This window comes from Dromiciops gliroides, chromosome 5, assembly GCF_019393635.1.
Source record: "Dromiciops gliroides isolate mDroGli1 chromosome 5, mDroGli1.pri, whole genome shotgun sequence".
Taxonomy (NCBI): domain Eukaryota; kingdom Metazoa; phylum Chordata; class Mammalia; order Microbiotheria; family Microbiotheriidae; genus Dromiciops; species Dromiciops gliroides.
In genome coordinates this window covers 20819106-20962968 of record NC_057865.1, presented here as the reverse complement: position 1 = coordinate 20962968, position 143863 = coordinate 20819106, and the positions used below count along the sequence as shown (strand labels likewise).

Here is a 143863-nt window from a genome sequence, read left to right as displayed (position 1 = left end):
ATGGTTCAAATAAATGCTCACCTTAGCTGCTGCATTTTAAGCACATTAGTGTACAATCTTTTTCATGCAGGGGCCCAAAGGGTAGGACAAGCATTTAAAGTCCGAACTATGAAGAACAGATAAAAAATGCCACCCGCCAAAGAAGTGATAAAAATAGTGGTGATATCAGAGAAATCCATCCGTTAGTAGTCAACAAACAATATTCATGTGAATCCCTTGCTTCTGAAGCCTCTCTGCAAGTTTAAAAAACAAAAGCAGAGCCCCCCCCCCCCCCGCCCCATTCACCCAAATAGTTTTAAGTGGTTAACTATTTTTTTTTTTTTTTGGGCAAACCAAAGGCAAGTTTCTTACTCGACATGACAGCAGTGATCCCTAGGCAAGGAGCAGAGCAAAGGACTGTGGCTCCTTGTCTTCTGCTGAGGGGACTGGGCTCACTCAGCATTCAGCCTATTCCTGGTCCGTCCCTGCTTTGAATGCTCTTACACTAAGCCAGAAAGCCTGTCTACCTGTGCCCAGCCTGCATCTGTATTCACTCAGGCGTTCAACAGAGTCATCGCTCAGTACCCTCCTGAGCTTGCCATGAACTTCTGTGGTTCCCTTTGAGAGAGGCTGCCACCTGTTTGTCATTTGTTGTTCCATCATGGGGTTTTCTCAGCAAAGACATTGGAGGGGTTTGCCATTTCCTTCTCCATTGTGTCCCCATTTTTCAGAAGAGGAACTGAGCAAATAGGGTTTAATTGACTTACTCAGGGTTTCACAGCTAGCAAGTATCTGAGGCTGGATTGGAACTCAGATCATCCTGACTCCAGGCTGGGTATTCCATCCCTGGAGCCACCTAGATCTCATAGTCATTGCCATGGTCTGAACTTTGTATCACCCATAGTATAACTCTGCAGGGTCGATGATAGTTTGCTGGGCAACCCATGGAAATCTGGACTGGCCAGAGGGCTTGGTAGGACATTTATATAACTCTGTTTTCAAAGGGAAACTATCTTTCAGATCTGGAATCATTTCCAAGCTCTTCCTTATTTAGAGCTTCAAAAAAAGTTTGAAAAGATAAAATATTCCAGGGCTGCTTGTTCCATGCTTGTGTCTTCTCACGAAGAAAATCTAGGCAATGCCCAACTAAAGAATGGGTTATAGTCCACCAGAGCATCAGGAAGCCTTTGAATCCAGGAGACGTGTTTCAAAAGGGGCCCTGTTGTGCTTCATGCTTGACTGGCCCAGCCCATGGGGTCTATCGAACCTGGTGCTGGTCAAGGCAGCATGGGCAAGGGGCCCCAAGGGTGACCTACCCCTGCCACCAGCGCTGGGCAGAGGTCCCCAGGCCACTGCCGGAGACTTGAAATGGCCAAGAAGGTGTCGATCTACCTAGGAGGGTGGAATTTCCTCCCAGCGTGGGGGGGCTCTTCTGCCTTTGAAATCATAGGCCCCACCCCCAACAAAAGAAAATGTTGATTAATCGAACCTAAGGCCTCAGCATGGAAGGAGAAATGTTCTCTTCTTTTCTTGGACAGAGAATTGGTTTTTAAATAAAACAGGCTGTTAGTTTGGGGCTCCCTTTGCTTCTCTTCTCATATACTTTTCTGATCTTCTAGCACTTGGGACTTCAGGTCCCTTAAGATAGGCTTCTCTAAGCCTATCACACACACGTGCATACACACATGCACACGCACACACGTGCGCACACACCTGCCTCAGTCTAATGTTCCTGCTGCAGAATCACCTCCTTCCTGTCCCATGCCCTCAGTGCAGCTGATGCCCACCAGCAATAGAGAAGCAATCCTATACAACAGACTTACACTAATACATGAGTGACTGGAGCCTTCCCTGGGGTCCTGTTACAAAGAGAAGCTGGTTGACTTAAATTAACCTCTGACTGGTGAACTGTAGGTGCTAGAGGATGGAGAAGCCCGAGGGAGGGCACCTCCCCCTGGCCTCCCAAAGCTGGGGTCACCAGCACCCTCATGGGCACTTGGGGTCACGGCCCTGGCTTCACCCTCGGCTCTTCCCTTTCCCCCCAGCCCCACTGGTCACCACATCTTGTGCGCCCCCCCACAACGTCGCGGCTGCTCCTTGCCAGGAGCTGTGCCAGGCCCCAGTGTTTGCCAAGCAAGGGTTGCCTTTGCCTTTCATATGTGTTGGGTTTGGAATTTAGCCTCCTTTTTATCAGCTTCAGGAATGGCGACTTGCTTCTTATCAACAAACAGGGAAAGTTCTAACTTGAAGTTGCAAAAAAAGAGCCTGACCCTCCTTTGGCCTCCGGAATCCTGCAGTGATTTCTCCCTTCATCAGGTAGCTGTGCGTCTGCGTCAGCTGGAACCAGGGGCAGCTCTTGTTGAATGAGAGGACGAGCCGTTTCTGGCCTGTTCAGACCCTTCTGTGGCTCCGCCAGACTTGGCAGGACTGGTTTTTAATAGAATGGACTTTGCCCAAGGAGGAGCTGAAGTTATTCATTAATGTCACCTGCAGTGTTAAGACTTGAGGTATCTGTCATCTTCAGTCTCTAAAATAAAGTCATCGTCTGGTTGTCGGGAGTCATACTTTCAGAGGATGGAGGGAGGTAGAGACCAACTTTCTAGTTTTAACTCTCCCTCTATGGGCAGCTAGGTGGCACAGTGGTTAAAGCACCAGCCCTGGATTCAGGAGGATCAGAGTTCAACTGTGGCCTCAGACGCTTGACACTAGCTGTGTGACCTTGGGCAAGTCACTTAACCCTCATTGCCCCATCAAAACAAACAAACAAAAAAATCTCTCTAACTAACTCTCCTTCTGATGAATTTGTAACTAGCTTCACCTCCGTAGGCCTCGTCTCCCATCTGTAAAATGAGAACGCTGGACAGTCTGTTTTCTAAGAGACTGACTGGCTCTTACCCCATGAGTGGTTTGTTTTGAGTTCGCTTTTCTCTTCAACATTTTAGGTGGTAAAAATGCCTATAATTTCTGTAACACAAAGGGCATTATTCTGTGTCTCCTCAGATGCATTGTTGAAAAATAACATAGTCCAGAATAAATATCGAGCTCTCTGAGGGTAGGAACCATCTCTGCTTAGCAGAGTACTTAGTGCATGTAGTTGTTGTCATTTGTCCTACGTTCTCAAAGAGGATCATGATATCACAGTGATACCATGACTTGCAGTGAATTGGATTGTGAGGGAGGGCTGTGCAAGGTCACCGACCTCACTGTCTCTTCCAGAGCCTTCTGGGTCCAGTGGCAGGATATGCATCAGGACAACTGGAGATGGCCCTGAATGTCTGAGGCATTTGGGGTTAAGTGACGTGCCCAGGGTCACACAGCTAATAAAGGTCTGAGGTGAGATTTGAACTCAGGTCCTCCTGACTCCAGGGCCAGTGCTCTATCCAATGCGCCACCCAACTGCTCTTGTACATATAGTAGGACCTTAGAAAAGGCTTATTGAAGAATGAATGAATGAATGAATGTAGGGGAAGCCCAGAGAACATCAGAAAGTTGCCAGTTACCTCTAGGTTTTTTTAATTTATGCTCAGGGTTTCATTCTGCAATTAGGACAAAAAAATAACAACGTAGAATTATTCCCACTCGGGTTGGAGGTTTTTCAACGACAACACTAGCAGGAGGTATTTTGTTCCACACCATCTTGCCCGGAACAAAAGCTGAACCATGAAACTACTGATCTATGAAATGATTAAACAAAGAAGAAGCGAATGTAAACAAACTTGAGTGAAAATAATGGGATCCTTTCTAACTATCTAAGCAGAAATAGGATCACAGTAACTTAAGGAAATGAGGCCTGCAATGGATTGGTGAAGGGTTTAGAAAAACCCACAGTGTCAAATGTATCCCTGGGGTGCCAGGCAAGCACTTTGTGGTGGAAGGAGCTGGGCCCAGAAAGCAGCAGGCCTGAGTTCTAATCCCATCTCTTCCCCTCTTCAGGGGCTCCTACCTCAGAAGCCACCAGGGATCCTCCCAACTCTAGCTTGTGCTTCCATCATGAATCTGTAAGCTTGAGCCTAAGGACAAATGGAATTTCTAATTTTGTGAGTCTTTGGGTGTAAATCCTCACTGGGGCTGATGCACCACAGCACCCAAGACTCTGCCAGGCACATAGTGAGGTTCTCTCTGGGCTTGAGTCAAGTTAGAGAAGCACAGGGGGAACTCTAAAAAGAATGACAATGAGCTGTGTTCCCAGCACGACACTCAGTCGTAGCCAGAAGGAACAGCAGAGGCCGCAAGACCTCACCCCCCATTTTACAGATGAGAAAACAGAGGTCCAGGGTGGCACCGTCCTTGCCCAATGTCCCGTGGGTAATGAGCATCAAAGAGGGTATTTGAACCCAGGCTCTCTGGCTCCAAAGTTGGCGCCATTTCTCCTGCCAGGCAAAAAGGATACCGCCCCTGGCTTCAAAGAGGTTTCATTCTCAGAGTATTTCTCGTCATTCTTACTAGTGCTTATTACTTCTTAGAGGAGGCACCAGATAGATCTTCCAGGCCAGGGCTTCCTAAACTTTTTCCAGATGGGGCCCCTTTTTGCCCAAGAAATCTGTACATGGCCCCAGGCATATAGGCACGTAAAACAGGTGTACATAACCTCTTACCTTTGCCAGATTTTCCACCTACCCCACATTGTTACATGACCCCACATGGGGTCACAACCTGCAATTTAAGAAGCTTTGTTCTGGACAAATTCCATCGTTTTACAGCTGAAAAAATGAGTCCCTAAAGCCATGAAGGAAGACAAGTTTATGGATGAAGACAGCTCCAACTTGGTGAATCAGTCATTGGCAGTCTGAATTAGTGAGGGGCAGTGCACATGGGCATTGGAGGGCTACACCTCCTGAGAGCCAACACTGGCACAATCTCCCATGATGGAAGAGAACCAAGACATGCCTCTGTTGTCTGCAGACCAGCCTAGTCCAGCTGATCATAGGGTCTTAAATCCTGATCTTAGGAATTAAGGAAATCAGCTTGGTGTAAGACCCATATAAGCCAAATTATCCCAAGAATTTTTCTAGATAAAACCAGAAGGAAGTCAACAAACAGACACAAAATGGAACAGATCTACATTTTTATAGTGAGCAAGGGAGTCTGTGACATGTAAACAAACATTTTAACATTCATTTTTAAAAATTTTGATTTCCAAATTCTCTCCCTCCTTGAGAAGGCAAACAATCTGATATCTTTGATATAGGAAGTCATGTAAAACATTTCCATATTAGCCATGTTACAAAAGAAAAAGCAGACTAAAAAAACTTATTTTCTTAAAAACCAAGAATAACAAAAAAATTTTTGACGTATAATTCAATCTGCATTTAGACTCCATCAATTCTTTCTCTGGAGGTAATAACATTTTTCATTATAAGTCCTTTGGAATTGTCTTGGATCATTGTATTACTGAGAAAAACTAAGTCATTCACAGTTAATCATCCTTATATTGTTGTTACTATGTACAATGTTCTCTTGGTACTGCTCACTCTGCTTTGCATCAGTTCATGTAAGTCTTCTAATGTTTTTCTGAAACCAAACTTGTCATCATTTGTTATACACAATAGTATTCCTCACAAGCACATACCACAACTTGTTCAACCATTCCCCAAATGATAGGCATCCACTCAATTTCCAATTCTTTGCCACCACAAAAAGAGCTGTTAGAAAGATTTGTGTGTGTATCTCTCTCTCTCTCTCTCTCTCTCTCTCTCTCTCTCTCTCTCCATATATATATATATATATATAATGTCCTTTTCCTTTCCCTTTGATCTTTTTGAGATACAGACTTAGTAGTGGTATGTGCTGGGTCAAAGGGTATGCACAGTTTTATAACCCTTTGGATATTGTTCCAAATGGCCCTCCAGAATGATTAGATCAGTTCACAACTCCACTCACAGTGCATTAGTGTTCCAGTTTTTCTACTTATCCTCCAGCAATTGTCATTCTCCTTTTCAGTCATATTAGCCAGTCCAGTAGGTATGAGGTGGTATCTCAGAATTGTTTTAATTTACATTTTTCTAATTAATAGCAATTTAGAGCATTTTTCATGATTGTAGATTGGTTTAATCGCTTCTTCTGAAAACTGCCTGTTCATATCCCTTGATCAATTGAGGAATGACTCGTTCTAATAACTTTGATTCTGTTTTATATATATTTGAAAAATTGGGCATTTATCAGAGAAACTTGATGTAAAAAAAATCCCCCCAGTTTCCTGCTGTCCTTCTCATCTTGGCTGCTCTGGGATTAATTTTCAAGATATCTCAAAGAGACTTTCCAAAAGGATAGAAAAGATCATGGATGTACTTTGACCAAAAACGGGTGCTTAAAAGTCAATTGCTGATTGTTCTCATGCATCAAAGGTCCCTTTGATGAAAAAACTAAATAGAAAGAGAAAACTTCTCACAGATAATTTTCTGGAACAGACTGTTGCTTTATAATTATATCATTGACTGAGAAATGTAGCGATTTTAAGATGCTATTACATTTATCTTGTCTTGATTTTTTAAATTGGTTAAATAAAACAAACTCTGGCCTTCAGAGCTCCCTTCTAACAAGGTGGCTTCTCTATTCATGTTAAAGTTATATAAGACTTTTGAAAAACATAGCCATGGAGGGAGCTTTGTTCATTGACCTGAAGAACATTAACATTAAGCGAGGTGTAAAACAGAAAAACATACGCTCCCCCGGGGTGCGTGCCAGCATCGCGGCAGATGTCCTCTGCCACAAAGAGAATAAGGCACAATCTTCCAAATACCCCATCCATAGAGGACGTTGGCTCAATCACACGTAAGCCAAGAACACCAGGAGAACTCCTCCCTCGTCAAAATCCAGGGAGTGAATTTCAGTGCAGAGGAGAGTTGTTTCAATTCAAAAGGCATTTATTAAGCACTTGCTGTGTTCCAAACCCTGGGAATAAGTCCCTGTCCCCAAAGAAGCTTAATTTTATGAGGGAAGAGTGCATATGGACTGATGGTTGAATACAGACAATAAAGAAAATGCAGGGTGTCTGTAGGCCTTGGGAAGAGCCCCGACAGGGTAGGGCATCAGGAAGGGCTTCATGGAGGAAGCGGCCCCTGAGCAGAACCATGAAGGCAGCCAGGCAGTCCAGCCAGTGGACATGAGAAGGGAGAACAGGCCAGGAATGGGCTGGGGGAGGGATCCCACACAGAGGCGCAGAGAGCAAGGGCGGATCACTGCATGTGGGGAACACCAGCCCCTCCCTTGGGCCGGGGCACAGAGGAAGGTGATGTCAAATGAATCAGGAAAAGCGGGAGAGAGCTGGCTTGTGAAGGGCTCCCCGTGCCAGGTAAAGGGGGGTTGTCCTCGAGGCCAGAGAGCCTCGGCAGCTTCTCAAGTCAAGGCTGGAGCGGCCTGGTCTTTGAGAAGATTCTTTGGGCAGCTCAGGGGAGGATGGATGAGGGAAGAGTCTGCTGTAACGGACCTGGGGAGGAGGGAGAGGAGGAGGAGGGGGAGGAGGATGAAGAGGGGGAAGAGAAGGAAAAGGAGGAGGAAGAGGAGGAGGGGAGACTGAAACGCAGGAAAACCAGTGGCCATGGGAGCTCATGAGCAGATGAGAGATGCTGGAGAAATGCAACAGACAAAACACAGCAGCTGATTGGACATGAGGGAAGTTGAGGCGGCGCCACAGATGCATCTGTGGACCCGAGCTAAGGCAGGGATGGCAGGACCCTCCACGGAGCCTGGAGGCGGACTGGACATTCCTGGGGGGCCTCCTCCCAGGCGTCAGGGAAGAGAATGTGAGCTCAGAGGGAGGACGAAGGCTGGAGATGCGATTCAGGACAGAGAGCGCAGAAATAGTAGTTGTGTGCACAATGTGGGGGACCTGGACTGAGGCACCTGGGTCCAAGTCCTGGATCTGACTTTGTGCCCCTGGGCAAATCACACAGTGTCTTCAGACCTTGATTTCCTTACCTTTCAAATGAAAAGTAATAGTCACACAGGGTTCTTGTGAGGAAAGTGGTCTGTGAATCTTAAAGTGCTGTAGAAATAGGGATTGTTAACATAGGACTTTTCAAGTCCCACTTCACACTTTTTAAAAATAAGATTTCAGGTTACTGAGGTTATAGTGTACCTTTGCGGCAGTAGTTTTTCTTGAATACTTGGATTAGGGAAAAAGGAGAAGATCACTTTAGAATACAGTGAAAACTATAAAGGGGTACGCAGTGTTATTTATATTCTTATTCTTAGTTTTTTTTCATGAGTGTCACTCTTCTCTTGGGGCATCCAATTTTAAGGGTTGGGGGGTTGTTTTGGGGTTTTGTTTTTCCTGAATCGTTTTTGTTTTGCTTTGGTTTGGTTTGGGTTTTGGTGAGGCAATTGGGGTTAAGTGACTTGCCCAGGGTCACACAGCTAATAAGTGTTAAATGTCTGAGGCCAGACTTGAACTCAGGTCCTCCTAAATCCAGGGCCGGGCTCTATCCACTGCGCCACCTAGTTGCCCCTTTCCTGAATCATTCTTAAAATATTGTGCCTATCTATAAACATGCATCTCTCCTTCCTCCATTCCCAAAGGAGATTGAGTTCTTCTTCAGTGATGATCAAAGGTAGGGCTTGGGTGATTCAGACCATTCTCCAGCAAGTCCATTGGCGTTCATACTCTCTCAAGAATTTTGATGCTAGCATTGAGTTCTACTTTTAGAGAGGCAACATGATAGATAAAGTGCTGGCCTTGAAGCTAAGACCTGGGTTCAAGTCCTGCTTCTGACACATCCTGGCTCTGAAACCCTTAGCTAGTCACTGAAACCTCTCAGCACTTTGGGATAACTTCCAAGAAGAGATACTGACTGCACTAGAGTTTACTCGTTCCATGCCAGTGACACAACAGGTCCAGTCCCTATCCCCATTTCCAATTCTGCTGATCTTGACTTTCGTATTCATAGTTTAATTGAACATTTGTAATAAGTATTTAGTTATGCCCAGTCGATTCTGGGTTTTATGTTTTTCAATGTTGCCAAAAAAGAGGAAATGAACATATACTATGTGAAAACAGTATGGAAAAATAAATAAGAGAATTGGAAGGTTTCAGTAAGATGGCTTATTTCCAGAAAGAGTTGCCTCCACCTCCATCCTCTCCCCTCATCTTTCATGTGGCTCTGACGTATCCTTTGCCAATTCTCTCAAGTTGCAAAAATTGGACATTGGGAGAAGCTGTTGTTCTCAGAGCCTCCCTCCCTCGTCTTTATCTGGGAGCGATTACTAATCTTTCTCCCTCACATGGCATTCTTTGGGGTACTTTTTATCTCTGCCAGTCACAGAAGGAAAACTTGAATGCCAAGATGGGGGACAAAAAGAACTTGGACATTTCCTCACAAATAAAATGGACTGGGCCAGGCTGGCACAAAGGAGGGCTCGTCTGCCTGTGTCTACACCTTTCTCATCTCTTTTTTCCTTTTTGGCTGCACATTAGGGAAGAGGCAGAGGGATTGGGACCATGATGGTTTGGGCTGATTGTGGAACAGAGGGAGACCAGGGAGAGGAGCTGTCCATGTTCCCCATCTCTTGCAATGCTGTGAAGGCCGCGCAGATGGGTAAGGGAGGTGTGAGACTATGTGAACTCCTTAGCCCTCTGTTGTAAAAGGCACCAAGAGGAGGTGTTGCACCAGTGGCTCAAATGGACAGTGACAAGGATAGATCTGTGACCATAGGCGTTTCCAAAGCTCCCCCGAGACCTCCCAAAGTTGGCCAGAAATACTGTTGTCTCCAGTGGCCGAATCCTTGTCAGAAAAAACCATCAGTCTCTTCCCTGACCTCCCAGGTTTACCTGAGAACAAAGCAAGGATGGACAGGCCATGTCCCTGTGACCCATCAGACTGGCTACCTGCACCTCTGGTCCCTTGCACACAATCTATCAGAACCCCCAGAATACAGACAAGAGCATTGCCTAAGCCAAGTGTCTGTCTGTGTGCAGTCTTGTCTGGAAATGAAAGAAGGGATTCTGCGGGAAAGGCTGGTTTTCATTGTGAACTCAACTTGATTGAGTCTGTATGGCAGAAAGATTATCCAGAAGGCCAAGCTGTGTGTCCAGCCTGAGCCTTCTGCCCAGGAAGCAGGGATGCAACAACCGAAAGGCCCAGCTCCATGAACAAGGCACTAACCACTGCGAGCCTCAGCTTCTCTACTTGTAAAAGACATGTTTGCACTACCCAGCTCGTGTCGAGGGTTTTGTGTATCACAAGGCACCCCTGGACACATGTGTGGTAGACCCCGGGGACATCAAAGCCCTGGTTTCTTCCCCATCAGGAGTGCTGAACCGTCTTCTGAGAGTTGGGCCCACTGGCAGGCCTCTTCTTGGGACGCAGGAGTGAAAGGGTTAGAAACGATCTCTCTTTGTTTGGAAGAATTGTGATTTGTTTTTAACTCAAAGCTGAAGGCAGCCCACTCAATGGGCAGTTCTTAGAAAAGCCCTGCTGGCTGAAGAACTTTCTCAGAGGAGATCAATGGGTCTTCTCAGGGCCCGACAAAGAGTCCGTTGTGTGATCGCCCAGCGGAGTCAATAAGGCCTCCACAGGCGGGGAGCCTTTGGGACATTGGGGGCTCCACACAAAGAGCCCTGGGAGAAGCCACAGACACCAAGTGAGGAGCCCAACTGCATGGGCTCCAAGGCACTGATGGAGATTGATGGACAAGCCCTCTCTGATGGAGCAAGAGCAGGGATACTGGTCCCTGCTTAGGGTCTGCAGGAGTGCTTTCCTGCTGAGAAGAGTGGGAGATGGGGAGCGGATTCTTATCCTCTTTTCAAAGATGAGGGAGCAGAGGTGCAGAACAAGCAGGTGACGGCTTGGTCCTCACAGCCATGTCCTTTACTGGTGCCTTTTTGTAAGGCCCCTGGGACTTAGCTCCTGGTCGTCAGGCGCTGCTACGTGCACCCAGCGATGAGTCCCTGCTTAGCCAGGCTGAATGCGGGACAGCAGGCACACAATCTTGGCCTGCCCCTGGGCCATGCTGGCATTCACTGCCACAGCTGGGGCTCTCCTTTCATGGTCTTCGACAAGGCCACGTCATCTCCAGGCCAGAAGAAGGCATTGGGCAATGACCAGGGAAGGAGCACAAGACAGACTTGGCAACAAGGGTTTGCATCAGGATGAGACTCTAGGCCAGACTGCGCATTGTCCAGGGCCCTGGTTCCCAGCAACTCTGTCCTGCAGACTCAGCCCTCCGTGAGGCAGTCGGGGGGCGGTCACCAGTACCAAGACTGAGCTACATTCAGAAGGCTGGTCGCTGGGGGCCACAACCACATGTTGAGGTCGTGACAGAAGCCATGATAGCGGGGTCGCATCCCTGAGCTTCCCCACTCCGGCTTTTCCCATTTCTGTGCTGTCAGGAATTATCTGTCTGTGCTTCGTTCCCTTCTCTGTGAAACTAGGATAACGCTATTGCATTTTCTGTCCTTCAGTCCTGTCTGCCTCTTCATTCCCTTCTGTCCTCCACAACCTCCCAAAGTCCGCCCGAGCTCGCCCTCATGGCTTCCACGACTCTGTCTCTTCCCTCTCCTCCTCTGCCGTCCCCTTCTCCTTTTGTCTTCAGTCTTTCCCAACATCAGGGTCTTTGTCCAGTGAGTCCTGACTTCTCATGATGTGGCCAAAGGGTTGAAGTCTCAGCTTCCCATTGTACCTTCTATTGAATGAATAGCCTGAATGAATCTCTTTACGTGTTTGCATTATTATGTTCAGCATAGCCTAAAGCGTCGAGGAGACACAAGCTGTTATTACAGAAATAACATTGGGGTGGGGGGACCCAGAAGGAGAAGCAGAGCTCCCCACAGCTGACTGACAGCCTGTGTCACTGGGCACGACACCCCCATGTGCAGGGACTGAGGGCAGGCCCCGCTATACTCCCCGTCTCTCCCTTCCTCATAGACATCTCTTCTCTAGCCTTGCCCCAAGAGCTTCTTTTCCTTCCCAATCCCCACCACCCATTTAGGAAGTGCAAACCATTGGCACATCTGCTCTGCCACTGCTCCTGCAGAGGCGTGAGTCACCTGACTCCTCTATGCCCCACTCACCATCTCTTTAACTTTTAGGACCCAAATGTCCCTCAGTGGCCACCGTTCCCCATCGGTTGTCTCTCGACATTAGAATATTATCTGCTTGGGGGCATCTAGGTGGCACAGTGGATAAAGCACCGGCCCTGGATTCAGGAGGACCTGAGTTCAAATCCGTCCTCAGACACTTGACACTTACTAGCTGTGTGACCCTGGGCAAGTCACTTAACCCTCGTTGCCCCACAAAAAACAACAACAACAACAACAACAAAAACAAACAAACAACCAAAACCAGAATATTATCTGCTGGGGACTTGCTTTGTTTTTTGTATTTGTGACCCATTTTCATCAGTTTTGAGACATTAAGTGCTTAATAAAATCACTCTTCATCCCTTCATTGATTCGTGGGTGACTAACTAGGTGGCACAGTGGATAGAGCCTGGCTTCAAATCCAGCTTCAGACACCTATTAGCTGTGACCCTCGGCAAGTCACTGCACCTCTGCCTGCCTCAGTTTCTTCTTCTGTAAAATGGATATAATAATAGCACCTGCTTCCCAGTGTTGTTGTGAGGATCCAATGAGATGATATTGTAAAGTGCTTAGTCCAGTGCCTGGCCCATAGTAAGTGCTATATAAAAGGAGGAGGAGGAGGAGAAGTAGTAGTAGTAGAAGTAGAAGTAGTAGTAGTAGTAGTAGTAGTATAAGAAGTAGTAGTAGTAGTAGTAGAAGTAGAAGTAGTAGTAGAAGTAGAAGTAGTAGTAGAGGTAGAAGTAGTAGTAGTGGTAGAAGTAGAAGTAGTGGTAGTAGAAGAAGTAGTGGTAGTAGAAGTAGTAGTGGTGGTAGAAGTAGAAGTGGTGGTAGTAGTAGAAGTAGTGGTAGTAGTAGTAGAAGTAGTAGTGGTAGAAGTAGTAGTAGTGGTAGAAGTAGAAGTAGTGGTAGAAGTAGTGGTAGTAGAAGTAGTAGTGGTGGTAGAAGTAGAAGTAGTAGTGGTGGGAGTAGTAGAAGTAGTAGTGGTAGTAGTAGAAGTAGTAGAAGTAGTAGTGGTAGTAGTAGAAGTAGTAGTAGTGGTAGAAATAGTAGTAGTGGTAGAAGTAGTAGAGGTAGAAGTAGTAGTAGTGGTAGAAGTAGTAGTAGTGGTAGAAGTAGTGGTAGTAGTAGAAGTAGTGGTAGTAGTAGTAGAAGTAGTGGTAGTAGTAGTAGAAGTAGTAGTAGTGGTAGAAGTAGTAGTAGTGGTAGAAGTAGAAGTAGTGGTAGTAGAAGAAGTAGTGGTAGTAGAAGTAGTAGTGGTGGTAGAAGTAGAAGTAGTAGTAGTGGCAGTAGTAGAAGTAGTAGTAGTAGTAGAAGTATTAGTAGTAGTAGTAGAAGTAGTAGTAGTAGTAGTGGTAGAAGTAGTAGTAGTGGTAGAAGTAGTAGTAGTAGTAGTAGTAGAAGTAGTAGTAGTGGTAGAAGTAGTAGTAGTAGTAGTGGTAGAAGTAGTAGTAGTAGAAGTAGTAGTAGTGGTAGAAGTAGAAGTAGTAGAAGTAGTAGTAGTAGAAGTAGTAGTAGTAGTAGAAGTAGAAGTAGTAGTAGTGGTAGAAGTAGTAGTAGTAGAAGTAGTAGTAGTAGTAGTAGTAGAAGTAGTAGTAGTAGTAGTAGGTAGTGGTGGTGGTGGTTGTTTCTGCGTTCATTTAGAGGCAGCTTAGTGTACTGAATAGAAAGCTGGCCTTGGCGTCAGGAGGACCTGGGGTCCAGTACTGCCTTGACCATAAGGTGGCTGTCTCTGTCTCACCGTGGCCAAGACACTCAATCTTTCAGTGGCCTGAGTGATGGTCTAGGACCGTAAGCTACAGGGCGGTTGCTGGTGTGTGCCTTTCCTTCTTTCCTCCCTCCCTCCCCCAGTGCCTTCTTCAGGGTTATGATGAGGCTCAGCAGCTGTCAGGGATGTCAAGCCCTTCACCCCCTAAAGAGCTAGGTGAATGTTGGCTGTATGTGAGACCTCACCTGCCTCTGATGCTAGCACTAGGTGTGACCCTGGACTGGTCACTGCAGCCTCCCTGGGCCTCCATTCTTCAAGGGGAGGCATGGAGAGATGGCTCTGGGTGTGTGATGCTGTCATACTGTGACATAGGGTCAGTCATCGTTTATAAAGTCAGGTGACCCACAGGAACCCTTCCAGCTCTGAGCCCTGTGAGCCAACGAAACATCAGGCTGCTTCCACATCTTAGATCATGTCATTTTGCAGCAAATTTAGCTAGGTAATGATGGCCACCATTCAGAGCACTTACTCTGTGCCAGTCGCTTTACAGTGACCTCATTTGATTCTCACAACAGCCTGGGAGGTGGTTGCTATTATTGTCCCTCTTTTAAAGATGAGGCAACTGAGGCAAGCAGAGATTAACTGACTTGCCCACCAGGGTCACCCAGCCAGTGAGTATCTGAGGCTGGATTTGAACTTGGGTCTTCCTGGCTCCAGGCCCACCCGGCCCGCCAGGCCCAGCTCTCTGTGTCCTGTGGCACCACCTATTGACACCTAACACAAAATCATTCCACCAAAGTAAAGTGTTGTGTTCCAGAAACTTTTATTACGCCCTCCCAATCAAATGACCTGCAGGGCTCCTGTTCTCATAGACACTAACACGTATGTTCTGTGACTTGTACAAGGGAATTTCCCGACAGAGTGGTCTATCTGTTCTCTGATCTGTTTGTCTCCGTCGTGCACACAAGAACAGCAGTAAGGGAATGGGTGTGGAATGAGGGATGTCTTCAGATATTTCGTTTTACCCAGTGGATGGATCTGCTCGTGTTACAGAAGGGACCCCCCTCCAAGGTGAGCCAGTAGCATGCGGCCAGGGGGGCTGCTTGGTTTGCTCTTTTATCTCATTTCTAAAACAGCCGCCGTGTCTCTGGGTCATCAGCCCCAAACGTAAGTGAGCCCAGAGTACGCTCTAGCGGGTCAGTTGGAAGCATTGCTTTGTCGAGGGCATTGACTGCACGTCACCCAAAGGCGCGGCGGACCTGGTTCTACTGGGCTTAGTTAGAGGCAGTGTTTGAGGTTCTGCCCGCACCTGGGCCCAGCTGACCTTACTTCCTGTCACACACTGAGTCCCTCCTGGGGTTCAGTGAGTGATGAGATTGAATCACACTCACTTTGTGACAGCGTCCTTGCCCCCCTTTATTCAGCAGCTCGAGGATGGTTCAGCGTTACTTTTCCTTTGGTATTCCCACTTCTAGTGAGATGCCATGCACATAGTAGGTAGTTTTTTGAATTGTTGCATTCCAACCTGTTTGTCCATATGGTTTCTAGATGCCAGCAGTAGCCATGAGTCTCGTGCTTTCAAAGAAAGTGCTAAATAGAAAAGATGTACTTGAGGAAAAGAGAGGGCTTTGTGACCTGAACAAGACCTTCCTCTGCCCTAGAACACATAGGCTTGTGGGAAAACAATTGCCCTCATCCCCCTCAGACAGATTCATCTCTCATTTGAGGTCATAAGGAAGAGGGGGAAGTTTGGTAACCCACAGATGTGTCCCCAGCGGGCGGGTAAACCACATCATCAAACCAGCCCAGGTAGTTTCAGTAGACGGACAATTTCTCATCCAGAGTTCAGTGACTGGATTACCTTTTATCCCTTCAGGGAGTGGCCTTCCCCAGGATGGGTTAGGGTTTGGGGCCAGATCCTATTCAGGAGCAGATCTCGTGCCAGCCACAACATTGTCAGTTAAAGGGTCTGTAAACGGTGTTGAGGATGCCGGCTGTCTTCTGAGAAAGCATAGAGGGGGTGAGGCTGCCGCAGAAATGGCCCGTCTGCACCAGACAAGCAACCGCTCAGAGCATTTATTAAGCGCTTACTGTGGCACTTGGGGTACAAGGAAAGACAGACAGCCACTGCCTTCCAGGAGCTCCCATTCGAATGGGGAAGACAATACATAAGGAACCAGGTTCACATAAGATAAATGCAGAGGAGGTGAAAGTCACTGGAGAACAGAAGGCACTTCTTGGGGGGAGGGAGGGACCCAGAAGTATCTCTGTTGGGACCAAATCCTGCAGGAGGCCAGGGAAGCTGGGGGCAGGAGTAGGCAATGGGGAGAGAGCGTCCCTGACGGTGGGGGTGCTCAGAACCAGAGGGTGCCAAGGTTTATGCTCTGGGGGCTTCAAGGAGACTGCATCCTGGGCTGTATGGAGGGGAGGCAAGCATAAGAAGACCCGGAAGGAAGGAAAGACCCGACTTCTGAAGAGCTTCAAATGCCAAACCAAAGATTCTCTAGCTGATCTTGGGGCCAGCAGACCACCAGAGGAGTTCACTGATGTCAAAGCTGTCCTTAGGAAGGTCACTTCAGGCAGAGACGATGAGGGCCTGGAGTGGACGGGACGGATGTGGAAGTCTGGCAGGAGGCTGGGCGTGAAGGTGAGGGAGAGTGAAGAGCCGAGGGCAGACCCAGTGTTGGGAGCCTGGGTGACCAGGAGGAGGTCGGTGTCCTGCAGAGGGAAGTGCCAGGAAAGAGGACGCCTCTTTGGACGTGGCAAGTTGAGAGTCCTGTGGGGGAGTCAATTTAAGGCTCGCAGAAGGGCTGGGGTGCAGGCCTGGAGCTCGGCAGGGAGACTAGGGCTAGATCTACAGATCTGGGACTCGTCCGCATATGGAAAATAATTGAACCCACAGCTGCTGCTGGGATCAGTAGTAACAGGGCATGGACCAAAGAGGGCCCGGGGCTCAGCCAGCGCCAGAGAGGGTGAACACAGTGGGCGTGTCACCAGTGCCACCTGGCAGGGTACCGAGGAGTGAGCGCTTAGACAGGAGAAGAGTCACAAAACCTGGGAGAAGAAAAGAATAGACAGGGACAGCTAGATGGCGCAGTGGACAGAGCACCGGCCCTGGAGTCAGGAGGACTTGAGTTCATATCTGGCCTCAGACACTTAACACTTACTAGCTGTGTGACCCTGGGCAAGTCACTTAACCCCAATTGCCTCACTTTAAAAAAAAAAAAAAGAAGAAGAAGAGGCTGCAGAGAGGTTAGAATGGATGCCATGACTTGGCAATTAAGAGAGACGCTGGGTTACTCTGGAGAACTCTTTGTGACCCTCCTTGGGGTTTTCTTGGCAGAGGCGTTTGCCATTTCCTTCTCCAGCTCATCTTACAAATCTTACTCAGGCAAACTGGGTGAAGTGACTTGCCCAGGGTCACACAGCTAGTACGTGGCTGAGGCTGAATTTGAACTCAGAAGATGAACTTTCCTGACCCCAGGCCTGGCACTCTCTCCACTGTGCCACCCTACTGCCCCTTTGGAGAGGGCAGTTTGAGTCAAATGATCAGGCCAGAAGCCAGAAAACAGAGCAGTAAGAGTGAGAGGAAAGAAAGGGAAGGGGCCTAGTATGGATGGCTTTCTCAAGAAGTTTAGCCAAAAAGGAGAGGAGAGACATAAGATCACCATTAGTGGAGATGGTCAGATGAAGGCTAGCGGAGACATGAACGCGTTTGTAGGTGGCTGGGACGTGACTGGGAGAGGAAGATTGAATAGAGAGAGTGGGAGTGATTGGGGATGGGACCAATGGCGCACAGAGGCTGGAAGCACCAGTGGCCTTGTCCCCATTTCACAGATGAGAGGGGCCGGGTACCCTGTCTAGGATTCCACAGTCGCTGTTAGAGCTGGGGCTGCAGTCCAGGCCTTCTGGCTTTGTGTATCCCCAGGGCCTGGCACACGGGCACACCTGATCAGTTCTGGTTGGTTGGTTTGATTTCCATCATAGAGAGCTTTATGGAGGTGGTGGGAAAGGGGGGACATCTGAACTGTGTCTCTGCTATCACTGGCCTGCCCAGTATCCGACCAGCCTCTCCCCCATGGAGGGGGAGCTGGCCGCTCCTCGGGGTGGCCATTCCACTCTTAGGGGTGTTTCATTCAAGTGGAGAGAGGAGACACACACACACACACAACATTTTGATTTACAAGGCTGCCCACAACTCGATCAGAAGATTAGATTAGTCCGAGAGTCATTCATCATGAAACCGGACTGGTTATATAATGTAACAGCATGTTCTCTTTTAGGTGTTGAGAAATCGATGGCATGATAGCGTGTGGCAGTATTTGTAGAACCTTCCACGTTTACAAGTTGTCAGGGAGTGTTCGACAGTGGGACACGGGACTTTGTGTGGCCTGTGGAGTCTGCAGGGTCTCTGGATCGTTCCTTAATTCCCCTTCTCTTTCTCACCCTCTTTATCTGGGTGTTGCCTCTTCTCATTTCCAGTTCGCAGAAGGGTTTTTGTTGTTTTTAAGAGCATTAAATAGAGTTCATTATACTTGTCAGCTGTTATCAGCTTTTCCTCTGCATCTATTAAAAGGAAATATTTTCTCTTAGCCCTCGCTTTTTCTTGATAAATTGACTAATGGCTTTTTATTTTTGTTGTTGTTCCCCTGCATGAATCTTATAAATTGCCACTCATTTTCTGATGCCACTCTTCTTAAACCTTTTTCTTCTTTTAGTTTTTTTCTTGTCTCTTGATCATTCAGATCTGGTCACATTCCCTTTTTCCATTTCAGTTGCTTAAGCTGTTTTGGGTATAACATTTATCACCCATTTTGAACGTATAGAGATAATCTCTTCTTGTCAGAGTCAGAGTCAATATTTGTTAAGTATCTACTGTGTAACCAGAACCGTGATGGGCGCTAGGGACACAAACCCACAAGGCATAAAATGCTCCCTGCCCTCAGGAAGCTCCCACTCTAATGGGGGAGGCTAAAAGTGGAGGGGGCTGGGCCCCCGGTGCAGGGACAGGATGAAGGTGAGGCTGGGGTGGGAGATGAGAGGGACTGCCCTGAGCTCCTACCTGAAATAGTGGAGGATCTGGGAGCACCTCTCTGACGTCCACACCCGTCCTTTCCAGCCAGAGGGAGGGAAGGACCCCGGGGCAAAGGACGCTGAGCAAGTGGGAGCTGTGGGTTCCTCTTGCAGTAGTCCCTGTCCCTGGTTTCTTTGCTGGTCAATACAGGGGGTCTTTGTTATCCAGGGATAATTGGTACCAGACAGATGCAGACATTTCACAGAAAACAGTGGAGGGAATGGTTTGGAACTCCAGCTTGAAAAATCAAACTAAAATTATGAAAATCGTAAAATTTAGCTTCTAATTACAACTCTGCCCTAATTTGTCAAACTAGCCAAGAATGAGTCAGGCACTAACATTTTGGCTATAATTGTTTGGACAAAATGGTGTGCTAGCATACTCCCCTATCCTTTCCCAGGTGTCAGCACCTTGCTGCACCCTCTCTCTCTCCCCCCTCCCTCTTTTTCCTCCCTCCATCTCTTCCTCCTTCCTTTTCTCTCTCTCTCTCTCTTCCCCCCTGCCCCCCCCACCTCCAGTTGTAGACAGGCACTTCAGAAGAGAATGATTGAAAGATCAGAGGTTTAAGATAGGTCTTTGGGGAAAGGTCCAGTGTTTTTTGTCAACAGTGATTGATCATGCTTATGAAAGGCAAATGGGCAAAGATAGCTGAGTAGGGACTAGTTTCATTAGTCACTTCATTAGTGGCTCCTTTCACATGGCGACTTTTTACTTTCCAGGGCAGTCTCTAAGGGAAGCAGGGTTGCCTAGTGGATGGAGACCTGTTCAGGGAGTGAGGAAGATCTGGGTTCAGGCCCCATCTCTGACCGATGCTGGCTTGGGTGGCCTCTGGGCAGCTCAGCTCACAAGACTGAGTCACAGAACAGTAGCTGATCTGTATTGGGGAGGGAGGTGGGGAATGTTCCTTAGAGGGGAGTTCCCATACCAGTGAAATCAGAGGTCCAAACCCACCCAAATGCATGCTGGGAGGTTGGCTAACAATCCTGAGAGCATAAGTAATCCCCTCCCCCACTCCAATTCTCTGTACCAGGAAATGGTCCCCTTGTGTCAGTCCAGGGTTATTTGGACTGACTTAATTGCTCTTTGTGCAAAGGTAGGTGTAACTGAGGTGGAAATGAACTAGATCATTTCCAGGTGATTTCGGGCTCCTCTCATGGTCCCAAGAGGAGCTATCTTTGGGCTCATCCCAAGGAAGTGGTTACCCCAGGATAGGCAGGGTGAACAGCCGGACCTCCCAGGCTCTTCTCATCTCTCTGTACTTCCTAGACCTAGTTTTCTCTCCTTATTGGATGTTATCACATAGAAAGAGCCCTGACCCAGGAAAATGCGACTCTGCTGGCCTGAGCTCCAGGCCTCTGCTCTTCTTGTCTTTAATGAAGGGGCTGAATTCACCAGATGACCTCCAGGGGCCCAGGCAGCTCTAAAGGTTTTTGCATTCACCCCTAGTTGTCTTCTACCTTCCCTGTTCTAGCCACGAGAAGTGACCAGAGGTCTGCTCTCTATTGACTGCCTCTCTTCATTCAGCACCGTCACCAAGAAGGTCATCAAGCAGAAGGATCAGGGTGTCCTGGGCAGAATCTGGACTAGGGCTTGATGGGTGAAGCCGCCAAAGGGGAGGGATTGGGGATAACCTTCCATATTACTGCTTTTAAGGTACACACAAAAAATCCCATTTCCCCAGCACATGACAACTTTCAAATGCTGGGGAAGGGGAAGGAGGACAGTTTTCTAAGCAGGAAGGTGATTCTCCGAGCTTGCCTGGGCACCAGACCCAGGGTTTGAACGCTGGCCCAAACCCATGCTACTACAGGGACTGGATGTGAGTCATTTCTCAGTGAGGCTCAGTTTCCTCAGGTAAAAGAGAAAGAAGAACATGCTAACTTTCTTACCTGGTGGTAGCAGTGTGTTTTGTAAGTCCTAAAATATAATTGAATTCCAAGCTGTTGCTATTATTAATTGGGGGGGGGGTTTGACTCCTTCATCTTCTACTTATAGGAATCTAGGTCATTCCTCCTACAGGACAGCATTTATCAACAAGGGCTTGAGAGGTGACCAGAACAGGTAAACTCAGCCTCCCATCTTGTCATCCACTGGCCTGGCCCCAGACCAACCCCCTGATCTGAATGGTCTCTACCACTCTCAAGGGCAGCCTCCCTTAAAGGTTGGTTAGGAACAGAGCACAGAAAAGGGAGAAACTGGGCGGGAGCGCCAGCCTGGCCCCTGGGGCTGCCCATGGAGCCAGGGCAGAGAGGCTGCTGCCAGCGGGGAATTAGACTGGCCGAGCCTTCCGAAGGCAACGTGCTCCCCATGAGACACCATCCAAATAGTTCTATAAGGAAAGCAGAGTGACCCTGCAGATACCTAATGCGTGAATTCCAGGGAGGACAGGCAAGGCCGGGCAGCTCCCAGCAGAGCCCGCCATGACACCTCCCCGCCTGCACCAAAGCCTTCCCTTAATGAATGCCGCCATCTGCGAGGCGCGAGGCCCTCGTTCTCTTGGAGGGGCCTGCTGGATCATGTGGCTCCTGATGTGAAAAGACGTGGGATCGTTTTAAAGCCCCGAATTTCAGAGCCATCTGGAGTTAATCAGATAGACTCGGCTCCCTGGCCTGAGAGCATTGGGATTGATTTTGTGTCTGTGGGAGGACAGTAAACAGATCCTGGAGACTTGCTGCTCTCAACTGAAATTACTTTGTGGTCTTAGAATATCTGTGACGCTTCATTTCCGAAGAGGGCCTTTAAAATCTGCTGTGGAAAATGCCTCTGAGACCCCAAAGTGAAGATCCTTTAAAAAGTCGGCCCCACGGGGGTGGGGGTGGCCAAGGGCACATGATACTGCCCTTTGTCTGGCTCCTGGGGCCTGCTTCATTCTCCTCCTGGAGGCTCCTTCCTACCAGCCCAAGGCCCCACCCAGACCTCCACCATGGAAACCTCTAGGCTCCCTCTCTGACTCCCATCACTGTCACTCAAGACATGGTAGGACCGGGGCTTCAGGAGGAGAAAATGTGCCCAGCCCAGCAGCCAGAGGCGCCCCTGTTCTTCTCCATCAGTACTTTGGCCTGTTACCGCTCTGACCTGGCTTCAGCTTTGTAATCTACAAAAGATCCATTCAACATATTCAACATACTCCATTGAGTATTCACTATGAAAAAATGCAATATTCCATAAGCAAATTCCACTTGCTTCATTTCCCTGCTGTAGAAAAGAAATCAGGCTTTAAATATTTCCTTCCAGAGCCCATCACCGTATCAGGATCCTTTGAAAACTGTCTACCTGTAAATCCCCGTCAGCTCTCACTGTAGAATTAAAAGTGTGCTATGTCGTAGGACATTTGACTCCTAACAAAAAAGAAGCTAAAATATCTAGTAATAAAGACGGAGGCGATTCACAGAGGAAATGGATTTAGAAGTGGAAGGGAACCTTCGAGATCATCTGCCCCAGTCTCTTCTTTCTACAGATGGAGAAACTGAGGCCCAAATAGAGAACACACTGTGTTCAGGGTCACACAGACGGTATGGGGCAGAACCGTGAGTCAGAGTGCAGCCCTCCCCCTCCACCATCTCACATTGGCTCTCTTTAATGGCACCCACACTGTCTGATGGCTCACCCCTGGGCCTTTTTCATTCATGGAAAACTGTGTGCCACTATGGGAAGAATGATGGATTTCCAGTCCTAGAAGTAGGGGGAGGAGGCTGTTGATCACCAGTTTTACCCCAAACCACCTCATGACCTTGCACTTCCCCCACCCTGCACCTCGTGTGGTTCTTCTGAAAAATGAGAGGTTAAATGGGGGTCTCTTCCCGCTCTAAAGCCATGATCACAAAGCCCCTACTGCTAGTCAGTTACTTATTGATTTTATTTTCACCGAAGTCACTTTTTCTTGAGTTGTGTTTCTGGTGCTTCTCAGCTAGAAGTTGGAAAGAAATCCCTGGTACCACATTCAACTTGGATTTCTAATCAAGTTCCAGTTGGAGACATTAGGACATTGGCTCCTTCTCAGGACTGTTTTCTCGAATCAGGCCCACTTGGCAGTGGATTTTGTATCATGGCACCTCAGGTGATGGGGCTGTTAACACCCTTGGCCAATATTTACCTAATGTGACATATTTAAATAAGCAGATATGGACAAGCTTAAGAGCTGTTATCTCTGTTCCTGGTGGCCTGAGTGAAAAAGAAAGAAGAAATAAAGCCAAAGGAACCAAGAACTTTTGCTGAAAGGATAACACAGTCACTGAGCAAGAATGTTTTCTTGTTCAGTTTTCCCACGACACTCAAGATCCACACACTGCCAGGCCATAAGTGAGCATTTCAAAGACCCCAGACAACTTAGAGAGAATCTTCAAGTAAAATCCAGATGCCCCCAACCTGGGCCAAAGGATCATCCAACTGATCCCTAGAGCTACATAGGCCATGAAGAATCAGTATTACAGAAAGCATTCTAGTTAGTGGTGAGACCTCTGTAAACAGACTTTGACCTCTGTAAGACAGTGTGCTTGTTATTAAAAGAACTGATTGGGGGGGGCGGCAGCTAGGTGGCGCAGTGGATAGAACACCAGCCCTGGAGTCAGGAGTACCTGAGTTCAAATCCGGTCTCAGACACTTAACACTTACTAGCTGTGTGACCCTAGGCAAGTCACCTAACCCCAATTGCCTCATTTAAAAAAAAAAAAAAAGAAGTGATGGGGGAGCAGCTAGGTGGCGCAGTGGATAAAGCACCGGCCCTGGATTCAGGAGGACCTGAGTTCAAATCTGGCCTCAGACACTTGACACTTACTAGCTGTGTGACCCTGGGCAAGTCACTTAACCCCCATTGCCCCACAAAAAAAAAAAAAACCCACATACACACACACACACACACAAAAGAACTGATGGACGCAGGTCCAAGATGGTGGAATAGCAGGAAGAAATACAGCCAAGCTTCCCCACTGCCCCTACTCTGCGAGGATCTCAAAAATGTGCCAGACCAAATCCCGATCAGGAGATCGAAGGAAAAAATCCCAGCCATTTTTCCAAAGCAGGTGAGCATGAGGAGATCGATTGATCTGTGGGGCCCAAGTCTGGCCAAGCACTGGGTGGTGCAGCATATTCTGGTACCCAGCAGCTCCCAGAGGACCAGAAATAGTCCCCAGGTGGGAAGCACAGCAGGAAGACCACTCATGTCCCTGACCTAGTGCACCATGCGGACATGGGGGCTTTCTGGAAGCTCTTCTGGTCACTCTCCAGGGTCACAGATCCAAGGAAAACTAAGGGGGAGACCTGTGAACCCTGAGCCTATGGCTGGAGGACAGGAAGGGTTGGCTTCAGGCCCTCGGTGTGTCTAGAGTGAGGAACAAGTTCAGAAGCAGACAGGATCCTGGGAGCAGAGCACGGACAGTCCGAGCCTCCAGGCCAAGATAGAAGTCCCAGACTCAACGGGCCCCTTTCAGGTGGGTTGCTCTGGACCTATAGAGTTTCCCAGGAGGTGGATAGAAACTGATGTCAGCAGTGTTCTACTATAACTTCCAACCAGGATCACGGCAAGAGCATTTTTTCCAGATTGAAATCTTTGTTAGAAACTTGCAGAGCTCAGACCAGGAGGTCAATGAGCAGACTTTGCTCCTGATCACATCACTTTGGAAGAACTGAAAGCCTTCAGGCCCCTCACCTGAGCTATATATACCTAAGATCATGGACTAATATAGCCTTTAATACCCCAAGAAAGCAACAAAAGGACCCAAAAGGACAAAAGTGTATTCCTCTGAGAAGTGTATGGAGCCCAGCCCTAATAAGAGGGAACCTGAACTCAGAAAGGAGAGAATGATTTTAAAACATCTTCAAGCAAAGCCTCAGAGAGAAATCAAGCTCAGGCAGAAGTCTGTTCAGAATTCCTGGAAGATATAAAGCAAGAGTTGAGAGGGGAAGAGGGGGGAGCCTAAAAAATTATTTTAGAAGCCAAATTAAAAGAGTAGAGGAAAAATGGAAAAAGAAATGAAAGAAAGAGTATTGATAGGTAGGAACAAGAGATTTATAAAATCTAACCCAAGGAAATAACTCCCTGCATATTGAATTAACCAAAAAGAAGCCAATGGAGCCATGAAACATCAAAAAATATCAAAACAAAGTCAAAAGACTGAAAATAATTTGAAGAAAATGCAAGATTTATCATAGCAAAAACAACTGATCTAGAAAACAGAATGGGGAAAGATAGTTTAAGAATCCTTGGACTACCCGAAAGCTATGACCAAAAAAATAGCCTAGATGTCAGATTTGAAGAAATCATAAAACTGCCCAGACCTCTTTGAAACAGTGGGAAAAGTAGAAATAGAATCCACTGCTTGCTTTCAGAAACTCCCAAATAAAAACTCAGTGGGAACAATATAACCAAAATCCAGAGCTTCCACATCAAATAAAGAATACTGCAAGCAATCAGAAAGAAAGAATTCAAGTCCTGAGGAGCCACAGTCAAGATCATACAAGATTTAGAAGCTACCACTATACTATAGCAGAGACCTTAGAATATGACATCCCAGAAGACAGAAGAGCTAGGCTTCCATCCAAGAATAACTTTGTTGTTGAGTCATGTTTCAGTCATATACAACTCTTCATGACTCCATTTGGGGTTTTCTTGGCAAAGATACTGGAGATGTTGGCCATTTCTTTCTCCAGCTCATTTTACAGATGATAAAATTAAGGCAAACAGGGTGGAGTGACTTGCCCAGGGTCACCCAGCTAGTAAGTGTCTGAGACCAGATTTGCACTGAGGGAGATGAGTCTTCCTGATCCATTGTACCACCACCTAGTTGAATAACCCCATGGACTGTAGCTCATCGGGCCCTTCTATCCTCCACTGTCTCCCAAAGTCTGCCCAAGCACATCTTCATTGTTTCCATGACGGTCTCTATCCATCTCACCCTCTGCCGTCCCCTTCTTTTGTCTTCAGTCTCTCCGAACATCAGGGTCTTTTCCAGTGAGTCCTGTCATCTTGTGATGTGGCCAGAGTATTAAAGCATCAGTATTTGTCTGAAGTCATTTCTTTAAGCACCGACTGACTTGATCTCCTGGGTTCTCAGTCCTTCTGAGATCTGGTTCCATTTTGTGCCTGAGTTCATCCCATTCACATTGACAATGATGGTTGTTAATTGTGTATTTCCCTCCCTCATTTTCTAATGCTTTTCTTCCTCTTTGTTTCTTGCCTCCTAGGGAAGAGTTGGTTTTGCTTCTGACTAATCTCTCCCCTAATCAAGCCTCCTTGTTATTGGTGCCCTTTCTCTTAACCCCTTTCCCCCCATTTCCCTTTGGTGACATCTATTTCTGTGCCCAATGTGTGTGTGGGTGTGTGGTGTTTCCTCAAATGAGAGTAAGGTTCAAGTGTCACCTGCCCCCTTGCTGTATAGACTTCTACTTGCACATCCCAGTTATGTGAGATAATGGTCCCCATCCTTTCTCTACCTTCTCTTCTCTCAGTGTATTTCTCTTCTCCTTCTTCCTTTCCATTTTTCTTTTGAGATCATCAAAACACACTTGAAACAGAAAGATACACATAGAGCTAAAAATGAGGGGCTGGAGCAGCCTTATTCTTCCCCTGAAGTAAAAGAGCCAGAGATGGTGATCATGATCCCAGACAAGGCAATAAAAGTAGACCCAATTAAAAGATACAAACAGAGAAACTGCATTTTGCTGAAAGGCACTAGAGACCAAATGAATTTGTATTAATATTACACACATGTGCACCCAATGGCTGAGCAGCTTTTTTTTTTTTTTGCAGGGCAATGACTTGCCTAGAGTCACAAGCTAGTGCGTGTCAAGTGTCTGATGTCGGATTTGAACTTAGGTCCTCCTGAATCCAGGGCTGGTGCTTTATCCACTGTGCCACCTAGCTGCCCCCTTTTCTTTTCTTTTTGCGGGGCAGTGAGAATTAAGTGACTTGCCCAGGGTCACACAGCTAGTAAGTGTCAAGTGTCTGAAGCCAGATTTGAACTCAGGTCCTCCTGAATCCAGAGCCGGTGCTCTATTCACTGCGCCACCTAGCTGCCCTACCACCTAACTTTTTTTTTTTCCTAGTGAGGCAACTGGGGTCAAGTGACTTGCCCAGGGTCACACAGCCAGCAAATGTCAAGTGTCTGAGGCCGGACTTGAACTCAGGCACTCCTGACTCCAGGGCTGGTGCTCCATCCACTGCGCCATCTAGCTGCCCCACCACCTAACTTCTTAAAGGAAAAGTTAAATGAGTTACAGGGAGAGAGACAAAGTAAAACTATAATAAGCAGGGCTCGAATAGAAGATGCAAAGGTCCTTTCGTGATCGAAACCCATGAACTCTGACCCCAGACTCTGCTTGTGATAACACAAACTCAAAATCCACATCCTCTGGTCCCTTGTGTTTCATGTTCGGGACACTCTATAGTCTGTCCCCACTCTCCCTCCCAGATCAGCCAGAAGAATGGCCTGTATTCTTTTCTCAGCCCAGCCGGCATCGACATTTCTGATTCATCTGTCTGTAAAATCACAGATTTCAAACTGCTCTGAAGCCGTGACTTCCAAGACTCTGTTGGTGAATTCTTGCACACAGTGTTGGTCTTTCACCAGTACTTGCCCGCTCCCCTTTCAGATGCCCTTGCCTTTCCCTCTTGGCCACTCTTGGCCTTCCCTGCTCCTGGCCCTCACATCTGTGTAAGGAAAGTGACATCAGTCCCTCTGTCCCAGCTCCCCACGTGGCTGACCAGAAGGATCAGTCTGACTTCTCCATTTAGACTCACTACTAGCGCCTTTTGTTCCAGTCCTGCTGGGAAATGAGGAAAAGGCCTGAATTCCTCTGCTTGTCCACTCTGGGCCTGTCCTGGTGGACTTTTCTTCCAGCCCACTGTCTGTCCCTAATAGGAAGCTGGGTAGGGGCCTCAGGGAGGCCGGGCGGAGGCTGTCTTTGAGCCGTGGGAAGGGAAGCATTCCCCTCTTCGTTCAGGTGCTTGACTTGGGTGGGGGTGTCACCCTGATTGGACTGTCTGTTCTTTCTGTGAGGTTACAGTCGAAATAAATCTTCACTATTCAGTGGCTCAGCTCCGGCTTCTCTGCTCCTCCAGCGTCACTGAGAAGCCCATGAGCCATGCCACGCCCCCCTCTCCCCCCCCCCCCATGCAGCTCTCTTGTTGGCCCACGAAGGGGAAAACCGCAGGAAATTGGCAGGGCCCATTGCCCCCATGCAGGGAGTGGTGGCCCAGGTGGGAGGGATACTTGAGATGAGTTTTAAGGACGCTAGATTCTGATGTATACATTTGGATCGTTATCCCTCATCAGCCAACTTTTATCAAGCATGCGCCCAGCCCTGGGCTAAGTGCTGTCGAGGGAGGCAGAGCAAAGAACACGGAGCCCACTGCAGAGACTAGAAAACAGAGGTAGAGCCAGCGCTTCTATTTCTGGGCACCGAAGCTTGGCTCTTTTTGTGGCCGTGGTCTGTGGCCAATGAGCTGACACTCCCACACCTGATGAGTCAGCAGGAATGTGGCTAGGTTCTATCCCCCTGCTCAGATGGAGCAGGCTGCTCCCTTGTTGTGGGGAGTGCGGGCTTGGAAGGTGCTTTCTTGCAAAGCTATTTTATGGTGGGACTGGTAGAGTTTACAGAGTTGTTGCTCAGAGCCCTGTCATTCAAGAAATCACACCCCTTGTCACCCTTTTTTGGTTTGTTTTCAAAGGGTAGCTTGCCCAAGAAGAGATTATGAGCATTAAGTGCTAGTTAACACTCAGCATCGAGGACATGCAGAGTTCATAATTAACCCAGGTTGGAATATTACAGCTTCCTTATAAAGAAAAAAATTTACATCAGCAGTCATTGGAGCAAGCTGGCTTGGGAGATGATGGGAAGTGTTTGTAATGGAAAAGTTAGCAGATGCAAAAAATAACTCTCAGGAGATGATCATGCGCTCAGACAGACCTGCTGCCACAGGTTGGGGAAATAAATCCAGGCTGAAAACACCCGCCGTTTCAGCTAATATAAATAGAGTGATCACATCACAGAGGGAATCCGGAGGCGCAGGAAGAGGCTGAGTCCCTGGCCCAGGCGTCCAGCTCCTTAGCGCCGCTGGGCTCCTGCCTCCCTTGCTCTGAGGCCTGTTGCCAGCCCTCAAACGCTCATCAGGCTTCAGCCTTGGGATGCTTGGGAGGCCAGGATCAGAAAAGAGCTTCGTCTATTCAAAAGTCTTTGTCTTGGTCCGAAAGTGTTCTTTTCATTAAGAGCATCATTTTCACCCGTCTACTCCATCCTTTGTCTAGCTAGACGGGCAGTGGCATGGGGGGTCCCCGAGACGAGACGCAGCTAACGTGGAAGCAGGCCTTCAGAACCATCCCAAGCTCTTAACGGTGGAGCTCAGCGGAGGACCAGAGCAGATCGGAGCAGCTGCCTGGGGGCTCTGAGAAAGAGGGAATCAAAGGTGTAGAAATGAGGCCAACAGCTAGTAGGCAGCAGAGTGCAGCTGAAGGCTTCTTTAATACATCTTCAAAAAGGTGGGCGCCCTCCTGAATGTGACGGAGAGTGCACTGGAGTCCGACTTCTCCATTGATACTCACTCCTAGCCCCTCATTGTTCAAGTACTCGGAGTTTACAGTCCTCCTGACCTAGTCTTAACTTATCACATCTCAGTATTCCATCTCTCATTTACAGTATGAACCAATCAATTTCAGCATTCCACCTTGCTCTGAGAAGAGCCCAAATAGGACCTTTGCTCTCAAAAGGAGAATTCTGAGAAATCAGAGAACAGGAAAGTGAATGTCTGTGATTTATTAGCTCTGGGTGGGAGAATCTCTTGCTGATGTGTCTAGTCAGAAGCCTGATGGCACTGGGGTTCGTCTGGGCAGAGCCCCCATTTCAGACAGCAGGTATAAGGGAGGGAGGAGGTCCCTGGGAAGAATGGCTGGTGGGTGGTGTATAGGAGGAGAGTCCAAGCTCAACAACCTAATGAATAGTTGTGATTACAAAGTCCTTTCTCCGGATTGTCACATCTGACCCCCTGGATTGTCTGTCCATGGCTGTTACTCATTTGTTCATCAAACTTGACAGAGGGATTTCAAAATGTCTCCCCAGCTACATCAGCATCTTCCCTTTTGTCGCTGGCACCCGGCCATCTGGTGATGGCCTGTGGGCCACTTCTCAGAATATTATCTTTAAGTACATGGCACAAGATACATGGGATGTAAAAAGGAACCAATGGGGACAGCTAGGTGGTGCAGTGGATAAAGCACTGGCCCTGGATTCAGGAGGGCCTGAGTTCAAATCTGGCCTCAGATACTTGACACTTACAAGCTACGTGACCCTGGGCAAGTCACTTAACCCTCATTGCCCCCCCCCAAATAAATAAATAACAATAAAAGGGAACCAATTGTATTGAAATACATTTATCAAAATAGTTTCTGTAAAGCCCCTGTGCTATAATAAGGCTTTCTGTGGCCAATGAAGTAAGTCCCTCTGGATTCCCACTCCCAAATCTCTCCCTGCAGGGCTTATATGTTTGTCAGCAAAGAACTGATAGGGGAGGGTGTTTGGGGGAGATGGACACAGGCCTCTGTAGGTGAGTGGAATTCAAAAAGGGGCAGGGCAGTGGGGGGTCCTCAATGTGGGGTCAAGGGGGTTCCACTCTTGGCTGTGTCACTCTGTGACTTTGAACAAGTCACTCCACCTAGAGATCACTTTCTTATCTATGAAATAAAGGGTTTGGCCTGGCTCCTTGGCCTTGTCCTCGAGCCTCCTGGGCCATTGCCCTCATCCTGTTCCAGTCAGTCCATTGGAGAGGAGGTTCAGGGCCAAGGTGACCCGTACAGATCTCAGGCCAGGCTCTAGGTGAGGGGGAGAGAAGCCGTCCTTGGTGGAAGAAGGCAAAGGAGGTTCCTAGAGCTTCCTCTGTGTGTGTGTGTGTGTGTGTGTGTGTGTGTGTGTCTTTCTCCCTCCCTCTCTCTCACATACGTACTCATTTACATATGCATGTACACACACACTCATTTACATACTCATGTACACACACATATACTCATTTACATACTCACGTACACACACACATACACACACACATGAGAACACACAATTCCACAGTTTTGGGGCTCCAGGAACAAAACACCTCCAGGAAAAAATGATTGCTCAGAATCAGAAACAATGACTCACGTGGGTAGGGGGCTGAGTGGAGAGCCATGCAGGCTGTAATTCGAGGGCTCTTCCTTTTACAAAATTTGAAGACCTATTCATGAATGCACCTAAAAATAGAGCCGTTGTCCCTGGCGTTTTAGCCCTGAAGGAAGAGGCACTATGCCACCGCAGCCCTGGGGGGTGGCCTCTCCATACAGGGAAGCCTGGGGCCAGTGACTCAGGACTTCTCTCTGTGTTCTCTCTGCAGCACATCAAACTGGTCGCTGAGTCGCTTAAGGAGGACGGGAAGGAAGAAGAGAAGAAGGCCCTTTAGGAGAGTCTGCCCACGAATTCCTCTGGGGCCATCACCAACGGTTACCTGATTCTTGCAGAATTGGCCCCTACAATGGAACTCCCTAGGCCTCTACTCAGCTCTGTCTCAGAGGGCTGCCCCTGCCAGCCCACTCTAGCTTGGCGTGGGGTTTAACCAGCCTCCAGGCTCCGGCCAGCATTTCTCTCCCCACAGGATGCCCCCGAGCCCTCTCAGGACCACCCCCAGCTTCAGAAATCACTGAGGTGACTGAAACCAGCATCTAGCAAGCAGGTCTTCCTGCGCCTTTCCCTCCTGCACTGCTTTGGAGGAGGGGTCACTATGCACCAGGGCCTGGCCCCACACTGGCTTCTCACTCCATGTGGCCTGATTTCTTTCCCTGCTGTTTCTGATCATCCATTTTATCTTACTCCAGATCCACTGATTTCACCCTTAGCCAGTCAATGAACTTCCAACTCCACTCACTGTCCATCGAGATGCCTTGTGCTCTGTTGGCCCAGCGGAGCCCCTGGGAGCCCGTTTGGGCAGGTGGGAGTCTGCAGGACCGCAGGCTACTTAATGAGAACATCGGTCACTTGGTTTTCTAGTGGGCGACGCCCAACCTGGCCAAGGAGGAATTAGGGTGGTGCCTCTTGCGATACCTCACTGGTTCACCGCTGCAGTGCGTCCATGGACTCTTACTGGTTAAAATGATAGTAACAGAACTATTAAAGACAAAGATGCATGACTGTCCAAAGTTTGTCTGTCCTTGGGTGCCTTCTACTCACGGGCAGGTTTTTGTCCTCAGGGGCCGAAGGCTTCACCTGAATTACTGTTGATTGTGTTCTGTGGCCCCTTCCTCTTTCCCCGCCCCCAGCAGCACACAGCACTCCCCAGAAAGAAGGGAAAAGAGGGCCCGCCAAACTACTCCCCCAGATCAAGCTCCTTAGGGTATGTGGCTTTTAGCCAATCCCTTCCCCTTTCTGAGTCTGAAGGCACAGTAGGGGCAGGTAGGTGGTACAGTGGATAGAGCACCAGACCTGGATTCAGGAGGACCTAGCTGTGTGACCTTGGGCAAGTCACTTAACCCCAATTGCCTCCCCCCCCCCAAAAAAATTGGTCCTTTCCTGAATCTGAAGGCATGGGCTCAGGCTTAGATTAGAAGCCTGGGAGCTTGTAGCTAAGAGGATAGACTGTGATGAGGCACATGCATGGCATGCCCACCTGGGCTGCTGTGAAAGCCCACTCTGGGCTGCCCACGGGGCATTTGTGCCAGGGCTGCCCCATTCAGAGCCACGAGTGTGCCCTGGCCCTGAGAACCAGCCACGGTTCAATCAGGAAAAAGAGTAAGGAAATGAAACCCGCTCCGGGCTGCAGAGATGAGATGCAGCCCCAGCTGCCAACTAGTGAACACTCCAGCAGGGATACAGGGACTCACTGCCCGGGAGAGACTTCTCAGGCTCCTGCTTCTGCTCATGGTTGCGAGGGGTGGGGGGAGGGCCAGGGGAGGAGGAAGGGGGGGCTTCAGCCACACCCACTCCATCAGCGGCTGCCAGGGAGTAGGGATGCATACACGGACCCTTCCTTCCCTATCACACAATGCAGAGCACGAGGAGGCTCCAAAATGGGCCGCTCCTGGGGTCATCCCCGGAGGCGTCTTTCTGCTGAAGCACATGTCAGAGTTATCTCTGGGGAACCCTGCTTGGCCTCCTGTGAGTCATGGGGAGCCTTAGCAGACGGTGGTGACCAGCCTGAAGGGGGCCTTTCGTAGGGATCCATAGCTTTGACATCCATTTTTGGATGGGCAGTTAGAAAGGAACTTGGGGATCATCGGAGCCAACTGCTCCTTCTACAGATCCGGAAACCGAGGCCCAGTGAGTGGCTTGCCCAAGGTCATACCCGTAGCAAGCATCAGGGATGAGATGTGAACCCAGTCCTCTGATTCCACACCTGGGGCCTGCCTTCTTTGTCTCACAACCTCCAAGCCCTGGGACCCGGGAGGGAAACAGTCATAGCTCGAAGTCACACAAGTAGTGAGCCCAGAGCCAGAGGGTTTTTTTTCTTCTTTTTTGTTTTTTGTTTTGTTTTTGAGGGGCAATGAGGGTTAAGTGACTTGCCCAGGGTCACACAGCTAGTAAGTGTCAAGTGTCTGAGGCCAGATTTGAACTCAGGTCCTCCCAAATCCAGGGCCGGTGCTTCATCCACTTTGCCACCTAGCTGCCTCTCAGAGCCAGAATTTGAACCCAGCCCATTTCCACAATGTGCCGCACCCCACCATGTTCTAGGTAAAGGATATGAGCAAGTCTGAATGACTCCCCAGGGAGGAGCACTTACCCCTATAATGACCATATGAAAATAATGCCTTCTGCTTCTGAAATTCCTCCCTTTTTAACAACCCTAGGCGTTGTTATCGGCATTTTGCCGATGGGGAGACTCAGGCTCAGAGAGATGACATGACTTGCTTTGGGTCGCACAGCCATCAGTGTACTTCCGGAAAGCCGGACCTCCTCCCCCCACCGCCCCAGCCCGGGAGCTTCCCTACAGCGCCCAGTCTGGGCAGGGTGAGGAGGGTGTGCTGGGGACCAAGCCTAAATCACTGCTGCCCCTTCCCTGAACACCGCCCCCCACCTCCCACACACACCACCAGTACACACAGCGGTATTGCTTTAGGCTGACACACATCAGTCCATCAGGCAATGTGAGAAGATGGGGAGGTGGGCAGAGGCCAGGCTGGGAAGGGCTTCCAAAGACGGATGGACGTGAGAACTTCCTCCGGGCGACACTGCTTTGCTTCCTGTGGCATGTCCAGCTCATTCTTACAGCCTCTTCTGAGGGACCTGGGGAGCCAGCTTTGAAAATCCCCCAGCTCGTGGCTGGTTTTCTGCAGTTGAGATGAGAAGGCCAGAAGCCAGTCCTCTCTCTGGGAGGCCGAAGCACTTCGCAGATGGTTGGCTTGGTGGCCTGGGGCTCTCTGGCAGGTGGCCTTGCTCTCACCGTAATACAACTAAAAGTAGGCCATGGGGCAGCCGGCAAGGCCCGGCTCCCAGTGGGTAGATGGGAGCCCAGCCTTCCATCACCCCTGCACAGTCCCCCACACCCCGGCTCACCAGCCTCGGGAAAAGGAGGCAGCTACTGCCGGACACCTGGCGTTAGCTCCTCTTCCCAAGTCTATGGGCGTCGGTGTTTGGGCGCCACGAGAAGGGACCATGGAGCCCCTCGCTTAAGGCTCATCCATCTGCCATCCAGGTTCTTCTGGAGCAGGAGGGAGCCCACCTGTCACCACTTCCTCCCTGGTAACCCTTGCTCTGCTTGGGGAGAAGCGAGGGAGAAGGGCTCAGAATTCAGGACACCTACGGGGAAGGCAGGTGGGAGGGGGGCAGTTTCAAGACGGGCGGTGCCCTGTGGGGAGCAGACATCCGCCCACGAGGTCGCAGCCCAGCCCAGCTTCTCAGTTCTGTGGAGCGGGAATGTCCTTGGCAGATCCAAAGGATCCAGGGTCAGAAACAGAGCGGGCGTGACCACTAGAAATACGACGCATCTGTTTCTGTCTGCCTTGCCTTTGCCCCCTAGAGACCACCGGGCTTTCCTGCTGCCCTGCTCATGAATCCTGCTCCAGGTACTCTCTCAGCTCTCGAGCTCCCGATGTCTCACTTCTATCTGCATTGGCAGAGCTGGGCACTTGCTAAAGTGCTAAATAAAGGCTTTTCAGTCTTCCTGGGGGGAGACACCCTGAGCGATGTTTTCAGGGTGGCAGAATTCACAGTAAACAAGTGACCTTGAACTGTGATGCCCAGCAAAGAGCAAGAAAGTTAATCTCTCAGTCCCAGCTGTGCCTCTTACCGGGAGCTGTGTAACCAAGGGAAAGACACCTGACCTCTGCTCATTTTCCAAATCGGCAAAATGGGGTTGAAAACTTCGCAGAGCTGATGTGAGGAAATTTGCTGAAAAACTTGAAAATGCTATTAAGCGGTGAGTCTTCATTGCTATTTGGTTCTGAAAAGCTGTGCAAGATTTTCACTGGAAATCTGTGAAATGGGTCCATCTGGTGCACCAGAGAAAGCAGAAATCTATCAGGGGTTCAGCCTGTACCAGGAGAGATCCCGAAGGTTCTTCCCCCCCCCCTTTGGAGGGACAGACCTGGTTCTCCTCACAGGAATCTCGGCACCCTCAGAGAGGGAATGATAATGTGTAATCTATTAGGTGCCCTTACCACCATCCTTAGAATGTAGCTGATGCATCATCCTCCATTATTGACAATGAGATCAACAGAATCGCAAAGCTCCTAAAATCACCACTAATTTCTCTTTTCTGTTAAGGAAACCCTCTATCCTCCCCACCTTCAGTCAAGCGGAACTTAATCCATGTGGTGGGTATGGTAGGTAATTAATTCATCAACAAGCAGGAAGTGCTAGGCACTGGGGTGAAAAAGACAAAAATAAAACTTTTCCTACCCTCCAGGCGCTTACATTTTGTTGGACTGAAAGAGCCCCACCCACTTCTCCTGCCCCCCACCCTCAACTCTCACCTGGCTGATGAGTCTTAAGCAAGAAAGAATCCAGCACCCAACCAGCTCAATGCTTTCCCTCCACCCCAAAAAACTAAGGACCTAAAAAAATTTTTTTAATTAAACATTTTTTTTTAAAAAGCTGAAGGCCAACTGGAGTTCACATTCTCCCAGGAAAAGGAAGATACCCTTGCCATTACCATATTCCTCCCTGTGGGACCCTGAACATGTCATTTACTCTCTTGGGGACTCAGTTTCCTCTCCCATGAGACGAGGGATTGGGGCTCGATTGCCAAGGCCTGATTCATATTTACACCATCTACACCATGATTGACAAAGCAAATGTCATCCTAACGTTCCGTTAATTCTAGGGAATGAAGAAATGGCCACGGGGAGGGACCCCCAGAGTCAAGAAGGAAGTTCTACACAATTAGACTTTCCCTTCCTATCCCCCACCCCATCAGTAAGGCCTCTTCCTTTTACACTTCTCACATGGCTTTGTCACCACCAGCATTAGCAGCCCCTAAGGCCCCTTCCAGCCCAAAACTACAATCCCATGAATCTCCAAACCCATGGCCACAGTGACCTCATTTCTAACTGTCCACTGGGCATTGCTACTTGTATGTCACACGACCAACTCAAGTTCAACTTGGCCAACAGGAGTCATCCAATAAGCCTGGAGTTATCTCACTCTTCTCTCTCCTCCCATCTTGAGGTGACCTACAAAGGGTAGTCAGATGGAGAGGAAGAGCCAAGAGAGACCAGGCTCATGAAAACCCAGAGAGGAGGAGGTAGTGTTAAATACTGAAGACATCAAGGTTGACTATTGAGAAAAACCTGCTGAATTTGGCCATTAAGAGGTCACTGATACATTTTGGCAGTTTTAGCAAAATGATGAGGTCAGAAGCCAGAGGGCAGAGGGTTGAGAAGAGAGTGAAGGGCATCTTAAATAACTTTTGAACCCAATAGCCTGAGCACAGTGATAGATGTCACAGGAGGCAATGAAGCCAGTGAATCAGAAAACCAGCTGGGGAGTGAGCATTGCACTGAGTCAGAATGTGGCATAGCACTTTGAGGTTGGCAAAGCATGTTCTTCACATGGGCCGTTGGAGGTAAGCAGTGAAGGCCTGAACATCTGCATTTTCGAAAGAGGGAACCGGAGCTCTGAAGACAAGTGATTTGGCCGCCATCAGCGCCTGAGGCAGTGTTCAAACCTGGCTCTCCTAGGTTTGATTCCCGACTCCAGCATTTATGGAAACTTGGATCCTCATTTTCTTACCTGTAAGATGGAGGTGACAAGACCTGTCCGGGCCACTGCACTGGGACTGGTAGGATCAAATGAGAGAGTTTAATAGGAAAATGTCGCATAGCAAGAGAAGGCATTGATCATCTTCCACTCTCTCTCTCCAATGTTTCTCAGCATGTGAGTCCATCTGGTCTTTTCCTCTGTTAGGAGCAGGCTCTTGCTGCTAAGGGTGTTACAACGAACACCCTTGGGCCTCTGGCCCACCCACCCCAGCCAGAGAGCACAGAGCAGGCCAGAGAAGCCATTCAGATCTTGCCTGTCCTTCAAGGCCCACAGTAATCATCCTCTCTGGTCTTGTGACTTCTACCCACCATAGTAAGTAACTGAATAAATGCTTAAGTGTTTAAAACATCAACATTTCCTAGTGGGACCAGGCCACTCTCCTGATGCAAGGCCCTAGGAGCTAAAATCCAGTCAAATCCAAATTCCTCTGCTAACCTCTCACTAGCTCAGGGATTCTACATCTGCTCACTTCTGCCAACGAAGAGCCCTTCAAGGATGCAATCGTTCATCCAGCCATTATCTCATCTCAATTGCAGCCAGGCCATTTTACTCCTTCCTGATTGATTCTCTCTCCCACTAACCACAGGGGCTGTTCCCAAACCTTTTCTCTCCTTAAGCCTCCACCATAAGCAGAAGGAAGAAGCGCTCTTCTTGTCTGGCGACCTTGACTCACGGTGACCTTCTCTTCATCTCAGAACCCCTTGACATCATCCCTCTCTTAACCCTCATTGCCCCACAAAATAAATAAACTAAAAAAAAAAAAAGAAGTCAAGCAATGTGATATAAATTATACTTGTGAAGTCAGGTAAAACATATTTCCATATTAGCCATGTTGTAAAAGAAAACACAGAATCTCTCCCCCCAAAAAAAAACCCACAAGAAAAATAAAATTTAAAATGTATGTTTTGATCTGCTTTCAGAATTCATCAGTTCTCTTTCGGGAGGTGGACAACATATTTCATCATGGGTCCTTTGGAATTGTCTTGGATCATTGTATTTAATCAATACAATGTAATTAATCAATAGAGTAGTTGAGTCTTTCACAGTTAATCATCATTACATGCATAATCTTTTAAAGACAGATGCTGGGTTTATTTGTAATTAGAAATCTAATCAGCATTAGGGTCGTTTTTTTCTTCCTCCTTATCTTCCCTGAGAGTTTCCCATCATCTGCCCTGACACTCTCCTCCCCCACCTGCTGCTTTAACCACTCTTTCCTCAGCTGCTTTAGTAGGCATGGAGTGTGCAGCCCTTGTCATGCCAACCTTGAGGCCAGGGATGATGATGCCGGACTTTCCAACATGGTGGCCTCCACAGCTCTGACCCCTGTTGCTTCTCCCAAGGTAGACTCTGCAACCCCCGACCGCTGGCCCCACTTTCCTGCTGGGGAAATATCCAAGTTCAACATATGCTGAAACTCAGATTTCCTTGTTTTCTTTGGGATACAGCCCTAGTAGTGATAATTCCAGGTCAAAGAGCATGCACAGTTTGATTACCCTTTGGCATAATTCCAAATTGTTCTCCAGAATGGTTGGACCAGTTCACATCTTCACCAACAGTGCGGTAATATCCCAGTTTTCCCATATGCCCTACTACACTTGCCATTCTCCTTCTCTGTCACATTAGCCAATCTGAGAGGTGTGAGGTAGTATCTCAGAGTTGTTCTTTTTTTGTTTTTGTTTTTGTTTTGTTTTTTGTTTTTTGTTTTTATGCGGGGCAATGGGGGTTAAGTGACTTGCCCAGGGTCACACAGCCAGTAAGTGCCAAGTGTCTGAGGCCGGACTTGAACTCAGGAACTCCTGAATCCAGGGCCAGTGCTTCATCCACTGTGCCACCTAGCTGCCCCCAGAGTTGTTCTAATTTGCCTTTCTCTGATTAATAGTGACTTAGAGCATTTTTTCATGACTATTAACAGCTTTGATTTCTTCTTCTGAAAACTGTCTAATTATATCCTTTGACCATTTATTAATTGAAGAATGGTTCTTATTTTTATAGATTTGGCTCAGTTCCCTTTATATTTGAGAAATGAGGCCTTTATCAGAGAAACTCGATGTAATTTTTTTTCCCATTTCAACTTTCCCCTCTAATTTTGGCTGCAGTTGTGCAAATTAATTTCATCTAATTGAATTTATCCATTTTACTTCCCGTGATTCTCTCCACCTCTTCTTTGCCATAAACTCTTCCCTTATCCACACATCTGACAAGTGCATTTTTTCATGTCCCCCTTATTTATGTATGATATTACTCTTTTTGCCTAAATGATTTATCCATTTTGACGTTACTTTGGTATAGTGTAAGATGTTGGTCTTTGTCTAGTTTCTGCCAAACTGCTTTCTGGTTTTCCTAGCAATGTTTGTCAAATAGTGAGTTTTTATCCAAAAAGGTTGGAACTTTAGGTTTATCAAACATTAAATGGGTCTGCAGTCAGGAAGACTCATCTTCCTGATTTCAAATCTGGACTCAGATACTTACTAGCTCTGTGACCCTGCACAAACCACTTAACCTGGTTTGCCTCAGTTTCCTCATCTGTAAATGAGCTGGAGAAGGAAATGACAAACCACTTTGTTGTCTTTGCCAAGAAAACCCTAAATGGGGTCACAGAGTCAGACATGACTGAACATTTGAACAACAAAAATGTTGTACCTAATCTTTTCCACCAGTCTACTACTCTGATTTTTAGCCAGTACCAGATTATTTTGATGACTACCACTTTGTAATATAATTTGAAATCCGGTACAGCTTCTTCATAATTTTTTCATTGGCTCCCTTTATATTCTTGACCTTTTGTTCTTCCAGATGAATTTTGTTATTATTTTTTCTAGTTCTATAAAATAATTCTTTGGTAGCTTGGCATGGCACTGAATAAGCAAATTAACTTAGGTAGAATTGTAATCTTTTTATTATATTGGCTTGACCTACCCATGAACAATGAACATTTCTCCATTTATTTAGTACCTGGGTTTGTCTTGGTAGTTAGATTTTCAAGTATTTTATAACTTTTGCAGTTTTTTAAAATGGAATTTCTCTCTCTTCATGTTGTTTTCTTGGTGGTATAAAGAAATGTTGATGACTTTTTTTTATCCTGCAACTTTGCTGAAGTTATTGTTTCAACTAGTCTTTCAGTTGATTTTCTAGGATTCTTTAAGTATATCAGCATATCATCTGCAAAGAGTGATAGTCTTCCTATCCCTCCTCTAAGGTCGGTTTTACTTCTGACCACTGTCTTCCTGTATCCAGCCTCCCTTTTATCATCATGCCACCCCCTTTTCTCTTAACCTCTTCCCCTCTTCCTTCCCTGGTGGGTAAGATAGATCAATTTCCAATTGACTCTGTGTGTGTGTTCCCCTTTAAGCTCAGAAGCTCAGTTTAGAGAGTTAGGTTTAAGCATTGTCCACCCCTCCACCACTGTCCCTTCCACTGAAAAAGCTCTTCTTTGCTCAGCTCCATTGAGATAATTTTCTTTACTCTTCCTCTCCCTTCCCCTTCTCTCAGGGCATCTTTTTTTCTCACCCATCCATTATTTTTTACATCATCGCAACATAATTGACTCACTCCTGCACCCTCTAATATAGAATCCTTCTAACTGCCCTAATAATGATAAAGTTCTTAGGAGTCACATGTATGATCTTCCCATATAGGAATATAAACAGTTTGACTTTATTGAGATCCTTATTATTTTTCTTTCATGTTTACATTTGTTTGCTTCTCATGAGTCTTTTATTTGAAAGTCAAGTTTTCTATTCATCTCTGGTCTTTTCATTACAAATTCTTTAAAGTTCTCTGTTTCACTAACTATCCATTTTTCCCTTAAGAGATTATACTTGGTTTTGCTGGGTAGGTTATTCTTGGTTGTATTCTAGCTCTTTTGTCTTCATAAATATCATATTCCAAGCCCTCTGTTTCTTTAATGTAGAAACACTAAATCTTGTATGACCCTGATTGTGGTTCCATGATATTTTACTGTTGTTTTTTCTGGATGCTCAAAGTATTTTCTCCTTGACCTCAAAGCCCTGGAATTTAGCTTTAATATTCCAGAGAGTTTTCATTTTGGGATCTCTTTCAGGTGGTAATTTGTGGATCCTTTTCATTTTTCCCTTTGATTCTAGGATATTGAGAAAGCTTTCCTTTATCTTTTCTTGTAATATGATGTCTAGGCTCTTACCTTGATCATGGCTTTCAGGTAGTCCAGAAATTCTTAAATTATCTCTCCTCACTATGCCCAAAGGGCTATAGAACTGTGCATACTCTTTGATCCAGCAATACCACTGCTCGGTTTTTATATCCCAAAGCCATCCCAAAAAAGAGAAAAAGATTTATTTATACAAAAATATTTATAGCAGCTCTTTTTGTGGTGGCTAAGAATTGGAAATCAAAGGAATGCCCAACAACTGGGGAATGGCTAAACAAACTGTGGTATATGATAGTGATGGAATATTATTGTGCTATAAGAAATGACAAGCAGGATGATTTCAGAAATGCCTGGAAAGACTTGTATGAACTGATGTCTAGTGAAGTGAGCAGGACCAAGAGAACGTTGTGCACAGTGACAGCAATCTTGTTTGATGAAGAACTGTGAATGACCCAAGACAATCCCAAAGGACTATTGATGAAACATACAATCCATCTTCAAAGAAAGAACTGATATTGATGGAACAGACTGAAACATGTTATTTTTCACTTTCATTTTTTCTTTTATTCAAGTTTTCTTTTCTTCTTCTTTTTTTTTTTTTTGGTGAGGCAATTGGAGTTAAGTGACTTGCTCAGGGTCACACAGCTAGTAAGTGTCAAAGGTCTGAGGCTGGATTTGAACTCAGGTCCTCCTGAATCCAGGGCCGGTACTCTATCCACTGCGCCACCTAGCTGCCCTTATTCGAGTTTTCTTATACAAAATGACTAATGTGGTAATGTTTTACATAATTGTACATGTATAACCCATATCTGATTACTTACTGCCTCAGGGAGGGGGGAAAGGGAACCCAAAACTATAAATAAAAATTTTATTACTTTAAAAAAACGATCTCTCCTCGATCTATTTGAGGCCAATTTTTTCCAATGAGATATTTCACATTTTCTTCTATTTTATTTAGACTTTGATTGTTTCTTGGTGTCTCATTTAATGTTTGGTGTCTCATTAGCTTCCACTTGCCCCATTCTGATTTATGGAAATATTTTCTTCAATGAATTCATATAACCTCTTTTTCCATTTGGCTAATTCCATTTAAAAAATAAACATTTTTATCTAAAGTTTTGAGTTCCAAATTCTATCCTTCCTTCTCTCCCTCCACTGTCCCCCTCTCTGATAGGGTAAGCAATCATATATAAGTTATACATGTGCAATTATGTGAAACATCACCATATTAGTCATTTTGTATAAGAAAACAAAAGAAAAAAATGAAAGAAAGTGAAAAATAGCATGCTTCAGACTGTGTTCAATTAATATCAATTCTTTCTTTGGAGGTGGATAGTCTGCTTCATCAATAGTCCTTTGGGATTGTCCTGGATCATTGTATTGCTGAGAAGAGTTGTCATTCGCAGTTCATCAAACAACATTGCTGTCACTGTGCACGACATTCTCCTGGTTCTCCTCACTTCACTATACATCACTTCATACAAGTCTTTCCAGCCCTTTCTGAAATCATCCTGTTTGTCATTTCTTATAACACAATAATATTCCATCACCATCATATACCACACCTTGTTTAGCCATTTACCAGTTGATGGGCATTCCTTTGATTTCCAATTCTTAGCCACAGCAAAAAGAGCTGCTATAAATATTATTGTACAAAAAGGTCTTTTTCTCTTTTGGGGGGATGTCTTTGGGATATAAATATAGCAGTGGCCAATTCCATTTTTTATAAGGTGCTATTTTCTTCAGTATTGTCTTCTCATACTTCTCTCAATCTTATTTCTTTGTTTTGTTTTGTTTTTTTTGTTTTGTTTTGTCTTTTTTCGGGGCAATGAGGGTTAAGTGACCTGCCCAGGGTCACACAAGTAGTAAATGTCAAGTGTCTGAGGCTGGACCTGAACTCAGGTCCTCCTGATTCCAGGGCCGGGGCCCTATCCACTGTGCTACCCAGCTGCCCCTCGCCCTCATTTCTTTACTTAATTTTTCCTCTACCACTCTTACTTCATTTTGAAAATGATTTTTTTTAGCTCTTCCGGGGATTTTGCTGGGCTTCTGAGCAATTTTTCATTCACTGAGGTTGTTTTGTAGCTGTTTTGACTTGTCTTCTGAGTTTGCCTTGATCTATCCTGTGACCACAGTAGCTTTTTATGGTCAGCTTCTGCTGTTGATTCATTTTTCCAGTCTATTTCTTGACTTTGATTTCAAGGTGGGCTCTGTTCCTGATGTGAGGTGAAGGAGGGGCACTGTTCCCAGTTTCAAACTTTTTTGGTACTGTTTTCAGAGAAAGATCTGGGGTTTGGAAGATTTTGGTAGTTCAAAGGTAGTATGATCCGGGGAGAGGTGTGGTTATTGCTCTCCTAATCTGTGTTCTGGTCCTTACCCAGTAAAGACCCCTGATCCCTTTGGATTGCAATCAGTATTTTTCTTCAGTCCCTGCTCCTTTGGGACTATAAGGGATACTGCTCCTCAGGTCTCCTACTCCCTCTTGACTAGAAAGTGTTCTCTGCCCTCAAACTATGGCCCAGCAGTGGGTATAGGCAATGGAGGTACCAGCCACTGCCTACTTCCAGTGCTGGCACAGGGTCCCCAGGAACCCTTCTGAACAGCTGCCAGGTCCCTTTACCATCTCCAGCTTGAGAGCTCTCAATGCAATGCTGCTCCTTCTCTCACTGCCACCTAGTCCCACCACTGGTGCTGCCCCCCATGGATGCTCCGAGCCAGCCCATACATGCTCCATCAAAGATCTTTCCTCTCAACCTCCTAAGTTGTCTTGTACTGACCCTCTGTTGGCTCTGCTGCTCCAACATTGGATGTGAGGCATGATTTTAAAGTTGTCTGGAGAGGAATGTGGGGAGAGTTCGGCTGAGTGCTTCCTCCCCTCTGCCATCTTGGCTCTGCCCCCAGAGGAACCACCGATGACCTCTTAATGGTCAAATCCAACAGGCTTTTCTCAGTTATTGTCTCTTCAACACGACGCTTTTGACTCTTCTCTGGCTTTTGATGACACTGTCCTCAGTTCTCCCTATCTGACAATTTCTTCTAGGTCTCTTGAAGAATCTCGAATGCTACCTTCTGCCTGAGACCTTTCCTGGTGTCCCCTGCCGTGTTCAGGGCTGAGATGCCCCCTGTTCTGTATGTACAAGGCTGTTTGCCCATTGTGCTCCCCTTTCTGATGTGGACTCCTTTAGGGCGGGAAATGTTTTTGCCTTTCTTTGTATGCAGTAAGTGCTTAATAAGTGCCAGGCCAAGTTTGCCACCTCACTGTCATCCTCAAACCTCCTCGCCCCATATATCCAGTCAGATGACAAGCTCTTCCACACTCAGACCCTCACCACCTCTCACGCCAGGACTCTCCAATAGCCAGTGCCCCCCCCCCCCAAGGCTGCCTCTGATCCACCCTCCTGAGATCTGCCAGAGCCACTCACCCCCAACTCCCACCTGCCCCGCCCAGGTCTCCACACCTTGGCCTCTCCTCCTCCATGCTCCCCTTTGTACCCTCCCCCGGGATTCTGCAAAAGCCCCGCCTTCTGGAGGAGAGGCTCTGCTTGGACCCCTCAGCGGCTATCCTGTAGCCGCCCCCACTTCCCTCGTGGGAACGTGTGCTCCCTGAGGACAGGGCCCAACACAGAGCCAGGACTTGTTGATACAAATACTAGAACCTAGAATTTTGGAGCGGAACAAGCCCCCTCACATGACGAGAACACAACTCGGCCCAGCCCCCAGTGTCCATGGGCACCCAGGCCCAAGGTTCCCCCCTGAGGAATTCTACCCCACCTAAATCAAGGTGTAGACAGGCACTGCTACCCGACCAAGCTAGGATGACAGCTTCAACACTGTGGGAATATGCCCTACGAAGAGCGATTTGCAAACTGCAGAAATCTGACATCAAACACCATTTATGTGCCGAACACCAAGATGTTACTTTATTAGTTGGATTCTTTTTTTCCATTTCTGTCACACACGTCTGTGAATGTTTACACAAGAAAATTCCGACTGCTGGAAGTAACTGACCATATCAGCTGGTATTCCCATACCCTCTTAACACATCACAATTCTTACTTGGTGGAGATATCCTGAATTCAATTCTATTTGACTCAATCTATTCATTTTCATGGCTGTCCTTAAAATTCTGTGTCAAGATTGTCACATCTTTAAATACAGATAGAATTGTTAGAGGTACATAATTATATATACACACATACAGAAAAATACAAGACTAATTGTTTTCCCACAATATTTAATTTATACACTACTGTAACTCTTATGCAACTGTTAAAGACAGGTTAAGGGGTACAAGAAACTGTTTAGAGCAAGTACATAGTTTGGTCCAATATTATCTTAATGTAATGGTTATTCTCTCCCTCCCTCCCTTTTATGGGACAACATAGCAGGACAGATGACACATGCACAATCATTCACTTAGGAACAAATGGATAAAGACGACAACACTCAGACTAACATCTGAACGCCCAGAGGTTCCACCAACCATCCACAACTCATAAGGCTGTGACACAGCGCTGCAGCATCAATGGTCAACACTGCTGTTTCTAAAGTGAGCACCATATATATATATATTTATATACACATCTATATATATGTACATCTGGATATAAAAACCGTTGGAAACCAAGTACAGAGGGGTTAGTTAAAAGGTGCCATTCCAAGGCTGTACATAATCACAGGAAAAAAGTATTTACAATACTTGGAAAAAACAGCTGCAACAAAGAGTTTATTGCCAATGCCCTTTATAAGTAAGCGTCTCTTCTCCTCTGAATGCAGACGTCGCACTCACGCCTCTGTGAGCCCCACATCTTTATTTCTGGCCCTTGAGAAGATCCCTGCTCAAAAGTTTCAAACACACATATTCCCTGGCTTCACCCACACATCTATTCTCACAGCTTTTCAATGCAGAAACGTCACACGGAATGAGCGCTGCCACTCTAAGATCTAGTCTAGGTGTAGAAAGGAGATTAAATGTTTTTAGCTTTGTCTACTTGGCTGAGTAAAGAGACTGTGCAATTAAGGGGTAAAGAGTCAATACACAAACCACAGCTAATAGAGTGGGGGAGGGGCTACAGCAGCCTGGACCCAGCGGCAAAATGCTTTCTTTGGGGCTTTGCCCGCTCTACCCTAGAATGGGCTGGGTCATGGGTGGCCAGCTTCCTCCTCCCCGGGGCCCTGGCTGGCTGGGCCCTCCCCAAAGTCACAATCTCTGCTTCTCAGACCCAGTGCACAGCAGGGAAAGGGGCCACTCCTGCCCTTCCCAAAGAGAAGAACCTGCTACCAATATACCACATCCTGCAGAACAAAATTCCACCCAACGTGTTCTTCATACAAGAAGAGTTCAAAAGCAAGAAGGACTTTCCTATCATTAAAGCAAGGAGATGGGATTGAAATGGGAAGGCTTCCCACAAAGAAAAAAATATGAAAAGGGATTTTTCCCTCTTCTCTTTATCTTGGGGTGTGCGCGGCTGTCTCTGTGTATGAGTGTGTATGTATGTGCATACGTATATACATGTGTGTATGTGTGCATGTATGTGTGTATATATATATATATACATATAGGGTGTGTGTATTCGCACACGCACACCCCCCATGTGGGTTTATATGTTCCAACCAGCCAATTTCTGTGGCAGGCTGAATTCAAGAGCATGGAGAAACAGAAGAAACAGAGGAGAAGACAATACTATTCTCAAACTCCTGCAAAGAGCCAAAGAGGGATTTAAAAAAATATAATTCTGTCCTGATGTTCCAACATAAACATGTACCCCTGTTTAAACCTTTTATTTCTTGCTGAACTGGCATTCTACAGGCCTATTGACCCCAAGCATCTACATCATCTTAAGGGAAACCCTGGGAGAGGCTCCGATTCACACAATGTATGGATTTCTCTTCTCTACCTCTAGTTAAGACTTCATCGATTATCTTCATCATATTAAAAAATAAGATTGTCTGCCTCTAATAGCAACACGAGACTGGGGTGGCTGCCTTGCCAATCCGGAGCTTGTCTCAGCTATTGAGACCCAAGGTCATCTTCTCGCTCCAAAGTCCCGCCGGGATACCGGCAGAGCTTAAGATAGCGGGTGTGGCCGGGAGGGGCCTCCAGGCAGCTCTGCCCCTCAGAGTTCTCAGCATCCCAACATTATTGCTTTGGTTCTAGTTCAGACACAAAGGAGCGCAGCCTGCTTAGCCCATGGTTCTGCTACCACTGAAGGTCAGAACAGGGAGGAACATTTTCACGAAGAAACAAAAGCATCATTTTTCTCTCTAGGTTCTAAGTGCAGAACAGGAAATGTCTAAGTGCTCCATTTACATGTAGGCTCCAGATACACATTTTAATTTCATCTGGACCTTCCGTTTAAAATTATAAATGTAGAAATTACACCATGAAATAAGACTATTCAGCGGGGAAAAAAAAAGTGTCGCGGCTAGCAGCATGCACAAAGACCATGCATTGTCATCTCACCAAGCACACAAAGGAAAATGGGATCGATAACTGCTCCAAAGCCCGTGGCAAAGGACTGAGACAACAACCACAGGGGTACAGTGAGAGAAGGTGGGGTCGTTCACAGCTCTGAACAGCAGCGAGGGAAGAAGGGAAGGAAAAGAAGGGGTGGGGAGGGAAGGCGGGACAGAGCGGCCGGACAGAAGAGCAGGAGGGGAGGGAGGAGGAGTGGGGAGCGGTGGCAGGGCCCCCTTCAGATGACGTGGCAGCAGCTGGCCGGGCTGGAGGCGCACAGCAGGCCCTCCTTGGGGCCGCGCTGGATGTTCACTGAGATGGTCTTTTCGCACAGAGGTAGTTGTAAGACGCTGTTTTTCAAGTTCTTGCTCTTGAGCCGGTCCAGCGCTTCGGCCGGGCCCACCATGCGCTCAGAGAACAGCTTGACGCGGGGCCCGGCGGGGGGCGGCCCGGCGGAGCCCACGCACATTCTCCAGGCCGACTTCTCCTGGACCCTGACGCTGGAAAAGGCCCAGGCGCTCTGGGGGTCCAGGATGCAGCCGGCGCCGCCGCGGATCTGCGCGCCCAGGCACAGGCTCATGAGCTTCAGGCTCTCCACCAGCTCCCCGGGGCCGGCGCAGCGGCGCGTGGTGCCCGAGGGGCTGCTGCCGCCGCCCCCCGCGCCGCCCGCGGGGCCGCCCCCGCCCTGGCCGCCCCCGTCGGGGCCGGCCTCGTCCAGGCCGCGGTTGCCGTTGGCCGGCCTGCCCTGGCCGCCGCCGTCGCCCTGGCTGCCGGGCGGCCCCTCGCTGCTGTCGCGGCGGTGCCACGAGTAGGTGAAGCCGCTGTCCTTGTCCAGCCGCCGGCGGCTCTCGGAGTCGTCGTCGCTGGTCTCGGAGCTGCTGCAGCTCGAGCCGCGGCCCTGGCTCTTCCGGCGGTGGTAGCGCTTGTGCACCGTGCCCGGGGACGCGATGTTCATCTTGAGGCGGCTCAGCTTGGGCGGCAGGTTCTCGTCCATGTCGAACTCGTCGTCAGACTCGCCCTCCTCGAAGATCTGGTTCAGCACCGGCGCGCTCTTGCGCGACGTCAGGCGGTTGGTGACCGACGGCTTCCGCCGCAGGACCACCTGCGTGGGCAGCGACGCGGGCTTCTTGTCCTCCTCGTCCTCCTCCTCGTCCTCCTCCACCCGGAACAGACATTTGCGCCCGCTCGTCGTGGGCTGGAGGCTCACCGGGGGAGCCACAGACAGCGCGGGCCCGGCCAGCTCCGGGAGCTCGTCCTTCTTGGCCCCCGCGTCCCCCAGGGCTTTGTTCCTGTGGCCATTGAGGACGCTCTCGGCCGTGCGCGCGGGGGACTGCGGGACGGGGGCGTGGGACAGGGGGGATGCCGTGAGGTCGTCCTCCAGGTCCTGCGGGACGTCAATCTTCGTGGGCCAGGACTGCCTGTGGTAGGAACCAGACAGAAAGGAGTTCGTTAAGTGCAGACGCCCGCAAAGCATCCCGGGAGAAAACCCATTTCGGCCACAGGCCAGTGCCCCGAGGGCCGGCTGGGGCAGGGCGCTGGCTCTCAGAGACCCTCGGGGGTCAGGCCTCGGGAGCCGGGGGAAAGGAAAAGATTCCACCATGGCCCGGAGCGCCCCATGGGGCCAAGCTCTCCACACGCTCCCCCATTTGCAGCCCTCACTGTCCACCCGCCTGCTTCCCGACAAGGAGTAGGGGGCCCTTTTCCGGAGGAGGCGTGGAGGGTGGGCAGCGCCCCACGGCCTCCTCTGACTCCAAGCCCTTCCCTCCTCTTCCCCTCCCCAAACAAAAGCATTTAGTCAAGGGGAGGTAGCAAACAGTCAATTTAAGAGTAAGGAAGATTTGAGTTCAAATTCTGCCTAAGCTGCTTGACCATTCTTCGCCTCTTTTTCCTCCCCTGTAAAATGGGAATAATAGTGACACCAAGCTTGTGGGGATGTTAGGAGGGACAAATCAAAGGCAAGAACACATGGAACGAGTGTTTCGCAAAGCTTACATCTTTATCTATATGTGCTAATTGCTGTTATCAGCAAGAACTCTAAGACTGAGGAATAAAGCTGACTTTGGAATCTGACGGAAGAAATCATCAGTCAGGCCCCCCGCAGAGACTGCGGGCCACCATGGGCGAAGCTGCACCCGCCCATCCCCCTGGCCCTGCCCCAGAGCGTGCTCGGGGGCAGTGGCCTCACTGGAATTACTATATGTCACCCAACTTAAGCAGCCTGGGCTCTAATGCTTGAAAATCAAAGGGGTCATTTTAATGGTACTTTGGCCCTTGTATTTAAAGCCGCTAAGTCAGAGAAAGAAGTCCATTTCTGTGTGCATGTGGAAAAGCAGGTTTTAGTTTTCCTGATGAGCCTGGCTGGTGTCTGCCACCCCCCAGCCCCGGGACCCAGGCTCTGCTGCCCCTTCCTTTCTTGGCAGATGCCAGACCCTGCCTGCCTTGGACACATCAAAACTGTGGGTTACTTGTAGGAGAGTAAGTGAATCTTTGCAAAAACAGGCACTGAAAATGGGGGAAGACTCTGCCCTGGGGAGCTACCAGGATCTAACCCCATACCAGCCTTGCCTCCTAACATCAGAAGCTACTTCCTCCAGGAAGGCCTCCGAGACCCTCATCTGAAATGACTCATGCTGTCCAGGCTTGTTCCACCTCCAGACCACAGAATCTGAGTGGGTGAGGTATCCCTCTCCTAATTCTTTTCTATTTATCTTGCATAGTTTCCTTTGTGTGTGTATATATATATGTGTGCATGTATGTGTGCATGCATGTATGTTTTCATGTCATCTCTCCCATTAGATTGTGAGCTCCTTAGCACCTCACACATAGTAGGTATTTAATAAATGATGAGAGATTCGATTGATTTTAATAGCACCCCTTAAGGATATGTTGTTTCTTCCTTACTTTGATATCTGATAGGTTCTTGTGAGGCAATGGGGGTTAAGTGACTTGCCCAGGGTCACACAGCTAGTAAGTGTTAAGTGTCTGAGGTCAGATTTGAACTCAGGTCCTCCTGACTTCAGGGCCGGTGCTCTATCCACTGCGCCCCCTAGCTGCCCCCCTCTGATAGGTTCTTAATGTTGTTTTTCATTCTTTTGGTAAATGCTCTTGCAGTAATAACCTAAAGAACCACACATTTCCACAGACCTTGGAGCCTTATTTTTTTCCATTTAAAAAGAAAGTCTGAACTCAACAAACACCAAATGAAATGGAAAACTAGAAATACAAGAAACTGGAAATCTCCATTATTTCAAGTTTGTACATTTTACTTTCAAAGCGGTCTTGTTTGTGTGGCCCTCTCACTGAGGGAGGGAGGGACCTATCCCAACCTTGCCCTCCTCACCCCCTCAGCTCCAGAACCTTGATAAAATATCAAGCCAGAAAATGAGGCCTCTTAACTAATGAATCTCATGGAGCAGAGATGGAAATGAGGCCCGTGACCAAGGCAAGGTCTGGAAAATGCTCTCCTGGAATCTTGAAGGCCTCACAGTCCTGCATAGAGCGCCATGGAAAGCAGGCTTTGGGGGCATGTGTAAAAGTCACGCCTGCCACGGTCCCTCAGCCCCACCCTCAGGGGCTCTGCCACGGAGCCCAGGCAGGGAACGTAGCCAGCGCTCACGGCCTCCCAGGAAGACAAGGAACTGTGCTCCCCATGGTCATCGACTGGCTGAGAAAACTGACCGAGTCCCTCTCCTGGGTCACAGAGCTGGACAGAAGAAAAGGCGGGAGTGGTCAGAGAAAGCAGACCACCCAGCGAAGGGCTACCCCCCCCCACGGGAGTGGCCTTTGCCCATAGGCTGTGGTGACAAAGAAACAGCAGCAAAAATTGGGAAAAGGTTTGCGGAAAGGAAGGCGAAGGCCAACGTTACTCCTGCCATGGGGGGAAGATGAAACTGCAGATCTTTCTAAGGCATTTTTTCGTAACAGAAACTGAGGGTCTGGAGTCAGGAAGACCAGATTCAAACCTGGCTTCCTAAATCACTTGTGTCGGGTGCTCAGGCACTTAGGACGGGCTGTGTCAATGCTGTCAGTGTTCTTCTTCTGCCCATGATGGTGCTACATCCTGTCGACCTCGCTGCTTCTTGCAGGATACCTGGCCCACCCTGGGCAGAGACCTGGGGAGCGTGGGCCTCTACCCCACAGGCCTCCGCCCCATGGATCTCTACCCCCGGCTCCTGTCAGGTCTGTGCCCCCTGGCCCGAGTCTCTCTCGTCTCACTAGCTGGTGGGTGTGGGTGCTGCCCCCTCCCTCCCTGTCCCTGTTACCTGAATTGGGCTTTGATGTTACTGGGACTCGCCGACCTCGTCTGAATCTCCTTCTCCTGCTTTTCTCTCAGGATCCTCTCGGCGAGCAGGAAGTAGGTGGCCGTGATGTGATTGTACTTGTTGGTCTCCAGGGCCCTACACGTAGGAGGGGTCAAACAGAAGGCACCCAGTCAGGCTGGGCCTTTCCCAAGAGGAGGCCGAGGAGCCAGCGGCCATCTGTCTGGGAGTGCACACAAAGGGGGCTGGGGGCAGGGTGAGGGAAGCCTGCTGCTTGTGAAAGTGACCCTCCCTGAGAAGGAAGGGTAAGGATGTCGGGTGGCCCTCAGGACAGCAGCCGCCCCATGACCGGCCCCCCAAGGGCCATGCGGGGCTGAGCCTCTCTGCCCAGGCACACCAATGACTGCTGCAAATCGAAGCATGCTTCAGGGTCCCAGGAGCTGCCCGTGAGCCGTTCTGTCAGGGGTGTTTATCAGAGAGATGGCTAGGAGCGGGCTGTCCCAGAGCAGCGAGCTTGGCTGCTCCTTCCCCAGGACCACCAGCACCAGTCAGTCTCTACTGTGATCCCAACGAGTCACGGCAGACGTGAACTGCGTGGACCACAACAACTGGTGAATGTGGCTACACTGTGCAGGGAAGTGCGAAAGAGAATCACCTGGTACTCTTTTCTATAAAGGAAAACCAGCACATTTTCTAAAAGCAGGAGGCAGATTCAGGTGCACAAGCACGACCCGTCCAAGGAAGGCCAAGACTGCCATTTTCTCTGAATCACTAAAGGGTCAGAGCCCCCCAGGGCTTCCTCCATCTTTGGCGACCTGTGAGCTTGTACAGAAGCCTCTTTCCTGAGGGCCGGCTGCACAAGGCTCAGCTCGGGCCCACGAGAGAGAGAAGCCACCTGAGCTCTCGAGCTGCTAATGAGTATGTTCGAGGTGAGCAAGGGGCTGGGCAAGGACCCAGAGCCTCATTCCCACTGCAGGCTTTTCCCACTAGGCTCTGGCTGGTCTTCTGGAAACCTAAGGCCCGGACAAGTGCTGCATGTGAACCGGCTTAACACCTTAGACTTGGCCTTGCTTGCATATTAAACATGCTACATCCAAGAAAACATGAGGGGGGCCAGAGCGGGGCTACAGGGCCATTGGGCCCAACGCCCAATGCTCTCCAGCCCTTCCACACCTCAGTCCCCATGGGCTCAGAGGTCCAGCACCCCCGGCCTCCAGGTTGCTCCCTCTTGCCTCCTGGCCTCCTCTCAGCCTGGAGTGTCCCCCCCACCCCCCGCCTCCAAGGCTCTCCCCCCTCCCTCCTGGTGCCCTTCAAGTCACACTTAAAATCTGGCCTTGTGCAGGAAGGCTCCCCCCCCCCATAATTCCCTGGTTGGACTGTCTCCCATTTATCCTATGCAGTGCACACATGGCATGTCTGCCCGCTTGCTGTTGGGCTCCTTGCATTCTGACCTCACCCACCTCCCTGTGCCCAGGACTCTCAGCCTGGGGTGGCCCGCAGAGGCAGGAGCCCCGGGGGAGGGGGGCAGTGCCTGGCAGCAGAGGTGCCCCTCCCTCCCCGTCTCACTTACTCGACGATGCTCTCTCGGTCAGCTATGTCACCGAGAACCATGCGCTGAATGATGCTGTTGTGCTCCTCCTCAGAAAGGTTCTTGTAGGAAACCAGGGGGATATTGTACTTGGTGGCCGGGGAGGGGTCAACGCCTTGGAGCCAGGGGTGCGTCTCGATCTCCTCCAATGAGGCTCTCCGCTTTGGGTCCCTCTGCAGCATGCGCGTAATCAGGCTGCAAGAGGACAGGGTCTCTTAGAGCAGACACCGGCGGGGGGGGGGGGGGGGGGGGGGGGGGGGGGGGGGGGGGAGCGGGAGCGGGAAGGGGCTTGTCTACCAATTCTATCTCATCCCTAGCGCTGAGGAAGCCGGGAGCGAGTGGAAGCACAAACAAAAAGCACACCCAAACACACCCACACAACAGGTCCTAAAACCAGCGATGAACTCAACGTACAAAATAATACTAGACTGTTTTTTAAAAATCCTTTCTGGCCCCAGTTCTCCTGGGGCTCATTAAACTAAGTCAGGCCCTGAGAAGGAGTGATCAGGAACAGGAGGAGGGAGGCATGTGGCACTTGGGCACCCCCCATTTCAATTGTTGGTTTTGCTTCAGAGTCCAATACGAAGCAGCTGAATCCACATGATGCGCCAAAGACCTGAGGTTCCATAGCAGAAGGCCCAGCCCTGCACCAGGCTGGGGTCCTTGGGCAGGGGGCCTGGATCTGAGCCTTGAGAAGATTCGAGCCGGCAGAGCTCTGGGCCCCCTCCGGCCTCAGGCACGAGGACAGCCTCACAACCAAGCTCTCCAGAGCAGGACACGGTCAGCGAGAGGGACCCAGAGAGCAGCACAACAAGCTTTGTATGATTTCACACCAAGAGGGACCTGTCAGGAGGCTCTCACAGGTGGGGTAAACACCCAACCTGCCAGGCCGATGGACAAACGGACACAGACTGTGCCGCCCCTTCCCCCCACAGCCCCACGCTCTGGACAGACAGGGCAGGGTGTGTGTGTGTGTGTGTGTGTAAAAGCAGAGATGCGGGAGGGGCTTCTCTTCGCTGCCTCAGCGCTCTCTACATCGGCCAGGCCCCATGCATGGCCCGGGCCAAGGGAAGAATGACAACAGCACCTCGTGCTTCCCTCTTAGGGGACAGGAGGCAGTGCTGGGCACAGTGCCCGGCACACTTTGGGCGGAGCAGGGCCTCACGAGGAGCCCCTGTGTGGGGAATAGGTACGACGCGTCAAAAGAAAGCAGTCCAAACGATCATGTCGTTCAGCTCCCCTGGTTCTGCTGATGAGGAAACAGGCTTATGAGGTTCAAGGGTCTGTCCATGGTCACGCGGGCAGGAAGAGGCAAAGTCATGATTAAACCCAGAATTTGAAACCTGAGGCTCTCGGAAATACTTGACTTCCAAGGGCAACAGTTTTAGACGACTCTATTTCCCCAACCACGCACTAGATTTTCAGTTCCAAAATGCCCATCGAAAAGAACTTTCAGACACAACACCTGTTTACATTGGGGGTTCCCTGTCATCCCCTATAGGATTCTTCAAGTCACTGAAGGAAAAAAAAATGAGGCTCTGGCAATAAACAATCAAAACTGCCCTTGAACCTGTGAATTCCTTTGTTGGGAATAAACACCAAAAATGGCATCAAAACCAAACAAAAGGTTGATATCCTTACTTTAAATGCCCCAAATGGGAAGAGCTGAGCTTGTCCAAAGACAGGGGATGATTTCATGACTTGTGTTGTAACCAAAGGCTATAATGCCATGAAGATGGATACGTGTGAGGAATGGGGAGCCATCTGGAAAGATGCAACGAGCAGAGAAGAACCCAAGGATCCTGGTGGACCAAGGATCCCTGATAGAGGAAAAGTGATGACCTTTCATGCACTGAAATGAATGCTTTTGCAGGCAGAGAGTTAAAAAACAAGGTCAATTAGGTGTCATTTTAACATTTAGTTTATAATAACCCACTCAAAGTTTTAAAGGGACACTAAAAGGAAGGTCTGATGAGCCGATTCTCCCAGAATGAGAAGCCCTCTTCACTCAGCTCCTACACTGGTCCCCACCCACGCCCAGCCGCGGGGCCTTGCCCTGGACCCCCAAATGGGTGGGATGAGGTGGCCAGCTCACTCGCTGCCAGCTGCTGCCCAGTGGTTAGTATCCAATAAATGGCTGGCATATTGATGGGTCCCTTTTTTCCGTACTTACTCTTTACATTCTTTGGACACGTGTGAAGGAACTGTGTATTTGCAGTCCATGATCATCGTCAAGGTCTCACTGTCATTTGCTTCTTGAAAAGGTGGCTGCCCACACACCAACATGAAAAGGATGACTCCCAGACTCCATATATCTGGAAGTAACAGAGACATGATTAAATGGGGGTAAACAGCAGAAAGCAATTCAATCTGGGAGCTTTTCAAAAGAAATAGAAAACAGTTAACATTACTTTTCAAATGCATTCATCAACTTTAAAAATTAGAGGGGGCAGCTAGGTGGTGAAGTAGATAAAGTACTGACCCTGGATTCAGAAGGACCTGAGTTCAAATCTGATCTCAGACACTTGACACTTACTAGCTGTGTGACCCTGGGCAAGTCACTTAACCCTCATTGCCCCACAAAAAAAAAAAAAAGAAAATTAGGAGAGGGGAATATACAATTTAGCTACCACACAACCATTTAGCCAAGATGGGAGTAGGGAGAATAAAGAATGCCCAGAAATCAAGCTGCTTAAATTCACTAATCACCACATTCTACATAATTATGAGGAGTCTGAATATACACAGGCAAGGCCTTCAGGGATGAGTCAGGGTGTGTGTGGGGGCCCCGCTAAGGTGCACAAAGAAGAAAGGAAAGGGGACCCTCCCCTCTGCCGGGCCCTCCCGGGCCATCTCATCCTTTCCGTTCCCGAGGCTGCTTAGTGCCCTCTCTCCCTCTTGCAGACTCAATTCATCTCAATTAATCAGCTGTTTCCTAGGTAGCAACTCGGTGCCAAGCCCCGTGCCAGGCCCTGAGAGGAAAGTGACAAAAGCCAAGCAGTCTGTCCTCTCAAAGAGCTTCTTCCGTTCCCCCTGGAGGACGTGACAGGCAGCAGGGAGGGGAGGGGAGGGGAGCCCAGGGTGGGGCTACTTAAGCTTCTTCTAGTTGTGACCCCAAATATCAAGGTACACGAAGAGGGGACACATAACCCCTGACTGTTGCCAACTTTTTCATGACCCCTACATTTGGTTACGCCATCCCACATGGGGTTGTGACCCAGTTTAAGAAGCTTTGGGGTGGTGGACACCCATCAGGACCCCAGGATTTTCAAAGGCAAAGGGGAGAAGGTCAGGCACCACAGGCATGAGGACCTGCCTGTGCAAGAGCAGGAAGGAAGGAGCAAAGCCAGGGTTTGCTCAAGGCCCCGGACTCGGGATCTAGAACATGGGACGCTACCATAAGCTCCTGGAGCGTGGGCACCTTGCTAAGTGCCAGGCACACGTGCCTCATCACACAGAGGCAGGCCTGGCTGGGTACAACTCCGCCTCTCGAGGGAGGCTGAGGATGCTGGCCACTCCATTAGGGCTAGTGTCCATGATCGGAGCCCCTGGGCCTGGGGGCCACCAGGCCAGCCAAGAAACAGAGCTGTGGGACCAGGCCTAGGAGCAGCCACTGCAATAAAAGAGGAGGGATAGAAGAAAGAAAAAAAGCCAAAAAAAAAAAAAGTTATACAAGGAAGGAGAGTGAACATTTGCTCTGGAGAATAAGGGACTTGATAGCATTCGGGAGGAAGCTTCCCCGTGGGTGTTGCCGCCTGCTGCCCACAGTCTGCTGCCCTTTCAAATTCTCTATGAGGGACACACATCCCCAGCAAGGCTCTGAGGTGGGCAGGCAAGGACCCTCTGGAGCAAAGACGGAAGGTGACTTCCAAGGGAGAATGCATTTGGGAGCCTGACTTCCAAAGTGATCCTGGCTGGGGGCAGGGGCAGTGTGGGATGCTCGCTATGATCGCAGGGTGGGGGGGGGGAACCTCCTGGCAGGAAATAGCCCCACTGGTGCCTGCCTGAAGCAGAGGAGTCTGGTAGATGGTCAGCAGGGCAGGCATGAAGGACTTCTCAGTGCCACCGAGGCACTGAGGGGCTCAATGACTGGACTGGGCCTCCTCTTATGGGGGGAGGCTCATGGAACTGCTGTGATTCCTCTGCGGGGGAGCGGAGGCCAGGGGCTTGTTGGTGTTGGGGGACACTTTATGTCATCAGTTATTTCTCAAAGGTGTCTTCTGATGACATGTTATCCACCAGAGGAAAACCAGCAGGCTTTGAACTTGGGGCTGGGGTCGGATCCTCTGGGGGTGGCCTGGAGTGCCATTCCACAGCGTCAACTAATAAACCACAAGGTGGTTCATCAAAGACTTACTCTGAGCACGGCCCTGGGGGGCAGGGGCCGGTCCCTCAGCTACAGCAGCAACCAAAACAGAGCTGGCTCCCCTGGCCTGTGATCTGTGTATTCTCCCCCCTCCTCCTCCTCCTCTCTCTTCTTCTCTCTTCCTTCTCTCTCTCCTCCTCTCTCTCTTTTGTCTCTCTTCTCCCTCTTATACACACACACACACTCTTTAAGTGAGCAGTCAAGTACAGAGTATTTAGAATGAATGATTTCTGCTGTGCCAACCCCAGTAAATGAGAACTGATGACAGACAGGCCTTTGGAACTCCAAAGTCTACATGGATAGCTGTCGAGCTGTACTTTTCTGAAGAAATCCCCAGATACCTATCTTTTGGGAACACAATGAGCCAAGTTCTCCACTCTAATGACAGGTGTGGACACGGTCTACATTCTAATGAATGCGCTCCACTGGGAGGTCACCGCAAAGTGTGCTAAGAGCGGAGAACCCTTCTCTCTTCTCCATCACAGGCACTGACACTTAGTAGGTGCTCACTAAATGCTGGCTGGCAGATGATCTGCAGAAGGCAGCACCTACTGTGTGCCAATCGCTGTGATGAATGCTAAGGCACACCACCCCCTCCCCCACCCCACCCCTGCCCCCAAAAGGGCAAAACAAGCCGACTCATCAAGTTTACAATCTACTGCAAATGACTATGAAGATGCCCAGGACACCATGGAGACCAAGGTGCAGGCAGCTGTCTGGGAGGAGTGGAGGGCTGGGCAGGGGCTTTGGGCCCTAGAACGAACAGGAAAAGCACTGATTAGGAAGCGGGGCGTCGGCCCCCCAGCTGGCCTAGTGGAGAGGCCTGAGTTAGAAGGCATTGTCGCGACCCAAGGGAGAGGGGACGGGAGCCTGGGTTAGGGGATGGGGGCCGTGTGAGCTGAGAAAGGAGGACAGACACGGGATGACAGGAAGTGCTAGGATGTAACCATGGATGAGATGAGGGGAGGAGGAGCAAGAATGGGAAGATGACACCAAGGTTTCAGGCCTGGGTGACTGGGAAGGAAGGGAGGAAGAGAACAAAGGCAATAAGCACTAATTAGGTGCCTACTATGTGTGTGATGAGCAGAGGGGTCACCACAGCGCAGAGCACCCGGCTGGGAGTCAGGAAGGCCAGAGCACTGCCTAGCTGTGGGACCCAGGACTTCACCCTGCTTGCCTCAGTCTCATCACCTGTAAAATGGGCTGGAGAGGGAGATGGCCGACAACCAGGAAACGCACTGGGCATTGTGCTGGGCACTCACACGGTCTCATCAGCTCCTCAGCATCACTCCCAGAGGCTCTCTCTGCTCACAGCCCGAATGCCACCCCCACCCCAAACTGTGTCCCTTCACGTGGAGCCTGCGGGCTCTTCCCGCCCTTCAGGCGGCTCAGGAGCCACCTCTTCCACAAAGACTCTTTCCTGGACTGGGGAGTGAGCGAGCCTTACTCTCATCAGAACTGGCTCAAAGAGGGAATAACACACACACTCAAGTGGGTACAGTCATACCCTACACCCTGAGGGAAAGTGGGAGTGGATGGGGAAGGGGAGGAGAGGCGAAGGAGGGGAGGACAGATTGGGGGAGGGGGCAGTTAAAAGCAAAACACCTTGGAGGAGGGAGAGGGTGAAAGAAGACAGAGGAGGGAAGAGGCTGGAGGGCAATCCAGGTAGCAGTACTAACTGTGGAAGAAATGATGAGCAAGATGACATCAGAAGGACTATGAAAAACACAAACCATCAACAGAGGAAGAACTGATGGTATTTGAACAGACCGAAGTCTAATTTTATTTGTTAGTTCCTCTTTCTAAAGTTATTTTGTCTATTTTCTTTCACAACCTGACTGATGTAAAGATGTTTTGCATGACTGCACACATAAGACTTATATTGAATGGCTTGATTGCATAGGGAGGGTTGGGGAGGGAGGGAGAAAGAAAATTTAGAACACAAAGTTTTAAAAAATCAATGTGAAAAAATGTGTTTTTATTTTTCTTTCCTTACATGTAACTTGGGGAAAATTCTAAAAAAAGAAGGAAAAAAAAAAGACTCTTTCCTGATGCTCAGTCTGAGCACGCCCTTCTCAGGTTTTCCTAGAGCTCTTTGTCCGAGTTCTCCCTCCCTGGTATTGGCTCACCGAGGGTGCTGAGCTCTACACATCAGTCGGACTGAACTGATCTGTAGAAAACAAAAGTTTCCCACAATCTCACAAAAAGGCTTGAAGTGGAAGCTCATCAAAGGACAGGCTATTTCTTGGCCGGTCTACTTGGCAAACGGGACCTATGTCTATCCATCTCACACCCCGCCCCCCACTACCACCACCAAGTCTGTAACTTCATTTTACAGGGCTGGGGGTGGGGGAAGACAGGTTTAGAGGAAGTAGAGGACAAGGCCAAATTGAAGTGAATCCAGTGGTCACTCAGACAGGTTCCCTCTGTGGCCCACACTAAGTGGTTCAGTCCATTGCTGCAGATTTCAGGTTAGGACATTAAAACAAAGATGAAGCCCCTTTTGAAGTTCTGAGGTGCTGTGATAAAATTCCCAGGCATTGTGACAACCTGGCACCTGGGGTTTGATATAAGAAATACCGTTTTTTTTTAAAAAGCCCCAAACTCTGTAAGGCTCATTTATCCCAAAACAAATGTCCACCTCCACTTGCTGCTTCATAAGAGCCAACTTGGGAAAACAAAAACAAGCCCCTATATAGGGTCCTCAGAAACCAGAGAGCTCTCAGTCTGATTCTCTGTCGACAGAAAGGACCAGCGACAGCCACGGCAATGGCTCCACTGTTCAGAGGATGGCCACAAGTCAAGCGCGCTCCCCTCCACTTATGGCTTGCATGACCTTGGGCCTTAGTTTCCTCAACTGACTCCCAGTCTATGATAGCTCTGACCACTGGGCTTTCCCAAGTTCCTCTGAACTCCCTCACCTTGACCTTTTAGATCTGACCCCAGAGACTCCTCTTCTCTTGCACCCACCGCCCTCTCCACCCAGCCCTTCAGGGTCTCACCCATTTCCCTGTCTCCAGCTCTGCTGATGACTCCAAAGTCAACCGTGCAGGGTCTATCCCCCTGCCGCCTGCGCGGCCCCATTCAGGGGCTCCTGAACTACTCCCCCCCTCTCCCCCCCACCACAAGCACCTTCCCATCCCGCCCTTCTTCTCTCTCCAGTCTTGGTCCATCCAGCCCCCAAATCCAGAAGTCACCTTGGATTCACCTCCCCCATTCTCCCCCTTCTCTCCCCATTCACCAGGAAGCCTCAGGCAGAACCCCTCCCCTCCCACCATTAGTCAGTCAGTCATTTATCAAGCACTTCCTTTATGCCAGGCCCTGTGCTAAGCACCAGGGATACAGTCAGAGTCCAGACAATCCCAACCCTCAAAGAGGCTGTCATCTAACCCGGACTGGCCACAAGAGCCCCTCCCGCCACCCTACATACCCAGCGTAAGTGTGGTCTTCCTTCTTCCCCACAGAAGGGGCAGTGTCTTTGCTTTGGTAGCCCTGAGCTCCAGGGCCCACTCTCCCCAAGGGTCTAGTACAGGGTAGGGAGTCAGGTGTTTGCTGACATAAAGGGAGTGACTCACCTAACACTCAGCTGAGGTCTCCTGAATACACCAAGCTTACACTTCTGGCCCTTCCTTCATGATGTTGCCCTCCCCCAAAGGAAGGCCCTCATCTCTCCCCTCCACATCCACGTGTCGTGCCGACAGCATGGTGGAGCAGGCGACCCCCGCGCTAGAGTCAGGAGCTAGATTCCAGTGCTGGCTCTAAGGCTTAGCAGGATCCTGGAGAAGTCACTTAATTCCTAGAAGCCTTAGTTTCCTCACCCAATGCGAATCGTGCCTGCCTCACCAGGGTCTACTGCAGACTGAGAAGGGGCTAAGACGGTCCCAGAGCTTACAGGGTAAAGCAAGGGGATGTTCTTAGAGCCTGCCAGGATTTTCTTCTCTTCGGGGCTGTCTTGTTTCATCCCACACCTCTCCGCCTAAGGACCCCCACCCCCCACCCCTACTCCAAGGCCCAGCTCTGAAGAACTGAGCTTCTCTCATTTGTGGAAATCATGAGGACGTCCCATAGTGTGACTGGGTGGCAGTCACACTTCCCCAGGAACACAAGAGATCTTCCACAACGATGTACGCCCGAGGGAGGGGTGTGTCTTAGATGCTGGGCTTCTCCCACATGGGGTGGATGCAAAGGGAAGAGACCTCCTTCTAGGTCACTGTACCAAATTAATAAAACTGGTGCTGATCCATAATAAAAATGTTCAGTGATAATGGTCTCCCTAAAACTCTTATGGAGCCAACAATACAAGGATTAATTTGCACACTCACGCACACACTGAGTTCTGCTTGTAAATGTCTTCTTCATGCTCTCATAGAGCAGTTTAAATAAGCCCACAATATGTTTGCCAACTGGTAATGAGAAATCAAGAGAAAACAATCAAAGAAGGGTAGAAGAATAACCCTAATCACAGCACATTGGGTCGCTGCTGTTCCAGCTGATTCAAAGAATCTGAAAAATGGAAAGGTGTGAAAACCTTTAAAATGTCGTTCTACTACAACTAATTTGGGAAACACTGAGAATTCTGGTGCCTCACCCAGGGAAGGAGATTCAACCCAAGGTGGACAAATGACCCCCAATCTTTGTTATTTGGGAGCTGTCCATCTTCCAGACCTATTGATTTCCCACTGGGCTGGTTCACCCTTCTACAGAAGGTCCCTTTCATGCAGAGTCCAAGAAAGGGATATCAGCCAATTCTGCTAAAACAGGGGCCCCAGTCCAAGGCTGGACGAGTTCCTCCCAAGTTAGATGAAGGGATTATTAACTGACCATGCTGGTGCCCTCCCAACGCAAGTGACCTTGTTCCCTTCCGTCAAAAAACAGACTACTGGCCAGGGTGACACTTTAAATCTTCCAATTTGTGAGGGACACGGTCAAAAACACTGGCTAAAATGAAATTCAAAATATTTTCCAAATAGAGTTTTTAAACTAATGTTGCAAGTACTGACTACTTATTGCAATTATGCATTGAAATAATAAGAGTGCCTCATTATAGGCTGGAGGTAACCTGTATTTTTGAAAGCTACGTCAGAGTACACACTTTGATGTGAGACTCAATGTTCTCCATTCTACCCAAGAGGCAAAGGGGACCACCCACCCAGGAGAGGGACTGTGTGTCAGTCTGTCTGGGAACTAGAGCGGCTCAGGTCAAAGAGGTTCTGCCACCAGGGCTAAGGTGTGGAGAGGACACAATCTGCATGTGGGGATGGAGGGCCCACCCAACAAAATACAGAAGTCAGGGCTCCTCTAAGGACTGATGTGCTAGGAGAGGAGAAGCAGTCACAGCACTGGGGAGAGCAATGGCCCCAAGATGGGGAAACTCCCCATCGGGTGCCCTCCCCTCAGCCTTCTAAGCCACCCTTTAAGCCTTTAAATGGCAGAGAAGGTGCTCCCTTGGCATGTGAAATCACAGGGCCAGGCCCTAGCCTCGTCCTACTCAAAGGAGCATGACATGAACTCATTTAGGGTTAAGATCCAGGCCTCAAACGGAGTTCTGGCCCAGGGGCAGAGAGCCTGATCTGAGAACAGGCTCCAGGACATCCTGGCCACAGGGCCCTTCATGCCTGAGCCTGCTTTTTCAGAAGTTCAAGCGCTAGATAAAGGCGGCCTATCACCGTGAAAGAAGCAGTGCACAGTCACACTGAGCCACAGACACGCGGCACTGGAGCGTCACTGGATGGTGGCACGTTATGTCTACTTCCGCGTGTGATCACCAGCAGCTACCACGGGCTCTCTGCTGCCTGAAGAGGACGGCCATTTCTCGGGCCCCATGCTCGCCTATGGCCGTGTTCAGTCACAGATGAGCCCGGCTCTCTAGAATCCACAGGGCGATCTCCCGCAATGCCATAAATGCATGATTGATTTTTCAAACCCAGAAACCCAAGTATCTATGAGCCAAACGCCCTGTCGGCCACATTTCCCAGGGGTCTGACCAGAGCCCTCTCCTCCTCTCCTCCTGCTCTCATCAGGAGCTCCCCAGGACTCCCCCACTCCCCAATCAATGGGTGCAGCTGCTTCTCCTCCTGCGTGGCAGCCACATCTCCAGTCCAGTGTTGGACATCTCTGCCAGGACGTTCCACAGGCATCTCTAACTCGACATGTCCAAAGTAAAACTCACAGCCCCTCCTTTCTGCTGGGGCACTCCTCTTCTAATCACAGGGTCCATCCCCTCAGCAGAATCATCTTCGCCTCTTCCCTTTCCCTCAGGCTACACAGTTGTACCCTCTTGGAGTCTCTGTGTTAGCCCCCTTCTCTCCATTCAGCTGGCATGGCGGATATGGTGCTGGGCCTGGAGTCAGCAAGCTTGGATACTCACTAGCTGTGTGACCCTGGGCAAGTCACTTTACCTCTGCCTCAATTTCCTTATCTGTAAGATGGGGATAGAGTACCTACCCCCCAGGGCTGTTGGGAGGATCCAATGAGATATAAATTCAAGAACAAAACAAAACAAAAAGTCAAGTAGAATATTAATGTTTTAACTGGTGACAACAGGGAGCCGGTTATCACTACTTTATCAAATACCCCTAAATAAAAAGTGAATGAATAAAACAAGTAAATAAATAAAGCACTTAGTGTAGTGCCTGGTGCTTAACAAATGCTTATTCTCTCCCTTTTCCACAGAGCAGCCAAACTGATATTCCAGCATACCACACTCAAGAAGCCCCAGTGCCTCACCACGGCCTTCAGAAAAAGGTGCAGACAATGCCCCCATTTGGCACAGAGAGGCCTCCTTACTCATTAAAGGTTTATAATTGTTATTTTTAACGTTCTTTTCTTTTTAAATTTTGAGTTCCGAATTCTTTCCCGTTCTCTCCCCTTCCTCACTCACTGAGAAAGCCCGATGGGCTTCACCAATTGTACATGAAGAATGACAGAAACCATCTTTCCATATTGGCCGCGTCATAAAAAAAGCAAAAGAAATGGAAAAGCGAGAGAATCCCCCTTGGCCTCACACTCAGAGTCGGCGGCTCGCGGCTCTCCTGGGGTGGAGGAATCCTCAGGACTGTCATGGACAGCTGTGTGGGTCAGAGCCCTTACAACACTGCTGATACGGTGCACAAGGACCTCCCGGTTCTGCTCCTTTCACTTTGCATCAGTCACATAGGTCTTGCCAGGCATCTCTTTCTGAAACCACCCCCCTTGTCACCATCATAGGCCACACAAGGACACAAAGCTCTCATCTCTGCAGATGACAGGAGGGACAGCGTCCATTCGCTGAATCCCCGATGGAAGATTCAGGGGGAGGGGGGAGAAGGGAGAAGCCCAGGAGCTTGGTGACAGGCCTCTGATGGTTTTCTGCTACATTCTGGAAGGAACACACACACACACTTCAACATGCCCCTGGCCACAGTAAGTCTATCTCTAAATGAACAGAACAAAGCGCTATTTGGGGGGGATCCTGGCAGCCAACCCTTCTCCCGAGCCCACACACTGTCCTGACACAACCGGGTGCATTTAGAACCACCCCCGAGAGCCCAAGTCCCGGGAGGCCTGTTTGCTCCACTCAGAAATGTCTCGTGTCAGCCATGGTGCTCCCTCGTCCACACCCTCCTGGGGATTGGTCACAGAGCCTCCATGCCACGCCTGCTCCAGGGCTGAGGACAAGGTTAATTGGATTATCTCTACAGCCAAATGCCCCTGGAAACCAAATGGGCGGGTGACCTCTCTCAAAGCCACCCTCTCCGGACCCCTGGCCCAGCCGCTGCTGTGGGACACTAAGTCAAAGGCCAGCAACGAGGTGACCGACTGCTCAGGGCACGAGGCCTGGCACTGAGAAGGGCCTGGGGAAATGTTTCCCCTCCAAGTGTGAGGGTGTGAGACAGATACAGGGATACTGTGTCCTCCCCAAACGCCTCACATTTCCGGAGCCAGCTGCTAATGTTAGCTTATTGGTGGGAGTCTTTCTTCTGAGAGGCCCCAGCTCCGTATCTGATGGAAGCCACGGCCTTCTCAGGACCATCCAAGTAAGTCAGCCAGGGGCCAATCCACAACAATGCGGCAGAGACAACAAAAGCTCTGTGAAACTCTACCCCCAAACAGGGCTGGAGAGAAGGTCCAACCAAGGCTGGGAATCTTGTAAACACTAATGAGAGCTGGCTAAGCCTCCCCGCCACCCCCATCTGGACCTCACCAGGCCTGTGCTGCTGGGGCTGGGGGCGCAGGGCTCGGCCTGGTCTTCACTTATGTAGATCACTTATGTAGAGCATTTAACAGTCAGCAAAGGAGAAGCACTTGGATGGCTTGGCCACACCTTGTGCCCTTTAGAAATGGGGTTGTAAAAGGGCTGCTCAAGGAGATGTTTCCGGAGCCATGACAACCCCAAAGCTAGACATGCAACTTCCTTACATAACACAGTTTGGTTTCCTTGGAAACCGGGCTTGGTCCCGACGTGCCCTGCTCTGAGCCTACTGGATGCACGGCTCGCGCCCTCACGCTCAGACTTCAGACAGGGATACCACAATCCCCCACACACACACCTCCCAGGAGCAGAGCTTCACCCTTTGACACTTGGCTACATCTAGAACAGAAAATCTTATGGGTTGTTCATTCTGTGGGTCAACCACCTCCCACCCAATCATAAGCCACCATCAAGTAGCCCCAAGTACCAACACACTGGCGCTTCCCAGTCCAGCTCTGGTGCTCTGTGCCGGTCTGCTATCAGCTTACCAAGAGCCAAATCCCAGACTGGTTTCTGAAATAAATGACCACCCCTAGAATGGTCTCGTTTTTTGGCTTTATACGGAAAAACAAAGCCTAAGTTTGGTGAATCTCCTTCCTCTGTCTTCTGTATGACATTGCCCCAAATCTGAAAAGATCCCAGACCAGGTCAGGCAATGGAACCCCAGCCCGATCCCCGGAGGCCCTGGCTGCGGTGCACTCTCTAGTTTTCCCACCCCAGCAAAGTGTACAACTGCCCAGAGAAGAGCTCGCCTAAGGGAAAACCACATCAGCCTCTGCTGCCTATACAGGATGGACACAGTGGGGTCACTTGTGCTTTCATGCTGTGCTGGGGACACAGAGCCTGGGGACCAGCCTCAAATAAAGAAAGGAAACATGGAGGGAGACTGATCCTCCTATCACCAGAGCACATCAGGAGCCAAACACAATCGCCCGGAAATGGGAAAAATAAATTAAAAACCTGAGAGAGGCTGGGAGCTGTGTTCATTCACAAGTCTGCAGGGTCACGGCGGATGCAGAAGAGGAGCTGCCCTGGCCCTGCCTGGCCCTGCCAAACACAGGTTGGACGGTCTCCCGATGGGGGTGCATCCTGCTAGCTTCTCTTTGGGTGTGGGAGGCACCGAGAGCTCCAAGACCTCTCTCCTCTGCATCTCTGAGGTATCTCCCAGAGGTAAGGTGTCATTCCCCACGGTGCTGGGATTTCAGTGTCAGTATTCCCTCCCCTGACCCAGACCCTAGGCAATGGAGAAAGGCCTGGGAACCTCTTTTTTTTTTTTTTTTGTGGGGCAATGAGGGTTAAGTGACTTGCCCAGGGTCACACAGCTAGTAAGTGTCAAGTGTATGAGGTCGAATTTGAACTCGGATCCTCCTGAATCCAGGGCCGGTACTTTATCCACTGCATCACCCAGCTGCCCCGGAACTTCTTTATAGAAATACTTTGTCTCCTGTGAGCTCGGATGAATGAAAACCTCATGTTTTTCTCAAACAAGAGCTAGCAACTTTAGACAACAATCTATTATAACACATGCACACACAGCTAGGTAGCGCTACAGTGGATAGAGTGCTGGGCCTGGAGTCAGGAAGACTGATCTTCCTGAGTTCAAATCCAGCTTCTGGCACTTGGTAGCTGGGGGACCCTGGACAGGTCACTTCACCCTGTTTGCCTCCATTTCTTTATTTGTAAAATGAGCTGGAGAAGGAAAGGGCAAATCATGCCAGTATCAAGAAAACCCCAAATGGGATCATGAAGAGTGAGACACAACTGAAATGACTCGATCACACGCGGGCACGTGCACACACACACACACACACACACACACACACACGAGCATGCGCACCCCGCACACGCATACACACACGCATACACGCACACGCGCGCGCACACGCGCACACACACAGGTTCCAAATCCCCAAACATATCTTCAATGTCCTATTAATGATAGGTTTTGCTCCAGGCCCCAAACCTCTCCCACCGAGCAGGTTATCCATCCAAAAGCAGAAAGGAGCACAGATACAACTGTCACAGGGGATGGGCCCCTGTGGGCGGGAGCCTCCTCCCTCCCCAGGCAGGTGGTACTGGGTTAAGCCTGAGCCTGGGGTGGGCGAGGGGGAGTCTGGGCCAGGACCAGAGGATCAGCAGTCATTTCCCAAGCCCTGGATGAGGCTGAGCACACAGCTGCCTCACAACCATCAATGAGGGGGCACGATCCCACAGCAGGCCCCAACTCTGGGACCCTCCCTCTTTCATCCCTGGCACTCGAATGCCCAGGGGAGGGCACCCGGGTCACACTTCACCCATCTGCTCCCTCGTCCCAAGACAGTGTGGAGGTCTGGGGGGTCTGCAGGTCAGCTTTCAGACGACAGCTTAGCTCATTGAGGCGGCAGCTGCCTCGGCTGTGGCTACTAAGGAAATCAGAGGCCATTTCAGATACAGACACACCCGTGGATACCCAGGCATACAGACATGTATACACACACTTTTGTTTTTAAGCCTGCTTTCTTTGACCAACGTTTTCATATTTCCCCACTGCTCAAAATGACCCCGTCCATGTGGATGCTCCCTCCCACAGAGCGGGTCACACTTCACGCCTGTTGCCCGTGCTGAGGGACCCTGGTCTGCCGCCTCCCTGAAGTGGACCAAAGGGGGCCTGGCCCAGGGCTCTTCTTGCTTCCTGCTGACAGCATGGGGACACCAGTGGAGAAGCCAGGCCATCTGCCTCTCCCTCACCGGCTGCCTTACCATGCCAGCCTGTCATCTCCCTGACAATGCCCTTTCCTCCAGTTGTCAGAGGCTCCCCCCACCCGAGCCACCACCTTCACGTGCTCACTTGGAATGGGGCACTCCTGGCTCTGGTGTATGAGGATGTGACTTTGGGTCACTTAACTGTGCCGTGCCTCAGTTTCCCCATCTTAAAATTAAGCACTTGGGAGAGCTGGCCTGGCCTCTAGACATGGGGTCAGCCCCAGGTCAGCCCAGCCCTACGTCCAGCGCTGGGCGGTGCTTCCTTTCAACCTGACACCAATGAAGCCACTATGAGGTCATAACAGTCAATCTCCAGACTGGCAATATCCAAAGGACATATTTTTTTTCCTCTAGGGCTGTTACAAAGTTCTCAGAGACTTAAACTTTAAAAATGATAATCAGCACTTGCAGGAGCAGTGGCTGGTGGGAAGGATGGGCCATAACCTTTACAACTGATGGGAGCTGCTTGTCACGGATCTGATGCTGCTTCTTCCTGAGCTCTTGGGCCCTTGGAGCTAGGGATCTCACTAGTGGTTTCTAACCCCCAAGGGGCCAATGACGGGAAGAGTCCCCAAAAGACTGTTTGTATCAGAAAAACAAACAAAAATCACCTGGAAATAAACTGGCTGCTGACCAGTGCAGACTGGCTGACCAAGGGGAGATGGGTGAAGGGAAGGGAAGGCTGGTAGGGAAGGATGCAGACAGGGAACTCCGGAGGCTCCCAGCAGAGACCACCCCCTTCTCTCCAGCTCATGGAGGACCCAGGAGCTGAAGGAGGGGTCAAGCAGAGTCAAGGGGCCCGGGTCTCAAGTCTAGGCTCTCCTACGGATGAGCCGCCTGACCCTGACTGGGCCCATCCCTCTCTAGGCTCCCTCCATGTGATCCTGATGACTTGTCCAGGGTCACATGATCACCAAGGGCCCGGTCTTCCTGACTGAACCCAGCTCTCTAGCCCCTGGGCCGCACATCCTAACTGAGGGGGCCAGTACCCCTGCAGAAGTCCTCGGCTTACCCGAGAGAGCCGGCCCACAGACCCTAGAGGGAAGACCTCCCGAGGGCCCACCTTGGCCGGGCCAAAGACCAGAGCCAGCGCTTGCTGCCAACAACCATCTTTTCAGTAAGACATGATCAGCTGGGCCCAGGAGTGATCTGTGGGCATTAGTTAATATGTGCTATGGAAGGGGCTATGGGGGGTTGTTTATTGGGAAGTGCCTCACAAGTCAGGGGCTGCTAGGAGGTGCCACAGTGCACAGAGCTCAGGATCTGAAGTCAGGAAGGCTCATCTTCCTGAGTTCAAATCCAGCCTCAGACATTTACTAGCTGGGTGACCCTGGGCAAGTCACTTCACCCTGTGTGCCTCAGTTTCCTTATCTGTCAAATGAGCTGGAGGACATGGCCAGACAGGTCGGGGTCTTTGTGAGAAAAGCCCAATGGGGTCATGAAAACTCATATATGCCTGAAACAACGGAAACCCAACTGCTAAGTTAAAACAAGAGGCATGATTAGAAACAATCAAGGCTTTTAAAAGCCCTTTCAGCACGTGCACACGCACGCACACACGTGCACACAGATGCCCACACACACGCGCGCACATGCACGCACACACACAGACACGCACACACACGTGCACACGCACACACACAGAGGCACTAAGGCATCATCTTCTCTACATTGAGGGTTTTACCTCAGGCCAGGTGGACGGTGCAGTTCCCTGATGGGCATTGTGACTCCCCCTCTCCTCCCCAGAGCTGCTTGCTCTGCAAAGCTTCCCCTTGGCCCAGCCTTAGGAAAAGGTACCACCACATGACAATGTCTCCACCATCTGGGAAACCCCAAAGCCTCATTATTATGGGGCTCCAGGGCATTTTAGCAAGAAGGAGCCCATCCCATCCTCAAAACCACCAGTCTTCCTCTAATCAATGTTAATGTCTGCTCTTGAACAATAGAAAAGCATTCTCTGTGAATATGCCATCACTAGGTGGCAGAGTCAAAATCACCCAACTCTGGAGGTACAACCTATGATCATGGGCTGGCCAACGTGGGAGATGCTGAGCTCATCAAACACCCCTTATAAGGTGTGAGAAAATAATGGGTTTTGGGCTGCCCAGAGGCCCAGGGAGAGGAGTATATTAAGAGTGACTGGAGTGGGGCAGCTAGGTGGCGCAGTAGATAAAGCACCGGCCCTGGATTCAGGAAGACCTGAGTTCAAAGCCGGCCTCAGACATCTGACTGACACTTGCTAGCTGTGTGAACCTGGGCAAGTCACTTAACCCTCATTGCCCCGCAAAAAAAAAAAAAGAAAAGAAAAGAAAAGAAAAGAAAAAAAAAAGATTGATTGATTGGAGTGACTTTGCTGATTAATTCACTTAAAGTTGACTTGATTGAAACCATACCTACCTGAAAGCCTGGCCCTCAGGGGGTGTGTTCTCTGAACTCTGACCTTGGCACAATTTGTTCATGAACCACCCTCAAGTCCAGTGAACCAATGGATTTGGGTGATGCTAGCCAATTAGCTCGAAGCAGTGTGTAAGGGCCACCTCTCCTCCGGACCCAGAGGAAGCTTACACACTCAGATAGGCTCTCAGATACGCTCATGGTGGCTAGATAGGCTTTCCTAACTTTCTGAGCCAAGTGTTCTCTCTTTACTAATATTTGTTATGCTTTAATAAATGCTTAATGCCCAAAACTGGTGCTAAAGCTTCTAATTTATAAGTCACAAATATATTAGAAACCCCAGCTAATTTTCCCCAAACTTGGGACAGAAATAAGACGATCACGATATAATTTTAAACGCCACAAAGGTGCAATCTGGACAATATTTTAAAAACTGATTTACTGGGTGATTAGAAGCCATAGTCTTCCAATAAGCACTCAGGATGCGTACATACTCGGGCAGCCAGGCCAAATTAACGATTATTATAGATTTTTAAAGAAACTGAGGTCTCAACAGTTACTCCATTGGGATAACAATGCTGCAGAGTGAGGCCCTTCCAACTAGGAAAGACTAGCAAGTAGGATAAAAGTTACACGAATGATGCCAAATCACCCAAGTCTGTGAGGCTGCCCACAGACTGGGCCTGTTCTGGTCTCACTGGGTGAGGGAGATGGGGTCTAAAGCACCCCTGGAAGACCTGGAGGGTGAGATTTGCACCCAGATTCCCCAATGACATTGGTGCCAGTATCTTAGGAGAAGTGTCCAAGAAGCCAACACTCGCTGGCCCTCCCCTGGAGAAGAGCAGAAGGGCTCTCACCCTTGGCAGGTCCTCACACCTGCAGGGCGGATGCCCCGGAGGCCTTGAGAGAGAGACCAAGCTCTGGCTTATGGTAGAGGGACGAGACCAGGGAAGCCCCGGGCATGGCCTGAGGAATCTCTGCAGCTCAGGAAGAGGCTTACAGGAAGTAGAGGTCTACAGAGAGTGAGAACCTCCATATCCTGACCCCGGGCCAAGGTGGCCATAACCACCAAATGACATGGATGTTCAGTGCTGAGAAAACCAAGGGTGACAAGAAGAGGACGCCTCTCATGAAAAGGAGGACTTCTCTGGTGGGACAGTCCCCCAAGGAAGGGAACGAGGCCAAGTCCACTTTGTGGTGGCCACTCGGATGACCGTCAGGCCGGCCACACTCCACCCCCGCCCCGGCCTTCTCACTGTCTGTCCTCCACACACATCCCCCCTCCCATCTTTGGTCTTCACACGGGTCATGGGTGAGTGACCGACCTGGGGACAGACGAGGACCTACCTACAGCAGGAGCATCGTACTCATCCCCGAGCAGAATCTCCGGAGCAGAATATGCGAGAGACCCACAGCTTGTGGTGAGCTTCTTTCCGGGCTGGAACTTGTTGCTAAAACCAAAGTCTGTCAGCTTCACGAGTCCTTGTTTCTCAAAGAAGACGACGTTCTCAGGCTTCAGGTCCCGGTGCACGACGTGGAGCTTGTGGCAGTAGGATATAGCATGAACGATCTGAGCAAAGTATTTCTTGGCAAGGTCTTCATTGAGACCCTCTTCATGTTTCATGATGTAGTCAAACATGTCTCCTCCGTCTCCAAGCTCGAGGATAAGGTAAAGCTTGGTCTGAGTGTCGATGACCTCGTAGAGGCGCACGATGTTGGGGTGCTGCACGAGCTTCATGCAGCGGACTTCCTGGAAGAGGTGACCAGTGGCCAGAGTGTCCAGTTTGGTCTTGTCGATGACCTTTACGGCCACTTTTTCCCCTGTGAAAACGTGCCTGGCGAGTTTGACCACAGCAAAGTGGCCTCTGCCCAGGGTTTTGTCCAAGTCATACAAACCCGCGATCTTCCCATCATACCCTCTCTTGAAACCCGCCATGCTGCTCCAGGGGGGGGAAGGACGCTCAAATCGCCTGCCGCTGCCGGGCTCTTTTCAGACAAGACTCTCCCATGAAAAGGACTTGTCCATTCTGGCTGTCCCCAAACACATCTGCACGACAAGGAGAGAAAAAAAGGGCTGTTTATAGCTGGGCCTTCACTAGGCCCTGTGTGGCCAGGGCTCTTTTGCATCCTCATTCTCTAGGAATCAGACCATTTTAAGACATAAGACAAGGGCCTGTTACAAGAATCAACTGCTCAGCTTGAGAAGAATACTTAAAGAACCTTGACACACTTAAGTCTGCAAGAGCTCATAGGAGAAATCAAAAGCCATAGGAAAATTATACTTTCACTAGTAAAAATTACTTTTTACTATAATTAAAACAATGTGAAAATTAGCAAATGTTGATGCACTTTTAAAAGCTACTGCTTTCACAAAGTAGGTTCTCCTCTCTGCTAGAAATTAAGCCAGGTTTGGGGAAATGATCAATATGTGGCCAGCAACCAAAAAGCTGGGGTTAGTTTTCCCTATCACAAAAAAGCAAAATGCTTTTTAAGAGTTAAGGCAAAATAGTTTAGAAATTTATATACAATGATGGTTTCCTTTGTAGTTCCATGTGTTTTATTTTATGCATTTGTTGTTATTGTTTGTCCTTCCTTCTCCAAGCGGACCATGACATCAGGAGGTGATGTCATGACTCGCACTAAATTGAATTTAAGTGAGGGAAGGCTGTGTAAGGTTACCAGCCTCACTCTCCTCTAGAGCCATTTAGGTCCAGTGGAAAGATATACATCAGGATGTCTGGAGATGGCTCCAGATGTTTAAGGCAATTGGGGTTAAGTGACTTGCCCAGGGTCACACAGCTAGTCAGTGTCTAAAGTAAGACTTGAACTCAGGTCCTTCTAGCTTCGGGGCAAGTGTTCTATCCACTGCACCACCTAGCTGCCCAGCTTGTGCGTGTGTGTGTGGGGGGGGGGGGCGGGAAGCAGTCAGAGTTAAGTGACTTGCCCAGGGCCACACAGCTAATAAGTATAAAGTGTCTAAGGCTGGATTTGAACTGAGGTCTTCCTGACTCCAGGGCTAGTGCTCTAACTACTGTGCCACCTAGCACAAGCAACAATATATGACTTTTATTATATTCACTGAATTTAGTCAAGAAAGTTTTACAATTGACGTACAGTCTTATTATATTCATAAATCAAACACATGGTTTGACTTCATGCCCACGTTTTAATACTTCAAAAGACTGAATTAGTGTAAGTACCAGCTTCACCAATGCTGACTGTAACCATTCCACACCTTAGTAGACCATTTCCTTCATTCCTGTGGTCAAAACAATAATCCATCAACTGTGATCAACCTGCTCATGAGTGTTATGATTTAAAGATGCCCATAAAAAAACTAATTCAAGGAGTCCGATAGAATTGAATGAAACAACTAATGGGGAGGGTTGGGGTTTTTTTTGTTTTTTTACTACCAAAGCATCAACATTTTTAAGAACTGACATCCATGGAATATGCCAACCATGTATACAATTTGGATTCTTTGTGATCTCTACTGCCACCCCCACCTCCGCCTTAATGTGCCTTCCTGTCGATTCTCTTTTGTCTTCACCAAGATGGTTCTTTCTCATTCCCTTAAAACACAAACCGACTTGGTCACTTTATCTTTCAACTCTCAATGTAAACATTAAATGTCATTCACTTGAGAGTTCTCCACAAATTTGTGATGACTGGAACAGTGGGCAGTAAGCTCCTTAAGAATCAGGGCCATGCCTTCCCAATAAGATCAGGGGTGAAACAGGGATGTCCATTATCACCCCTATTATTTAATATTGTACTAGAAATGTTAGCTTTAGCAATCAGAGAAGAGAAAGGAATTAAAGGAATTAGAATAGGCAAGGAGGAAACAAAACTATCACTCTTTGCAGATGATATGATGGTATACTTAAGGAATCCTCGAGAATCAACTCAAAAATTACTTGAAACAATTAACAACTTTAGCAAAGTAGCAGGATATAAAATAAATCCACATAAATCATCAGCATTTCTATACATGACCAACAAAGTCCAGCAGCAAGAGATAGAAAGAGAAATTCCATTTAAAGTAACGGTAGATAATATAAAATACTTGGGAGTCTACTTGCCAAGACAAACCCAGAACTCTATGAACACAACTACCAAACACTCTTCACACAAATCAAATCAGATCTAAATAATTGGAAAGATATCAATTGCTCATGGATAGGCAGAGCTAATATAGTAAAAATGACAATACTGTCTAAATTAATTTACTTATTCAGTGCCATACCAATCAGACTACCTAAAAATTATTTTATATAGCTAGAAAAAATAATAACAAAATTCATCTAGAAAAACAAAAAATCAAGAATATCCAGGGAAATAATGAAAAAAAAAATCACAGGAAGGTGGGTTAGCGGTACCAAACCTGGAGCTTTACTATAAAGCGGCAGTCATCAAAACTATCTGGTACTGGCTAAAAAATAGAGTGGTAGGGGGCAGCTAGATGGCGCAGTGGTTAAAGCGCTGGCCCTGGATTCAGGAGTACCTAAGTTCAAATCCAGCCTCAGACACTTAACACTTACTAGCTGTGTGACTCTGGGCAAGTCACTTAACCCCCATTGCCCCGCAAAAAAAAAAAAAAAATAGAGTGGTAGATCAATGGAATAGGCTAGGTTCAGGAAATGCAGTAGTAAATGACACTAGTAATGTAGTGTTTGATAAACCCAAAGACTCCAGCTTCTGGGATAGGAACTCAGTATTTGACAAAAACTGCTGGGAAAACTGGAAGATAGTATGGCAGAAATTAGGCATAGACCACCATCTTACACCTTATACTAAAATAAGGTCAAAATGCATACACGATTTAGACAGAAGAGGTGATACCATAGGTAAATTAGGAGAGAAAGGAATAGTCTACCTATCAGATCTTTGGAAAGGAAATTAGTTTTTGACCAAACAAGAGATAGAGTATATTATAAAATGCAAAATGGATGATTTTGATTATATTAAATTAAAAAATTTTTGTACAAACAGAAGCAATGCATCCAAAATTAGAAGGGAGGCAGAAAGCTGGGAAACAATTTTTGAGGCCAGTGCTTCTGATAAAGGCCTCATCTCTAAAATATATAGGGAATTAAATCAAATTTTTAAGAATCCAAGTCATTCCCCAATTGAGAAATGGTCAAAGGATATGAACAGGCAGTTTTCTGATGAAGAAACCAAAGCTATCTATTCCCATATGAAAAAATGCTCTAAATCTCTAATGATTAGAGAGATGCAAATTAAAACAACTCTGAGGTACCACCTGACACCTATCAGATTGGCTAAAATGACAAAAAAGGAAGATAATAAATGTTGGAGAAGCTGTGGGAAAATTGGAACACTAATGCATTGTTGGTGGAGCTGTGAACTGATCCAACCATTCTGGAGAGCAATTTGGAATTGTGCCCAAAGGGCAATAAAGCTGTGCATACCCTTTGACCCAGCAATTCCACTTTTAGGTCTTTTTCCCAAAGAAATCATGGAAGGGGGAAAGGGACCCACATGTACAAAAATATTTATAGCTGCTCTTTACGTGGTAGCAAGGAATTGGAAGTTGAGGGGGTGCCCATCCATTGGGGAATGGCTGGACAAGTTGTGGTATATGAATACAATGGAATACTATTGTGCTGTAAGAAACGATGAGCAGGAGGAGTTCAGAGAAACCTGGAGGGTCTTATGTGAGCTGATGATGAGTGAGATGAGCAGAACCAGAAGAACATTGTACACAGTATCATCAACATTGAGTATTGACCTACTGTGATGGACTATATTCTTCTCACCAATGCAATGGTACAGAAGAGTTCCAGGGAACTCATGATAGAAGAGGATCTCCAAATCCAAGAAAAAAAAAAAAGAGAGAGAACTGTGGAGTATAGATGCTGATTGAACCATATTATTTCTTTTGTTTTGGGTGCTGTTGTGTTTTTTTTCTATTTTGAGGTTTTGCATCACTGCTCTGATTCTTTCTCTTGTAACAGGATTAATGCAGAAATAGGATTAATGTTAATATGTGTATATATATGTGTGTGTATATATCTATATCTATATGGATATGAATATAGATATATAGATATAACCTATATCAGATTACCTGCTGTCTAGGGGAGGGGGGAGGGAGCGGAGGGGAGGAGAAAAATCTGAAATTGGAAAGCCTGTATAAACAAAAGTGGAGAACTCTCTTTACATGTAACGGACAAAATAAAATACCTTATATGTAAAAAAAAATAAAAGAATCGGGGCCATGTCTGTTTTTTTCTTTCTATCCCCCTAGAGAAATGTATACTGAGCCTTGCACACAGCAGGCCCATATGACATGTTTGTTAAATGAATACTCAAATTCACATCTGATAAACAGAGGCTTAAAAGCTACATGTATCATCGGAGACTTGGGACTTCAGGCTAAATAGACTCATTTCTATTAAATCCCCCTTTTTTTTTCCCAAAAAGGATAATGGGGTGGTAATAAACAAAGAAAGAAAGATGTGAAGTCTGAGACCCCCGCTGCAAAGAGATGGGTGTGCCTGGGCCATATGGCCTGCTCAAGTCATTCCCTCCCATGGACCCATTTTTTTCAGCTGTCCAATAGGGAGCGGACCTAGAGGAGGCCCCTCAGTGCAAGAGGCTTTCAAAGATCCACTGGGAGAAGCTATTCCCAAGGCAATCCTGTCAATTAGCAGGCTTGCCCATGGCCACCCTAACCAGGGGAAATGGAGCAATGGGCATCAAAGAAATGCAACAAGTAATCCATAACTTTTGTTTTTGTTTTTTTTTTGGTTTTTTGGGGTTTTTTTGTTTTTTAGTGAGGCAATTGGGGTTAAGTGACTTGCCCAGGGTCACACAGCTAGTAAGTGTCAAGTGTCTGAGGCCGGATTTGAACTCAGGTCCTCCTGACTCCAGGGCCGGTGCTCTATCCACTGCGCCACCTAGCTGCCTCAATCAGTAACTTTTTAACTTTTGAAGGACATTTGGATTTGTTGGGCAGCCCTAAGTCTCTGTGTCTGACAGAAATCAACGTTCTCTCCACCTGAGGAAGATGGAAGGTGTGGAGCAGGGAAGCAGCTGGGAAGCAAGGGCCCAATGCTGGCAGATTTAGGAGTCAGAAGGAGACACTTTTTTTTTTTTTTTTGCAGGGCAATGAGGGTTAAGTGATTTGCCCAGGGTCACATAGCTGGTAAGTGTTAAGTGTCTGAGGCCAGATTTTAACTCAGGTCCTCCTGACTCCAGGGCCGGTGCTCTATCCACTGTGCCACCTAGCTGCCCCCATATTTATTTATTTTTTGGGGGGAGACACACATTCTTTGCTAGAATTTTAACTATAAAGGCTGACCCTGGCCAAGCCTTCCTTTCAGCAACTTGCTTTCATTATCCCCACCTTAGGGTGGTAGGAGAGGGAAGAGACCATCTTTCTAAAACAAAGCACTGAGTTAACTCCTATCCAGCAGCCGCCCCACCTCACCTCTAAGGGGCCAACAGAACAGGAAGGGGGAAGGGCGATTGAGAGGTAGCTCACGCAGGCCCCTGCCTCCTCCCCATTCTTGGCCTGTAGGAGGAGAGAGGAAGAGTGGGGCAAAACTGAGCGGCTTTCAGTCAGGTCTTCCAACAAACTGTCCCCACACACACACACACACACACACACACACACGCTCAAATGCAAAGGGAGGTCCAGCAGCTTCTCAGAGCAAACAAGAGGTGCTGTTATCTGTACCACATTGTTGATACACATACATTTCAAAAAATCTGTCCTAGAACCTTCAGCCATGGAGCACAGTAGTCAGGCCTGTCTAAGGGGGAAGAAACCAATCTCAGGGGCAGGAACTAGTATTCTCTCACCAAGTATACCAACCCTGAGTTTGCTGTTAAAATTAGGAAGAACTAAGTGCGAAAACTGAAGAGAATGTGTAGAACAACCCATTTCCTTTCAAAACAAAATTTAGGGCAAGCCCCTCTGCAGCCTGGGGCCCCCCCCTCCTGCTTCCCTGGGAATCCAAAGGGATCTTTCCAGTAGGGGATGAGGCTCCCAGCTCGGGTACTGACTGTTTCACTCCGGCCCCTGCCGCAGGAGGGCAGTGAGGGCCAGACAAGTGAGGGTCAGTGGGATCACCACTCCTGTCCCAGGGTGACCAGAGAGGCCTCGACATCCCCAGTGGGCCCAGGCTCAAGTATGGACTTTGTTTATATGCACATGGCCTGGCGCCCAGTAAGCATTTCATCACTTGGGGCCTGACTGAAGCCAGAGCTGTATGAGCCTGAACAAGCCATGGACCCCTCAGAAGGAAAGGAAAAGCATCAGTGCTTTGTGAAAATCAAGATGTCACTGTTTTTCCATACGAGTTCACAGACTTGCTGAAATCTAGCCATGGTCCCCTTGGCCTATGTTCCCTCACGTAAGAACCTCTTGTCTAAAGCTGTCAATCTCCACTGGAGAAGGGAGTTAGTAGACTGACAAAATCACAAGTCCAGAAAGAAAAACTGCATTGATCATCATTGTAAATCAAAGATGAACTATGCTGGGAAGGAAAGGTTCCCATTCCTGAAATTTTCCAGAACACCCTCCCAAGCCACCACTCCCCTCTCCATTAGAACACAAGCTCCCGGTGGGCAGGCACTGCCCAGTCTTAGCAGCCCTGGCTAGCGTACGGCATTTAATGAGTACTTGCTCCTTCATTCAAAACTGTCCAAGGTCCAAATCAAAAGTAATCACTTGTGATAATTCTGCTACTGGCCGAAAGCAAAGCAGAGAATGTGGGAAAACTAACAGTTTGAGTCACCCTTAGTTTTTTATTCATAATAACAATGTTCTTATAGCTAAGACTGAGTCAACAATTCTTTAGCCAAGCAAAGTGCCCAGCCAGAAAAGTGAATTCTATAAAGCAGCATCCCAGTATTCATTTCAACTGGCTGAGAGCATTGCTGTGAGGGTTTTTAGGGAGATACCTTGCCCTCCTACTTAATTAATCTCTCTATTCTAAAAATGCCATTTCCCAGAATCCCTCCCTGATCTACCATGATGCCAATAAAGAAGAGAACTATTGTATATAAATATAAAGACACATACATGTATGTTATCAGATGGTGAGCTTAATATTAATACATGCTTATTGACTGAAAAAAAGGAGGAAGGCATTAGCAGAAGGTCAGGTGGGGGTGATCAAGAGGGTAGAATTTTAACTGAGTTGTTTTTTTTTGTTGAGGCAATTGGGGTTAAGTGACTTGCCCAGGGTCACACAGCTAGTAAGTGTTAAGTATCTGAGGCCAGATTTGAACTCAGGTCCTCCTGACTCCAGGGCTGGTGCTCTCTCCACTGTGCCACCTAGCTGCACCTTAACTGAGTTTTGAAGGAAGCCAAGGAAATGCTGACAGAGGTGAGGGAGTCGGGCATTCCCCGGGATGGAGGACCACTGGTACAAAAGACCCAGAGAAAGGAGATGGAGGGTTGAGGACAGGCAAGTAGGCTCTCACTGCTAGAACACAGAGTACACAGGAGGAGGCCAAACAGGCGGCTTTATATTTGATTCTGGAGGCGACAAGGGTCACATGGTCAGGCTGCCCACTGGGTGCCTTCCCACAGTCTTTGGAGTGACTCTGGATCTTCAGTAACCAAGCTATGCTGTGTCTCAGGGCTCCATGGTGTCACTGGGTGAAGAGCGAGGTTATAAACATGGGCTTTGTCTCGGGGGACCTTAGGATCATTAAAAGTACTAGGCAGCTTCCCAGTGGAGCTGATGAGATGCAATCGAATGGGACTAAAAGGAGCTGCGCCATTTCAGGACTTCTAATCCTCCAGGCAGGTGAACTCTAGACTTTAGAAAAGAGGATTTCAACAAATTCAGAGAAAAGAGAGGCCCGATGACCTCATGTCCCAAAGCTAAAAGGGATGATGGCTCTAGGAGGGAGAAAAGGCGCTCACGCACAAAACCTCGCGAATGATCGACCCTGCCCAGGAAGGTAGAGGGAGGCATCTGTCGCCACGGAGAAGACGCCAAGCCCCATGCAAGGCGGGTCCGGAGACAGGTGCCAAAGCACCGGCCCCAGAACAGCAGTCTCGGCGACAGACAAAGCTTGTTCAGAATGAAGAAAGACAGAAAGAAGAACTTTTAAAGGAATTTTTGGTGTGAAAAGAACAAGTGTAAAAAGTGGAATTGCTCACCTCCCATCTTGTTTCTCTGTCAAGGAAAACAACTGTCAAAATGGCAAAGAAAACCAACAGGGTTAAGACGGAATCAGAGGCAGCATTTCTGTCGGGCCTCGCACCACAACCCGCGAAGTTGGTGGTCTTACGATGCTCATTTTACACACGGGAAGCTGAGACACACAGGGGTCTGGGCCCACACAGTTAGCAAGTGTGTGAAGCAGGACTCAAACTCATAATCCCGGACCCACCCAGCTGCCTGGAAGGACCCAAAGAGATCAGAATGAGCTCAGCAAAGAACTATGGAGACCAGAACAGGTTCCAAAAGACTGGAGACAGGCAAAGGTGAGTTTCGCATGGATCCTCAGGCAAATTCTGGGCTAGATTTCTCAGAGAAATGTTTCATGCTGGTTTTTGTTTTGACATCTCTCCCATTGCCCGAGTTATCCCTCATAATAAAGGACTAGAAGAGAGGAAGAAGGAAGGCTTGGCCAAACTGGCCGGACATGGAGCCCAAGCCTGAGGTCCCATGCAGCGTCCAGAAGCCGGGCTCCAAGCCCTGCCAAGGCGGGGGCGTTCTCTCCATCTGCACACCATTTGGCTGGATCCCCTTCCTTCCCTTGGCATTGGTTCATCTAAGTGCTTAAGCCACGGCTGAAGGACCCTGACAAGCTGGAGAGTCAGGAACTATGACTGGGATGGTGGCAAAGGGATCTGCCTCATGCTGCCCAAGCATTAGGTGAATGAACTGGGGAGAGACAACATCTGCCTTCAAGTGTGTGGGGGAGGGATCAACCTTGTTCACTTGGTCACAAAAGGCAGAACTGGGAGCCACGGAGAAGGCAACATGAACCTGGATGTCCCCCACACATGGGCTGTCTCAATGAGTCAGCCCTCCTAGGAAACCTTCAGACAGAGATTTGAGGACCACGTGAGGACACGCTACAGTGCAGGTATCTTAGCTGTACGAGGTGGACCCTTCTAAGTCTCCAATCCTGTAATTCTGTGATATTCTCCCCTGGCCTCCTCCTCAGGCCCCAGGCCTGGGGCTCTCCAAGCTGAGGGGCAGGCACTCTTCCCCCAAAAGGGAGGTCCGACAGGCCAGGTCCTTTGCCTTGACTGTGCCCTGTAGTCCCCAAGAACTGACATTATCTGCCCCACCACAGAATCCCTAAGACTTCTGGACCTTTCCTTCTGCCCTGCAGCTGAACTGTAGGTATTGTCTCTCCCAAACAGAGTGTGGGCTCCTGGAGGGCAGCGAGAGAAAGCTGGCTCTATCTATCTGTATGCATACTGCTTGGCATAAAGGGCACACCAGAGAAATGCTGTTTCATTCCTTCCTTTCTATAAACCCACTTCATTACCCTCATGTATAACATGGTTAGCCATTCTACAACTGGGGAGCGTCTAATTATTTACAGTTCTTTACTAACACACACAAACAAATATGCTTATAAATATGTGGCTGCCTATGGGGCACTTTGTCACTTGGGTATTCACCTAGAAGTAGAATCTCTGGGCCAAAGGGTAGAAATGCATTAGGGACTTTTTCACATAATTCCAAGCATCATTCACAACAGTAGGAACGATTCACTGCTTTGCCAACAATGCCCTTGTGTGCCTGCCTTTCCACACAGATGACTCCTTTGCTGGGGGTGAGGTAAAAGCACATCAGAGCCTTCTTCTGAAGGTTGTTAAAAGAGATCACAATTCTTCTTTGACCTCTAATTGTTCATCTCTTAGTGAGGGAACGACTTTTGGTCTTAGCCATTTCTGATAGGTGTATAATCCTAGTACTATCCATTTTGTTTACGTGATAGCTTTTCAATTTGATAGAATCAAAAGTATTTCTCTTTTATAATCATCTCTACTCCTTGTCTGGATAAGAATTATCCCCTAACCAGAGCTGTGAAAAACATAGGAACTGCTTCTCTTCTAATTTTTTTTTCTTAAATGATCTGGTCACTTATTCAGGTTTCATAGCTAAGAACCTAATCTCTGCCAGGCTGCTTTCCTATTTTCCCAGAAATACCTGTCATGTTGTAAGTTCTTTTTGTCTGAGGCTTTGCTGAACACTGGGTTATTAAATGTAGTTATTTATGCTTCTTCTTTGTCCAGTGTGTTTCACGGATCTACTTCTCTAGTACAAATGGCTTGAATGATCATGCTCTAGAGCATGGTGGGAGGTTTGAAAGTCCTGTTTCCTCTTCATTCCTACTTTTGTTTCATTACTTGCATAGGTTCTTATAGGTATTCTAGATGTTTTCTTTCTCCAAATGAATCTTGCTTTTATGTTGTCTAGTCCTGTAAAGTATCTCTTTGGTAGCAAGATTAGTGTAGCACTAAATCTCGAAGTTAACTTCAGTAACATTATCATTATTTTATTAGAGCGGCACAGCCCTGCCATGAGTAATAACTATCTCTCCAGTTGATTGTGTCATTTATTTTTTTTGAGTGTTTTATAATTTAATCTATGCAAGTATTGAGTGTACTTTGGCAGACTGATTCCCAGATGTTTTATGCATTTTGTCATTTTTATGAGACTACCCTTTCTTTTCATTGCCTACTAGATTTGTTTTTTCTCTTTTTTTTTTTTTGTGGGGCAATGAGGGTTAAGTGACTTGCTCAGGATCACACAGCTAGTAAATATCAAGTGTCTGAGGCTGGATTTGAACTCAGGTACTCCCGAATCCAGGGTCACTGCTTTATCCACTGTGCCACCTAGCTGCCCGATTTGTTTTTTTCTATGCAAAAATGTTGTTGATTTCTCTAGGGTTATTGTCTTGGTTTGTATTGTTTGTTTTATTGTCTACAACTTTATTTAAGCTATTGTTTCAATGCTTTTTTTTCCTGCCTCACTAGGATTTTCTAAGCAAACCATCATGTCATCAGCAATAGGGACAGCTTTATCTCTTCTTTGACTATCTTTATATCTTTAATTTCTTTCTCATTCTATTGCTATAATTTCTAGAAATAAGCCAACTAACAATGGAGAAAAGGGGGATCCTTGCTTTACTCCTGTATTTAATGGGAAAGCTTCTAGTGTTTCCCCATTGCATATGTTTGCTTCTTTTCATTATATTAAAAAGAAAGATCCTTCAATGCCCATCCTTTGTAGGGTCTTTTGGTGGTTGTTGTTTGTTTATTTGAGCATTTCTAGCTTTGTAGGGCCTACCAGAGGGTAAGCATCATAACACATGAAACATCATTAAGAAATGGAGGAAGACACACCCCATCATGCACTTGATTTCAAATGGTCTACCTAAAGTCCTCTTACTCTTGATATCTTTTTGTGGTGCCAGCAAAGGACAAGCTCTGGTGGGTCCTACCAAGATGGACGGTTTCCAGCCTGTGCCTGGTGACTGACCATATATCAGCTGTCCAAGAATCAGACCGGCTAAGTTTGGAGAGGTTCATCATCAAGATGGCTACAAGGAGATGGAATTTCTTAGCCACAGTAACTCCAAAAGACCATCTACTGAGTTCAAGAAGGATTACAATCTGCATCAGCGCAGAGACTACCGACACCATACTCAACTGTACAGAGAATGGGACTTAGTATTGCAAATACAAAAGACTGAGGTCTTTAAGGTGACTGAAAATGCAATATTAGGGAAGAGTGGGATGAGGCTACTAAATTTTTTTTTTAAAGAAAAGAAACCCTAATGGGAACAAACTCTCCAAGGAGTCCAGATTCTAAAAAGGCAGGAACCAAAAAAAAAAAAAAAGGAAGGAAGAGTACACAAAAGAACTAAAAAAGATGGACACAAACTCATAGCGGGGTATCCAAAGGGTAGAGCCCATTTACAAGATTCAGTTTTGTCTTTTTCCCCTTCAGTCTTTTCTGGTGGCTCCTGGGGGGCATCAAAGATTCTGTTGGTATACCGAATAAAACAAGCATTACTCATATTGAAGGCTTTGAGGGTGACAAAGCAGTATCCTCACAGCAACACTGAACTAGTAAAATATTGAAGGGAAATAAGAAGAGAGGAAAAGATCCCTGACAAAGGGAATGGCATGAATATACACAGACCTGTCTGGCTTAGGCAGAAGGTTCATGTAACTAGTGAAAGGGAGGAAGGGTTGGATTTGCAAAGAGAGATGCCAGACTACAAGGGGACCACTATACCAGGAAAATTATAGGTCCAGTCTCTATCCCTAATCTAAAAATAAGTGAAAATCAAATCTTCATCATGTTTTTGTCCTCAAATGCTACCTAAACTTTGTTATGGTACATTTTATACAGTTTCATAATAAAACATCGGTCAAAAACCACATAAGAGAAGCAGGTTATTTTTTTCAAAGCTGATATATTATCGCCAAAGTAAGAGGCCTCATTTAATAAACTGTATATAACCTTTAGGCAAAAACAACAGGAATGTAAACATGAGGTCACTTAGGAACTCAAACTCTACAAGGTTTTCCCAAAACAATTTGAAAAGTTCACCCTTCAGGCCAAAGTTCCATAAGCAGCCGATTGTGTTTTGTCTCTTTCCAGTTCTGTTTGGCCTTTTTCATTTCTCATCCATTTCATACAGATACCGTCAGCTTCTGAAATCTTCTCTCACCTGAATAGATCTACCTACAGATAAAATAATGCCCAAGACAATCAACGAGAGCATCTTCCGAAAATGGCATCATAATAACTATTTGGATATTATTATCACTTTCTTTTCTTTTTAGAGAAAAAACCTTGTCTCTTAAAATTTCCAGAATTGTTCTATTTTTAAACCTGAGGCTTTTTTTTTCTGTAAAATTTAAGCCTTGGCTCTAATGTGGTTTTTGTAGCACTGCTAGATCTTCACAGCAATAACGGTGCTGAAATAAATCTAGTTTGTCATTTCTGACACTTATCTAATCCTGCTTTACTCCCTGAAATCCCATACAAGAAGTTACCTGCTATGGTAATCAGTTAAACAGAAGAAATTCTCTTGTACCTCCTCCTTATGTCTCCTGAACTTCCATTACACTAAAGCATTAAGTCCAAGCATTAACCCATTCACAATAAGAATAAACTCTGGAAAATGTACCAAACTGCTTTAATGGATTTACACAGAAAACTACATTTCTTAGGCCAGGAACAGAGCCCAGACCTTTGACTTCACTGGCAAAGGAAAATTCCCAATGAGGAAGCAAGCGCTTTTGACCAATGAGAAATTATGCCAAAGCCAAAGGGTCCTAGTAAGAGTCTCAAAAGGCATAACTATGATCAGTCCTCCTGTTTTTCAGTAAGGTGTATTTCTCTAAGAAGTATTTGAAACTATAATGTCATTATGAAAAAGACGATCTTCATGTGCACAAACAACTCTGATGCTGCCAGATTAACTCCTATCGGCATAAACATGAACACACAAGACAATTACAGAGTAGATGATGCCCAGTGACCAGCTCAGGACAGCCAACACGTGGGAACTTCTCAGGATAGGAGTTTGCCCTTAATTGGCCTTTGCAGATCAGAATCTTCTCCATCTCCTTCTTAAAGAAACACTTCACATGATAAGCAAACGATGATAAAACATGCTAAAAACAATCAAGAAAATTCAATTCCGATGTTCACCAAGCATCTGCTATACTAGAACACAGTGTCTAGCACTCAGGACACAAAGATGAAAATGCCGCCATACCTGATGCATAATGGGGCTGGGACTGGGCACAAGCAGAAAAAAACCTCTATACAAATAACTGAGAGAACAAGCTGGGGTGTTGAATGCAAAGGTCCAGAGCCATAAGAAATGGAAGGAGGGATCTTAGGAACTGAAACCGGAAGGGATCCTGAAGATCCCAAGTGGGTCAGGGTCAAAGACCTGAGAATCCACAGCAGCAGCCACAGACCCATGCAGACAGTCACCTGCTCTGTCCACTATTCACAGGCATGAAAACCTGCCAAGGGAAAGGGAAGACCTACCATCTAACAAGTCCTGAAGGAGGGTTAACAGTCAGAGACAGGAGTAGCAGGATGGGGAGGGAAAGTCCATTCTAGGTATTGGGGATGGCAGAAACAAGGGCGGCCCCACCTCCTGGGCAGGCACATGCCAGGGTAGATACCGGTTCCCTTGGGGCAGAGCCCCATGGGTTCCCCTTAGATCCCTCCAATACCTCCCAATTCCAGAATCTAGGCTTCTTGAGATAAAGGGGTGCTTCTAAAGCACCAGCCTCGGGCTTATCTTTCAAACAGCCCCAAGTCCGAGAGTTTAGGCCTCTAGTCTTCTCGAGAGAGGGAAAAGGGAGCTCCTGGGTATCCCCAACCTCTTGGGGAGGAAAGAACCCTAACAAATCCTCCTAGCAAGGACCTAAAAAGCGGGGGGCAGGAAAATCCCTGCCCTCTGCCCTTCCCTCCAGCCAGTTTCTTGGGCAGTCTGTCCAGTGGAAAGGCCTAATAATCACAAATAGGGTTTTCTTCTGGAAAAGCCCATGACCTCTGGGTATGCTGTATGGGCACCACAAAAGCCAGGACAGGTTACAACTCCAAGGAGAGTCCAAGCCAGAGAGAGACACAATGATCACCTTAAAGGGACATGAGGGAGGGCAAGCCTGGGGACCTTTAGCGGGTGCACACATGCTCCTGGTTGCAACCCTGTGTGGCCTGACTGGGGCATGAAAAGGTCTATGCGGGCACCACCTCTTCAGGCTGGCCTCTACAGAATGCATCAGGAACAGGGCAGCCCATCTGTCCTGGAGCAACGGTGTGAAGAGCAGCCAACATCAGGGAGAGGAAGCCGAGGAAGTGAGGATGTAGTGACACAAGCTCTACCTTAAATATATTCCTAAAGGGCACTCCCAGTGCGGACAAAATGAACCAATACGATGTGATCAAGGAGCAGAGCCCATTTCAGATCCAGTCTGGAAATCTCAAGTCTGGGGTCTGGCTTCATCTCTAATCCAATGCATAACAGAGCCTGCTCTAAAGCAAGAAGCCCTAGCTAGGTCGGGTGCCACTTCTGCCCCAGACTGGCTGTGTGATCCTGGGCAGATCCCCAGAGCTCTCGGTAACCCTGGGCCTCTTCAAAGACTGCAAGGCCAGGTGGAGGTGTTCACCGGCAGTGGCAAAGGGATTCTTCTCACCTAGACCAGTGAAGTCATGAACCCACACCACATCCCACTTTCTCTCCTCATCACAGTGAATGGCAATAAAAACCACGTCAATCAGAAACTACCCGGGGAATTTTAGCCTACCAAAGAGGAGGCAACAATTTGGGCTGCTAAGGCTTCCCTTCAAATGCAATCCAGGATGCCAGCATCTCCCCACTCTTCAACACGCAGGGTTTCAGGCTAGTCCAGAAGCTTCACTCCTTTGTCTTGTGCCCTAAGCAATCGGACTCGCACCCCAACCTCCTCCAGTGGTCATCTCCCTCCACTGCAGTGGGAGCTTCTTGAGAGAATGGCAGCTTCCTGCCTTGCGATCTGGAGCCCTCCCTGAGATAAGCACAGAAGCAATTCAAATGCTTTTTCATTCACTCAATATTATAAATTGGACATACACAGAAGTACAGATCTTGGGGATCAAACCTACAAGAAATAAAAGCTCAGCCTCCAAAGTCATACACACGAGAAAAATGAAGGCTTAGGAAAAATATCCAAGTGTCTCCTCACCTCCAGCATCATTGCTCTAGTAACGCCCCATTCTTGGCCATTTAAGCTGTCATGGCCTTTCTCTGTCCTCCCTTTCTTAGCCCAACTCCTGGGAAAAAGCTGTCTACACCTGGCACCTCTCACTCCCTGGTCAGCCTCTGGAAGCCTGGATTCCAAGCTCATCACTGAATGGAAACTACTCCCTCCCACGTTACCAACCATGTGTGATGGTCGGTCACACATGGTGCCCTTTTCTCTGTCCTCATCCATCTCCAGACCCAGCTGCCCACCCCCTCCTCCTGGAGATCCCCCCCACACACACACTGGCTTCCCCTGTCACTGCAACATGTCAACAGCCCTCCAGCTGTTCCCCAAGCTCTGGGCTGGTGTCTCTGTCTCTCTCACCCATTATCGCCCATCCTGAATCTGATGGCCATCTCTAGCAGATGTCTCCTCTGGCCTTCAGTTCTGCAACACCAACTATCTAGTAGACATGAGTCCATCCTCCACATAGCTTCCGGAAGAAGTGGGATTGGGAAACAACGTTCAACAAAAAGATTAACAAGGAGAGGATGTGAATATGGGCTTTCCCCCAGGCCTCTTCTGTCCAGTTCCATGACCCCCTTTGGTGCCCCATCTTTCTCCCCAAAGCTCTTGAAGGAAATACGCATATATCAAGCGCCTACCCTATGCCAGGCACTGTGCCAAGCACTTTACAAATATCATCTCATTTGGCCCTCATAATAACCTTGGAGGGTAAGTACCAATATCATCCCCATTTTACAGATGAGGAAAAAGAGATGAAAATGACTTGCCCAAGGTCACACAGCTGGGAAGTGTCTGGGGCCAAATTTAAACTTGGGTCTTCCTGATCCCAGGCCTGATGCTCTACTGATTGCACAACCTGGATAGTGAAAGGGCCATATAGTCCAACACCTTCATTACTCCAACGAGGAAAGTAAGGACCTGGGGGGTGAAATTATTTGTCCCAGGTGGGATTTTAACCCAGGCACATTGACAGAAGCAGTCCTAGTGGAAGACCAGTCTAGGTTGGTCTGCAGAAGATTCATCATGGGGTGAGGCCCAATGTTTGGGTGACAGGACTTTGGGGGCGGTCACTTCTGACTGGCCTCCATGCGGTGATTCTTTATCCTGATGCCCATGCAATTGATAAAGATACAAAACTGCTCCCGGTGTTTCTCTCCTCTGATGCCTTCGACTGACAAGAACAGTGATTCAGGGGGTGGGGGCACATCACAGTTCTCAGGCCCTGTTCTCTAAACTTGAAAATCATTTTTAAAAATGTGTTTTTTGATGCAAGAAGTGAATGCAAACTATCCCACTCTTTCTCTGATTCAGTTCTGGGTACAGCATTTGCCCAAGAGATGGATGGGTGCATACACTCAACTGGTTTTCCATCTAAGTTCAGATCATAGTCTAGACCAGGGTGGGACAAACTACTGCCCAATGGCCCAGTCTGTCAACCGCGCCCCCCCCCACCTGTTTTTGTACTTCCACAAATTTAGAATGGTTTTTTTACACTTTTAAGTGCAACAAAACTTTATTTCAAAATGTACAAACCATCAAACCATTCCTTGGCTCACTTTGATATCTTCATCCATGCAGTTTTTCCTGTGTGGACAGTTAGGCATGGAGGCTCTGAGCTGTTCTGGGGCTGCCTCTGACCCATCCGTCACAAACAGGAGCAAACACCACCGCTCCACGGTGGGGCAAACACCTTTGGCAAGCGCAAGGCTCTCTGTCTTCACCTGGCTTGATATGAACAATTAGAGGGTCACTGAATCTCTGTAGCTGTGGCTTTTTCAACGAGGCTTGTGCCTTGTTGGAAAGAAAGCTACTTCTCCCTGAAAACTCACCCTCCTTTCTTATCAATACTAGTATTCTTCCAACGGAGCTGCGAGGTTTCAAGTCTTGTAATCCCACGATCTTTGGAAAAGCCAAAACTAAGAGTGACCCAAAGAACAACAGAAATGCCTGGGAGGTAGACCACATCACCTTGTACCACAAGTACAAATGAGATCATCACAGAAATGAGGCACTGGAAAAGAGCAGCCAGATACAAGAGTCTACAGGCTGCAATGGCACCGTCAGAAGTTTCAGAGACCAAGAGGCAAGCCCCCAGCATGCCGCATGGCCCCCTGGTGGACAGCTCGGGAGACACATCCCAAGAAGGCACTGACCACTGCACCAAACACCCACACCAATGAAGGCACAGGGTTCCTGAAGCCTTCTTCATTTTATTCTTTGTCCAAAGACCAAGTCTGCACACCACTGGAAAGACCAGACAATGGAAATACTTTAAAGAATGGAGGAGCCCAATAGACTGGGAACGGGGAGGGGGGGGACCTTTATGGGAGATGTACCTAAAGACATGGAGAAGAATCCTACCACCAAAGAAGACTCTGTGCTCCAGTGGAACTGCAGGTCAATTCATCTCATCCATCAATGGGACCACTTAACCACAATGAGCCATATGTCTTTTTTTTTTTTTTTTGGTGAGGCAATTGGGGTTAAGTGACTTGCCCAGGGTCACCCAGCTAGTAAGTGCCAAGTGTCTGAGGCCAAATTTAAACTCAGGTCCTCCTGAATCCAGGGCCAGTGCTCTATCCACTGCGCCACCTAGCTGCCCCACGAGCCACATTTCTATGATACTTAGAGTCCACAAGATATTTTCTTCTGTGGTAAAATATGAAAGTTTTTAACAGTCGGTTAGGATAACTGAAAGACGCCAGTTTTTCAAGGACCACCCTTTTGGGGAGGAGATGAACAGTCCGCCTGCTGCGCATGTCAGACTGCCTGCCGGGTACAGTCCGCCTGCTGCGCATGTCAGACTGCCTGCCAGGTACAGTGCGCCTGCTGCGCATGTCAGACTGCCTGCCGGGTTTTTTTTGGACTTCCGGGGTGGAGAAGAGGAGAGAGGCCTTTTTGCCTGCTTGGCGGGACTCCTGACGGCGCGGCACGGACTCTCTCTCTCCAAAGGTGGCCTTGTCGGTTGGTGGCCTTGTCGGTTGGTGGCCTTGTCGGTTTGGTGAGTTGTTATAAGGAATATAGACTAAGCTTAGACTTAAGACGATTTGTATTGTGTTTCTACTTTCCTATCCTTCTAACCAACATCACCTTGTGACTATCATAACTATAAATAAAAAGGTCTATCTAGAAAACCAAAACCTGCTTCCATTTACTAGTTTGGGAGATAAATTAAGGGAAAGGTTAAGTAGGGGAGATTTATGATCTAATATCCAATTTTAAATCTCACAGTTTTGGCGACCCCGAAGGGACCTTAAGGACCCTCCCACCCTCCCTAGTTTGGCCATAAGCCGGCCAATTCGGTGGATTTTCCAAATTACCCCCCCCCCCCCACGGACTTTCCCTTTGTCTAATCTCCCTTAAAGACTTTAAGCCTCTAAGAGTCTTGCTTTAAACAGAAAAGCCAGCCCAGTTTAAAGGGCAAGATGCTCGAATATTCTACTATCCCTTTGATTTTTCTCATCGGAATGTATTGGGACAGCATAACATCCCGACTTAGAGGAATAGTTTACTCAATGGTCCTTCATAACATTATTGGTTTTTTCCTCATTCAGGCAGCAAAAAGTTTTTTGTATAATAGTATACGTGAGAATCTTTGGGAAAATACGTTTAATATAAGTAGAAATTTTATGCCTGCAATTGAAATACCTTTTAATACCACATCCATAGTTCATACGACTAAGGATTTTATTTTTTTTTGGTTTTTTTTTGTTTTTGTTATTATCATTGTTTTTGTTATTATCATTGTTATGATATGGGGGAAATTCTCACATATGGAGAGAGACCTCGAAATGAAATTCTCACATATGGAGAGAGACCTCAAAATGGCTGTTTCTACTAGAGATGATCCAAGTTCAGAATCAGATCAGCAGAAACTACTCCCTCTGCAGGAAGCTATAGAACATAGTAAGAAGGGAGTGCCAATTCAAGTCAGAAAATATAGCCCCTTTAGACCAAGTGACTTGAGCGCATGGAAATCAATCATCCCTAGTTTTGAGAAAAATCCTAACACTGTAATTTCACAGTTAAGGACTATATTTAATGCATATCAACCCAGTTGGGCTGATGTTACTTGCCTTTTGGAAACTTTACTGTCCCCAACTGAGATTACAGATGTTATCTCAGCAGGAAATGCCCTTGTTGCGAAAGGTAAGGCCGATGTGGAATGGCCTCTAAAGGATCCAGAGTGGAATTATAATGATGATAGGGATTTCCAAAGATTAAAAGATGCTAGAGAAACACTTCTGAAGGGAATGGAATCTTGCTCTAGAAAACCAGAAAACTGGCAGAAATTTTTAAGCCTACCTCAGGAGGCTAATGAAAGACCAAACAGATTTTATGATAGACTTTGTGAGGCCGCTAGACAGTACACCAGATTGGATCCAGTAGATTTAAGAGATTCCTGTATCATTCTCAACACATTTGTTTATAATTCACTGCCAGAAATACGCAGATACTTTCTGAAACAATGTCCAGACTGGAGAAATCTCTCAGTAGATAGAATTAAGGAACTTGCAAATTATGTCTTTGACTCACGTGAGGAAGATCCAGATCACCCTAAACAGAGCATTCTGGCACCAGCGATTACTAGTCAGCCATGTGGATACCGGAGCAAGGACACTAAGGTGTGTTGTTACTGTCGTAAGGAGGGGCATGAATTGAGAGAATGTAGGACTTGGAGAAGAAATTCTAATTCTAATTACAGGCGAAATCAAAATAGAAATAGATCTTTTTGGAGGAATACAGAAAGGCAGTACCAGAATAATGGTAACCAAGACCCCCCTCAGAAGAGGACACAGGAATGATGGTGTCTTGGGGAGGAATGGAACATAGATAATGAAAGCCATATATTCCCAGATCCGGATTTTTTGAATGCCCTTGTGCCAGTCCATTCACCTCCCCAGAGTAATGAACCACATGTCACCTTAAAAGTGGGGGAGACTTATTATGATTGTCTGCTAGACACAGGAGCCTCTAAATCAGTATTAGTAAGCAAACCAGATGCTGGGTGTAGACCTGTAGGATATTTGAATGTAGTGGGAGTCTCAGGAAAGAGCCAGAGAGTGGCAAAATTGAATCCTCGCATGGTATCTATGGGGCCCTTAACAGTAGAACATTCATTTTTACTCATGCCTGATGCCCCTGTAAATTTATTAGGTCGTGATCTCCTTTGCAAGCTTAGAGCAACCATATCTTGTGCTCCAGATGGGGGTGTCTCCCTACAATTGCCAGAGGATACTGTTCATTTATTACCAATTTTACTTACAGAAGCTCAAGGAACAGCAGGGGAGGTATCCAAAATCCCCTCTGACATTCCTGAGTCTTTATGGGCCTCATCCCCTAATGAGGTGGGGCTCCTTAAGTCTGCCATGCCTGTTACCTTTAAAGTTAAGGGGGGACCACCCCCCTCCATTCCACAGTATCCATTGTCTAGGGAAGCAATAGAAGGGATCACCCCTATAATTGAGGCTTTGAAAAGCCAGGGTATTATTATTCCATGTCATCACTCTCCATGCAATACTCCCATTTTGCCAGTTAAAAAACCCAAGCCTGGGCCAGATGGTAAACCTGTTTATCGTTTTGTGCAAGATCTTAGAGCGATTAATAATTATGTTATTCCTAGACATTCTATAGTCGCAAATCCGGCTATGATAATTTCCTCAATTCCCTATGAATCTACATGTTTCACAGTGGTAGACCTTTGCTCTGCCTTTTTCTCCATACCAGTACATGAGGACTTCCAATATTTATTTGCTTTTACCTGGAAAAATAGACAGTGGACCTGGACTAGACTCCCACAGGGATTTGTAGACAGTCCCACATTATTTTCCCAAATTTTACAGCAGGATCTGGCCTCTATTACCTTTAAAGCCTCCACACTAGTACAATATGTTGATGACTTACTTTTGGCCTCTCCTAATGCTGAAATTTGTCAGGAAGATAGCCGTCACTTACTGCTGGAGCTGCACAAGAGAGGACACAAGGTTTCTAAGACAAAGGTACAATGGTGTTTGCCCCAGGTAGAATATTTAGGATTTATTTTGGCTGCTGGAACTCACTCTGTCTCTTCTAAGCGAGTCCAGGCCATTCAACAACTCTCTGCCCCCACTACTAAGAGGCAGTTGAGAGCCATTCTGGGAGCAGCTGGGTACTGTAGACAATGGATACCCTCTTTTGGTGAAATTACTAAACCCCTCATAGCTCTTACAAAAAGTTCTGTTCCAGACATTTTACAGTTGGATCCCCAGCATCTCTCAGCCATAAAAGAATTAAAACGGGCCTTGTTATCAGCACCTGCCCTAGGACTGCCAGATTATAGTAAGCCTTTCACTCTCTTTGTGCATGAACAAAGGGGGGTGGCTTCTGGAGTCCTGACTCAGTCACTGGGGCCTAACCAGCGTCCTATAGCCTACTATTCAATTCAGCTGGACCCTGTAGCGGCTGGAGTGCCACCTTGCCTTAGAGCAGTGGCGGCCACAGCGCTTTTGGTAGAAAAAGCCTCTGATTTGGTCCTAGGTAACCCTCTAACTGTGCAATGCCCTCACGAAGTGGAGGCTCTCTTACTACGTCACAGGACACAAGCCTTTTCAGATCAAAGGCTGGCTAAGTATGAAATAACCCTGTTAGGTAATGAGAATATCACTTTAAAACGCTGCACAGTTCTTAATCCAGCAACACTACTCCCTAATTTACCATTCTCGGGGGAACCGTTGCATGACTGTGCTTCTTTAGTTGATATGGCTGAAAAACCCCGTGATGATCTTTTTGATACACCTTTAGAAAATCCTGATCTTGTCCTCTATACAGATGGTTCCTCATTTATGAGAGAGGGAACCCGTTTTACTGGAGCTGCTGTAGTTTCTGATTATGACACCCTCTGGGCAGCTTCTCTGCCTTCCCATTTTAGTGCACAGGCTGCTGAACTTGTGGCTCTTACACAGGCCTGTAATATAGCTAAAGATAAGAGTGCCACCATTTTTACTGACTCGAAATATGGCTTTGGCATATGCCACTTTATTGGTATGATTTGGCGTCAACGAGGCTTTCTAACATCCTCGGGCAAGGCTATTGCCAATGGGGACCTTATCAAGGACCTCTTAGATGCCCTAAAACTGCCTTCTTCCCTAGCCGTTGTACATTGCCCTGCCCACACAGGGAATAGTGACCCTGTTTCAAAGGGAAATGCACGAGCCGATTCTGCAGCCAAGCTTGCTGCATTAGAAGCTCCTGAACATGTATTTAACCTTTCACCTTCTGAGGATATTCCTTCCAACCTAACCTATGACGATTCTGAAGTAGAAAAGTGGAAAAAGAAATTTAAGGCGAAACAGATCAATGGCATCTGGGTGTCTCCGGAAGGTAAGCCATTTCTTCCCCGGAAATTCTACCACCAGGTATGCCTCTCTGTTCACAGAAAAGGCCATTTTGGTACACAAGGCATTGTAGACTCTATTAAGAGAACCTGGATAGCACCAGGTGTGACTAATACAGCATCTCGAATCTGCTCGGGCTGCTCCACATGTCAGTCTTATAATCAGTATGCTTTTAAGGCCAAAGCTTATGGAGGGCGTCCTCTAGCATATACACCTTTTGAGCACTTACAAATTGATTATATTACTATGCCAAAAGCAGGACATTATAAATTTTGCCTTGTTATAGTTGATCAGCTCACTCGGTGGGTGGAGGCCTTTCCCAGCCCCCGAGCCACAGCTGCCTTTGTTGCCAAAATTCTTCTTAAAGAGATAGTACCTCGTTTTGGCCCACCAGCCCGCATCGATTCTGACAAAGGCACACATTTCACTGATTCGATTTTATCCCAAATCTACTCTTTCTTGGGAGTGACTCCAAAATTCCACACGCCCTACCATCCACAAAGTTCAGGCCAAGTCGAACGTATGAATAAAGAGCTTAAGAGTATGATTGGCAAATTATGTACTGAAACCCATTTGAAATGGCCTGATGTTCTACCATTGGCATTATTCTATCTACGAAGTAGACCAAGAGGAGAACTTCATATATCTCCTTATGAAATGCTTTTTGGTCACCCTCCTATCCAAGCTAAAACTTTTTCCCCAGTTTATACATCACTGGTGGGAGGTGATACTTCTGTTGCTTCCTATATACAGGAATTACAGACCAGGCTACGTGAACTCCATGAGGCAGGAGCTGTGGTCCAGGCAGGACCATTAGACTTTTCATTGCATAACTTCAACCCAGGAGATAAAATATATGTAAAGAATTTTCAGAGAACCAGTGGAACTCAACCTGCCTGGGAAGGACCTTTTCAGGTATTATTGACAACTCCTACCGCCATTAAAATTGGTGAAAAAGACTCATGGATTCATTGCTCTCATATAAAGCCTGCACCATTCATAGGTGAAGAGATTTCAGATAGACCTGAGGTAGACGCTAAAGAGGTAAAAACCCTAACGATAGCAACTGTTAAAGAGCAAAGAAAGTTCAGAGGAAACAGGAAGTTCCCATTTAAGAATCCCACTGATCAGTTAAATGCTTTGGGACTCAGTCTTCGTAAAGTATCAGGAGACGGAAATTGCCTTTTTAGGGCTTTAGCAGACCAGCTAGAAGGTCACTGTAGAAATCATCTCAGACACAGACAAGAAGCTGCTTCTTATATGATTAACCATAGACAAGAGTTTGAGTCTTTTATAGTAAATGACTCCCCTTTTGAAGAATATGTTGATGAATTAAAGAAATTTGGAAAGTGGGGAGGAAATGATACAATTGTAGCATTTGCTAAGCAGCATCAGCTGAATGTTGTGGTTCATCAATTAAATCAGCCTTTATTGAAAATCAGTGGCACAGACAAAACTGATGCTACAGAACTCCACATTTTCTACCATAAAGAACATTATGACAGCATTAGAAAGATCAATGACAATTCAGAAACCCCTGCCACTTTGGCATGCAGAGAATTGGGGAACCAGTTAAAACAATGTGGCATACCCCAAACTCTAGCAGCTTAAATACCTTATAATTTAACAAGCATTTCCTTCTACAGGCAAAAGCACTGAAGTACATGGCCTAGTTTTCTGGCCTACCTCAACTATTTTTTTTTTTTATTAATTTTTGGGTTTTTTTGTTTTTGTTTTGACTTTTGAAAGGCACTGAAAAGACCTGGAATTGACTGCACCTTTAAGTTCTTTAAGAGCACAAAAGGGTGCTTAGCGAATCTTTTGCTTTTTATTTTTTATTTTTGGTTTTGCTTTGGTTTTTTTTTTACTTTTGTTTCTTTTGCTTTTCTTTAAAACTAAATTTTGTAAACTAAGTGATTATTCAAAGACATTTTAAGTATATGCTGTGGGTGAGGCTATCGGGCCTCAGAAGCTACCAGAATTCTTCTTTTTTTTATTTACTCTTTCTTTTTGAGAGAACCATGAGTTCTAATGAGTTTTGTTTTATTTATTTATTTTTCTCCTTTCTCTTGTATGTTGTTCTGTTTAACTAAAAAGTACCAGAAATTGCTTGATACCTCACTGAAAACATTGAATATTGAATCTTGCTAATTGAAGTCTTATTTCTTTTTGATGAATTAATCACCACTTTAAGTATCTGCTACTGTTATACCAGAGAATTCATGTATAAGATGATGTGGTCTACTTGCTAAAAGAAGATTATGTAATAATGTCTAAAAGAAGATTATGTAACAATGTCTAATATAATCAGCTATTTACATTCGTTTATTATTTATATGTCATTATACTCTGGGTATGGTTTGGAATTATTGTATATATCACTAATATATTCTCAGTTATGCAGCATAGCACACATTTTTACCATCATATTGTCTTTGGTGAAATTAATGAGATTTCAGAAATATGGAAACTTATCATTTCAGAGACTAACTTGCTGTGAACTCTGACGCAGGCCCTGGAGAGAATATATGTGCAACAAAAGGAGAGACAGGTATACGTAAGTCCATGGTTTGCTTATGATGGTGACTATGTAGAGCACAATTACTAGGCACAGTCCAGTATTCATCCTCTCTCCCTCCTAATTTAACCTAATTTAACTGAACTTATTTATCTTTTTATCTCACTCAGTTGAATTCACCTGTGGCCTAGCACAATCACTGGCTGTCTCAGAACCATGAGATATGGTATGATAACCTTTCCATAACATTTTCAGGTGTCATGAACACATACTAAATTTGGCTTTGATCCAGACACATGGTGGTAAAAAGTGTTACACATTGCATAACTACCTCAACCCTCTATTACAAGTCTAACCATATAAAGGAGGGAATGTAATGGAATTTATTAATTTGATCATTGACAATGCTATGCTAAGGTTTTAAAAATACAGCAATTCAAACAGTTAAAGAAGATAATCCAGCTTTCCAGACCAGAGTCCAGAATCCAGTTTTCCAGACCAGAATCCAGTTTCCTCCTGATGACATCTTACCACTTCAAGAAGACAAGAGAACTCAGAGACTTTATATGAACTGTTTTGCTTTATTAGCTTTTACTATCTCCTTTCTGTTATATACTATCTGTAACATGTACTCTCTGCAGAGGCTCTCCCTTTGCAAGACTAATGTCAAAGCGTCGGTTCATGAGGAAAAAAAAAAATCGCCCCTCTGGACAAAACTTTCCTCTCTTCCTTTTCTGTATTGTTGTTCGCATATTATTAGTCAGCAAAAGTTATTATATTCTTTTTACTGTTCCATCAAGGAAACATTCCGTTTCTTGAGGAAGCAAAGGGGGGAAATGTGGTAAAATATGAAAGTTTTTAACAGTCGGTTAGGATAACTGAAAGACGCCAGTTTTTCAAGGACCACCCTTTTGGGGAGGAGATGAACAGTCCGCCTGCTGCGCATGTCAGACTGCCTGCCGGGTACAGTCCGCCTGCTGCGCATGTCAGACTGCCTGCCAGGTACAGTGCGCCTGCTGCGCATGTCAGACTGCCTGCCGGGTTTTTTTTGGACTTCCGGGGTGGAGAAGAGGAGAGAGGCCTTTTTGCCTGCTTGGCGGGACTCCTGACGGCGCGGCACGGACTCTCTCTCTCCAAAGGTGGCCTTGTCGGTTGGTGGCCTTGTCGGTTGGTGGCCTTGTCGGTTTGGTGAGTTGTTATAAGGAATATAGACTAAGCTTAGACTTAAGACGATTTGTATTGTGTTTCTACTTTCCTATCCTTCTAACCAACATCACCTTGTGACTATCATAACTATAAATAAAAAGGTCTATCTAGAAAACCAAAACCTGCTTCCATTTACTAGTTTGGGAGATAAATTAAGGGAAAGGTTAAGTAGGGGAGATTTATGATCTAATATCCAATTTTAAATCTCACACTTCACAACAGCCCTGAGTGTTAAATTATGGAATGTACATCACTGTTTCCATTTTACATACAGGGAACTGATAGCTCTGGAGGTCACAGAGCTGGGACTCAAACACAGACCTCTCACACAACCAATCCAATATTATTTCTGCTCTAACCCTCAGCTTTGATGTCTTCTATTGCATGGAACCCTTTGGAATGTTAAGAGGCCTCATAGAACAAATGAATTTAAGCTAGAGCCGTACTTTCTCTGGTCCCTCTATCTATAATTAAGTATGAAAAAGGCATTGCTGTTTTTCCCATTAAAAGGGTCCACAGAGAAATGTCCAATCATCAGGAGCCCAGGTTCTTTGGTCTGCTACTGATGTGAGCATGATGGCGCCTTGGTCAAAGGCATCCCCCACCGGAGCGGTCTAGAAAGCCCATCAAAGCATGAGCTGAAGCTGGTCTCGGACGACCGGTTCTGGGTTAACCATAGGCTGAGCCCTATCCAAGCACTCACCAACCACATCATTCCTTTATAACAAGTTCTAGAACTCTGCCATGAATGCAAGTCCAAGTCAGTGGCCTAGCACCAGAGCAAGAGTGGTCCCTTACAGTTCCAAAGCAAATTCAATCACAAAGAACTATGATAGGCCAGAAACTCATTCAGGAAATGGACAGCTGAATCACCCTATTCTCTGGATGGGGAAACTGAGGCCTACCACGGTTGTGTAACTTGCCTCAGATCGCATCAGCTGCAGCTGACACCCAGGGTTATGATGTCACTATTTAGATAAGAGGCGCCACACTCACGGGTCAGACTTCCCCCTCCCCCAAAGGAAGGGCCACCTTCTCTTAATGGCAACTGCGTACAGTGGAAAGACAATAAATACCAAGTGATCATTCCAAATGATCTGGCAGTCACAGGGATGGCAGTTGCACTTGTGACTTCACTGCTCCTAGGAACTCTGGGAGGGGCAAACTCCTTCTTCCAATGCAGGGCCATGCCCTGGCTGCCATCTGCAGCCTCAGAGCACTACCTAGAGAACTAAGAGGTCGAGTGACTCGTCCAGAATCACGCAGAGGTCCAACCTGGACCCGGGTCTTGCAGGCTCCCAGCTCTGGCCTTGAAGGCTAGTTTGTGGACCTGAAGAGTTGAAATAGCATCTCCCCTAAAGCCCAGAAATCTCCAGGTATCCTCCATGATAGGAACTCAAAGCACCTTTACATGGAACGAACTACCTTCTACAAAAACCTCTGAGTGACAATATTACAAATTGTATCTCTCCATTTTACAGATAAGAAAAACTGAGGCTCACCCAAGTGGGAAGGCTTGCTGACCATGAGGTAAACTAATGGGAACAGATGTTCAAATCTAGGTTTCCTCACTGCAGATCCTCCTGGACTCTTCCTATTTACTGGGGGTAAATACTTGTAACTTAATAGAAATTTGTAAGGACCTGAGGCCTAATATTTTTTTTCTTTTCAGAATGTCTTGGCTAAATATGCTTCTTACTGGATGACAACCAAAATACTGAGAAAATGCAGTCAGATGAAAAGTCTTTACATGCCCTCACCTGTTTCTAATTCCTAAAATACTAAAACATGAAAATAATTCAAATAAGAATGCTTTTTTCAGCTTTAGGCTGTTTAATGAGCTCTTAAGATTACAACAAGCTCTTACATGGAAGAAATCATGTCTTCGTTGTACCATCGAGTGCCTTGAGAATTGTGGGCATTCAATAATACTGTCAATAAATAACCCCCTTTTCTCATTTAGTTTCACTTTTAGTTTTTCTTTGTTTGGGTGAAGAGCTATGGTAAACACCTGCAATAAATTCTCTCCGAGGGGAAATATTTCTTTAAACTGGGTACAAAAAGGCATTTCCATTTTTAAAGTCCATTTGGAAGCCTCTTAAGATTATGAAATTAAATGTGAACCATGAGGACCCCTGTGTCTCTGGTTTAGAAAAACGGGCATACAATAATATAATGGTCTAACAGTCTAACTTTCAATTCATGCACTAGACTCTCCTCGATGCCTCTTGCAATAGAATTCAGAAGGGGTTGGTTGACTAATCACTTACTTGTAAAGGACAGGGATTGACAGTAATTTTCAGAGAAGTAAAACAGGAAATCTGAGCTTGTAAAAAATCAAGGGGATTTCGAAGTCAAAGGCCAAGTCTTTAGGCTCAGAAGCAAAAACCTGGGTTTCTGTTCCCTACATACACAGCTCCTAGACGTGACCTTGGGGTTTTCACATCTGTGAAATGGGAATGACACCTGGACACTGTCCCTGATTTTCTTGCCCAGGCAATCTGGAGACTCGCCCAACTGGGCTCCTTGAAATCTTTGGGCAAAAGGTTAAGTACAAGGATTTATGATCTTACAAAAAAAAAAAGATTCACCTGGTTACATTAGAGCTTAACAATCTAGCTCCATAGAAATCATAAATTTAAAGGATTTTAGGAATTCTCAAGAGAAACTGAAAGGGAAAAGAAACTTGATTTCACTAATAAAGTTTGGAATTTGAGGCTTTTTAAATAACTTATTTTATTTCACAGTATTTGCCAAATTTTACTTTAAAAATAAATCAGTCCACAGTCTCCTCCTATAACGTTAATGGGACCAAACTGTTTCGACTGGTTAAATGGGTGAGTCCCAAGCCACGGTTCTGGGATGGGCCCCTGTTGCCCAGGGTGAGGGGCGAGGGGCAGGAGAGGGCTCTGCTCCAGGCCAGAAAGGAACAGGTGAATGCTTGGGACAAGAACCCTGCAGTTCCTCATCCAGAAGGGAAGTCTGCCACTGGCTCCCCAAGATCCCCAGGGCCCCTCCCTTGCTTCCTCAGCCCCTGCTGGGCTTTCTCTGCAGGGGACAACATCCTCTGCTAAGGCTGACTCTCCTCTGGTGGAAGGGGACCAGCCTCTTCTGGAGGCTCGGATGGGCCCATCGGAGCGAGGGTAAAGCCAGCTGGCAGGCACAGCCCCAGAGGGCCTCAAGCGCAGTGCTGTCCCCCTGGGGGCCACGGAAGAAAACACCACCAGGGAGGAGGGGAGGAGGATGGAGGGATGAAGGGATGGATACCGCAATTCCGCAGCACTCAAGTCTGAACCTTGGCAGGAGGGTTGGGGGGAGGGAGCAGCCGGCAAGGGCACAGCATCGCTGGGCATCCTCAGCCCCTGGTCTGGGGGGGGGGGGCGGGGAGGGGGACCCAGAGGCGCAAGGACCGCAAGGGAGGAGGCCACCAAGCAGGTGACCGGGCAAAGGGTGGGGGGGCTTGTAAGAGATCCCGGGGAGTGAAGGGTCTGCAGGAGATGGGGGGGACTTCTAGGTCACTTCGGGCTGGGAAAGGGGGGGCTAGAAGGAAACTCTGAGGAGGGATGCAGAACACCCCAAAGCAAGGGGTTCAGGAAAGGGGGGGGTTAGGACAAGCAGGTCAGTGTTGGAGGGGGAGGGTGCAAGGCACCTCGGGGAAGGGGGATGCAGGTCACCGGGGTTTGGGGGTACAGGTCAGTCCTGGGAGAAGGAAGACAGTTCTCCCCAGAGAGGGTGCAGGTCCCGGGAAGGGGGATGCAGTGGGGTTTGAGGGGGCAGGTCAGTCACTGGAAAGGGAGGCACACAGGTCTCCCCCATGGCGGAGGGGTGCAAATCACTGGGGCTTGGGGGGGGGGGGAACAGGTCAGTCCTGGAGAGAGGTTGCGGGTCCGGGGGAGGGGTGGTGCAGGTCACTGGGGATTTGGGGGAAAAGGTCAGTCCTGGGCGGGGGAAGGGTGCAGGTCACTGAGGGTTTGGGGGGGAAAGGTCAGTCCTAGGAAAAGGAGGGTGCGTATCCTGGGGAAGGGGTGCAGGTCACTCGGAAGTTTAGGGGGACAGGTCAGTCCTAGGGAGGGGGTGCAGGTCAGTGGAAGGTTTAGGGAAAAGGTCAGTCCTGGGGGGAAGGTGCGTGTCCTGAGGAGGGGGGTGCAGGTCATGGGGGGAACAGGTCAGCCCTGGGGAGGGGGTACAGGGTCACTACTGGGGGGCTCAGGGGGACAGGTCAGCCCTGGGGAGGAGGGTAGGACCCTCCAAGACAGGGGGTGCAGGTCACTGGGAATCTGGGGGGGCAGGTCAGCCCCGGGAGGGGGACGCGGGTTCCCCCGGGGCTGGGGGGTCCGGAGTGCTCTGGCCCGTCCCTCCCCGCGGCGGCGCTGGGCCCCCCGAAGCGGGCCGGGCCGGGCCGCGCTCGGGGCTCGGGGTTCGAGGCTCGGGCCCGCTCGCTCCCCCCAGTCCGGGCCGGGGCCAAGTTCCCCGGCGGGGCCGGGCGGGCCGGGCCGGGAGGGAGGGTCGGCCCGGCGGAGGGCCCCCGCGCCCCGCGCCCACCCCGCGCCCTTTACCTGTCCCGGCGCCCGCAGCGGCCGCGGCTCCAGCGCCTCCAACGGCCCCGACGCCCCGATGCCCGCGCGCCCCGCGCCCGCCCCGAGCATAGCACTGAGCAGGCAGCCGGACGGCCGCGGGAGGGGCCGCCCAGGGGAGGGGGCAGGGGAGGAGGGAGGAGGGCGGGGGAGGGGGAGCGGGGGGGGGGGGCAGGGCCGGCCGGGGCCGCTGCGCCTGCGCCGAGCGCGCGCGTCACTGTGACGCCAGCGCCGGGGCGGGGCCGGGCTAGGCGCCGAGGCCGGGAGGGGGAGGGGAAGAGGGAGAGGGAGGGAGGGAGGCGGGCGGGGGCGGGGCTGCTGGAGGGGAGAGGGCGGGGCTTTTTAAAGAGGAGAGGGCGGGGCTGCTGGAGGGGAAGAGGGGGGAGGGGGAGAGAGAGAGACAGACTGAGAGAATGGGCGGGGGAGGGGAGGAGGAGGAAGAGAGGGAAGGGAAGAGAGGAAGAGGAGAAAGACCGATGGGAGAAAGGGGGAGGGGAGAAGAAAGGAGGAGAAGGGAGGAAAGGGCAAAAGACAGGCCGTTGGGGTGGGGGAGGCAGAGGGCGGGGTTCAGAAGGGAAAGGGGAGAGGAAGGGGGAGGGTACCAAAGGGGAGGGGAGGAGGGCTGCGGGGAGGAAGAGGATGGGGGCGGGGCCAGGGGAAGGGAGCCCAGGAGGCTGCACTGGGTGGGGGGCTGGCTTGGGGGCTGGGCGGGCCCGACTCACCTGCGGCCGCTGCGGGGTAGGGGGTGCTGGGGAGAGGCCGGCAAGCCCGAGGTGGGGGAGGAGGAAAAGAAGCCGGGGGTGGGGGGAGAGAAGAAAGCTGGGGTCCCCCCACTTAACAAATGCATTTCCATAGCGCCCCCCTTTGCGAGGAGCAGGATCCCTTGGTGAAAACCAGCCCCAGAGCAGCCCTTCTACCCTCAGCCCAAAGGAAGAAGAAAACAAACCCCCCCCCCTTTATTTTCGGTTTGGACAGAAGCGGTCCAGTTTAGGAAGCCGCTCGCCGGAGCCCAGCGCCTTTCTCTTAGGTTGTGTTCTAATCACAAAACAAAACATAAGAACCCCCCCTTTAAAGATGGGCAGTCTAAAGCGGTTTGTGTGCCACCCTTTTAAAGGGCAGGAAGGGAAACTGATCAGATCTGTGATGCCTACTTTGGAAAGCAGAGAAGTCAGGGGTGATGGGATGTACTAAGGCAACGTGAAGTCGGCGGTGCCAGAACCCTCAGCATCGGCGCTGGTACCAGGACCCTGGAGCGGCCCGTCACCAGTTAGGAGTCGGCTTGAGCAAGTCGAGATCACTGGGGGCTCTTGTGCAGTGCTGTTCTCAGGCCAGTGCCCGGCAGGCACCCCTTCGCATCACCAAGACTGTGGACAGAACCTGGCAGGACACTTAGGAGAGATTCATATAGAAGAGCTTTACAAAGTCCATGGGGAAGGAGGTCAAACTAACTAGGCATCAGATTTCTTCACCACCCTATGTCTCCCTATTCTCCCCAACCCCAAAGTCGAGGGCACCTAGTTACCCACTCAAGGTCTTAGTTCAAAGTGAGGCTTGATTAAGTAGGCAAGCTTGAGAAATTTGAGCAGGTACACCAAGTGCTAAGATTTGCCTTTGGATGGGCAGTTTTTTCATTTACTCCATCAATACATGTATCTTAGATAGGCAAGGCAGCGGGACCAGGATCTGGGCCCAAGATTGAAGAGGAAAGACACTGGATTATGTTTAGGAAATAACACCACCCTGTTTTAAGGCTCTCTGGGTATTTTCTGATACGAAGACCCAACTTTTAAAAACACCCATATATCTGATAGTTATATGACTTGGGAGCAACTCCAAGACTCAAAGGATCAAAATGTATGTTACTCTATGGTAATGGAGAGACATATGGTGGGAGGGTGTCCATCTGGTAGGCGAGATCACTTATTATCAATGATAATGGGTAAAAGATATGTCCCTCTTTAGCCCCGTGCTTGATACTTCATAAATGCAAAGGGATTGAGATAAGGAAAGATGCCTTCTTCCTCTAGGCAGAAGCTTAGGACTGCTGCTAAATTGACTGTCCAATGAGCAGTTTAAAGTGCCTACTAAGTGCTGTCCTGGATGTTGATTATTTTTCTATAAGAAGATTAGACTGAGGGCAGCTAGGTGGCGCAGTGGATAGAGCACTGGCCCTGGAGTCAGGAGGACCTGAGTTCAAATCCAGCCTCAGACACTTAACACTTACTAGCTGTGTGACCCTGGGCAAGTCACTTAACCCAATTGCCTCACTGAAAAAAAAGAAGAAGAAGAAGATTAGACTGTACAGAAAGGAAATAACCTATAAACAGACAAATCCCAGACATGCAAAAAATCGGGGGTGGGGGTGGGGTTGGGGGAAGGTTATGAACCAGAGGGGGCCTAAAGATTAGTAGCAACAATGGTCAGGATAGGCCTGTGGAGCTGAGCTTAGAAGGGAGATAGGGAGTCTAAGAGGCTGAGATAAGGAGGAAGAGACTATGCAGAGACACTAAATTCAGGAGACTGAAGAGCCTGGATGGGGAAGTCATTGGGTCAGTCTGGCTGGGGCTCAGTCTGTGGACTTTGTATAAATGTTGTTGCTGCGGTCTTGTGGGGGTTGGGGGTAACAGTATTTACATCAAGATATACAAATAAAAAGCAGCAATAAAACCTTTTGTTGTTGTTGTTACAATTAGGGCATATAGGATTGGGCAAGGAAGTGGTGTGGTCAGGAAGCAAGAGTAGAGACCAAAAGGAGGCATGCGCAGAGTCTGTGGGGACAGCTTGGGGTGCAGCACCAGAAGTCAGGAAATGTTAGGGACCTGGGACCTCCAACATGTGGACAATCTCCTCTAGGCCAGTCGGGTGGAGGAGGTAGACAAGAATCAACAGGGAGACAGGGCAAATAACCCTAGCTCTGGGGTCCTGAGTTAAAATCCTGCTTCTGACCCTTAGAGTTAGGGTTTAACATTCCCCTTGTGCCTTTATTTATCTGGGCCTCAGGTTCCTCGCCTATAAAGTGAGGGGTTTAGATTACAAGATCTTCCAGCTCTAGAGACAGGACCCTAGAAGCCTGTCTTGCATCGTGCATCCTCCTAGGGATGAGGTCACTGGCACCACTGAAGAATATAGCAAACAGCCACTGGCCGGTCTGCTTACTAAGGTCAGAGGACATCCATCAGCATCTATAAATCGACAGGCCTTTCATGGGCCCCAGCTTGGGGTGGGGCCAGGATGATGAAGACAGAAGGGGGCTGGCTGGGAGTCTGGGCACCCTTTGAATCTGGGCTTACAGCATCTAGTCTTCTATTAAAGACAGACTCATCATACCCTTGGGCATGCCTTAAGGCATTTGAGGCAACACACTCTTTAAACACAGTGAAGACTGAGTTGGTCCAGTGCCTGGCCCTGTATGCTGCAGTGCTGGACTCCTGCCACACCACCGATTCAAGTTAGCTGAAGCCCTCTCCCTGGTGCCACTTTTAATGGGAAGTCACTGAAGAAAGTCTCCCATCCTAGAAATTTGAATGCTGACACTCTCAGCATTAATAAGGAAGAGCTCTCAACTTTGTTCCGGGAGTGGTCAGCTCTCTCAGCTCTCGCTTGCTAAAAAACTAAAAAAGAACCTTTCCTCTTCCCCCCCTCAGGGGAAGGATCATTTGCAGGGAACTGGGGAGGGAGGGAAACAATGGCCCTAATAATTTCCCTAGAGAATCCCGGCTCTCCTAGACCTTGGGCAAGACTGGTCCTTGAATGAGAAAGGTAACTTTAATAAAAGGGAAACTGAGGGGCAGCTAGGTGGCACAGAGGATAGAGCACCGTCCCTGGAGTGAGGAGTACCTGAGTTCAAATCCGGCCTCAGACACTTAACACTTACTAGCTGTGTGACCCTGGGCAAGTCACTTAACCCCAATTGCCTCCCTAAAAAAAAAAAAACAAACACCAAAAAACCAAAAACAATAAAAGGGAAACTGTCCGGGAGAGTAACATTCTCTTCTCCCAAAGAAAGTAGACCAAGAAAGCTCCGAAATAAAGATATTTCTACAGTGGAATGAAAAAGTTCTTAATAAAGTAAAGGCGTCAAGCGTGTATGGGTGACTTTGGAGAAGTATATAGAACCAGCTTAGGCTGAAAAAGAAAGTTTCTCCACAAGATCTCTCCCAACAACAGGGGAAATAGAATACTGCACATGGGGTAACTCATTTATCCATCCTTAAAATTGATTAATGCAAAAGGCCATTGGCCAGAATATGCCCCATTTACTATTCCATTCCATAAATGTAGTAGAGTAATTGGCCTATGCCTAGGGAATATTTAAAAATGTTTGGTAACAAATTCATATATTATTACTCAAGTTTGATTCAAGCCAACACATTCATTAGTTAATGAACTCCTCCTCCCACCAGACTTCAGGGGAGGGGGAGGGGGAGGGGGAGGGGGAGGGGGAGGGGAGGAAGGCATTCTCCAGGATCAAAATCAGTTCCTTTTATGGAACTTTAAGAAACTTTAATTAGATATACATCATTAAGCAAGGTGACAAGATGAAACATGCAGGCCTGCTTATTGCAAAGAAATCAAGAGATTGTAAAAAGGCAGTCAAGACCCAAAATGTAACCATTTCCATGGAAGAATTATAACATAGTAGGCAAGGGCAAGTAGATTTGGAATCTGGAAGACCTGAGTTCAAATCGTACCTCAGAGACAGAGGCATAAGATAAGACATAAGTGAACAAGTCACTTCTTTGTGGGTCTGTCTTCTCAACTATAAAATGGAGATGATAGTAGCACCTACCTCCCCGGATTGTTGAGAGGATCAAATGAGATCCCAAGAGCATTAGGAACCTCCAAGCCTTAAATGCCTGCTGCTATTGTGGCTGTGCTTCATGGAAATTGTTTGCTCAGAAATAGGATGGGTAGTACCTGCAATAGTCTCTTAATGCAATTTCCCTTTCACATATATAATCACTTAGAATCCTGGTTCATTTCACCTGCAGAGATGTAGATTTTTTTTTTCAAAGTTTCTCTCTTCTCTCAACAGAACAAAAGCAAAACTTCAAAGAAGCTACTTAGCAGACAGTAGGCACTCAATAAATACTTTAAAAAAATTTTTTTTTTTTTTAGTGAGTCAATTGGGATTAAGTGACTTGCCCAGGGTCACACAGCTAGTAAGTGTTAAGTGTCTGAGGCTGCATTTGAACTCAGGTACTCCTGACTCCAGGGCAGATGCTCTATCCACTGCGCCATCTAGCTGCCCCTCAATAAATACTTTTTGACTTCATCAAACCCAATTCGACATTTAGGGGCTAATGACTAAGACTCTTTAGCTAAGAGATTCCACTGTACCCACTTGAGTAATATAAATTTCCATGATTTCAATTCAACAGATTCACTGAGCACTTACTAACTCTCTACTGTAAGCAAAGTACCTTTCTTTCCTTTCATATAGGAATCATAAATCTAGAGCTATGCCCCCCACCACTGTCTTTCGGAAATCTAGGGCAGTGGCTCTTCATCTGGGGTGTATACCCTCGTTTGCTTGATATTTTGATCACCATACTTCACTAGAATTCGTTTCCTCAGTAATAACATTTATTTCAGTTTATGCATTCAAAAACATGATTTTGAGAAGGGATGCGAGGACTGCACCAGCCTGGGCCAGAGGGGTCTAGGACATAGAAAAGGTGAGGACCCTCTACTCTTGGGAGTAAATGAAGGAAAGAAGCAACTCTGACATCTGTCAGTAGAGAAGAGAGCAGTTCACAGAAGAAAACCTAGCCCTTTCTTCAGAGGCCGATCAATTGTTCTTTGCCTCTTGAAGCAGAGGATGGGAATTTCTCTCCTCCTCCCCGCTTCCTGCTCCACCCCCTCACCAGCCATAGCTACTTATAGCAGAGCTACCCAGGGAGCTCCCTACAGGGAGTAGGCCAAGTAGCCAAGGATAGAACTATCTCCCAAGAGAGTGGAGAATTGAACTATACAGAGGAAAACACGAGGAGCCCAGCCGAGTGATTTGTCCAGTAGAGACCCTGGGCATAAGGAGAACAATATGAGGAAATGATGAGAATGGGAAAGACCCCAGAGGACTGCAGGGCCTTGGTCACACGTGGAGAGAGAAAGCAAAGGCAAACACAAATAGGCAGAAGTGCTTTATAAGTATTACCCCAGTGGACCTCACAACAATCCTGTGAGGTAGATACTGTTATAAACCCCATTTTATAACTGAGGAAACTGAAGCAAACAGGTTAAATGACTTGCCTAGGGCCACACAGCTGGGAAGTGTCTGAAGCCAGATTTGAACTCAGGTCTTCCTGACTCCTAGTACAGAGCTCTATCCACTGCAACACCTCGCCTCCGTTTGGTTCCTCCACTAGTATACTCTTAGTATAGTCTATGTATATACCCATTCTTTCCATTGATGTTTTGTAGGAGAGTACAATCCAGATTCATGGAAAGGAAAGAAGGATGGGAAAGAAGGGGCAGGAATGTTGTTACTAATGTTCTCACTGTATTATATCAGTAAAAGCCTTTGCTTTGAGCTGATTGTAACTACTGGCTGACTAAGGAAGGTAAAAACACCAATGGGGGCTCACCAGCTATGGTTCTCATGCATAAGAGAAAATTTAAAGTATAATGTATAAATATATTAAAATAATGTTGCTATATAAAATATAATATATTAACTATAAAATTATAAGAAGGAACTAAGTGGAAAAGTGTGTGGTTTAGTAGGCATTACGTATTATGGAAGTTCAGATATCGAAGGAATGAGGCTTTTGTCTGCAACAGCTCTCTCTATATTTCCTAGCACTCAAATAAATTGAATTGGCCTGCTATTTTATATGAAACCCATGACCTGCTTACTTTAGCCAATCCAACATTCTCCCAATAGCATCACACCATTTCAGCTAATGGCTTTCAATGAGCTCTCACACCTAGTGGTATCATGCCATTGGATGGGTCTGTTGATTCAGTAGAGATTACTGGTTCTCTTTACCTCTAGGTCATACCTCCAGTTATTGAACTAACACTAGGAAGTGTGCTTACCTTACCAAGGTAGTTGTGTTAAAGTGGGGTGGAGTGACTGTTTTGGCTGCATAGCCCCTCTACCTTTGCACAAGGAAGTATGGGCCATAGGCCCACTTAAATAACTTATAGTCTAAACAAGAGGCCCAGAAAACTAAATACAGGTAGGTTCTAATAATTCCTTCCTGAAATGGTCACATGTATTCTGATTTGTGTTATTCAAAGTCATAATTATGTAAAATATGGTGATTAGTTCCAGCCCAGTGGAAATATATGTTACTTATTCAAGAGATTCATTATTCATGCTAATTAAAGCCCAGTTGTAGAAGTAACCTTCGAGTCAAAGGAACAGTACAGAGCTGGTAGGACAGGTGAGATAGTAGATTACTATGAAAGAGAATGAGGCCTTACATAGGGGGAGGAAGACAGAGGATTTCTTGAGTGTGAATGGGGTGAGCAGAGCCATTGCTAGCAACATTTGATTGTAGGGCAGATGGTATGGGGTTCACCTGGAGTGAGTCTGCAGACACAGCAAGGTTTCTGTGCTGATAAAGAATTGGGGTATGGGGAAGGGTGTCTAGTTAGTAGGGTTAAGTGAACCCTAGGAAATTCTAGTTTCTATGGGTAGAGAATCTGGCCAGTAAGGGGTTGGGGGTAGAGGTCGGGGAAGTATAAAGGCGTTGCCAGGGACGGGGGAAACAGAGGAGGACACACCCACAGGAAGATAATGTCAGCAACCCTCTAAATTGACTGCCCTGGAGCAAGGCCCAGGCTACCGGCTCTAGTTACTGCTCTGGGGCGAACCTAAGATTTGGAGGCAAAAATGTGCAGGATGTATTCAGGGCCCACTGAGTAGGCCAATTTGGCCAGAGGGAGAGTTCGTTTATGGAATTTGTGGGAGATAAATTTGAAGACGTAGATCAGGGCCAGATCATGGGCCTTAAAGGCCAAACCAAGGAGTTCAAACTCCCCTGAAGGCAGGAAGGAGATCCTAAAGATTTTGGAATAGGAATGCAATAAGAGGGGAGTAGCAAAGGAAGATGATGGTGAAGGGCGAAGAGTGGCTGTAGCCAGGGAGATTGGCCCCACAGCATCCAGGCATGAGATGATGATGGCTGGGCTCTGGGCAATGGCAGAGGGAATGAAGTCTTTGGGAATCAAGAGCCATTCGGAAGAAGCAAGGCAATGGAGAGGAAGCTAGGCAGACCAAAGAAGACAGCTCTTGGCAGCTTTATCTCTCTTCAAGCAAAAACCTCCCCCTCAGGGGCAGCTAGGTGGCGCAGTGGATAGAGCACCGGCCCTGGAGTCAGGAGTACCTGAGTTCAAATCCGGCCTCAGACACTTAACACTAGCTGTGTGACCCTGGGCAAGTCACTTAACCCCAATTGCCTCACTAAAAAAAAAAAAAAAAGTCTAAAAAAAAAAAAACCCTCCCCCTCAGAGAGCCCTGAATGACAGGCCTAGAGAAGTGTCTGGCTTGTAATTGGCCAACCCCAAAGGGCCTTTCTCAAGGCTGTTTTTTTTTTTTAAGTGACAATTATTCAGTGACCTGGCCTCTGCTCCCTGCCTGCCTCTGGAGCACTTTGGTATTAATAATTTCCTAATGTTCTTTACACACCCAGGTGGCAGTCCCTCAGCTGGGCTCCCAAACTGAGCAGCCTAAAGTGTCAAACCCACGGGAGCTTGGGGTGGACCCTCTCAGCTCCACCCACTCCCCAGGGGAAAATCAGATGACTGAGTGTTGGTCACTGCATGTGGCATATGCTCCAGCCCTGCCCCACAGGCCAGATCACAGGGCAAGGCGGGAAGCATCACGTTCTCCTGGCCTCTTTTCATTGATCCCTCTGTTGCTGGTCTCCCCTTTCTCCATCCCACCCCCACCACACTTATAAAACGAAGTCACAAATCTTACTTTGTCTCTCCTTTGCTCAAGAATTTTCAGTGACTTCCTATTGCCCCAAGGATCAAATTTAAAATCTTCACTACATTTGCCAAGTCTTCAAAGTAGGGCTGTAGTCCAAATTTCTGGGTGCACTGAGTCCCTGGCCCAGACCACCAGTTCAGGAGGGGCCTGACCTGACGAGTGCTTTCCCCTCTCTCCATTGTGTGTTTTCTCTTCAGTGGTTAGAATATAAACTTGCTGAGGGTAAGGACTGCTCCTATTTGTGTCTCTTGCTCCCCACCCAATACCTGGCTTGCACTCAGCTCTTAAATGATTTCTCTTCTATTTTAACCTTTATTCCCCTACACACACTCTGTATTCCAGTCCTTACACCTCCCACCTCCCAGCATTTGCATAGTCTAGTACCCTTTTCATCTCCACTTCTTAGAGTCAGTCCTTCAAGGCTCAACCTCAGGTGCTACCACCTATGGGAAGGTGGACTTGGAGCCAGGAAGACCTGAGGTCAAATTCAGCCTCAGACACTTACTAGCCTTATGACCCTGGGGAAGCCACTTTAAACTCTGTGTGACTCAGTTTCCTCATCTATAAAATGGAGACAATAATAGCGTCTACCTCCCAGGGCTGTTGTGAGGATCAACTGAGATAATATTTGGAAGGCACTTAACCTAGTGCCTTTAGTCGAATCATCTTGTATTTGCTTATCTGTTCACAGGCTGTATCCCTCAGTTAAATGTGTAAGCTCCCATTAGAAATTTTCATTTATTTTTCTTTTTAGCAGAGCTGTGATTTCATCAGTTTAAGGAGATCCCAGGGAGGAAATTTTTCTGCCGACACAAAACATCACCTGCTTAGCATTTATTATTTTAAAGTTTCTGCTGTGGCCACGCAGGGGTTAATTGACTTACTTGAGGTCACAGAACCAGAATTTGTCAGAAGTGGGACTAGAACCCAGGTCTCCCTTACTTAGACTCCCTCCACCAACACCTCCTTACACTTCATAAATGTCTGTTGAATAGAAATGAATGCCTCCAGCTCTGCTGTGATGCCCTTGTGAGAGTCCTGGGTTTGGCATTCTGGGCTTTCCTGATGGAGTCTGAGCACTCAAGTGTGTCCCATGGAGAATGCCTTGGACCTTGCACACTCAGATGGTGAGGCACCTAGAACACACCCACTTTTCTGGGCCCTCTTGATGCCAGTTGGCTGACAGCTGTCAACCTGAACATTGTTGTTGTTTGTCCTTTGTTCTTGAAGAGGACCATGACACCATGACTGGAGATGGTTCTGGATGTTTAAGGCAATTGGGGTTGTGTCTTGCCCAGGGTCACATATCTAGTAAGTGTCTGAGGTGAGATTTGAACTCAGGTCCTCCCAACTTCAGGGCCAGTGTTCTATCCATTGTGCCACCTAGCTGACCCAGACCTGAAAATAAATGAAACAATCAAAATTATAAAATTAAGGTCTTTAATTGTGGCAAAGGGGTTGCAACTTGTGGTACTGCCATAGCAAGTACTAGGAATGTCCAAAGATGGGAACTGGGGACAGGGATTAAATGGGGTACCATCTCCAGACATCCCAATGTATATCTTGCCACTGGAACGAGATGGCTCCAGAGGAGACGGTGAGGTTGGTGACCTTGCACAGTGCTCCCTCACTTAAAACCAATTCAGTGCAAGTCATGACATCACCTGATGTCATGGTCCTCTTCAAGAATGAAGGACAAGGGGGGCAGCTAGATGGCGCAGTGGATAGAGCACCAGCCCTGGAGTCAGGAGTACCTGAGTTCAAATCCGGCCTCAGACACTTAACACTTACTAGCTGTGTGACCCTGGGCAAGTCACTTAACCCCAATTGCCTCACTAAAAAAAAAAAAAGAATGAAGGACAAGGGAAAAATTTGAAATTTGAAATCTTATATGAACAAATGCTGAAAACTATCTCTACATGTAACTGGAAAATAATAAAATACTTTTATTTAAAAAAAAAAGAATGAAGGACAAGGGGCAGATAGATGGCTCAGTGGATAAAGCACCAGCCCTGGATTCAGGAGGACCTGAGTTCAAATCTGGCTTCAGACACTTGACACTTACTAGCTGTGTGACCCTGGGCAAGTCACTTAACCCTCATTGCCCCGAGCTCACACACACACACACACACACACACACACACACAAAGAATGAAGGACAAACAACAACAATGTTCAGGTTGACAGCTGTCAGCAGATTGGCATCAAGAAGGCCCAGAAAAGACAGGAAAGAGGTTGATTCTGGTAAGAGTAAGTTTCTCACTGAGAGTTTCTTTTGCATTAGATAGGGTGTTTTTTTGTTTTTGTTTGTTTGTTTGTTTTTTGCATAATAAGCTGAAGTCCAGGAAGAAAGCTTGGGAACCTCTGGGAGGGGAGAGCTTGGGAGATCTACAAAATGATCAGAGCCTGGAATGGACAAAAATCTGGCTTGGGAATGGAAACCAGTGAAGCTTCAGTCAGTTCTCAGTCAACTGAGTTGGTCACATCCTGCTGGGCCTAAGTCACACACCATGGCTTCCCTGGGCTTGGTGTCCTGTGCTACATAGGTCTCCGTCCGTCTTGCAGACTCTGAAAGGAAGATATCTGGGAGACAGCCTTCATGCCCTTTACCTAGGCTGAAGGAGCCTTGTTCATTCTCCTCCCAAGATGGAGAAGGGCCTTCATGAAAAGTAATGGTGGCTTTGTTTTCTTAGGAGACCGTAGTAAATATAGAAAATTACCTTTGGCAGAGGGGTTTTTTTGTTGCTTTTTTGGAGGGAGGATCTTAGTCTGAGAAAGGGAGCAGAACACTGATGACCTGGGTCTGAACACCAGCTCTGCTACTTACAACCTTGGTGACCTCGAGCAAATGAGTCACCTGCCTTCTCCAGGATTTATTTTCCTCCTTTGTAAAATAAGAGGTTGGATGAGCTGATCTCCATGGGTCCCCAGCATCTGTAAAGCCTATGATTTTGAATTCTATTCTATTCAAATAATAGAGTCATTAAGCCCCAGGATTGGGGGTACTTTTCTTTTTCTTTTTCTTTTTTTTTTTTAGTGAAGCAATTGGGGTTAAGTGACTTGCCCAGGGTCACACAGCTAGTAAGTGTCAAATGTCTGAGGTCAAATTTGAACTCAGGTCCTCCTGAATCCAGGGCCGGTGCTCTATCCACTGCGCCACCTAGCTGCCCCGGGGGTACTTTTCTGTTCAAGGGATACTAACAAAATTATTTTAGCTACAACTCACCTGATATCATATGTCAGCTCCTCCTTGAAGGCAAAGACAGGCTTTTTGGGTATCTCTGAATGCTGAACCCCTACATAATGCCTGGCTCATATAAATCAACCAATCAACATTGGTAAATGCCCAGGCCCACTATGCTACACCTTGAATATTCAAAGACAAAAAACCCCCTCACACCCACACACAAAATAGTTCCTGCCTTCAAAGAGCTTACAAGCACAAAACATATAGACATGTGTGTATTTATGGGTGCATATGTATTGTGTGTTTGTGTGTTTATATGTGTGTACGTGTATGTATATATATGTATTTATTGTGTATGTGTATATATGTGTGTCTATATATTGTATGTGGATATATGTATGTGTGTATATATGTGTGTGTGTATACACACAGGCATATACACAATAGATACAAATGTGTGTTGGGAGAGTGTTAGTTTCCTCTCCGGCTCAGATTACTTAAGGGGCAGATAACAGAGTTAAGAGGTGTTGATGTGTTAAACTAGGCAAAAATGTGTTATCCTTTTACAAGTGTGAAAAGTTTCCCTCACTCAACTGGAAAGGAGTTTGGCAGCAGCTCACCGAAGGCTGGTCATACTGCTGATGGCCTTTAAAAAACTCAGCTTGCCACTCCAAAAACATCCACAGTAAGGAGAGGCTTTATGGAGAGTCTAGGAATGTGGGGTTGGAAGGAAGGGGGCTTTCTTGCCTCCCTAATCGGGCCACAGGGTCTTACAGCTTCTCACTTAGTGAGAGACACTGAGCAAAGAGAGACACAGACACAGAGAGTGAGCCACGGGCCAGGTAGAAATGGTCTCTGGAAGAAGAGAAAAGAGTCAATGGAGAATTCAAGACCGAATTTTCCCCAGAAATCAGAAATAGGGAGCTGAGCAGTAGAGAGGAGCAGAGGGGGTAGTATACAAAGTAATCTTAAGGCATAAGTCATTAAAAAGATTAAGAGAGGCTTCATAGGAAATAACAAATGGGAGTTGATTTTTTTAAAAAGTTGTGATACTTGTACTGCCCACCTCATAGGCTTAAGTTCATATGAGATATGTGAAGTGTGTTGATAAACCTTAAAGCAGTGGTGTCAAACTCAGATAGAAACAGATCCATGTGGGCTGCATGTCTACTTACAAAATCACAAATGAACATTTTTTGTTTTGCATTTTTATTTTTGAATATTTTAATTGAATTATTTTTTTTTCTTGAATATTTCCCAGTAGCATTTTAATCTGGTTGGGGCCACACTTGGTGGCATCATATTTGATACCTCTGCCTTAAAACAATCTATAAATGGGGCAGCTAGGTGGCGCAGTGGATAGAGCACCAGCCCTGGAGTCAGGAATACCTGAGTTCAAATCCGGCCTCAGATATTTAACACTTACTAGCTGTGTGACCCTGGGCAAGTCACTTAAGCCCAATTGCCTCACTAAAAAAAGAAAAAAAAAACAATCTATAAATGTTGGTAATGATTATTATATCATTGGTGCAAGCACCTTAAGGGTATGAGAATCTCGTCTTTATATTCCTACCACTCATCGGAGTTCCTTGAACAAGCTAGGCTTTGGTGGATTCAATTGAGTAGCATAGTCCCGCTCCCTCGCCACCCCCCCCCCCATCTATTTTTCTTTGTATTTTTTACAAACAAGAGAGTTTTATTTGTTTGATTATTTATTTTTGCAGGACAATGAATGTTAAGTGATTTGCCCAGCATCGCACAGCTAGTGTCAAATGTCTGTTTGGATTTGAACTCAGGTCCTCCTGAATCCAGGGCCCGTGTTTTATCCACTGTGCCACCTAGCTGCCCCTTTTTGTATACTTTTAAATCAACAAATATTTAAATATAAAACATTAGATTGATACTAATTATTCTACTGACCATTTAACAAAAATATTTGAAGTTGATAATGGTTCAATCAACAAGCATTTGTTATGTACCTTTTATGTTTTGGGCACTATGCTAAGCACTAGAGCATCCAAGACAAAAGCCAAACAAGCCCTGCCCTCAAGGGTTTATATTCTAATGAGGGAGACTACATGTAGACAGACAGGTAGATAGATGGATGGATGGATGGATGAGAGGGGGGGCAGCTTAGGATAAATCAGAAGTTTCTCCTGTGAGAAGCAAAACCAAAGATGAACAGATAACAGGATAGACATATCAAGGAATCAAGTAACTATTAAAGTTAGATTGACCAACTAGATATCAGGACAGACATACCTGAGAAGTAAGGGGAGATAAAATTCTATAGCAGGAAAGTCACTTAGGTGTGGCTACTACCTAGGAGCTAGGAGACAGAGATAACCCCAAAGGTCAGGACCATCATTTCAAAAAAATCCCCCCCCCTCAGGAATATGACAAACATCCAGGCTTTCCCCACCCCACCCCCAAAAGGAACTTTCCATTTTTTTAAATTAAAAAACATTTTTATTATTTTCTAGTTACATGTAAAGATAGTTTTCAACATTTGTTTTCATGAGATCTTTAGTTCCAAATTTTTCTCCCTCCCTACCTTCCCTCCCCCCTCCCCAAGACAGAAAGCAATCTGATATAGGTTATATATGTACCATCACGTTAAACTTATTTCTGCAACAGTCATGTTGTGAAAGAATCAGAACACAAGGGAAAAACCTCAAAAAAGAAAAAAATCACAACAACCAAAAAGTAGAAATAATATGGTTCAATCTGCATTCAGAATCCACAGTTCTTGCTCTTGTTCTTGTTCTTGTTCATCTTCTTCTTCGATCTGGAGAACATTTTCCATCATGAGTTCTTTGGAATTGTCTTGGATCATTGCACTGCTGAGAAGAGCCAAGTCTATTATAGCTGATTATCACACAATGTTGCTGTTACTGTGTACAATGTTCTCCTGGTTCTGCTCACTTCACTTAGCATCAGCCCACTTTAATCTTTCCAGGTTTTTCTGAAATCTGCCTGTTCATCATTTCTTATAGCACAATAGTATTCCATTACATTCATATGCCACAAATTGGAACTTTCCATTTTCAAGTGGACACCCCATCTATCCTCTATAAAAGCTTGTGCCTTCCTTCTGTTCTGGGAAAAGGATGTGAAGTCTTTGACTTCCCAACTCAGTCACTTTCTCTAGCTTCAAACAAAAGACCACTTTCATTCTAATTGGATTGTATGCGAGAGTGTAATTCTTTAATGAGGAATACTTAAGGACCCCCACCTAGATAGTAGTAGTAGGCTTCCGCCAGTCGCCAGTCACAGACGACCATGGATCAGCGCCTTGAAGAGCCACAGGCCATAGTGTGACTGTGCAGTCTGATAAGGAGCCGCAGAAATTGCGCTCTCTGTTGCCCTTCGGTTCCTGTGTCATTCGTTTTTCTTCCTCCAGAGCTTGGAGGCCCATCTCAGCTGCCCCCAAGCTGCTCCTGAGTACTGAACTCCATCTGGCTGGTCCTCGGCCATCTCCTCCCAGCTGCCGGTGTCTATTCCCAGAGCCCTCAAGTCTCTCTTGCATACATCTCTGTAGCGCAGCTGGGGGCGTCCAGCAGGTCTTTGGCCTGAGGCTAACTCGCCCCACCTAGATAGAGGGCAAGATCATAGTAGCCAGGGGGACCCGGGGAAGCCCCACACAGGAGGAGACATTTTACTGAATTCTGAAGAAAACGGAAAGTTCCCAGAGGGAGGAGAGGTGGATAAAGAGTGCTTCAAACATGGGTGACGATCATTACGAACGCATGGGGATGGGTCAGGGAGTACCACGTGTGAAGAACAAGCAAGAAAACTAGTTGGATTAGACTGTATGGTACGTGAAGGAGATGATTGTATAATAAAGCTGAAAAGGTAGGCTGGGGCAAGTCTAGAAAGAGCTTTAAAGGGCAGAGGAATTTATGTTTGATCATGGAGGTAACAGGAAGCCCCCGGAGATCACGGAGTACGGGGTGACACGGTCAGACCCAGGGTTTAGGAAAATCTCTTTGTTGGCTATGGATTGGAACGGAGAAAATCTAGTCAGAGACCAGTTCGGAAGCCATTGTGGATCCAAGCACTTGGATCAGGATGTGGGAGTGGAGAAAGGGGCAGAGGTAGAAAAGACAAGATTTGGCTGGAAACTGGATATATACGGTGAAGGAAAGTGAGAAGTCAGGGATGATACTGAGGCTGTAAACCTGGGTAACTTGATGGTTCCCTCAACAGAAGAAGAAGAAGAAGGGAAGTTCAGAAGAGAGAGAGGTTTGGGTGGAAAGATCAGAAGTCCAGATGATTATATATTGAGCTTGAGAAGCTGGTGGTGGAATGTCCAATTTGAAACATCCAAAAGGCTGTTGGTGATGCAGGGCTAGAGCTCAGAAGAGAGACCAGAGCCAGATAGGCAGATCTGGGAGTCATTTGAATAGAGATGAAAATTAAACTAATGGGAGCTGATGAAATCATCAAGCAAGAGACCATAGGATGAAAAGAGAAGGCAAAGGACAAAGGCTTGAGATCTACTCAAATTCTTCCTACTTTGAATTCATCTCTGATCTCATGATCAAATGAGATGAAGATTTTTGAGCTGCTTAGCACAGTGGCTGGCACATAGTAGGCACTTTATAAATGATGATTCCCTTCTTTCTAATCTGGGTACTTTTTCAACTTTCATTGACATATTCTCAAAATAAATGATTGACCCTGGGGCAGCTAGGTGGCGCAGTGGATAAAGCTCTGGCCCTGGATTCAGGTGAGCCTGAGTTCAAATTTGGCCTCAGATACTTGACACTGTATGACCTTGGGCAGGTCACTTAACCCTCATTGCCTCGAAAAAGAAAAAAAAATGACTGACCCTGCATCACTATGAATATTCCTTCATTACTATAGTCATTATTGTTATTGAATAATAATATTATTGAAACCAATAATGATTTATTTAATATTATTATTAAATAATTGTTAATAATAATGATATGATGAGGTAATGTTCATGGTGATGCTGAGTCAATCATTTCTTCTGAGATATATTTTGGCCTGAATTGTTCAGATAGTTGTCTTAATTCTCCACCTCACTCTGCATAAATAAACAGTTTGGGGATAATGCCAGAATTTCTTAAAAGGAACAATCCTAAATATGGCATAAAACATAGCACCTTCTTTCTAAAATATGAATGCATATAATTACTGAAAGATAACAGCCCCAGTCTTTAGCACCCAATGTTTCACATCATAACACCTGACTTTTGCTATCAGCCTAATAAGAAGTCACATTTCTGTAGAAAACTCTTTAAGGTTTATAAAGTGCTTTTCTCACAAATATTATTGTCTTTATTTTACAGTGGAGTAAACTGAGGCTCAGAGAGCTTATGTGGCCTGCCCATCCATGGCTTTATGAATAGGAAGTGTTAGAGGTAGGATTCAGACCCAGGCCCCCTGACTCCAAGTTGTGTGTATGTGTTTTTTCTTTTCTTTTCTTTTTTTTTTTGCAGGGCAGTTGGGGTTAAGTGACTTGCCCAGGGTCACACAGATAGTAAGTGATAAGTGTCTGAGGCCGGATTTGAAATCAGGTTCTCCTGAATCCATGGCCGGTGCTCGATCCACTGTGCCACCTAGCTGTCCCTGTATGTGTTTTTTTATTTCAATCTATTTTATTTTCAGTTTTGAATTCTTTCCTTTCCTTCCCCCCTTCTCCAGCTCATTGAGAAGGCAAGAAAAATTAAGTCCCGCACAAATATATATAGTCATGAAAAATAAATTCCCACATTGGCCATGTCAAAAAAAAAGAAAGAAAGTATGAGAAAAGAAAGAGAAGAAAATAGACTTCAGTCTGCATTTTGAGTCCATCAGCTCTCTATCTGGAGGGAGGTAGCATGTTTTGAGTCCTTTGGAATTGTGGGTCATTGCATGGATCAGTTACTACATCTTTCACAACTGACTATTTTTGCAACATTGCTTTTACTGTATAAATCATTCTCCTGATTCTGTTCACTTCACTTCCCATCAGTTCCTATAAGTTTTCTCAAGTTTTTCTGAAACCATCCTGCTCATCTTTTCTTACAGCACAAAAATATTCCGTCGCAATCACTTACTATAACTTGTTCAGCTATTTCCCAGTTGTTGAACATCTTCTCAGTTTCTAATTCTTTGCCACCACAAAAAGAGCTGCTATCGATATTTTTCTACATACAGGGTCTTTCCCATTTTCTTTCATCTCTTTGGGGGTATAAACCTAGTAGTGGTATTGCAGGGTCAAAGGCCATGTCATAGCCTTTTGGACAGAGTTCCACACCGCTTTGCAGTATGGTTGGACTAATTTACAGTCCCACCAGGATGCATCGACGTAACTGTTTTATGGACAGCCCCTCCAGCATTTGTCATTTTTCTTTTTTTATTATCTTTGCTAATCTGATGGGTGTGGGGTAGTATTTTAGAGTTCTTTTCATTGCATTTCTTAATTATTGATTTAAAACATTTTTTTATTTGACTATCGACGACTTGGATTTCTTCTTTAGGAAGCTGCTTAGTCATATCCTTTGACCATTTGTCAATTGGATAATGGCTCTCATTCTTGTAAATTTGACCAAGTTCCCTACATATATTAGAAATGAGATTTTTATCATAGAAGTTTGCTGTTAAAATCCCCTTTCCCCCATTTTCCTGCTTCTTGTTTTAGCTGTATTGGTCTTGTTTGATCATGAACTCTCCTCCTATCCATAGGTCTGACAGATAATTTCTTCTGTGATCCACTAATTTGCTTATGATGTCACCCTTTATGTCTAAATCATATGCCCATTTTGAGCTTATCTTGGTTTATGATGTGAGATGTGGGTCTATAACCAATTTCTGTATGTTTCTTCCATCACTGCAAGCTAATTTTGCTAATACCTTGTATTTTTCCATTAATTATTTCCTGATATACTTCCCTCTTCTCTTAACTCTCAGAATGCCACAGGAAAACAGCTGAGCAAAATTAACTGAGTAGGGACCACATCTAGCATTATACACAACATTCTGTACCTCTCCGGGACCACGATTGGTTGAATCAGACAACTGCACCAGCTTCCTAGGGAAAAGATGAGTTTGATTCTCTCTTTGTGCCCCTAAAGATGACGTTGTTTGAAAAAAAAATATGGAGCAAAACTTTACCTATCATGGCATTGCATCCCAGTGTTCTAGGTCTGTATGGTGTAGAAGGAGAAGTTTTGCTGGGAAATGTGGTACTGGAAAATCAGGTGGAGAAACTGGTGTCCAAAGAACTGCCAGGCTTCCCTCGTGAGGCTGTTTGTGGGAGAATGAAGGAAGGGAGAGTGCAGAATCCCTCACCCCACCCTGGCCCAAGAAATTACTTTGTATCCATTTCACATTTACTTGTCTAGGTACGTGTTGTTTCCTTCCAATAGAATGTAAGCTTCTGGAGGACAGGCATGGTCTCATTTTTTGTATTTTTATCTACCGTGCCCACCTCAGTGCCTATCACCTATTAGGCACCTAAAATACTTGTTAAATCAGTGAATGGCCAAATGAGGCTCCTCCAAGCGGGAGCAGCTTCAGATCCTTGCCACACATTCAAAATCTCTGAATTAAAAAAAAAAATTATCTTGGTGCTTTATCTGAACACGGGTCAGTCAAGGATTTCTGTTCTGTCTGTTCTCACTCCTTCTGAAAGTGGCACAAGTGTCAAAACTCTTCTGGCCTGTGCTAATAGCTTTTTTCCCCCCATAACCTGATTGGCAGAGCAGAATTTTATGTTGAAATGCAATTTCCTTCAGGAATTTCTTCCTAAGTACTAGATAAAGCATTAATGATAGGCTTTCCATTTTCAGAATCACAGAATCTCAGAGAGTTGTCAGTGGTCAACCATACCTGAACATAGTCTCTACAATGAACCCAACAGGAGGTCATCTATTTTTTTTCCTATAAGAGACAGGTAGTGGCTAGAACTTTGGGTGTGGAATCAAGAAGATCTGTGTTCAAATTCTGCTTCAGATACTTATTGGCTGGGTGACCCTAGACAAATCACTTAACCTTTATGTGCCTCAGTTTCCTCATTGATAAAAGGAAGATGTTAGAACTGATGTCCTCTGAGGTCTCTTCCAAGTCTACACCTCTGATCCTAGGATAAGGCAGTCAGTTAGTCAACAAGCATCTATTCTTCAGTGTCAGCATCAGAGGCTTGCTCTCCCTGACCTATTGCACGTTTGCAATTGATGGCCAATCTTACAGTTTCTCCCTCCATAATATCTCTTGCATCTGCTCACATGACCCCTACCCTGGTACAGGCCCTTATCACTTCTCACTTAGACTAAGGTCCAAGGTTCCTAACTGGATTCCCCACCCCACGTCTGTCCCCCTCCCAATCTGTTCTCCACAGAGCTGCTGAAGAGATTTCCCTAAAGCCCTGAGCAGACTGTGTCACTTCCTTACTCAATCACCTCTAGTGGCTCCCTACTGACTTTAGATTAGATGTTATTTCTCTTCTTTTCTTTTAAAAAAATAATAAACTTTTAAAAAAGTTTTGAGTTCTAAATTCTATCCTGTTTTCCCTCCCTCCCCTCCTCCTTCCTGAGGCATTAAGCAATTAGATATGGGTTATACATGTAAGATTATTAAAAGATTATCATGTTAGTCATTTTGTACAAGAAAATTTGAATAAAGAAAAAATGAAAGTGAAAAATAACATGCTTCAGTCTGTGGTCCATCAATATCAGTTCTTTCTTTGGAGGTGGATCGTATGTTTCATCGATAGTCCTTTGGGATTGTCTTGGATCACTGGATTGTTGAGCATAGTCAAGTCATTGACAGTTCTTCATCAAATAGTGTTGCTCTCTTTGTGTACAATGTTCTCTTGGTTCTGTTCACTTCACAATACATCATTTCATATATGTCTTTCCAGGCCTTTCTGAAGTCATCTTGCTTGTCATTTCTTCTAGCACCATAATATTCCATCCCCATCATACACCACAACTTGTTTAGCCATTCCCCAATAGATGGGCATTCCTTTGATTTCCATTTCTTAGCCACCACAAAATTTCAGAATTCTAGGTACTGTCTATAGAATTTTTGTACAAGTAGGTCTTTTTTTCTTTTTGAGGGATGTCTTTGGGATATAAACCTAGCAGTGGTATTGCTGGATCAAAGGGTATGCACAGTTTGATAGCCCTTTGGGCATAGTAATTGGCTATTATTTCATATGGCTTTCATCCTTTTTAATTTCTATTTTTGTGAAAGTTTATAATGTGTGTAATTATCAGTACTGTAATACATGTATATAATTTCTAAATAAGTAAATATTCATGTATTGGAGATTCATGGTCATTTTTTTTTCTGATGGCTCATACAATTAAAAAAATCTTCAGGCGCTATGAGCCTGATGACTTTCACTAAGTGGTCAGAGATAATTCACTTTTGCTCAAATTTAAGTTCTTTCTAAGCACTGAATTTTTTCAGTGGTGGTCATGTAGTAAAACTGAGGAATCATGAATAGATAATTTGTGTGTTGCGATAATAATTATTGTAATCATAATGTGGTATTTAGCTATAATGCTATAACAGCATTTATATGGTGCTTTAAGATTTACACAGCACGTTCCATATCTCATTTTATCCTAACGATAATCCTGGGAGGTAGGTGCTATTGTTATCTCCATTTTACAAATAAGGAAACTGAGGTAGAGGAAGGTTAAGTGACTTGCCCAGGGACACACAGCTAATAAGTGTCTGAGAATCTTTTTTTTTTTTTTGGAGGCAATTGGGGTTAAGTGACTTGCCCAGGGTCACACAGCTAGTAAGTGTTAAGTGTCTGAGGCCAGATTTGAACTCAGGTTCTCCTGACTCCAGGGTCGGTGCTGTATCCACTGGGCCACCTAGCTGCCTTGGTGTCTAAGAATCTTAAAACTATAGAGAAAGGTCTCTAGGGTATTGGATACATACTTTATAAAAGATTATGGGAACACATAGCCAGGAATTACCCAAGGTGAGAACGTGGAAGGTCACCCACACTAAAGAGATTCCAAATCCATCATTCTATTTTGCCCGTTGTTCTCAGTCCCCTAAGTTATCAGAAGCCAGGCAGCTAAAAGGGCCTGACTATTACAAGAGTGCTAATTACATATGGAAAGCTTATGGGCATATTTTCCCATAGTTTTCAGTTGTGTAAGTAGAATATAGAAACATCAATGTGTCCTGGCTCCAATCATTCGTGACAGCAGGCTTAATCCATTGCTAAATTGAAATTTGCCTATAGCAAAATAGCAATGTATGTGTTGCATGCCGAGGCTGGGTAGGCAGTTAGTGCATAGAATTCTGGACTTGGAGTCAGGAAGACCTGGATTCAAATCTAGCCTTGTGTGACCCTGGGCATCACCTAACCTTTCTGTGCCTCAGTTTCCTCATTTGTAAAATGAGAACAATAATATCTGTAACATCTCCCTCATCTTGTTATTGTGAGATTGAAATGAGAGAATGTATGGAAGGCAGCTTTCAGGTCTTAGAATGGTACAGAATTGCTAGTGATTTTTATTATTTCCAGATGATGCCTCCATCGCCTTCCCCCAAAAAGCTTTAGTGTAACTTCTTTTTTTTTTAATTTTTCTTTTTGGTTAGTGTATCTTCTTTTGTAAGAAGCAGCTTCATAATTAAATCTCCATATATAAAATTTAAAAGTTTTTGCACAAACAAAATTAATGTAACCAAGATTACAAGGGAAGCAGAAAACTGGAAAAGAATTTTAGAAACAAATATTTCTGATAAAGGCCTCATTTTTCAATTATATAGATAACTGAGTCAAATTTATAAAAATACAAGTCATTCCCCAATTGATAAATAGTCAAAGGATATGAACAGGCAGTTTTCAGACAAAGAAATCAAAGCTATTTATAATCATATGAAAAAATGCTCTAGATCACTTTTGTTTAGAGATCACCTCACACCTATCAGAGTGGCAAATATAACAAAAACAGAAAATATTGGATGTTGGAGGGGCTGTGGGAAAGTTGGGATGCTAATCCTCTGTTGCTGGAGTTGTGAAAAGATCCAGCCATTTTGGAGAGCAATTTGGAACTATGCCCAAAGGACTATAGAACTGTGCATGCCCTTTGATCCAGCAAAACCACTGCTAGGTTTATATCCCAAAGACATCCCCCCCAAAAAAAGAGAAAAATACCTATTTGCACAAAAATATTTATAGCAGCTCTTTTTGTGGTGGCTAAGAATTAGAAATCAAAGGAATGCCCATTAATTGGAGAATGGCTAAACAAGCTGTGGTGTATGATGGGATGGAATATTATGGTGCTATAAGAAATGACAAGCAAGATGACTTCAGAAAGGCCTGGAGAGACATATATGAAATGATGTATTATGAAGAGAGCAGAACCAAAAGGACATTGTAGACAGAGAGAGCAACACTATTTGATGAAGAACTGTGAATGATTTGACCATTCTCAACAATCCAATGATCCAAGACAATTCCAAAGGACTATAGATGAAACATACTATCCACCTCCAAAGAAAGAACTGATATTGATGGACCACAGACTGAACCATGTTATTTTTCACTTTCTTTCATTTTTTTCTTTATTCAAGTTTTCTTGTACAAAATGACTAATATGATAATGTTTTAATAATCTTACATATATAACCCGCATCTGATTGCTTGCTGCTTTGGGGAGGGAGGGAAGGAGGGATAAAAATTGGAACCCAAAACTTTAAAAATGTTTATTACTGTAAAAAAAATTTAATCTTTGTATTCATAAATGAGGCATTTGGGTTAAAGACCAAATGATGCCCTGTCAATACCATGCAGAGTCCAAGCCCCAAGTCTGGGTTTGTACTTTTTTAGAGAAAAACAAACAGCCAAATTCAACTCAACAATATTTATTAGGGTTCTACTGTGTGCCAGGAACATAGAAAAAGGAAATGTCCCTGCCCTCAAGTGATTTATATTCTACTACAGGAGGGAAAGCCTGTACAACTACCTAAATACAACACACACATGTATTTTACATTGACTTATCTGTATATGCTTCCCTCATATATAAGATATACACATATCTATGTGGGTGAGTGGGCATATGTGTGTATACATATGTGTATATATTACAAATACATTATTGTATATATGTATATACACACATATACATATATTATGGATAGACCATTTAAATATATGTATATAAGTATTATATATACTCTTATATACACACTCTTTAAACCTGTATATACAAATACATAGATAGAACACTATATGCACATATGCACACGTGCATGCATACTACAAAGTCTTTTTCGGGACAATGGGGGTTAAGTGACTTGCCCAGGGTCACACAGCTAGTAAGTGTCAAGTGTCTGAGGCCGGATTTGAACTCAGGAACTCCTGAATCCAGGGCCGGTGCTTTATCCACTGCGCCACCTAGCTGCCCCCACAAAGTCTTTTGAAGGGGATGAGTGAGAGCTCCAACAGTTTGCAGCATGAAAGGCCACTTGAAGGAGGTGGTGCTGAGCCCATTCTTGACAAGGGTTAGGAATTCTAAGAGGCAGAAGAGAAGGGGGAGAGCACATGGTGGTGGGGCAGCCTGTGCCGAATGTCCAGGGCACGCGAAATGGGCCAGATTAGCTTGAATGTGGAGTGGCTGAAGAGGAGTCTCGTCATTTAACATCTCGCTCTGTAAGGGGAGGCGGGGATCAGACTAGGAAGGGTTTGAAATGCCAAATAAAGGCGTTTGCATTTAATCTCAAAGGCAACAGAGAACCCACAAAACAAACAGTGAGCGTGCAACTTGCTTCGTTCATACCCTGAATTGGCTGTGATTAGAAAGCTTCTGCCACGAGAAACCTGAGATGCAGCAGAGAAATTGGCAGAGTAGACTTCCAGTCCCCAGACATGCATTAGGATCTTGACTCTGACCCTTAATTTGTTGTGTGACTTTGGATAAGTCATTTAGCTTCTCGGAGCCTGATTTTAGTCACTTGTAAAACCTGTAACAACCTCTCTAATACCTACCTCACAGGGCTGTTGAGAGGAAAGCATTCTATAAAAGTAAGTAGCTATTATTATTATTATTATCCTCCATCATCTTTCCTTTTAGGTTTCATTCTAAAGGCCTGATGATTGCTCCCTTTGAGGGGGAATGACTCTTAGAACAAACGCCGGATGGACAAAGAGATTGTCATGTGCATCAGCAGCCCTGAAAATTATCCTTTGCCACCATGCAAAGCTGAACGTAACACTGCGTTCTCTTTCCCAGCGCCAACTACAGCCCAGACTGGAATTCCATTGAACCAACATCATTGAGCACTCACTACATGACGGCACAGGGCTAGGGGGACAAGGTTTCAAAACAAAACAAAACAACCCAATCACCCCGTCTTTCCCCTAGAAAAGTTTGTGATCTAAGCACCAAGCTTTCTGTCATAGAGGTTCGAGTAGCCCCGATCTGGGGGACTGGGGCATTTCTCTCGGAGCTGGGCGTATGCTGTGGTCCCTTCCAGTGGGGAACAAGGTAGGGGCTGTTGTAACAGACCTCCAGGGTTTCTGTCTGATGAGCCTCTCACGTAAAAGAGGATGGTCCAAGTGGTCCTTGGCTAAGTCGAGTCCTCCTGGGGAGCTTTTCTCCTAGCCTTCCTTGCAGTTTTCTTTCTTTTTATTATATCAGCTTGTTCATGTTGCTCGTCTTTGATTTGCCCAGGTAAAGGACCCTTGAGACCTAGATCATCATGAGCCTTTGTTCTTCTTCCTCCCCTTCCTTGGCTCGGGGGCTTTGACTAGTTTCTGGGTAACTTACTGAGGTTCCTGATGCTGGGTGTGCTCCCCAGAAATGCGTCTAGGGATGGCCAGTTCTCTGCCTCTGCGTGGCCCCCAGCATCAGCAGGAACTGCACAGTTCTGTTAGAGGATCGACCTGGGGTATCTGGAACAGGCCACCCGAACATCCACCATTAGGCTTGGTGCAGAGGGGAGAGAGCCCGCTGCATTCCAGGGCTTGAGTTTGAATCCAGGCTCCGACACTCACTACCTGGTGACCTCGGGCAATTCATCTCCCTGGGTCTCAGTTTCCTCATTTAAGGAGATTTGAAGCCAGCCTCTCAGGAAGCTCTTTCCAAGTCAGGTGCATGTCAAGATTTTCCTTTGGATTGGGACCACAGCTGCCCGTGCAGCCAGACCTGCAGCTGCCTGGGGATCTGCCCCCCAGGCCCCACGTTGGGGCCCTTGCTCTGGAGAACCCTGATAGCTGAATGCTGCCTACCAGGCTGGTTGGTTCACTGCAGTGACTTCCCAGCAGCCCTCAGCTCCAGGGCATCATTATCAACCATGTTTCACAAAGTACTTAAGGTGGGGCCAAGTGTGGGGAAATGTTCTGCCCTGTGAGACCCTTTTCCACATTGCCTTTTGTGAGCAAGTTGGCACAATCTACTTGGCTTCCTTCCTTCCTTCCTTTCTTCCTTCCCTCCTTCCTTCTCTCCTTCCTTCCTTCTCCTTCCCTTCCTTTTTTCTCTTTCTTTTTCTTTCTTTCTCTCTCCCATTCTTCCTTCCTTTTTTCCTTCTTTCCTTCCTCCCCTCCTTCCTTCATTCTCTCCTCCCTCCCTTCCTTTCTCTCTTTATTTCTCTTTGTTTCTTTGTTTTTCTCCCTCCCTCCCTCCCTTCCTTCCTTCCTCCCTCCCTCCTTTCCTTCCTTTCTCTCTTTCTTTCTCCCTACCTAAAATCATTTATTGATGGTCTTTTTTTTTACATGACTGTCCCATCTCAACAACTTCGCCTCCCCACAGCAGAATCCAGCCCTGTAACAAAGTACATTTGAAGAAAACAAACCAATGTGCTGACCATGTCAGAAAACATATGCCTCATTTCACACCCAAGGTGCCCCCACCCCATCTCTGCCAGGAAGGAAGCATGTTTTGCTCTTAGTCCTCTGAACTCAAGAGGGACCATCCCCAGATCTGAGTTGCAAAGTATTTCATTGTTGTTTTCTTTTACATTGTGATCTGAGTGTAAATTATTCTCCTGGTTCTGTTTGCTTCACTCTTCATCAGTTCACAGAATATCCTCCAAGTTTCTCTGAATTTTTTGTATTCTTGGCAAACTTTCCACAGGTACACCGTGACTTCCCTCAGTGTGTGTTCATGCCACAGGAGCAACAGCATTCCCTCCCTATAAAAATCATGCTCTATGGAACTGGTCCTGGTTCTGACCTCTCCTACATCCTATTCCAGGATTATCAGCCCTGGTTCCCATGGAAAGTATTTTTTGTGTCTCCCCTACAGTGACTCCACTGCAGAGTAACCAAGGCCCATTACTGTCCTTTCGGCTAGGCTGAAATATTTTAATCTGATGAGCAATGGATTGTCCTTCCCAATACTATAAACTTCATGACAAACTCAATGGAAACAAATAATCAGGCCCAGGAATCCACTGGAGGTCAGTGTCTCTGGCTTTGCGGTTTTCCCAGGTTTTCCCTTGATTGACAGGTGAACATCTTAGCTACTGTCAGATGGAGAGTGGCTTCTCTGGGCAGCGTGTTGAGATGTTTAGTCTCAAGACCTGAATGAAAACCAGTCTCTTGGCTTTGAGAATGAAAGCTTTCTCGGTCTAGGAAAATTACTTAGCCTCCTAAGCCACAGACTCCCTGGAGGACTCACTTCTGGCAGAAGGTAGCTCCCGTGAGGGACAGGGGTCAGGTTGCTATTGTTACTAATTCTCTTGGTGGTTTGTGCACCTTCTTTTTGTTTGTTTGTTTGTTTTGGTGAGGCAATTGGGGTTAAGTGACTTGCCCAGGGTCACACAGCTAATAGGTGTCAAGTGTCTGAGGCCGGATTTGAACTCAGGTCCTCCTGACTCCAGGGTCGGTGCTCTATCCACTGTGCCACCTAGCTGCCCCTGTTTGTGCACCTTCTTGACAAACCTTCAGCACATTTCCATCCAAAGTTTTCTCTATCACACCCTCCCCTATCTTGAAAGTGTTTTATTGATGCTTTAAATTTTTTGATACCCCATCACTTCCCAATACCTTTACACACACACACACACACACACACACCCTTTTTTTTTTAACAAAATAGTTCACGCAAGCCAACCAACACATTCACCATGTCTGATGGCAGGCGTCTCGTTATGCACCTGCAATTCACCACTCCTCTTATAAGAAGCCAAGAGGAGGGAGGTGTGTTGACATGAAATATGAAAAGTGCTTTTTGAAACTTTAAATTACTATATAAAAGCAATTGTCATCATCATCCCCTCTCCTCTGAGACCTAGAATGGTCATTTCAATAAATCAATGTTTGGCTGTTATTCAGGATCACTTTTTGTTTCCATCCGTTGTACTTGCTGTTGGAGTAGGTGAATGATTTAATTTCTCAGCCTGAGTTTCCTCACCTGTAAAATAGGAGCTTATTTACCTGAGTTTTTACAAGGGTGAACAGAATTAATGTATGACATTTACATGATAATTTTATAATATATTTAAATAAATTTACATGTCAACTTTATTATATTTAAATATATTTACATGTTAATTTTATTATATATTTAGAAGGAATAGCAATTTGCACATAATAGATTTGCAGTTTCATGTGCAGTCATCTTTTTTCGTTATACTGTTATGGAAATGCTTGTGTTATTCAATAAATCATAAATATATAAACAAATGAGTGAATGAATGAATGAACACATAAAGTGATAGATAAATGAATGAATGAATAAATAGATAGATAAATAGAGAATTAATGCATGGAAAGTGTTAGTAGGGCTTACCTACCTGGGTTGTATATTCACACACACATATGCACCTATAGACATGTTACCTGTTTGCCAGAATTCTAATCTCTGGGTTTACTCAGATTGGGTTTCATCCTGAGATGGCCACCCACCAACCACTCTTTAGTTTGTGCCCCCACTGATATATCTCCTTTTATACCACACAGGTCAGATGAAACATGAATCCAAAGCAAAAGACATTTAATGAAACACCATACTGAGGCTGTAACAAGGAACTGAATCCTATTAAATGCTCTTAGCACCCATTCCCAAAGGACTCCCGCCCAGCTGTGTCTCCTAGAAGCATTTGCTTGAGCTTCCCCCGGGGGAAACATTCTTTGTTCCCAGCACTACAAGAGAGGTCAAATCGTTCATGGGGAAATCTGATGCAGTTCTTTGGGGCACTCACTTCTCAGCACAGGTTGGCTGGGGACTCTTCCCACAATGTTGCCCCTTCTGTCTGGCTGTATTCAGGCATCTCCGACCTCACAGCTTATTACCTCTGCCAGATTTCCATCCTCTGTTTAAACTGCACACACTCAACTCTCCCATTTCTCCAATTCCTACCCAACAAGAGACACAGCACAGCATAAGGGACCCTACACTCGGGAGCCAGAAAACCCGAGTTCAAATCTCACTTCTGAACCTAATTCCCTAAATCACTTTGGACAAGTCATTCAACTTCCCTGGGTCTGAATTTCCTGATCTATAAAAAGAGAAGGTTGGACCCTGCCAAGCCTAAGCATAGGTTCCTATTATTCTCACACTTTTGCAGATGAAGAAACTGAGGCTCAAAAGTGATTTGCTCATGATCTCACAACCAGAAAGGACCAGAGTCTGGATTCAAAGCCAGGTTCCTCCTGACGCCAAGTCCAGCCTCTATCCATGATGCACTCATGTTCATAGTGGATGAAAAGTCATATTTCTGAATTGATTCAAGACTGGTTATTGTATCATTCTGGCCAACCCTGGTGCTTGGGCTGTGACACCAGAGCTTCCCGGAGATTTCCCAAACTAGGTCAAAAGCTGCACTTCTTTTGTCATGTAATATAGCCCATGGATTTGCAAATGGTTTGTTTAATTCCACAGACCCTTCCTGCTTAGTCACTGCTTTAAATCTTTATATTGACTTCCATGCAGGCCACCTGTTGTTAGCTATCTTTCCTATCATGCATCATCTCTTCTCTGGCCGTTAAGAGAACTATGATTTTATAAGCCAGGCTAACCTGCAGAGACTCAAGCTTCATTCTGTGTGACAGTTAACAAATCCCAGAGACATCATCTCTTGCCCTAATTGGATATGATGATGCTTCTCTTCACTGTAGCTTTAGTATTCGCTGAAATGATTGCCCTCAATTCATTCTACTTGACTTATTCCATGCTTACAGAACCCTGGTCTGCCAGACTAAGACCAGTTCATGAATGGGCACCCAGTAGATGGGCACTGGGTTTGGACTCAGAGAGTCTGAGTTGGAAGCCTGTCTCAGCTTCTTATCACCTTTGTGTGTTTGGACAAATCGTTTAATCTCCCTGGGCCTCAGTTTATCCATCTGAAAAATGAGGTGGACTAAATGACCTCCATGATCCCTTCCAGTTCTGAACATGTGATTTTAATTTCTCTGACTTAGGAAATCCATTCCCTTCTCTCTCCTTGTTTTGAAATGTAGGTGACTCAGCAGTGGCTGAAGGAAATATATAAATAATCTTACAGGTATTTTAGTTTTCATGACCACTTTGCCTCACTCAAATCCAACTTCTTGGAGATACCATCCAATTTCTGCCAGTTCCTGAATTTGGGCTAATAGGCTTGGCAGTGCTTAAAATCGTGTCTTCTTGATTAAGCTTTGGGATGGGAATGGTGAGACTCTCTCTCTCTCTCTCTCTCTCTCTCTCTCTCTCTCTCTCTCTCTCTCTCTCTCTCTCTCTCTGTCTCTCTCTCTCTCCTCCCTCCCTCCTTTTCTCTCCCTCCCTCCCCTCCTTCCCCTCCTCTCCCCCCACACATTTAGGTCTGACCCTCAAGCAGGTTCTCATCCCCTCCTTCTGAGAGCTTTAGCTAAGCATGCTTTCACTGGGGCGAGGCACAATTGAACTGGGAAGAGTTTGATGGGGCAGGGTTCTGATCTGGTTCCCCCATGGATGATGTTGGACCATGGCAGGATGTCTCCCACCATACTGTCTTCACCACCTAGAGGGTGTCTTTAGTAGAGGTACCACAGCAACAGGACCCTGGGGTTGGTGGGGGCAGCCTGAGGGTAGTTATGAGGAACAAGGTGGTCACTTCAGTCACTGAGTAGGGCTGGGTGGAGTAAGGAGATAACCTACCGCAGTGGCTGTTGCCTCCCCTTTGGGGAGAAATCATTTGCCCGCAGGCTGTCAGCATCCTGGGGCAAAGCCTCATTTGCTTCACACTAGGTATAGCTCAGTGCCTATTTACTGTGAAAATGAGGATGGGGGGCAGCTAGGTGGAGCAGCGGATTAAGCACCAGCCCTGGATTCAGGAGTACCTGAGTTCAAATGCGGTACCTGAGTTCAAATCCGGCCTCAGACACTTGACACTTACTAGCTGTGTGACCCTGGGCAAGTCACGTAATCCCCATTGCCCCGCAAAAAAAAAAAAAAATGAGGATGGAAGTGTTGTGGTACCTTGGAAAGAGCAATAGCCCCCGGTCCAGTCAGATAATCTGGCTTCATAATCCCACCTCTGATGGTTACTACTTGTGAGAAGTTGGGCGAGTTGTTTAATCTCCCTGGGCCTCAATTTCCTGATCTGTAAGATATGGGGGGGTTGGATTAAATGGTCTCTTGAAGTCTGTTTTATCTCTAAATCTGTGATCTTAGAGCTATTTCCTTTAAAAAAAACCACACACAACAAAAATCCAACAACATTGCATGAACAAACCAGCGCTCGGAAAATGTTCTGAAGCAAGATACACAACTCAAAACAGCATTCCTGGGCTTGAGTCGGCCCCTTCTCTCTCCAGTGGCTACACCCCCAGAATTCCATGCCCTATGCCCCTGGAGAGGCCGGCCGGGTTGTGGTCTCCCTGCCTTGCCGTTCCCTCTGGCCTGCTTAATTGCTGACAGCCTTTCTGTGTTCCTCAAGGACAGCTTTAGAAACCATGCCAACTGAGCCAGCGTCGTGTTCAGGGCATTTGCCTTCAGTGGTGCCAGATCCGTGCTTGACCCTAATTATATCAACTGGGCTTCACTCATTTTTCAGGGGATGAATCATGGCAATGCCCTGTTAGCTGCTTGACCTCCCCCCCCCCACTCCTTACCCTGGCAAAATCTTGATTGGGAAGTATTTGGGTTTCCTAAGACAGATCATATATTTCTTCTTGTGCTATTGTATTCTCAGTGTCCCACAGGAGAGGCCAAAACCTGTTCCTAGTGCCAAAATCCTACTGAAATGGGTTGAGATGGATTGTGGTCTGAATTTTAAACTCTGTGTTTTCAACATTTGGCTAACTCTCCCTCAAAACTTTGGATTTCTTTCTTGCTCTGTCTTTCCCTCTCTCTGTCTTTCTCTCTTCCTCTTTCTGTCTCTCCTCTCTTTCCCTACTTCTCTCTCCTCTTTCTCTGTCCTTTTTTCTCTCTCCATTTGTTTTTTATTTCTCTCTCTCTTCCCTTTTCTACCCTTTCTGTCTATGCCTATTTCTGTTTCCTCCTCTCTATTTCTCTCTCTGTTCTTTCTCTCCCCTACTTCTCCCCTTCCTACATCTTTCTGAGTTTCTCCCTTTCCTCACCTCTTTTTTCTCCCTCATTGCATTCTCCTTTCCCCTTCTCTGTGTTTCTTCCCCACCCCATCTCTCTAGTTGTGTCTTGGTCTCTGTCTCTGTCTGTGTCACACACACACACACACACACACACACACAATTCAGCTGTGCACCAATCTTATTCCTAATCCCTGTTCCCTGACCACCCCCCTCCTTCCCTCCCTCCCACTCACTCAGTCTTTTCCATTTCTAAACCAGAAAAGTTTTGTTAAGGAGCTGTTCCCTTTCAAAGGACATTGGCACTTGCGTCTTCCAGCCAGTAATTGTTTTCTTTGACAATATTCCAGAGAGATGTTTCCTGACTAGTTGTTTATTGTGAGACACACAAGCCATGGCCTGCTTCCTTCCCCTCATTCTTTCATGCACACCAAGCTTTTCCAGCTCCCTCCCCTCCAAAACCCTGGCTACTCACCTTGGCCATCATCCCCATCATCAGTATTTCATTATTAGTCATTGTTATTTTTACTAAGATTCTACTGACAACCTATTACCAGGGGAGAATTACCTGGAAGCAGAGGGATCAAGGAATCATCTGAGGGGTATTGGATCCAGAGGGAGGTGGGCTGACCAGCCACGGATTGATAACTGATGGGCAGCCTGAGTCCCCCATTGGTGTCCAGGCAACATGGAGGGAGTTAGAGGAAGGCCCCAAGAATACCAAGTAGACCCCTTGTGGGAAATTAATTAGAGCCTGTGGATGAGAGCCCCCCCTGGTGCGGAAAAGGTGTGGATGGGCTACTCGCTGAATGAAAGACCTCCTTTGAGGTCAAAGGGGGTAGAGTGGGGAGAAAACTGTCCCATGTTTGCGAAATTCCAATCCAAGTCTCACCACCGTGATCCTTCACAAACACTAGTTGAATGCCCCCGAGGAACACGGCTGTGTGGAGTTTGGCGGGTTTCCTTAGACCTGGCACCTTTGATGGGCTTTTAACAGTTTTTAATCCAGTACTAACCCATTGGCTCAAATGCTCCAATCCCCAGGCTACTCCTGACGTCCCTCGGAGGCTCATGGTGCATTCAGCAAGCATCTATCAAGCACTTTGTATGTGCAAAGTTTTGGGGAGAAATCAGACTCTGTCCCTCTTACCTCTGATGTTTTAGCCAGTTTCCCTGGCCTCACACAGGGTCTATTTGGAAGACAAAAGCTTGAATGTTGCCAGAAAGGACAAACATAGACTCTTTCTGAGCCCAGCAGGAGCAGGAAGGGGAACGCTGGAGACAAAGATTGTTCAGGCGACTTTCCCAGAGCCCTTTAAAATACTTTTTTGAAAAAGGATTTTTCTTCTAAAAGTAGAACACAACAGCTATCCTTTCAAGAGGTGTGTCATTAGGTTTGCACGTCTTGACTTTGAACCATCACAAAAGGGAAGGAAAGGAAGAAGGAAGGAAGGAAGGAAGGAAGGAAGGAAGGAAGGAAGGAAGGAAGGAAGGAAGGAAGGAAGGGGGAAAGGAGGGAAGGAAGGGAGGGAGGGAAGGCGGGAGAGAAGGAAGGAAGGGAGGCAGGAGGGAAAGAGGAAAGAAAAGGAGGGAGGGAAAGAAGAAGGGAGGGAAGGGGAGGGAAGGAAGGAGGGAGGGAGGGAGGGAGGGAGGAAGGAAGGAAAGCCACCAAAAGAAAAGCCAATGAAAAATAAATGTCCCCTGTTTTGAGACAAGCAGGAATCAACACTGCAGCAATTTGCAGCAGACAGACCAGAGCCTAAAGCAAATCCCCTAAGTAACAAGGGAATCAATCTCCAGCATTTTGGGCCCAGCATTCCTATGGATCTATACTGGAGCAAGCTAAGGTGTTTTTGTTTTCTGTAGAAAGATGCTAGGGGGCAGCTAGGTGGCGCAGTGGATAAAGCACCAGCCCTGGATTCAGAAGTACCTGAGTTCAAATCCGGCCTCAGACACTGGACACTTACTAGCTGTGCGACCCTGGGCAAGTGACTTAACCCTCATTACCCCACCAAAAAAAGAAGAAAGATGGTGTGCCTCGGTGTGCTGGGGCAACCTTGTTAGGGATGAGAAATCCAGTGGTATGGCCAGGAATTGGAGGGGGCAGTCTGGGGTGGTGGCAAGATTCCCAAAGTGTACTGTAAAGACCTGGGTTCAAATCCCAGTTCCTTGACTCACCAACCATGTGACTATGGGCAAGCCTCTTCCAATCTCATCCAAGAAGTATTTATTGGATCTTCATATGTACTAGACACTAAGGGTACAAACACAAAGCAAAAAATAATCATAGTCCCTGACCTCAGGGATCTTCCACTTGGGCATGGCGATGAGGCAACATGTAAACAAGTGTGCTCCAATACCTCGGTGGGATGGTGGGCTCATCACTGCAGGCATTCTCTCCGGTGGTCCAAATCACAGCCTACCCTGGCCTGCCCATCCTGTGTGACTCTGCCCATTCCCTCAACACAGCCACAGGCGTGTTTCTGACATCTTGAAGATACTAATGGAGCAAGTAGGTTGTCACTTACTGTCCCCTCCTCTTACTGCACAACCAGCCTGTTTTCTTTTCCACTGATGTGTTTTATTCTCGCTATCTTTCGCTCTCCTTTCGTGATTCCCTCTTTAAAATGCCTTTTGATAGGATTACACCCTCCCCCTCACCTCTACCATCACAGAGTCGTTCTCTCATATTCCTTGTTTGGCTGTGTTGCACTCTTTGTGGCCTCGTTTGGGGTTTTCTTGGCAGAGCGACTGGAGCAGTTTGCAGTTTTCTTCTTCGGCTCATTTTTTTGTTTGTTTTTTTTTAGTGAGGCAGTGGGGGTTAAGTGACTTGCCCAGGGTCACACAGCTAGTAAGTGTTAAGTGTCTGAGGCCGGATTTGAACTCAGGTCCTCCTGACTCCAGGGCCGGTGCTCTATCCACTGCGCCCCCTAGCTGCCCCCCTCGGCTCATTTTGACAGATGAGGAAACTGAGGCCAACAGGGTGAAGTGACTTGCCCAGGGTCACACAGCTAGTAAGTATCTGAGGCCAGATTTGAACTTAGAGAGATGTCTTCCTAATTCCATGCCCAGGGCTCTATCCATTGTGCCCCCCAGCTGTTCTACTATTCATCATTCAATCAATAAACATGTGTCATGCACTGTGCTAAGGGCTGCATCAGGTCCTACATTATCATTCAAGGAGGGCAAAGGCTCTAACAACCCAGAGATCACAAAAGGTTTCCCATAGGAGCTGGCTCCGAGCCAAGCTAGGGATTCCAGAAGGATGGAGTGCATTGTAAACATGGAGATTAATGTACAGGCAAAGGCATGGAGGTGGGAGATGAAATCTCCTCTCTAGAGACTCCAGTTTCTTTCTCTGAACATTTAGTGTATCTGGCTAGATGACCTCTAAGGCTCTTAAATCTATAATTTCTCCAACTCCAAATCTCTATTTTATCAGATATCCTGGATGAGAAGAGGATATAAGCCCGAGGCCTAAAAAACTGAAAAAGGCGATGGTCGGCGTAGGTGGCCTCCAATGGCTTGAATCCTGTACGGTCCGGCGGTAGTGGAGGAGATCGACGAATGATTGAGTAATTAGCTGGCTGGCAAGAAGCCCTAGGCCCAGGTCTTTATTGCACAACAATGTTTACAGAGCAGAACTCAGTACAGAGCATGACTAGTCCTAATTAGTTCAAACAAGCCTGTCTTAGGGGAGTGGGGGGGGGGACTCTGGGGATGCTTCCATGGGATTGGGGCCCAAATCTTTTCCCAAACCGATTTGGAAACTAGACTTAATTCTGCCCACTCAGAGGCATCTTGTCAGTCCCAGTAGAGTGTAAGTTTCCTGAAGGCAAGGCCTGCCTTGATTTTGTATTTGCTCATTGGTGTCCCCAGATCCCAGAACAGCATTTGGCACATAATAAATGCTTTTTGATTGATTGATTCTATGGCAGGATAAGGGGAAGAAAATGTTCTCACCTAACGGGTCAAAACCCAAGTTTCTCCTGGGTGAGGCCAACAGATCAACCAGTCAAAAAGCATTTATAAAGTGCTTATTGTGTGTCAGGTACTGTGATAAATGACAAGCCTTTTTTCCTATTAAGATGAAAGAAAGGATGCTAGAAGGGACTTCTGAGATAATTTCCAACCTTGCTCTCATCTTATACATGGGAAAACTGAGGCCCAGAAGGAAGTGACTGACCTAAGGTCACAGATGTAGTTAGAAGCAGCACTATAATAAAGTCTTTCTAGATGGCCAATGGTTCAAGAGTGTCCAAGCAAATATGATGGCTTCAGGGGACTTTTGGGAACAGTCTCACATGCTAGTTGAGGTTTAATAATAACCAGTACAGACAGGACCCATCCATACTTAGGATTCTTTCTTTAGAAGCGTCTTTGACTTGAGCAAGTCTGTGTGGAAAATGTCTCAGCATGAAAACATCTCAGGAGGTTATTCCCAGCCCTTGTTGGATGACGCACTGGGGTATCTCCAGCCAGGGCCAGTCTAACATGTCAATGGAGTAGACATTTCCCTACATGGTTGGATTTAAAAGGCACCCTCTGCCAGTGAACATCTGGTTCCAAGATGGTACCTGGCAGTCTCATCTTTTTTTTTTTTTTGAGGGGGGCAGGGCAATGAGGGTTAAGTGACTTGCCCAAGGTTACATGGCTAGAAAGTGTCAAGTGTCTGAGGCTGGATTTGAACTCAGGTCCTCCTGAATCCAGGGCCAGTGCTCTATCCACTGCACCACCTAGCTGCCCTGCTGAGCATTCCTTTTGTTGTTGTTGTTGAGTCACGTCTGACTCTGTGACACCGTGAAGGTTTCTTGGTAAAGATACTGGAGGGCTGGCCATTTCCTTCTCTGTTGTGTCCCCTTTTTACAGATGAAGAAACTGAGGCAAACAAGGTTAAGCGATTTGCCATGGGTCATACAGTCAATAAGTGTCTGAGGTCAGATTGGAACTCAGGTCTTTCTGACTCCAGGCAGGAGACATCTAGCTGCCTCCCAGTCTTTCTAGTCTGCTCTTAAAGCCTCAAACATAATACAACCAATGAATTCTATTCATCAGGAACTTTCAGGTTTACAAGGTGCTTTGCATACACTGTCTTGTTTGATCCTCACAACAATCTGGTGAAGTGGGTACTTCCAGTATAATTAATCCCTGACTACAGATGAGGAAACAGGCTCAGAAAGTGCAAATGACCTGGCCACAGCCACACAGCTAGCAAGAAGCAGGGTGAGGTAAACCAAAATATTCCAACTCTAAGTCTGATGATGCTCCAAGGAGGTCAGTATTATATGCTTTTAGATTATGAATTGGAAGGAATTTGATAATGTAATGGCATTTGCATAATGCTCTTAGGTCTTCAGAGTGCTCCATGTGTATTGTAGCATTGTACAGTGAAAAGAACTCTGATTCCAGAGTCAGAGATCTGGGTTCAGATCCTGCCTCTGATACTTATTATTTAAATGACTTTGCACAAGCTGTTTAAATCCTGTGGACCCCAGTTGCCTCATTTGTAAAATGTGGTGGTTGGACTGCACCATTTCTGAGGGCTCGTCCAGGTCTAGATTTGGGATCCTATGGATGACTGTGGGCAAGCCACTTCTCCCTAGTGACTCAGTTTCTTCTTCTATAAAATGAGGGGGATGGTTTCTGAGGCTCCTTCCAACTCTAGACCTCTGGTTTTCTGTGGCCATCTCATTTGATAGCCACTATAGACCTGTAAGGTAGCTACTACTGGGATGAGCATCTTTGTTTTCAAACAGGGAAAATGGCACATGGAGGGCTTCATGAGACCACCAACTCAGAGCTGGAAGGAACCTTAGATCTCATCAGCTCCAACCCCCTTATTTGGAAGGTGAGAAAAATAAGTCCCAAAGAGATGAAGGAATTTGCCCAAGGACTCTCCCAACTTCACATGGAGAATTCTTTTCATTATTCCTCTCTAAGGCGGGAGAGAGGTCATAAAGACTTCTGAGCATGGGAAGACATCCTGTGGGGACCTCCCATGGTGAAGAAACCTGGGGAGAAATGTATGAAAAGAGAAAAAAGGAGAGAGAGGGGGAGAGAATGAGAGAGAGATAGAGAAGCAGAGAGAGACAGAGACAGAGAAACAGTGAGAGACAGAGAGACAGAGACAGAGAGACAGAGAGAGAGAAAGCCAGAGAGAGAGAGAGAGAGAGAGAGAGAGAGAGAGAGAGAGAGAGAGAGAGAGAGAGAGAGAGAGAGAGAGAGAGAGAGAGAATGAGGAAGGACAGTACAGCTGCAACAAAATTTGCCCATTTTGGAATTCTGCCAGGAATAGCTCTGTCTTCAACTATTTCTTGGGGCATCAGGAAATCTTCCCAACAAAATGGATTTCAATTTAGTTTTTTTAAAGCAAGCCCAGATGAAACAGGTGTTTGCTCCTTTTTGGAGGGAGGGTAGGCAAGGTGTGATGATGCTCCCCAGAGCTGGGGATGGTCATGGTAAGATGGGCAGGAGAACAAAGAGCTTAAAAATAAGGCACTTGGATGCAGTCAACATAGTCTGGCATAGACCCATCAGCCAGCAGAACTTGTCGTCCATATGTTGTGTAGGTGGACTCTTGGATGCCGCCACGGTCTCCTTTCTGCAATCCAAACAGCTTCACAGTGATGGCCAAAACACAGAAACCTCTGGAAATGGCAGAGCCAACAGTCTGTTGCCCAATGATAATAATGGACTTGGCTGGGACAGGCGGATTGGTGCACCCAGGGAGAT

The 143863-nt window shown here is 46.8% G+C and overlaps 2 protein-coding genes across 4 annotated transcripts in view; one reads left to right on the top strand and one right to left on the bottom strand.

The window, feature by feature from the left end:
• ANO10 (anoctamin 10) overlaps positions 1–31918 on the top strand; it is a 232962-nt gene extending 201044 nt beyond the window's left edge. For both annotated transcript variants that reach the window (XM_043967359.1, XM_043967358.1), the window contains exon 13: positions 31124–31918. In XM_043967359.1, the coding sequence (XP_043823294.1) occupies positions 31124–31189 (66 nt within the window). In that variant the 3' untranslated portion in view covers positions 31190–31918. The remainder of the gene's footprint in view (positions 1–31123) is intronic.
• A 13081-nt stretch (positions 31919–44999) lies between these two features.
• Positions 45000–104663, bottom strand: SNRK (SNF related kinase). 2 transcript variants are annotated; one of them, XM_043966471.1, is made up of 7 exons: positions 104543–104610; positions 85720–85854; positions 72491–73190; positions 55585–55726; positions 53394–53606; positions 51827–51961; positions 45000–48982 (listed from the first exon to the last, which is right to left on the bottom strand). In XM_043966471.1, exons 3-7 carry the CDS (start codon positions 73077–73079, stop codon positions 47803–47805), a joined length of 2259 nt encoding a protein of 752 aa, XP_043822406.1. In that variant the 5' UTR covers positions 73080–73190; positions 85720–85854; positions 104543–104610; the 3' UTR covers positions 45000–47802. The 2 variants fall into 2 exon arrangements, with proteins under 2 accessions (XP_043822406.1, XP_043822405.1); XM_043966470.1 differs by lacking the exon at positions 85720–85854 and having other exon boundaries at positions 104543–104663.
• Between the last annotated feature and the right edge of the window lie 39200 nt (positions 104664–143863).

Excerpts from the sequence above, each read along its gene's own strand:
- SNRK (XM_043966470.1), bottom strand. The coding sequence starts at position 73,079 with ATGGCGGGTTTCAAGAGAGGGTATGATGGGAAGATCGCGGGTTTGTAT. Across the intron at positions 53,607-55,584 it reads GTGTCCAAAGAATGTAAAGA|CCTGATTACGCGCATGCTGC; the intron begins GTAAGTACGGAA and ends GTCCTCTTGCAG. Across the intron at positions 48,983-51,826 it reads AACATCAAAGCCCAATTCAG|GCAGTCCTGGCCCACGAAGA; the intron begins GTAACAGGGACA and ends TTCCTACCACAG.